Here is a 114,846-nt window from a genome sequence, read left to right as displayed (position 1 = left end):
GAGAACTGAGGATTGTCATTCAAAGCCAGCCCAGGCAAGAAAGTCCATGAGACTCACATCTCCAATTAGTATCAAAAAGCTGGAAATAGTGCAGAGACTCAGTGGTAAAACAATTGCCTTGAACACAAAAGCTCAGAGCTCAGAGACAATGCCCAGGCCTGTGTTCCAGCCCCGGGACCAGTACAGGTATATGTAAGACCCAAAGAGCAAGAACACAAAAGCAAAAACAGACCAATGGGAATCCATAGATACAGAGAAAGTTCTGAACACAAAGGAAAAAGTCACCAGAGGAACCAGAGAGCCTTCACAAGGGGAGAAAATGATTGCAAACTATACTTCTAATATGGGGTTGAAATTAGAATGTTCTATCTGATTTTTAAAAAGAAATAACATTATGAAGTGTTCCAAATCCACATTAAGGGTATCTTGTAATTCTCTTTGTAAATTCAGAAGCCAATCAGAGCCTATTAGTGTTTGTAATGTACTGAAAATAACACAACATTCAAAGCCAGGAGCTTTGTGTACTCCTGTAACTAATTCACTAACACTAAAAGTCATTTATTTCTGAGCCTTACTATTTTATTGATAATTGAAATTATTATGATGTTTGATCTCTGGGATCTTCTTAACATCAATACCCAATGCTTCCATGATTTTACTAGTTTTTTTTTCAACTGTCCTTAGACCTTTTCTGCAAGTAGAAACATTCACCTGAGAAATTAAATATAAAATGCAATAATCAAAAATCCAGGGGAAAATGTAAACTAGAAAAAATACAGTTTTGTGAATTAACATGGACAATCATTTTTGTGTAACAAATTCAACAAGAGACATAAAATTTGGCTCATTAAACCAAAAGGGACAAGGTATAGTCCTTTTGGGAATGACAATCATCGTTAAATAGAATGTATAATTTTCCTTCTTAACTATAGTCATCACAATAATTACCTGGTAACATTGAGCCAATTACTTAATATTTGTAGAGTTTTTGCCCCCTCATTGTACAGTGGAGATAATAGTAATGTCTGTGCAAAATCACCATGCAAAGTATATAATTAATAGTGTTAACACATTATACTATAAAATAATATATGAGACTTACATATATTACATTATATACATGCATATATAAACACACATACACTCTCAACTTTGCCAGAGAATTGGCATTTTTTACCTTCTATCTAATTTTGTTTTATTACCACTGCAGAATTGCTCTAAAATATTTGACTCTACCTGATTCTCATGCATGTCTAAGTTGGCCTTGAAGTTTCCATCCTCTGTTTAAAGAATTTCAAATCACATCATTTCTGGAACCTCTAAATATAAAAAATATTTACATATAATTAATACAACTAGTGGAATGTACCTTCTAAGTATAAACAGTGGAATAAAAATGCTAGAACAAAGAAGAAAAGAAATGAGATGCACTAAATTCGGAAAGATCAAAATGGCTTTGGGACCATAGACTAAAAGCCAAATGATAATAGGGTGTGAAATGCAGTATATTTAGATTTTCTCCTGTTGTGTGAATAGGCCCAGTTGTGCTAATATCATGATAGTGACTGTACTGTCAGTACACAACACATTACCATAGAGTGTTGGTGATGTTTCCCACTGCACTATTGGTTGTATGGAAGTATAGCTCAGGTAATTATGCATGACAATAGTAACACTTGATAATAAACATCTATGTTACAGGATCATGATTTATAATGCAATGAAACCAAGAAAAGATTTCTGGGTTGTATGACCTACACTCTTAAACAATATATTAAAACTAGATGTTGCCAAGTACAGGTAGCTCATGCCTGTAATTTTAGCTATGCTATGCAGGAGGCTGAGATCTAAGGGTCATAGGTCAGAGCCATGGGTCAGAGCAGGGAGGTGTGTGAGACTCTTATCTCTATTTTTTTATTGTAATTAGTAAAAGGGTTACATGATATTTGCCAGATAGAAGGTGCATTAATTCACATACATTGATACCCTTTCACATGTCTTGGTACCCATTACCCTCCCCCCCACACCCTCCACCCGTCTTGGTTTTCCCCCCTTCCCTATCAAATTTCAAATAACCAAATACAAATAAATTCAATATATCAGATAACAAAGTGAGATACTATAACAATATGAGATAACCAAGGGACAGCAAAGGAGATGAGAGACAACATAGTACATTAAGGACAACAATCATTCGTTATATGGCTTTTGTTTCAATATCCTGGAGGTCCTTTCAATTAGCTTCATACTATATGGCCTTATGTATCAAGATTTTGCTCTATTGTAGATCTCTGCTAGTAGAGCCCAAGGTTTCTACTGATTATGACGAATGAGGGAAACCATTGAGCCTAAGTTCCTTTGGAGACTCTTATCTCTAATTAATCACCAGAAAACCGGAAGTGGTGCTGTGGCTCAAAGTGGTAGAGTGCTAGCCTTGAGTGAAAAAGCTCAGGGACAGCACCCAGGCCCTGAGTTCAAGTCCCTGACATGCCAAAACAAACAAGCTGTTTATTGTTAAGCAATGTGACATGTCATGCCTTAATCCATCATGCTTTTGTCTGAGTACAGACTGATGTTCACATAATGACAAAACCAACTTATGATGCATTTCTCAGGGTTTTCCACTGTTGAAAGAGATGCAACCGTTTCCACGTATGCTCCTGTATTATAATTTAGTGTAGAGATTTCTATTGTAGAGATTTCTAAGCAGTGGAGATGCTCAAAATAGTCCCTGGCTTTGTGCTGGCTCAGAAAGTGGTGAATTTACCACTTGTTTCTAAATGTTTTAATTATCTTTAAGTAGTTGTACAAAGAATTTGCTATTCAACGAAATAGTATCTAAACGCAGTGGATCTTGACCATTTTTACCCTTCCATCATTCTCCCTGATCACTTCTCCCCGTCTTCTTAATTTTGTAGAATGTGCATTGAATCTTTTTGACTACTGTCTTTGGTGTACATTTACTTCTCAAGAACCTGATTGTCACTAAAGAGTTCCCGAGACTTTAGAGTCTTTTGCCTTCTTGAAAAGTACACAACATGTAAGGTATCATGTCCAGCTTCTGTTGGCAAAGGATTTTATAATTAAGTAAAAACACCAGACACTTGGCTTTCAAACATTTGATTGCTTAGCTCCTCGTCCCTTCTCTTGGCATTCTCAAGTTATTTCTTCATAGCCATGTCTGCTTTCATCCTCCTACGGTTTTAGTTGAAATAATTCCTTCATGGTTGATTAAGTAGAACAGAGAGAGTATTTGATAGTCTCTGGTGGCTTAATCTTTAATTCTTCATTGGATTTTATCCTTTGCCTTCAGTGAGACCACATGACAGACAAATCACTGTATTGGATAAAGGTCTCTCCACTGCCTACTTTTCCTAAACTCACAAATGTTTTCATATAGGTCTTCATTCTGCTCCTTTTCCTCATAGCTAAAATGTTTGCCCATCTCTCCCTTTCAGTCTGTCTGTTCATGTGTGAGTGAATTGGAGTCAACTTTGGCTTTTCCCTTTGCTTGTTAATGTGAATTAGTGGTGGTAAGAGCTGAGATATTAGTGAGTTTATTTGTTGGTCAAGAAGACTGTAATAGCAGTGTATTTGAACATGCATATTCTCTGTCTCTGACTACAACACAGGAATTATGAGTAAAGCTATGGTTTTCATCTTTGGAAACAGAGACTATGTGTACTGTTCAAATGTCCCTTACAGGTTCCAGCAATATGTGGTCAAACAGACTGATGGGGCTTAATAAACAGGAATTTGAGACTCGGATTAATTTACCAAAACTTTATGGCTACACTGAGTAATAAAATAGCTGGTAATAATGTAGTTACCGCATCTGAAAAAAAAAAGCTCCACTTCAGTCTTTACTTTTCTAGCAAAAAAAAATTGAATTCCTCTGGATTTTCTGTACAACTGCTAGAGTTTCAGATAAATCATGGTCAAGAATTTCTTATGGACCATCAAATACTCAGCGGAAGATCTGCATATGAGTGTGTGAATGGATGCCTGTGTGGTGTATGTGTGGTGTGTGGGGTGTGTGTGTGGATGCCTGTGTGGTGTATGAGTGGTGTATGTGTGGTGTATGTGTGGTGTATGTGGGGTGTATGTGGGGTGTGTGGGGTGTATGTGTGGTGTATGTGGGGTGTGTGGGGGGTGTATGTGGGGTGTGTGTGGTGTATGTGGGGTGTATGTGTGGTGTATGTGGGGTGTGTGTGGGGTGTATGTGTGGTGTGTGTGTGGTGTGTGTGGGGTGTGTGGGGGGTGTATGTGGGGTGTGTGGGGAGTGTATGTGTGGTGTGTGTGAGGTGTGTGGGGGTGTATGTGGGGTGTATGTGGGGTGTGTGTGGGGTATGTGGGGTGTGTGGGGTGTATGTGGGGTGTATGTGGGGTGTATGTGAGGTGTATGTGTGGTGTGTGTGGGGTGTGTGTGGGGTATGCGGGGTGTGTGTGGGGTGTATGTGGGGTGTATGTGGGGTGTATGTGGGGTGTGTGGGGGGTATGTGGGGTGTGTGGGGTATATGTGGGGTGTGTGTGGGGTGTGTGTGGGGTGTGTGTGGGGTGTGTGTGTGGTGTATGTGTGGTGTATGTGGGGTGTGTGGGGGGTGTGTGTGGGGTATGTGGGGTGTGTGGGGTATATGTGGGGTGTATGTGGGGTGTATGTGGGGTGTGTGTGGGGTATGTGGGGTGTGTGGGGTGTATGTGGGGTGTATGTGGGGTGTATGTGTGGTGTATGTGGGGTGTATGTGGGGTGTGTGTGGGGTATGCAGGGTGTGTGGGGGTGTATGTGGGGTGTATGTGGGGTGTATGTGGGGTGTGTGGGGGGTGTGTGTGGGGTATGTGGGGTGTATGTGTGGTGTATGTGTGGTGTATGTGGGGTGTGTGGGGGGTGTGTGTGGGGTATGTGGGGTGTGTGGGGTATATGTGGGGTGTATGTGGGGTGTGTGGGGGTGTGTGTGGTGTATGTGTGGTGTATGTGTGGTGTATGTGGTGTATGTGGGGTGTGTGTGTGGTGTATGTGGTGTGTGTGTGTGGTGTATGTGGGGTGTGTGTAGCAAAAATATCCATCGAGTTGTCCTCAAAATAGAAATGGATTTCCTGCCAGCTCTACAGACTTCCCATTAAAACTCCGTGGACTGCAAATAATGGCGCCTTCTAGAACGACTTGATCTCTGTGCACCTGTCAGGGCAGCCCTCCATTGATCAAGGACCAAGGCCGATGATGGGCTCACACCTGTGCCAGAAACTTCCCACTGCTCAGTCTATTCCCCCGTGCAAGAGAACATTTGCAGAGGTATTTAGCCCTGAGAGACTCTTTAGATCAAAATGGAGACATTTGATTCAGGCTTGAATGAATCCTTTTAGCTAAGCTTGAAATATAACTGCCAGCTCACTCAGCTTTCACACTCTGCATTAGTTATTATTTAACTACTTTGCAAATGAAACCCCTAAGGCATACTATATTTTGTGCCCACAGCTAAGCAGAAGTATTTAGTAACCTCCAGGATTACAGGCTGTGACTCTTTCTCCGTGATCACACTGTCCTCATCTAAGGTCATAGTGGGGAGGCAGAATGATTTTACAAATTAACAAACCAATTTCACTCTCCAAGTCCATACAGATAGCAGAAGACATCTCAAGTCTATTTCCATGTTGTATGGATATGGACACCACACTGTCTCCATGAAAGGCAAATAATGTAGCTGTGTTTTAATCATGAGTACTTTTTGCCTGCCAAGACTTAGGATTCCTTGGGAATGCCCAAGGAAAACAGAAAGGCAGCTGGAAGTTGAAATTTACAGAGAAATACAAACTTCGTCAGTACTAGGAATCACTATGTATCCTAGACAGGCCTTTGCTAAAATTAGTTTCAAATCCATTAAGATTGTCAGATATTGAAGGTCTCTTCTAACTCTAAAATGTCCTGTTCCTAATGATGAAATCTGACTTCCACCATATGTTCTGGGAAAAAGAGCACTTTATCTAAAAGAGTAAAATTACTGAGAGAGCATTATAAGTCCTTCTAATGAGTTTTCCTCCCTGATTTATATCTAGCATTTTGGTCTCCTCCAAGTCTGTACAGCTTATTTTAATTTCCCAAATGGGAGTAAGACAAAAGTGGAAAACAATGTAGCAACATCTTTTCAGAGTACAAATAATTGGATTTCTCTTTTCATTTGTTCTCACTGTAGTGGTGAATAAATTTATAGGTGGCTGTATTTTATTCTGAAAAGAAACTTCATTAATTAGAAAACTCACTGCTGACATTAGCTTACTTCTCTTGCTAATATTTTGATCTTACCCTTATATTTCTGTGGGATGCAGGAAAAATATTTCAATGTTCCTGAAGATTTGGGGGGGTTCTGAATAAAATTTGCATATATTTTATACGCTTGGAGAAGAGCAAGGCTTCAGGTATTAATTTATTACAGCAGTAGAAAAGTAGTGAAAGAAATCTGAATTTCAAATTCTGTTATTAAAAACTGAACTCCACAACACATTCATAAGATCCCATATCGTGATTCAACTGGCTTTACTCCCTATCCCCACCTCTCTGCCCCCCCCAACTTCAGGCTTGTACGCTATCAATTTGAGCCACAGCTCCACTTGTGATTTTCACATGATTTAGTAGAGAAGAGTCTTCTGATCTCAGCCACCTGAGAGGCTTATTATTTAACTAGGGTTACAGGCGTGAGCCACCAGCATCCATTTTAGATAATCTGTACGTGAAGGAAAGCTCACTAATTTATTGTTATTGAGTTCTAGGGATAAATATCTTCAGAATTATACTGATGCAGATACTAATGCTTTAAAAGATTCAGGGTATAAAGCAGACATGCTGAGTGATTCCCAGAGCCTGGATCTTGAAACAAAAATAGACCTAACCCATAGTAAATCGTGAGCAGAGGAGTGCTCGCCTAGAACAGGATTGAAAGAGAGATCAGGAAAGAGAGGATGGAAAGAGAGATCAGGGGACAGATGGTGGAAATGTTCTATACGTTGATCATGAGGGTGGTTACATTTCGTCAGAATCTATTACCTAGGCCCTCCAAATAAATATATCTTATTGTGTGTAAATTATAACTCAATAAAATTCTGTATCAGACATCCCTAGATACGCACATGATATGTATGCATCATAGAGAAGCAGGAAAGAGTGCTATCTGTGAGACCTAAGGTGAGTGTGTGGGCATCTTCAAATATCACTCCCTCTAGGGGCCGGGAGTTTGGCCTAGTGGTTAAAGTGCTTGTCTAGCATGCAGAAGACCTGGGTTCGATTCCTTGGTACCACATACTTAGAAAAAGCCAGAAGTGGTGCTGAGGCTCAAGTGGTAGAGCTCTAGCCTTGAGAAAGTCCAAGGACAGTGCTCAGGCCCTGAGCTCAAGCCCAGGACTGGCAAAAAAAAAAAATATATATATATATATATCACTCCATCTAGTGATCACTTCATGGTTTATCACCTCCTTCTCAGGAAAAACCATCAGGGAGGGTGAGTTAGACAGGTCTTGGCTATCTGCAGAGTTTCCATCCAAGAATGTTTCCTTATTTGAGACTGGACTTTTTAGAGTCAGGATGAATGAACTGTTATCTGTTCATCATCCCCCTAGAGACTTTTACTTTTCAAGCAACCATCTGCATTTGCCGCAGGAAGAGCCTGATTTTACTGGAGGATAAGTTCTTTTTTGTGGACAGCAGGTGTCACAATTGCCTAACAAAAGAGTGGTATGCTGCACCTTGCCAGTACAAAATAGAAAGGTCCTCACCACCTCCAGATGCATCTGTGAGCCCCACGAAAACATCAGAATCACTCTGGTACTAAGAGCATCCCCTCATCAATTTCATAATAGCTCTTGCAGGCCCAGAGTGAAAACTCTATCACTACTATTACCAACAAGCAAACAAACCACCAACACAAAACATGGTAAGTTTCAAACTTAGAACTTACTTGTATTGTTCTTAAGAAATGATATTATGGACTGGAGACGTGGTAAACACAAAGCTGTGAACCCCAGTACAAACAAAAGAGAAGAAGAAGTAGAAAGAAGAGAAGGAGGAGGTGGTGGTGGTGGATGAGGAGGAAGAGGAGGAGGAGGAGGAGGAGGAGGAGGAGGAGGAGGAGGAGGAGCTGGTGGAGAATTATGATACTGTGATTTAGAAGAGATAGGGTATGTTTTGTATCCTTTCCTTTTCCTGGAAAAAAAATCACTTCTAAAACCTTGAAGTCCTCGCACTACTGTTTTATACAGGAGTGCTGCTGTGAATCCTGGCTGGAGACTGCCTGGTAGCCTGGGGGTGGCAGCTGATGGCCCGGGGGGCTGGGGGACAGTCACATGAGTAGACAGAGGAAACTTTCAGCCCCACCCTCTAAGGAAGGTGATCAGAAATGGCCAATGGTATAGCTGACCACAGCTACAAATGGAACCTCTCTGTAAGGGCAGAGTGTGTGCAGAGCCTGGATGACTGACAGGTAAAGGTTCCTGTAGGACAGCCTGGCTGGAGATGCCATAGACCCATGTCCCTTCCTATGCACCATCCAGAGCATCTCCTCCCTGTCGCTGTTCCCCTGTACTGTTGGTAATATCCTCTGGGCCATTAAATGCTTTCCTTAGTCCCCCGAGCCTCTTCCTCAGATTAACTGACCCCAAGGCGGAGTTTGTTGGTTGATTGGAGGAGGGCAGAGTCCAGATTCGTGACGCAGTCTTGTGTCCACAGTGCGCTGCAGGGGCATGCCATGCTTTGGTTTTGCTGTGGTTGGAGCTGGGCTGGTATCTATGAAGAGCAATTGCTAGATATTAAAAAGGCATCCCAGAAAACTGTGGATGTTATGCAGATGAACCTCAAAAGGCAGCCAAGTGGAAAAGCCTTTGTCTACAGAGTGTCAGATCCTGAGTCCCTCCAGTCTTCACGACTGCGACACACACACACACACACACACACACACACACACACACACACACTCCTGCCAGAAAGTGGAAAGGGAAACAAGAAGAAAATACAGCTTTCCCCTAGTATCTACTTGAGATGGGATCCAGACATAGGGATGATAGCAGCATCTGCAGACAGTCATGCTGTAAACGGGTACAATATTTGCTTATAGTCTCTCTTTTTTCATATTTTTATTGTAATTAATAGAAGGGTTACATGATATTTGCCAGATAGATGGTTCATTAATTCCCATACACTGATACCCTTTCACATGTCTTGGTCCCCATTTCCCTTCCCCCACCCCCACCCCTCATCTTGTTTTCCCCCTTCCCTATCCAATTTCAAATAACCAAATACAAATATATTCGATATATCAGATAACAAAGTGAGATACTGTAACAATATGTAAGCAAAAGAGATGAGAGATAACATCGTACATTAAGGACAACAATAACTCATTATATGGCTTTTGTTTCTATATCCTAGAGGTCCTTTCATTTAGTGTCATACTATGTGGCCTTATGTATCAAGGTTTTGCTGCTTATAGCCTCTCTTATATTTTAAATCCTCTGAAGATGACTTACAATACCTAATACAATGTAAATCCTATATAAATAGTTGTACTGTTTGAGAAATAATGGCATGAAAAGGTACACAATTTTACTGCAGATGCAATTCTTATTTTCCAGGTATGTTTGGTCAGCGGTTGAATCCACAAACTCAGAACCCAAAGTTCAAAGGTAGCATGTGTATTGATGTGCAGCGGTAAAAATATACAGACTCCTGATATGATTAGAGCTCTGGATTCTTGTCCTGGCAAAGTAGCTTCTCAGTGAAGGAGATTCTTCGATAATTTTCTATTTAAAAGAAAATGCCATGGCTATTATAAATTGTAAGATGCTTTGTAAAATAAAAGTGGAATTTTACAGTATTTGAGTAACACCAATAAAAGTACCTAGAAAAACCTATCATGTCTCCATTTGGGAAGTGAGGAAACAGTCCCACAGCAAGTTTTTGTTGGGATTATGACTACACTTCAGTGTCTTAAGTCCAAATTTAATTTTCTTTCAATGATAACTCTCTATCTTAACCAATAAAGGGCATGCCTCCTATCATTCAAAGCTCTTAAGAAATGACATGGCCTCTCTCCCTCCCGTCCTCCCTCTCTCCCTTTCTTCTTTCCTTTCTTCCTTCTCTCCTTCCTTCTTCCCTCCCCCTCTCTTCTCTCTTCCTATCTCCTGCAGGCCCTCTCCCACTATCCTCCCCCTCCCATGCTCAGATATGTGGGGGAGGGGAGAAGAGGGGTCTCTCTCACACCATAAAGTGAGGGTGGTCTCCTCACAGCCAGGTCCTGGTTTTCTTCTGCAGGTTACGGGCTCACAGCAGCCATTGGTGCATCCCTTCAAAGCACACACCAGACAGGGAGAGCCGTCAGTACTTTGCTCCCTTTGGAGGCACAGAATTGGGTCACAAAAAAAACATTGTACTTTTTTTGCCAGTCATGAGGCTTGAACTCAGGGCCTGAGCACTGTCCTTGAGCTTCCTCAAGGCTAGAGCTGTACCACTTGAGCCACAGATTTTGTGCATGTGATACTGAGGAATCCATCCCAGGGCTTCGTGCATGCTAGGCAGGCACTCTACCACTAGGCCCTACTACTGGCCTAACATTGCATTTTTTGTTAACTGAATTACTCCACCAATTGTATTGGACATGATCAGAGAAAATGAATAATAGAGGAAATAGAGATTTGCCCCCCAAAACATTTAATCCAGAAGGTACTATATATCAATGAAAGAAAATAAAGACAATGCTTATTCCCCAGTTGCCGGCTAATAAAGCATTAAACCTCAAATAGTCACATACCTTAGGGGAGCCACAGTCACAATCTTCCCCCACTTCTAGAATGCGGTTTCCACACACTGGAGGTGTTATTATACTTTTTGGATTAGGTGCTTGTAGCAGGCACTTTGGTCTCCGAGATAAAAGGTATCTTCGAAAATGTTCCCGGCAGGAAGTACTGAAATCCTTTGGGAATTTTGAGCTGTAAACAGAAGATCTCAGAAATCACATGATGACATGCGTTGTGGTGGCTTGGTGTGATAAATATGTCTGATCTCATTATGTGACAGTACAGTCAGGATGGGTGAGCAGAAAGAAGTCATAATGATTCAGTCCAAGGGAAATCCATGCAGAATTGTAGGAACCATAGCCATAATTCTTCAGTGATGAGCACCGCAAACAAACAAGGGATAGTTTTCTCATTTCTCCACCCCAAGTCCTTGCAAAGAGGTCAACATTAGTGGACTGATTGAGTCTGGTGCTAAGTAAAGGTATGGTTAGCACCTGAATTAGGCTAATATGTCTAGAAACTACTGTTTCCCATTAAGTAAAAATAGTTCTAATTTAATATGGCTACTATACTTATCAACTCGATTGGGAAGCACTTGGAAACATGAAAGAAGGAGTCCTGATATTTAGCAAAAATGGTCTTAAACATCAGTGGAACGGACAGGATATATAGCTTTAAATGCGCAGTGCATTTCAAGTCCCTAAGACGTGAGACACACACGCGCACTGCTTTGGTGTGGCACCCCCTTACCTCAGATACTGGTTCATAGCACAGCTGCCAGAAGAACACTGGGTGAAGTACGGGATGTCTGGCATGCCCAGGGCATGGCCCAGTTCATGGGACATCACCGCGGCCAGTGTCACGTCATTCTTCCTCTTAGCCTGGAAGGAAAAGAGCAGACATATCTGCTAGCTCTTGTTTTATCCCATTATGTCTCCATCATTCTGGTATAGAGAATTTGCAAAGGGCAGCTTGAGAGAGGAGAACAGCGATGGTCAGTACAAAGCTCCAGGCCTGGCAATGTGGGGTTGTTTTTTTTTTTTTTTTTTTTTTTGCCTCCTATTGAAGGCGCATCCACAATAGACGGAGTCTGAGAACCCAGTCATTGAGTCAGCATGAAGTAAATGTTCACTGAAAAATGGTCAGATTCTGCAATGGCATTCTTTTCTTTTTGCCAGTCCTGGGCGTGGGCTCAGGGCATGAACTCTTGTCTTTGGGTTTTCTCAAGGCTGGAGCTCTATCACCACTACTTCTATGTATGAGGAATCGAACCCAGGTCTTCAGGCACACTAGGCAAGCATTCTACCACTAGGCCAAACTCCCAGCCCTGCAACGGCAATCTTCACAGAATGTTTTAGTTCCGCAGTATGGTCTGTAAAAATGTGTCACCACAGGTGCCATAACAGCAATCATGCTTGCCCTGTGGCCCTTTCTTCCCTGTCTAATCTCTTATCCACTGACTACCTTTGGAGTTATCTAGGCCACAGAAGCCATTTGCATCCTCAATATTAAATGAGGTATCTTCTGACAGGGTTGATAGGTTATAACCCAAAGAGCCTTCTCTGTGATTAACTGACACAGCATGTTGGTCATGATAGGGGCAGCGAATCACAGGGACCCTTAAAATAAATGTACCAACCTCAATGACAGCCACTGACGATGGAGAGCACAAGGAATTGGCAGCCACCATCCCAACACGTCCATTCTTGAAACCAATCCCACTGTGCAAGACGTATAGAAACACGGTTACAACGGAGCTTGGGAAGCATCCCATTTTGATCATGAAAATATCCATTTTCTTCCCTGCCCTGCCCTAGATTGGAGTTGGCCATCTCAAAGCACTAATCATGATTACAGGGAATTATTGTGCACCCCATTATTTTACTCTATTGATCATTTTCCTTTCCTGGTAAATTGATTTTACAGGTGTGTTGTAAAGCAGAACATCACGATGGAGAAAGTCCCTTCTTCAGCACGTGGGCTCGCTGCCCACCCACCCCTCCACCTTTCCCCCTTCCACGCAGCACCCACCTGAGAAGCTGAGCGTGAGTGTGGTTCCTCTTTTTCCCCATGTGAGATCCATGCCATTTCAGAAAGTTGCTAAACGTGGTGCCTATCCCGGGATCCAACGTTATCTTGTCATCATCAGACCAGACCTCCATCCCTACCAAGGCTACTTGAACATTGATGGTATTGTAAATCTGTGGGATGAGAATTTTTCTTCATGAAAACATCTTCGGGGTTCTTTGTCCTACTTTAGACTTGTGTAATCATAAGTCATGGATACAAAGATGGACATCCGTAACAAGTTTCCATTGTGAAAACAGGAATCCTCAGAATTCCATGGCTACGGGATGTGTGAGTTTATCTTGATGCTGAACTTTGACATGTAGCTAGGATCTCCCAGAACTCGCTTGAACACGCCTGAGCGCTGTCAGCTCCTCTCTACCACCCCAGAGATGCTCGGGTATCACGTGACATGTGTCTTACCACATTCAGGAGGTTGAGCACGTTGAACACAAAGGCTTTCATCAGTGTCACATTACCCTGATAGGTCTTGTACTGCAGAAAACGAGATTAAAAAGTAGAATTAGAATAGCAAAATGAAAAAGTAATAAAGCTAAAGGGATATAGGATTTCACATTTATAGAAAAATGATGTGTCCTAATATGCTCTGTATCTAGGAATTCCAGGGCTAAGCTTCACAAGACTCCTGTTTTGCTAAGTTCTATTTCAAATGCAAATGATTTTTTTCCTAAGAGAAAAATTAGGTATTTTTAAAAATGTCTGTGCTCTCCATCTTCTACTTGAGTAAATCAAATAATTTGAGTTTTAAATTCAAATTTGAAAATGAAAGTAATATTTTCTAGATAAAAAAGATGCTAGTAATTTTTTCTCTGCATATATAAAATTTGCAAGTTATACAGTTTTTGTATAATATGTAAGTTATAGTTTTTGCTTATATTATAATATTTATATTACATATATTGATTTCTAGGTAGCTAAAATAATTTAATAATTAATAACTTTTTACTTTTAATTAATTGGCTTGGCAGCCAGGACAATCAGGAAACCAAATCTGATTAACTTTAAGGTTTGTTACTCATTCTAGTTTGCTAAGTAAGCCCAAAAGTTGAGGAGACCGTCCAAAAAAACTACATTTCATACTCACAAAGGCATTATCCAGCACCAAGAAGAGTTTAACATATTTCTGCGCCTGAAGAAACTCTTCTTGCTTTCAAGTAATTAAAAAAAATGTTAATAATTATCTTTATCCTGATTAAAAAACTTACGAAAGTTTATTTTCCCCCTTCCTCCCCCTAAAATAATACACTCTGAAGACTCAGTAAATACATGACAGGCTTTGCTGAGTCTACTATTGCATTATGTGTTATTGCTGAGACCATTGAAATAAATCAGAGTGCTGGAAAAAAAAACTCACCTCTGGGTCTCTCAGTGACCTGGGAGGTCGAATATGCCTTTGTATCCTGCCAATGCCATTCATAGCACAGGTAGGATTAACATTAACGGTGTCTAGCTCCTCTTGGTCATATGCAAAGACAACATGCTCTCCTTGGTCTGTACTTTGCAGAGGTTTTATCGCATGCCTTTGATCGTGGTAGGTAAAGTCTCCTCTGTGAGAGATAGATATGGCTTTCAGTATTCCTTGACATGCACTCACATGCATCCATGCTTTGCAATGTATGGGCACACTCTCCCTCCACACCAGTGCCACACACAGACACCATCCACAGACCCTTGGGTTAGCATGTGTTCACACTCATTTGTCACAAATCAGTATTTGGCAATGACAAAAGGAGGCTGTGTAATACACCCAGTGTTTATAATTTCCAGGACCAGCAAAAAGAAAAGTTCAACTGGGAAAATTATAGGGTGTTATCTTCAAGAAAATAAAATGCACTTGCTTCTAAGAATGAAATAGATAAACTTAGCGGTGAATCCAGATACTTAGGAAGCCCAGAGTGCCACTCAAACGGATCCAACCCCATGCTGTGGAGTAGCAGATGCAGCCGATTCTGCCGTGATTGTAAGGGTGAGACCCTGTACTTTCCACTTGAAGTACACTGACTTGGAATCAGTGAGGAAAAATTCCAAAATAGCAAGGCCCAGAAGGCCTCAGTTCTGGGCAGCAAAATGTTTCCTGATACTTAATACCCTGGACTATTTTCCCACTTCAGCCATTTTCTCACCTCAACCCATCACCGGTACTTATGCTGGCCGTGGAGTTCTTTTCATTTAGGATGTGGCCTTCGTAGTAACAGAGCTTCTAGAGCAGAAAACCGAAAATCACCTCAGAATCACACACACGTGGACAGAGCCGGATGCACCCAGCTTCAGTTATACGTAACATAAATGGCAGGAGTGGTTGTGGGTAGGCTATTGTCTTTAGTACAGGGGAAAGCTGGATTCATGACTGGTGTCCTTACTCTTTTCCAGAAAGAAAAGCCAATGAGGTCTCTAGAGGCTTTCTCGACTGCTCCACAGTTGGCTCCAGAATGCTCTGTCTGGTGTCTCAGTCATTTGTCTCCCACTAGTGGTCACTAATATGAGTATCTTTTGGTGAATGAGGAGAAGTAGCCAATTGCTGGAGATTTTCAGTACCCCTGACAAGTTCTGTGGGCGAACCATCCTGACTTGTTCAGACTAACTGGCGGAAGTCACCATTTTAATCTGTCTGGATGCTTTCCTACCAGATTTGAAAACTCAGAATATTGGTCTACAACTAAGATAATGTATAGTGATCCGGCTGTATTAGCAAGGGCCCATGTATGTTGAGAGGTCTAGAAAAACTCACAAACCACTTCTGGTTCAAAAGATCTCTCTGTCTGTCTGTCTCTGTCTCTGTCTCTGTCTCTGTCTCTGTCTCTCTCTCTCTGCCTCTCTCTCTCTCTCTCTCTCTCTCTCTCTCTCTCCTTTACAAGAAACTTTCTCACTGAAGATGTGGATAAGGTACCCATCAATAATACATCACCATCCATAGGAAATGAAGCATGAGGCCTGGGAGAAAAGCTCAGGTGGCAGAGGCCATGCTTGGGAAACACAAAGCCCTAAGTTCAAAGCCTAACATCTCAGCAACAACAATAACAATGAAAAAGGAAAGAACAATTAAGTGATCAGATACTCCTCTCTGAAGACAAATGTTTCCAAATACCCAGATATACATGAAATAGGAGTTCTGATAAGAAAAGGAAACAGCCATGCAGAAGTGAAAGTTCGGTGTGCTTTTTATTTGTTTACAGAGATGTGTGTTTATATTACAGTTCCAGAAAGGAGGTAATGTTTTTCCTGCTCTTTCTTGATTTTCTATGTCATGTTTTTTTTTGAACATTTGGAAGCTAGACTGGAATTTGGGGGTGTAGAATTGTGACTGAGCCAGATAGAAACATTAATTATCACTGCATTGCCAAGTCTAGGATAAATGAAAATATGTTCAGGATGCAGTGGCAACAGCAAATTTCAAGTATTTATAGGAAAGAGCATTTCTTTGCTTTTTCTGAATTAATGTATAGTATTGAATACTAATTGTATATTAATGGAACAAATGATTTTGTTGTGATATTTCCATACAGGCATATTAGGGGACAAGGTTTCTAACCTGAATATAAAATGGTCTAGAGACAAGTGGACTCCATTTGCTTCGAAACAGGTGGCAGAAGCCTCTTGACAATCCCACCTTTTCAAAGCTATGATTTTTCTTCACTTTCTAACCACCTACAGATGAACGCCTGACTTTCAGGTCATGTCACTGTTTTAATAGATATCTCTGGAACTAGGCAATAAGTAAGTGGCAGATGCTAGGGTAATTCCCAGGAAGCCTTCAGACCCTACCCTGTTTCGAGGGTTCCTGGTGACATTCTCTGCACTGGACGAGTACTTCTTTTCACTGCCCTCTGACCCCAGGAGAAACCTGCAGAGAATGAGAACTCATAGGACCCTCAGGATAGGATCAAAGGCTGATTCCACGACACAATCTTGAGCACAAAGGGAATAACAAAGTCTATAATGAGGGGCTGGGAGTTTGGCCTAGTGGTAGCGTGCTTGCCTAGCATGCAGGAAGACCTGGGTTCATTTCCTCAGTACCACATACATAGCAAAAAGCCAGAAGTGGTGCTGTGGCTCAAGTGGTAGAACCCTAGCCTTGAGAAAATCCAGGGACAGTGCTCAGGCCCTGAGCCCAAGCCCAGGACTGGCAAAAAAAACAAAGTCTATAATGAGGAAGAGTTGACAACCTGGACCACTGGAACTCTGCTGCTAAAGCAAATCAAAGAATGAGCTATAACCTACGGGTTAAAAGCTCAATTGTTCTCAATCGCAGATTTATTTTTTGCTTTCAAATTGGCTTCTTGAGGCTGGTTTGAACCAATGGCACAACCTCAAGAAGTCTTGGACAACTCCTATTGGCTTGTACATATGCAGAAAAGGACATTGCCTCCTAGAAGAAGACAGTGGAGGCTCATTTTCAGAGTCTCTCACCAGGAAATCACTCCTAGACATATGACTTACAAAAGTAATAAAAAGACACATCCAAGCTTTGGGTGCTTCTGAATAGAAGATGTTTTCAGGACATAACAAGAAGTTTAAGAAACAAAATCATTTACAGGAACGGCTTTCCTTGTTCCCCACTTTGCACATAATTTCCCAGGAATACATTGCTATTACACTAACTCTGTTTACACTAACTCACGTTTCTTAGTGCTCAATCTGCTTCATGTCTACTATTGCAATCACACTGAGTGGAGCCCCAAGAACACTTTCCCATTTCTCAATTAACCATCAAAATGATTTGGGTTTCAGGAATTAGAACATACTTGGGATGCTGAAGGTGAAGGATAATTTCTTCTCCACTTAAGGTAATTTGATACTGAACGTCCGGCGCACATCTTCCCTGAAAGAATTGAATGATGTAATTATGCCATTCAGTTTGTATGTCTAGGCCTATTAAAAGCAACATTAGTGGGCAATGGGGCGTACATCAGGGCAACAACTGTAAATGCACATAGCCTGAACTCAGTCCTCTTCTGCCTTTGAGAGGAAGCATAACTGGTCCATTGAAATGCACTTATTAAAAATGCCATTGCATGTGATAGGGGCTTGCAGTTTGTTCTAGTGTGCAATACAATGTCCTGTGGACCATAATGCATCTCCAGCAAGATAAAAAGCACGTATGGATTTGTATCAAAATGAACTGAAATGCACTAACAAAAACCAATAAAGATTTACAAGTAATTAAATAAGAGTAAAAAATGTAATGATGAGAAAGGTGTTAATAGCCATGTAGAAATGCTTTTCTGCATGTGGATGGAAAGATGCGCGGAAGGGAGAGCCCAGAGGGGGAGATGAGCATTTGCCACGCTGGGAGGGAGCAGCTCCCAAACTCATGCTTTCCAGACATGGTTGTTCTTGCTGAAATCCCTCCCAATCCTTCCTCCATACCCCTCCCCACACTTAAAGCAATGTCCAGTCTGCTCTATCCTTTCTTCTCAAGGAAGACAGCATCTTCTTGTTAGCCAAGCAGGCAAATCATGGTCTTTATTCTGGGAAAAGAGAAGCTGTCTGTACAGACTTCTCTTCACTGTTGACTGTGACATTTCCTCTATGAGTGAGAAGGACTCTGTCTTCAGATGATTGTAAAATGAACCACGATATCTTGTGTTGCTTACCTCTTCATCATTCCTTTCTTTCTGCTTGGTCTCAATCTCCCTTTCATAGGCAATGTACAGTTTTTTAGGATGAACAATTTCATGGAGCTTAAATTCAGGGCTTTGCTTTACAGTTCGGGCTAGAAAAGGAAGAGAGCATATGGGTATAAAGAATAAAAAAACATTAAAAGCAAATTGATTCCTTCATTTTAGCTTTGAATACAAAGAATATTTTTCCTTTATCCATTTCTTTCTAGAATAACATAAGGGTAATGAAATGATTCTGTGAATGTAAGCCCCAAACCACAAGTTGGAGAAACTGCCTGTGTGAGAATGTTCTAGTATGTCTAGAATGTTCTAGAATGCCTGTCTAGAATGTTCTAGAATGCCTCTCTAGAATGTTCTTTAAAGTTGTGGTTTCTTATCCTATCAGTGCCCTCTGCCAATGTTGTCTTTCCTTTTCTAGGCTGTTTTCTCATGGTGTTACAGATGTGAATACTCACTCCATGAGTCAAAAATTTCATATATAATTTGCATATGATTTTCGAGATAATACATCATAATTGGGGAGCCTAAGGGGGAGACAATAAGCAGTAATTCTACTTATGTGGCGATAAATTGTGATGTTCTTCTTACTGACACAGTCCCTGAAGACTGTGGATGTCACAGGAAATCAAGTTTCTACTGACTTTCTCAGAAGATTTTTTTTTAAAGCTACAGAGAGCAAATAGGGAAACTTTACAGACATGAACTCCTTCTTGTTGGACTTGAAGTTATTTCATTAGCATCTATTGTTTTCCAGTTAGTGTGGAAAAGGCTGATCTTAGACCCAAAAGATGTGGTCTGATGTCTTTGCTAACTGGCCTCGCGGAAGCCACTTACTTTTGTGGTATTTGCTGACTGACACAGAGATTGAAGAAAAAACAGCAGATAAGACTACTTAGCACCCTTCTAGGAAAATGGCACCACCTCTTTTCTGTTCTTTTAAATTAGTCAGTTAAGGTCAGCCTTATTCATGAAAGTTCATGTTTTCGCACACATACACACAACATCTGTGCAGTGAGTTTTCTGCTAAGATAATCAGACCAGCAAGTGAATTGGACACTTTGCTGATATGAAGTGGCTGAGGGGAAAGAATATGGAAAGAATTTTCTCCTAAGTCAACTCCTAGTGTTTTGCACCCGGCTTTCTTCAGGATAAATTATTATCCAATTAAGCATGAAGATGAGAACTTCTTAATACACTTTCTTTGATCAAGCTGGGTGCAAGTCTCACGTCTGTAGCCTTAACCACTCCACATTCCCCATTTCCTTGGGGGTACATTCATCATGTAATCTGACTTTTATACAAAATTCCCACATATTCATTCTTACCTTGAGTTTGAAGGAGGAGCCCAAGAAGAGAGAGCAGGGTCCAAGACATGCTGGCTGCCGGCACTGCTGGCAGCTCACAGTGGTGGGTTGTGTGTCACTGTGGTTTCTTTAGCCGTCGGCTTTGGCTTTTTGTACTTCTCTTTAGCAAGTCGTAAAAGAAATTAAAGCCTCAAGTTTTTCTTGAGGGATTTGGAGATCTTTCCTAACTGTGTTGGGAAATCACCGAGAAGCTTCCGGGTGGGGACCGTGGGAATGCTCACATCTGCAGTTGCTCTGACTGAGGATACACATCTGAACAGCTGTTTGCAATGGTCCTGGACAGCGCGGGCATGTATGAACTGTGACATAGGACCCCGCCTGCATATTTACACGTGTATCCCTTCACAGTGACAGTGTATCAGGATTCTGTCCATATTTTGAGAACTTGGCAAGGAACGTACAAAACAAATATCACGCTGTAAGACCTTCTGATTGTCAGTCTCTTATGGATGAAACAGGTTTCTGTTGACACTAAAAACCCTCCTGAGTTTCCACACATATACACACACCCACACACATGCATGTGGAACTAGAAACAAATGTGCACACATAAATCACTGGCCCCAACAGGCTCAAGTAAGCTAGGCTTGCATATGTTCTAAGGATATGAGTTCCATGAAAGAAAGTACTGTTATTTTTTTAAATTTGTTATTGTAATGTATAGGAGGTTACAGTTATATTTGCCAGATAGTAGGGGCATTACTTCTCACATATTGATACCCCTTCTCATGTTTTTATTCTCATTTCCCTTCCCCCAATCATCTTGTTTTTCCCTTTCCTATTTCAAATAAACAAATAAATGTACATACAATATGCCAGGTAACAAAGTCAGATCTTTAACAATATGAGATTAACCCAAGGGCAACAAAAGAGAAGAGAAATAACATAGTACAAGGATTTTTTTGTAGCTATAAATATAACAAAGCGTGCTGAGGGGAAAATTTGTTCACCCAATGTCCCAACGCCAAGCATTGACTCTGGTTAACATTTACATAGCTCATTCTCCTCTCTCTTGCATGAAGTAATGAAAAGAGGGAAGGAAATAAAAGAACATTAATAGGATAGAAACTTCTGGGAAGCTGATATTATTTTGTTCTCCCTTTCTGGAATGTGTTATCTTTCAGTAGTTGTACAAAGGGGTTTCAATTCAACAAATCATAAGTACAGGGTATATTATTCAACACCACCCAGCCCTGCTATCATTCTCCCCAAGACTGTCACATATAAAACAATGCATCGCATTGTAGAGAGTGTCTTCATTAAACATGAGCTCACTCTTTTCATAACCCTGGAATATTATATGGTATTTCTCTGTTATGTGAACTCCTGTGTGTTTCTCTGATTTCTAAGATAAGTTTCTAGAAGCAATATTACTTAGTTGACAGGGATAAGTCAGTTTGAGGTGGGTGGTTTACACTGACAGTATTTCTCAGCATTCTACCTTCCATTTAAAGTGTCCCCGTCGACTATCCTGCCTGCTCAGCTTACTCTTCACAAATGTATTTGAGAGCACCCCAGAATCCTTTTATAAGTTTTGAAGTCACTTTTCTCTGTCTTTTCTTGGCATGGTCCCCTGTAATTCTGTAGAAGAGTAGGATTGTTGATCCATGAATTAGTCTACTTACTTTACCATTTACCATTACATACTACTTATCATTACATTTTTAAATGAGGATAAAATAGTAATTAAGATCATTAATTGATGGCAAATGGCATTAATATTAATATTAATATTAATCTTTCAAGGGTTTGACTGAGTCTCATCCCTTTCTATCTCACCTGTTGGTGTCAACTATTTTAGTTTTGCCTTTGTCTTGCTGTTTGAGATTATTTACATATTTGCCAAATTCTTTGTTCAAAGATCCCTTTAGCAACTGTTGCTCTCAATTTTTTCTTCTTTATAAAACATGAAAAGATCCCTTTCATTAGAAACTTCAGTGAATTCAAGTTTTCTTGGACTAGGCACCTTCGTTTTTATTTTTCAGAAAGCATATGAGTTCTGATCTATTTTATAGACAGTTTCATGGTCCCACAGTTTTAGGCTAATAATATCTTCCTGATATTTGGAGATCTTATTTAATACCTATTAGCAAATATTGCTCTTGATAATTGGAAATTAATTTTACAAACAAATTATGTAACTGACATAGTTTTGTACATCAAGTTATTTAACTGAGACCATGTTAACTTTTTGCTTAGATTGTTGCTATGATACATCTGTAGAATCCAATATGACTCTGCTCTTATCCACACAGTTAAGATTCTTGTAATGCAGTCTCATCACTGAGATAGACTGGAAGTCTGTACCAATGAGAAGCATCACAGCTGAATCTGTGTGTATGCTTTAGTTATACCTTCAGAAAGACACTCCACTTGGTGGAAAAGGAAATTAGTTTATCTATACCTGTAATCCTAGCTAAGCAGGAGTTTGAGATGTGAGAATCATGGTTTAAAGCCAGCCTGAGAACAAGACTCTGAGAGACTCATCTTCTATTAACCAGCAAAAAGCTGGAAGTGGTTCTCTGGCTCAAGTGATAGAGAGAGCACCCACCCTGTGTGAAAGAGCTGAGAGACAATGCTTAATACTTAGCCCTGAAGTAAAGTCCCAGTACCAGGGGAAAAAACATGGAAAAATTCTGAACAACAAAGAAAGAAAATTAACTAATACTAGCTGAAAAGGGACCAGAAGGAGCATCAAGCACGGAAGCACAAGCGTGGATATGGAGGGAATCATGGTACAATACATTTTTCTGTGACTTGATCCTAACACACACTTTTGATATCTGCAGTTACCAAGTTACAGAGACAAAGGACTACAGATCTTAAGAGAGAAGATCCATCCTTGAGATATACTCATCTCATCGTAGTTTTCAGACTTTCTGATTAACTTAATGTAACAAACAGAGAAACTATGAATTTTATATATGGTATCCCGCAATTTAGTAGCTTGATCGGAGATGCAATTTCCGTAGGAACAAAAGAATAGAATCTTAAAATATCCATTAGTATGGATGCAAAGTAGAAGACAAAGCTCTCTCTTTCTGTTTCTCTCTAGGGAAGATTTATGCTGTTTATTAGATAATTTAATATTCAGTCTTTAAACTGTGGTAGTGCCAGTAAAGCAACTGTTTACACACTACATCTGGAGGGAATGAGAAATGGTGTATATGTCACAAACCCCTATTGACTACAGCATTCAAGGATTGTCTAAACACAGCACTCAACTGGGACCATAAAAGTAAGAAGTTATGGGCAACATGTGGAGTGAAAATAATTCATTCACATAAAGCATACAACATTTTGGAATGTTTCCTTCAAAGGTATTTTTGGTTGTATAGGGGAGATGGCTAGGTAGAAATTAAAACAGAATAGAAAGATAAAGCAATGCCTTGGACATTTGAAGATTTTTCACATGCATCACTATTCTTTGGTTAACATGACAATGACAGTCCATGCAAAGATTACATTTGCAATTTAACAAATGATTCCAAGTTGAGGGACTTCCTTTAAATTACCTAGGAGATTTGCAAAACATATCTTCTCCCAAGTCTTTACAGTGGGAGCAGAGATACTTGATCATCAGAACTAAAGGCATTCAAACATTTCATCGTGAACAATCTCCTTTGTGGCTTAAATTGGATGCTGCAGAATTTACCATCATGACATTTTCTTATTACTCGTTACTGTTTTTTGAGAAGTCATCTCATCAATCCCAGTTACTGGTAATTTCTGCTTTTTCTTTGTATAATGCATTGGGTAAAGGCTGATCTATTTTTTCCTTCCAAATAATTTATGATTCTGTCCATTTTCTTCATTGTTTTACTGTGTAGTGATTGATAGTTTTAATCTTTTTTTTACATTTTCAAAAGTTTGTTTGATTTTATTTTAATGTTTAACTTACATTTTGGCCCTGGCTAACTTTTCAAATTACCCAGTAGCTTTGTTGATTTCCTAACCCTTCTATCCACTCTACTTCTAATTTTGCCGTACAGTAAATGCCTGTACCAGCCAGTATTTCCACGATGATTTTATCACTTTCATCTTTGCAGAAAATTATTTTTGATGTACAACTTATAAACAGGGCATAGTCTAGATTGTGTTTCCATGTCGTTTGCCAATCTTTGCTTTTTTTAAAAAAAATTTAAGGTTAGCTTGCTTGTTTTCTGTTACTATTGATATAATTTGTATTTATTTTTTCAAATCCTTTCATATATCTTAAAAATTAGTATCTAGGGCCGGGAATTTGGCCTAGTGATAGAGTGCTTGCCTAGCATGCACAAAGACCCAGGTTCAATTCCTCGGTACCACATACATAGAAAAAAGCCAGGAGTAGTGCTAAGGCTCAAGTGCTAAAGCTCTAGCCTTGAGAAAGCCCAAGGACAGTGCTCAGACCCTGAGCTCAAGCCCAGGACTGGCAAAAAAATTAGTATCTGTTTATATCTCCCACATAGCATACAAGAATTCACCATGCTTTCACATTCTTTGCTCTTCCTCAAGCCCTCCATTGTATTGACATTACCTGGAACTATGCCAACCAAAAGTATCCAGGGCAGTTATTAAGACTGAAGGCCAGCGTTTCAGTCACAAATTCATATATTTCCAATACCGTGTGGTTAGTAGCTAGCTGTATAGTGAGACTGTCAGAATATATTTTCCTTCATATCCTTAGCAGAGCTTAAAGTTACCAGTCGAAAGGTTGAAAGGATATTCAAATCTGAGTTTTGCTCTTCTCTTTATTAGGAGTGCATGAGACCAAAGTATGGATTGCTACAAATATTGGCTTATCTACATAAATAAACTATCTGGGAAATATTAAACTGAGAGTCCAGGCAAAAATTACAGACGAGGTCTCTATTTTGATCCAACATCAACTCCATCCTGAAAACTTTCAGTTCCAGAGGAGTGAGGAGCTATATTCCCTCACCTGTTGACTTAAATGTTGTGGCCAGCTAATTTTGGTTTTGCTTAGTTTTTGTGATTTTGACATCTTTAGCCATGGCATGTTTATTGCAGTTTATTATAGACACTGTAAATCAATGTAAGTCCCATTTACTTCTTTTGTGTCATTAGTTTTTCTTTGTGAGTAGTTTGGAGTAAAACTTAGCACGCACATTTAAACATGTAGGCATATATGTTCGGTATTTCATTTGTGTCTCATCTAATGTGTGAATTTATATCTCTAAACTTTTTTTCTAAGTTTATAACTATTTCTACTGTGTTATACTTTCCTATGCTTCTTAAATTTATGTATATATATTTATATATATATTTAATTAAGAATATTATACCAAAAGGTATTCAATTGGTTTTTTTTCTTTTTGATAGCTCACTTTTGTTGATGATCTGTCTACTGTACACTGACAATGTAAGACCTTTGCTGGATTCCTACTGTTATATAGCCTGAGTATCTCGGAACTCTCTTTCTTTCTTGATCTTTGGTAGGTCTAATAAACTGCTTACGATTCAAGATTTGCATGACACCCGTTGGTCAAACTTCTCATGCCTTCTCCCAATAAACTTGCTTCCCAGCAGTCACATTTGAACAATTTGTCTCTGTTTCAGCAGTTACTTTAGCTCTGTATTTATTTATGTCAGCCTTGAGAATGAGCTTGCACAGCAGGAAAAGAGGTTAAGCATTCTGTTCCTGGTATCAGCTGCTTAGTACATGGAGACTTTGTAAATGTTTGTATTAAAAATCAAGGAAAACAACCATATCAGCATCAGCTGTGCAATGTAGCAAACTAAGAATATAGCAAACTGAAAGCTGTCTCCTTAATTGATTAAGTATCAACCTCTAGGCTCTGTGATAAATAAAAGTATCAAAGCAGAGACAAATGAAGAAGGGGTTTTCAAGATCTAAAGGTCTAAATGCAGCTCGACTGCAACCTCATGCATTTCATTAATAACTTGCTGGGGAAAGCAATGTTGTGGCATTCTGTAGGCCTTTCTGTAAACACACCTTTGCCACCACAGCTTGGTGTTATGGAAAGAGCTTATCTTGGCTTAAGGGGCTGCAGAATGTGGCTCAGTGGTAGAGATTTTGCCTGGCAAGTGTAATCCTTAGCATATGTATACATGTGTGTAAGACCATGCACATATGCACACATGCACCCCCCGCCCCCCGACAAACACACAAATAGGAACAGCAATGTTAAAAAAAAAACACTTGAATTAAACATGGTTGAATTTGGGTCCATATTTCAATACTTAATAGCTATATGAAATTAAAACCACCGATTTTCCTGTTTCTGTCAATTCCGTTACCTGTATAGTGATGACAGTGGTTTGTATCACAGGATTGTTATAAACATTAAATAAAACCATCCACATAAAATGAATCATAATGTGATTCTCTGTTTTTTCATTCTTACCTTATGTGAATGATTTTTTTTCCAATCATGGGGCTTGAATTCAGGGCCTGGGCACTGTCCTTGGACACTTTTGCTCAAGGCTGGCACTCTGACACTTGACCCACAGCACCACTTCTGGCTTTTCCTGTGTATGCGGTTCTGGGGAACTGAACCTAGGGCGTTGAGCATGCTAGGAGAGCATGTTACCACTAGGCCATGCTCCCAGCCTGTGAATGAAATTTTTGAAGATTCATCATGTTTATAATTGGCTAAGGATTTTTTTCCTAAAACCTTTGTGAACTGGGAACCATTTTTACAATGCAATCTCAAAGCTAGTGTTTTGTTTTGACTCCAGAGGTCCAACTGAGAGATTGAATGCAAAAAGAGAAGAAGAAGAAACTAAAGATATGGAGAAAAATTCTAAAAACTCATCAGAGGGAAGTAAAAGACCAGACCAATAGAGGCTTAGCAATGGAATATGTAAAAATAACACGTTTTACTCCACATCTACCTTTTCTTCAAAAATGTGCTCTGCGAAAGCTTGAACAGAAAAGACTTTGTCACTGAAAACCTCAATAGCACCGAGTCTCCATTAATTGTTAATGAATGAACATGATTCACTAGTGTGTTCTCTCTCCATGTGATACAGTTACACATAGCTTTTATGTGTTTCTCAGAAAACTTCATGGGTTAGTAAGATGCAATAATGACAAAATACCACAGATAATTGACTTATAGTTACATTAAATTTTAATCACAATTTTCAAAGTTTCAGTCCATGTACTGTGGCCACATATACAGTATTTAATCTGTGGGTAGCACTCTATGTTTGGCTAATTTCTTCAACCTACATTTGCTGACTTTTGCTTATGTGTATTTAAAAAAAAACTGATTCATTTGGGAACTTATTCAGCCTCACCTGACTTGTCATTCTGGTAACACTAAGCTAGGCAGACATTTTTAGTGGCAAACTCTTATGTTAATCACCTTCAAAGTGTCCTTTCCTTGTTTCCAAGCAAACTTTGAAGGAAGCAGAGCTTGCCTAGAGGTGTTAGTGTCTGCCATCTTTGTAGTAGAAACGAAGTGTTCCCCAAATTGTTCCTATCTACCAATTTAAACTTTCAAACATGCTCTATGAATTTAACATAAGCATGGGCCAAATTTTGTGTCTGGCATTTACCATTAGGGGTGAGTGGGTATACCCACCCCTAAAGAGCTTTCCCATATGACTATGTACAGACTCCCCACATAAAATCCCCATGCTTCCTTTATGCTTTGTGCCACGATGGCTTTCTTTGGAAATGGCTACCACGTGCCCCTCATCACTGTTCCTCATAACAAATGTGGATCGGAACAGCATGTTCTGAAACTTCACACTACAAACTCAGCTACACTTTGTCTTTAATTGTTTATATGAGGGTTTAAATTCAGGCTATTGGCTATTTGGCTTGCTTTCTTAACTGGCATTCTACCTCTTGACCCAAGCCTCCAGTCTTGCTTTTTTGTTGATCATTTTGAAGATTGAATCTCACAGATGTTTCTGGCCAGGCTGGCTTCAAATCACTATTCTCTTGATCTCAGCTTCTTAGCTAGGATTACAGATGTGAGCTACCTTCAAAGTTTTGTTTTTTTTTCATATATTTTTATTGTAATTAATAGAAGGGTTACATTATATTCATCAGGTAGAAGGTACATTACTTCACAAATATTGATACCCTTTCTCATGTCCTGTTTCCCATTTCCCTCCCCCCTCCCCCTTCACAACTTGATTTCCCCCCTTCCCTCTCCTATTTCAAACAACCAATTAAGCACATATAAAATATATCAGATAACAAGGTGAAATATTGTAACAATATGAAATAACCAAGGGACAGTAAAAGAGATGAGAGATAACATAGTACATTAAGGACAACAATCACTCATTATATGGCTTTTGTTTCTATGTCCTAGAGGTCCTTTCATTTAATGTCATACTATATGGCCTTATGTATCTAGATTTTGTTCTATTGTGAATCTCTGCTAGGAGAGCCCAAGGTTTCTACTGATTATGACAAATGAGGGAGATTATTGGGCCTATGTTTCTTTGAATCTGGCTTACTTCACTTAATATGAATTTTTCTAAGTCTTTCCATTTCCTAACAAATGGGGTGATGTTGTTCTTTCTGACAGCAGCATAGAATTCCATTGTGTATAAATACCACATCTTGTTGATCCACTCATCAACTGAGGGGCATCTGGGTTGGTTCCATATCTTTGCTATGGTGAATAGTGCTGCAATGAACATTGTTGTGCTAGTGGATTTAGTATGCCCTTGTTTCTGGACGGTTGGATAAATGCCAAGTAGTGGAATTGCTGGGTCATAGGGGAGCTCTATGTTTAGCCTTTTGAGGCACTGCCATACTGCTTTCCATAGTGGTTGAACAAGTTTGCACTCCCACCAACAGTGTAGTAGTGATCCCTCCTGGCCACATCCCCTCCAGCATCTGTTGTTATTAGCTTTCTTGATCCTGGCCATTCTAACTGGAGTGAGGTGGAATCTTAGAGTTGTTTTGATTTGCATTTCTTTTATGACAAGAGATGTTGAGCATTTCTTCATGTGTCTATAGGCCATTCTAATTTCTTCTTCAGAGAAGACTCTAAGTTTTTGGCCCAGCTCACTTAATCTTTGATAAGGGAGCCAAAAAAATAGAATGGAAGAAAGACAGCCTCTTCAACAAGTGGTGCTGGCAGAACAGGTTAAGCACCTGCAGAAAACTAAAATTGGATCCTTCTTTGTCACCCTGCACTACGATTAACTCCAAATGGATCAAAGACCTCAAAGTAAAAGCCGATACACTGAAAACAAGAAGGAACTGGAGATACTCTAGGTCTCCTTGGCACAGGTTGAAGCTTTCTTAATAAGGACCAAGAAACACAACGAATCAGAGAAAAGCTGGATAAGTGGGACTGCATTAAACTGCAGAGCTTCTGTATGGCAAAGGACATAGCTAGCAAATTAACTAGAAAGCCTACACTAACCATAGAACAGACAAAGGCCTCATATCTAAAATTTATCAACAGCTCAAAAAATTGAGCCACTCCAAAACTAATCTCTAAAGTTTTGTTTTTCTGGTGTGTAGAAACTCTCACCTGCAATCCAAGGCTTTTCAAGAGGACTGTGGCCTCCGTTCTCTTGATTGCCACATAAACTTCATGGGCAAGATGTTCTTTAAACAAAAGCGGGGAAGTGATGGAAATGGATGAAACAGATCACAAACAAGAACAATGCAGCTGAGATGCAGAGAATCCATGCAGGCTAGTGGTGTAAAGGCTTCTGCAGTAGGATAACTTCCACTAGTTAGGATGGCTTTAAGTCAAAGACAGAGAAAAATCCATGCCAAGATGACTTGAAGGATAAGAAATGTTTATTAGTGGCACAAAAAGTTTGGGATGACGTCAGGAACTATTATTATACCAGTTCGATGACATCATTAATAATTGGTTCATCTTTTCTGCTATGTCTTGTTCGGAATATCAGCACTACCAGATACCAACAGCCAGCAGAAAAATGGAGGGAACATTTTCCAGCCATTTCCAACATTCTTTCTCATCTCATTGACAAAAACAAGGTATTATATATTCATGTTCAAAACAACCACTGGCAAGGAAAATAAGATAATTATGACTCAGTTAAGATAATAAAGCTATATCTGTGAGATAAAGTCAGGATGGTCTGTATTAAAAATGGAAGCTGAACAAAGTTGAGGCTCTGAAGGTAAAATAGAAATGAGCTATTTGGCCTTCAGTGGACAATGTTGACCTCGGTCCAGTAAACTGTGGTTTGCAAGGTTTATGTGATTTTGATGTTGAAACCCATCTGACTGCATTCCCAGAGTGGGAATTTGGATGTTTATGAAAGACCTCCACTTTAAAAATATTAGCAATAAATTTAGAACATTTTTAAATCCGATGTGGTCAACATATTTATGTGTAATGTATTGCATCTGTAGTCAAAAAAAGGCCTGTGGACCACCTGTCTGCAAATTTCTGATTTATGATATTATTTGATTTCATGAAAACTTTCCCTATACAGAAAGTACAGTTCACTTTATGCATGCCAGTAATTGAATTATGCAAGTATCTGTGATAAAAAATGTAATTAGAAATATTTTACTCTTTAGGGTGTGAATTTTATGAAAGTGCATTAGATTTGTGTTTGGAAATAGACCTAAACTTCTTTGTACAATTAATGTAACAGAAAAAAAGAAAAAAAGATTTTATACAATTATAGAAAAATTCAAATGAAACAGCTAATACAACTTATAACAACATAAGGATACAGAAGATGTTTATATAATTTTTATCATAACTGAGAGTTTTAAATTTGATATGTTAATGGTTAAGCCAATCAAGCTGTTGCAACTCATAGAATAATGAAATACATTTTCCCATCCCTCCTGATTTTTCTTTTGTTTTATTTGAATTAGAGAATACAATAATTCCTTTCAAAGCAGAAAATCAAGGTGTTCAAGTTATATAAGCCAACGTTATGGTAAGAAAGAGGGATGATTCTGGAATAAAATCAACTAAGTAGAGATTTAAGTTTCATAGATTTCTTTGTAGGAAATTGTCTTTTCCAGGAGTATAGAGAAAAAATGTAATCAATACAAACTTTCTCAAGATGATGTCTCTCTTGAAAAATTTTACTTAACCTCTTCAAAATATAACACAAATTAAGAATGTTAACCCTTTTGAGGAATCAAGCATATCTCTTCACCTAAATTGTCCAGTCTTCCAGCTTCATCATTTGTTCATCAGTCATTGCTTAGCTATGGCTTCATACTTTTGGATTTGAGCCCTTAAAAAAAGATTGTATTATTAAACGATTAATATTACCTAAAAATTAGATACAGATAAATATAAATTAGATATAGATATAAATATAGTAAATAGGAAAGAAGGAGGAAGAAAAGAAGGAAGGAAGAAGGAAAAGAAAAAAGAAAGTAAGAAAGATAGAATGTTCAAGGAACTGAAATTCATTCTCTGAAATGGTACACCCCATTGAACAGGTTTTTCTGAGCACCAGCTGGGATGAAGTGGAGATACAGGTGGGTCAGTATAGAAAGAAGGAAAAGTGTCCAGAGATCCAAATGTTTCTCTGTAAAAGCAACCTAACATGCAGAGGAAAGGGAACCAGGAGGAAACTTGTGGGTTGGCTGGGACAGCATGGGAGATTGCATCATCCCATTATCCTCAGGGAGCAGTTCTGAGAAAAAGAGGAATTTTCACCTCACCCTTCAGCTCTTTCTTCTTTGTTACTAGTCCTGCAGAAACACAATATTTATGTTAACCCTCAACACCTCCCCTTCCCGCAATCGACTCTTCTAGGTGGACTTACTTGCTCAGGTGAATAGAGCATATCATTTCCGATACTAATTTACCAGAAAGATGCAAAGGCATTTCTCTCTACTGTTATCAAAGGTAAGGCACTGACTCTGCCTAAGTGAAGAGAATTCTATTCAGAACAACATAGTCTTGACGCCCCCCACCATCAATAAGAAATACTCTACTCACCTGAGCAAAACTCATTTCCTTTACGCAATTATTTGTTATCTTCCCTTTTCTTATTTAAATTCTACCCCATACCAGGCGTCCATTCATACTCTACCATCAATGGATTTTTCCCTTGAAAGATTCTGCAATCATTTACATTCTCCCCACTGGAACACATTAGTATTGTTCAGTTTGGCATCAATTCTATTTGGGGAATTAAAAGTTCCATGGATATGTAACTTGTATTCTCCCAGTGAAAATGCCAAATTTTTAGGATTTTTTAATTTGTTTATAAAAATAAAGAACATAAAACCTGGGAAGTAGTCCCAGAAACTATTTAATAAGTGAATTCTACCCTTCATTTCCTGACCACCTAACTTTTATTCCCAGTTTGCCTGCCTAGGATCTATTGTTCATACTCTATCTCCTACAAAAGCCTGTAACAGCCTTGTTTGACCTCCAATACACTGTAGTAAATGCCATTATGATAAGATTTTATATCCTCTGGGATAAGAATCTAAAAGTGATCGTGTAAATGAGATGTTTAACTTTTTACAAGAAAAGTATCATTTCTCAACAATTATGAAATAAAAGAACTGCTGTTTCACAGTAGAATTCAATAGCCCTGGGAACATTTATGTAGCAAGTGGGCTTTGCTATTTCAGGAGCCTGTGCAGGAGATGCCAGACTTGTCTCCAGAGCACATAGATGATAAAGGGACTGAGCATGGATTTGGTGATGACATTCTCAGTGGACTCAGAAACATTCAGAGGGTCAATGTTTACTTACCAGCAAATAGGAAGATGATACAGATGTAGGAATTGGTGGTGGTGGAAAATTTGGCTTTGTGATTAACTAGTAAGAAAACAAAGAAAACTCAGGGCAAAGACTAGTCCTGAAAATTCATGTGCTGAATAAAATGATTTCAATTGTTTTCAGGCATGGGGAATATAAACACCTACCCATGGGAATATTCTAGACCTGTGAGTTTCATTGCTTTTATTTAGGTGAATACGTACAATTTGGACACACGTCCAAGGGCAATCAATTTGCCATGACAGTTGTTGGTGTGGAGTGAATGCTTAATTCTTCCCACATACTTGTATATTGAATCCCTTATTCCACAAAGTGATGATTTGAATTGGGGAGTTTTGGAGATACTTAGGGCTTGAGGTTGAAGCTCTCTCCCTCTCCTTCTACCTTTCCCGCTTCTCCCCTCCCCCATTCCAAATTCCTGTCTGTCTCACTCCCTCTCTCTTCGAGAAAATGGAGAAGTCAGATATCTAAAAGCTAGGAGGCACATTCTCACCAGACACTCGCTCTTCAGCAACTTCAACTTGGAGTCTCCAATTTCCAGAATGGGGAGAAATAAATACTATTTGTGGTTACATTCATTGATTTTGTGCTATTTTGTTACAGTGTCTGCTATGCTGGCTAAGAAGAATACTTTATAAAGCAGACTGGTAACTGTAATGATTTACCAACTGCACAGCCCTGGGGTCTTAATTTGAGGAGTTAAATTTAGGAATATAACTGAGAGACTTAGATGTCTCACATTTACCATTTTCAAAGGCGTTTGAAACGTGTATAATTTATGTTAGTATGCATACAAATGTCAATCTCCTTCTGAATAAACCATTGGTTGTGGTCACTGTGTCTTTGACCAGTTATTCCTGGAGGTTGAACTGAGAGATACAGAAAAAGAAGTTTCTAACTTACAATGGAAGCTGGAGGCTCATTGCTTTCCACGGGCAGATTGGACACAGGAAGCTTCTGCACGTGATTTGTCTAAGGGGAAGGCATCATATGGTTAAGTGAAATCAGGGGTTTCATAAGCACATCTTCCCAACAAGTAGGCCTTTCAAGATATGGGAACTTGTAAGTACCCCGACATCAGGAGACCAGGCTGGAAGTCACCGTGGCCTGGATGGCACACTACAGAGAAGGGCTACACTGGAAACTTCCCACCAGAAACACAATGGCATGTCATTCATAAGCCTCATCTAAAATCACTGAACTTGTAAAACATAACGAAGGCTTATTGCCTTCTGTAAATATTACTATACAAATAGAAAATCAATTTAGCATCGAGAAGAGAGAGACAGAAATAGACTTCTGGTGTCTTCTCTCGCTGTTCTAAATGTCCCTTTTTATTTCATGAGCTCCAGCAGCAATGTGGTCCCTGGATTTCAGGAATTCTGTTATTTAAAAAAATTGTATTGTGACCCTCAATGTGTTGTACAGAAGGCCTACCACTTCATGAGCATTTCTCTCTTTCTGACACTACCACCCCTTCCTTTACCTTTTCCCAGCTTCCCGTGCCCTCCCCGCCCATAAGTTACACAGATCAGTTTCCACTCAATGTCTACTGAGTGGCATGACTGCATCTGTTTCCCCTTCCTGCACTCCCCTTTACCACTACTCCCTCCCCAGAGGAGGAATTCATTTTGTGATCAATAATAAACAAAGGAGAATTCTCTGAGCAGGGTGTTATGGGGCCCATAAAATCCTTGCTATACCCTAAACAGTGTGGGAGAAGAGGGTATCACTAGTAGGAAGAATGCAAACAGGAGACAGAAGGGAGAAATCACAAGCTGTCAGTGTGGCTGAAAGAATCCACTGGAATTCACCTCTTGGGATTGCACAGCTTTCAGCATCTGGGGTTTAGACTTCTGCTTGTGTGGCCTGGTATTTGTGGTGGACAGAGGCCTGTAAATAAAATGCATCATAGAAATGGATAAATTCCTTGAGCACACTGTGAAATCTCAGCAGTGATGATCAACTTTCCTTACCCACGGTGCCAGACTCCGTTATGGACTGACTTTTTATAACAGCTTCCCAGAACACGCTCTAGCCTTCAGTTCTTGGAATGTACCACCATTATCCTGAAATTTATAATCACTTTCCTTATTTTCTACCGTACAGTGATTCCGATTCTGTTTTTGTTTTTGTTTTTCGTCAATCCTGGGGCTTGAACTCAGAACCTGAGCACTGTTCTTGGGCTTTCTTATGGCTAGCATTCTACCACATGAGCCACAGCAACACTTCCAGCTTTTTCTGTGTATGTGGTACCGAGGAATCGAACCCCAGTCTTCATGCATGTTAGGCAAGCATTCTACCACTAGGCCAAACGCCTGATCCTGATTCTGTTTTTAAAATAATGTTGCAACCAATTTTAACCTAAACTATAGCATTTTTGTTCATTTAATATTTATTAAATTCTCATTATGAATGAATAAATCAGTATTTTAAAGTGATAAGAAAAAGGTGGACATGGTAGCTTACATCTATAATCCTATTTGGGAGTCAAAAATCAGGAGGAAGAGGGTTTGAGACTAGCCTAGATAATAAGTTAATGAGCGGCCTTCCCCTGTCATTCCCCTTACCGATTGCAATCGATACAGCTAAGTGTGGTAGCAAAGGCCTGTTATCCAAACTACTTGAGAGATGTAAATATAAGGATTACAGTTCAGGCTGGCCTAAATAAATATTTGACAAAGAACTGTGGGAAAAACAAGGGCTGTGTTAGGATATGTCTCAAGTGTTACAGAGCTATTACTTAGCAAGAACAGAATCCTGAGCAAATCCCAGCACTGAGAAATCAACAAAGCATAATTTTCTGGCACGTCAATGCCAGGAGTGAAAGGTAAACACGTCTGGACTCAGACAAGGGCTAGCCCACTTGCTTGGGAAGACTGCAAGCATGGTTGCTCAGCTCTCCAGGCTCTCCTATGCCAATCCAAAGTAAAGCCCCTAACCTTACAGGACTTTATGGATGAACAGAATTCACGTTTTCATCTTTAAGGTGCAAGTGATAAGAAATTACCTGATGATGTGCCTGTGAGGATTAAGTTAACAGTGGATAGCAAAGGTCTTAAATACAATGTTTATCATATAATGAGCATGACTAATTAATGCTAATCCTGTGGTCTTGCCATAGGTGTGAAAATCTTTGATAATGAGAGTTAATGTCAATCTTACCATTAAGTATAGATAGACTGACTACTAGTAGAAAAAGACACATGGCTGGCTGTGAAATTTTACTGATTTCCCAATAGAAGGGAAGCTCAATATCTAGACCAAGAAGAATGTGTCCATATGTACAGATGCATAAGTTAAATTCATAGGTCACACTGCACTGTAAATGCCAACAGGGGTCTCAGAGGCCCCGCAGGAAGAGCAAGGCTTACCTCTGCACCTTCTTCTGCTTTCTTCGGGCACCTTGGCGCCGGATTATTATCGTGACTATGACCAAAATGACAGCCATTGGGAAGAGAACCCCCACCACAATGGAGAAGTCTGCAACAGAGAAGCCGGGAACCTACTGAGGGCATGAGGAATTTCCATCCATCCATCCATCCACCCACCCATCCATCCATCCATCCATCCATCCATCCATCCATCCAGACCTGGTTTTCCTATTTGCCACAACTTCCATCTATCTTTTCCAAAAAGAGATCTCTTCTAGGAGACCTCTCATAGCCAGGTACATGAAGAGAGGTTTGGCCATGGTTATTGTGTTCATGTTTATGAAGAGGAAATCAAGGGTACATACTTAGGAAATGCTTACGGTGGAAGGAAGCAAGCATCATTCTCCTGAGTATTCTTTGAAGGGATGTTTGTAAATGGTGAGAAGATGAGGGCTGGGAAACTAGAAAATAATATGGAGTAAAGGAGAAGGTGAAGCAAGTAAAAGGGAAAAATAAAGCAAGTAAAAGGGAAAAAATGTATTGTATTCCTCTCAGCAACAAAGAGCTGCGAAGTCAGTGATGATAGTGGTAGAGACACAGCTAAGGGGTCCATTTGTTCCATATTAGGATAATGATGGCCAGAAAAGTAACTCATGGAACCTGAGATCTGGGGTGTGATTTGAGTGACTATTCCCCAGTGTGTGCTTTTACCTTGGCTTCAAGTAATGAGCATAGATTCAATCTTTTGCTTTCTCAAGTATTCATTGCTCTTACAATAACCTAAAACTACAGGAGACCAGGTGGCTCAGGCCTGGAACTCAATGCAGTCACTGATCTCCTTGCAGAGGTTTGCAACACAGTAACTAGGTAAAATGCTCTATACATGCAAGAAGACTTCACCATTGTGATTGCACACACATATTGACATTTCCCTACTCTATACAAATGCATGACAAATCCCCAAATGGTGCATATGTGTGCAATTACATTATAGAACACTACAAAAGCAGAAATATTTTAGAAGCTCCTGAAGAATAGAAAGTTAAGGGATATGGGTAGACAAATAGCAAACCAGAGAAGGATGTGCCAGAGGAAAAATCTGAAGAATCTGAATTCAAAAGGATGGTCCATTCAGTCCCCTCCCAACACCCTATCCCCAGTGCACAGAACAGAACTTCCCCAGCCTTTAGGAGGAAGCTCAAGACTTGCTCTTCATGGGCCAGGGCATATGATCAAGGAGCCTGGAAAGTAGCACAGAGACGGCATCCAGGCACCCAAGCTGGACCAGCTAAGGAGGGAAGGTCAGGAAGGAGAGGAGAGAAAAAGCAGCTCCCTCCTCAAAGTCCTCTTCACCATGGAAACTGACGCTGAGTGTCCCCACCCTACTGCATATGTATTATATGCAATATAGTATGTAACATATAACAATTATATACAATATGTGTAATATATACAACATGAAATATACATACAATTGTATACAATATTATATATAACTGCATATAATATATAAAACTACATATTATATAAATAACATTTGTATATAATATGTATATAATATACTATATGCAATATGTACAATACTACATATACTATATGATATACATTATATTATATATATTATATGTTTCTTATATATGTATATACACACATATAAATAATCTATATAAAATCAATAACTACCAAAGAGTAATATTACAAGGAGAGCAAAGAGGAAGCAAGAATCCTTATGATAAGGAACAAAGCTTGGGAGAAAAGACCCATTCTCTCTAGGTCTCAGGGCCCTGTAGTGTTACCCACGGAAGACAGCGAAGGAATCCTCGCAGTCAGGCGGAGCCCATCCTTCCTTACACTGGCATTGCAGCTTGTGGTCACACACCTGCAGGAGAAGAATGGCCACACCCCTCACCCAGGCATCCATGGTAAGGCCCAACCTGAAGCAGGCCTGGACCCCTGCCCTGGAGGCTTTCAGCTGCCTCCCGGAGCTGTGAAAGAGCTCCTCAGAAATGCCTCATCCCCTATAGAACTGCTGAGGGTCAAGTAAACCTAAGAACTTTAATGATGGAAGAGGAAAGCATCGCTCAGCTTCATTGCAACTGGCCTAAAACAACAGCAGGCCGGGGACCCGCCCTCTACCACGTACCGCGTGGCCCTTGCACTTGGAGGAGCAGTTAGTGGACTTGTAGATCCTCTCCACATCCACACATTCCGCGTTGATGCACACCTGAAAGTGAGGGGGGGAGAAGGAGGAGGTGCTATTTCTCCCCTTGGCAGTGGCATGCATTGCAGGAAACAGAGAAGGAAGATAAATGCTGTAAGAACTTGTTGCTGTAGCCAACTACCATTTTAATTGCAAGCCATCAGTGCTTAAAACTTCTCTAAAACTGTCTTTTGGTTTTCAGATTCCAAAGGTTATGTCCATCTCATCCACCGTTTTATATCTATTCTCTAAAAGTTTTTCGGAGACATATGGAAGCTGAACCACAAACTTCAGAGCCATCTATAAGTTAATTCACATTGAAAAAGATGGAAGAAAGTTAAGTAAATTCAATAACATGCTCAGTCATTGGTGATGACAATGTTATTCGTACTGTTTTTAAAATCCTGCCTGTAAAAGTCATTATTTGTAAATTTCACCATCAGTGTTGAGAATATTAACAACATTATGCTTGTTCTTGCTCTTCGTGACGTTTTCTACCATTAGGTTTTTATTTTATTAATTGTTCAGTGGTCTGGACTTAAGCCCAAGCTAGGAAATAAGACAGCTACTGAGTAACTGGAAAGCAAGAGGACAAAGCACATGACTGACACTGAAAGCTGTAAGTTCACGTTACCTTGTTATTTCCACATTTGGTCCCATTGGCTACCATGTCCAGTCCTTGATCCGGGTCTTCAGGATCAAACAGTTTACACGTCCTGAAAGTCATTGTAAATCCCTTCCAGGGTAGTTTACCTGACCCACCGTGACAAAACAGCTTCCCACACATGATATCTCTAAAGAAAAAAAAGCCATCAAAATGGATTGAACACCCCAATTACAGTTTTACCCAAGTGTAGACCTACTCTGTGGCTATTAATGTTTAATTAACAGAATTGTTCCTTAGCAGAGACTTCTCCTTGTACTTTCTATCCATTTCCCACTATTCCTCAGTAACAGGAACCCTAAATATTCCCAAAACTCACTGTTGCTCTGGTAAACAAATTTCTCATATTCCCATAGCTAGTTTTTGTTAGTTGCCAGAGTTCTAGCCAATAGGAACAAATCAGTCTGAAGTCTAGATTTTAGAAAGTGGTCTTAGATGCAGGGATGTGTCCTCTTTGAGTTTTCTCCTTTTTGCAGATTGAGGTTGAATAGTTACCACAGAAGCCATGTAGACCAAAAGAAACTCTTGATCTGGGCATGGTGGCTCACGTCTGTAATCCTAGCTACTCTGGGGGCTGAGAACTGAGGATCAAGGTTCAAAGTCAGCCCGCTCATGAAAGGACTTGAGACTCTTATCTCCAATTATCCTCTAGCAAAGGGGAAGTGGGACTTGGCTCAAGGGTAGGGCAGTAGCCTTGAGCTGAAGAGCTTAGGGACAGAGTCCAGGCAGAGTTCAAGCCCCATGACTCCCCTCCCCCCAAAAAAGAAAGAAACACTTGAGAATGGTGGTCAAGGCATAATGGAGTGAAATGGTGCATAGAAGTAGGATCAAACATCACCAGGGCATCCAAGAACACAGAGTTACATATTAGAGATTATAGCTTTCAGAAGAATATTTCTAACAGAGAGCCTCACCTCAATTCTAGTCGGTTTTAGCATAGCTGAGCAATCCTCTAAGACACTGAGTGGAATCAATAAAAGAACTTCCTAGGTCTGCAGATTAAACTGTATCTGCTCACCACCTAATAAAGCCATTCATGTACCACCAAAAAAAGTTTTAAGTAAAGACAAAGCCTATCAAATTAGATTCAATTGTTTCATGTAAAAGTCAGAAAATGTACACAATTTTTTTATTATTATCCTCTGACAACGTTAAGTGCTCAGTAGAAAAACTGATTTTGTTCAGCATCCTGTTGCTAAATTACATTGTATATACAAATATGCAGACAGCAGATATAATTTAATCTATAATATGTTGGGTTTTAAAGATAACCTTAAAATTAGAAGGAAGAGGAAGTGGAGCTGGGGGAGGAAAGTGCTAGAGTGCTAGCATTGAGCAAAACTCACTCAGAGACAGCACCCAGGTCCTGAGTTCAAACCCCACAACCACCATCACCACTAACAACAACAAAGGAAAGAAATTATGTAGAAAAATCTCAAGTTCATCTTCTATGAGCTGAATTCTTTCTAGAATATCAATATTTAAAAAATCAAACCGTCTATTTGGGTGGATTGTCAATCTTATTTTTGCCAGTCCTGGGCTTGAGCTCAGGGCCTGAGCCCTGTCCTTGGACTTTCTCAAGGCTAGAGCTCTACCACTTGAGCCTCAGCACCACTTCTGGCTTTTTTCTAGATGTGGTACCAAGGAATCGAACCCAGGTCTTCATGCATGCTAGGCAAGCACTTTAACCACTAGGTCAAACTCCCGGCCCCTCAATCTTATTTTTTAACTATATTTTTCCTCCAAACAAGTCCATAGCATATATAAGCCAACCTGTACCTTCCCTGTTTCTGGTGTTTCTCAGGGTAAATGACAATATCTACCCAAGACTTATAATGAAAAACCAATAGGTTGTACAAAGCATCTAAAGGCTGCTGGGAAATTCATGAGCAAATTTGCAACCCGACTCCTGCAGAGCTGTACATCCCATCTTGAACATTCATCTCTCTTAACTGCACTTGGTACCCACACCTGCGGCATCCACTATGAAGGACTAGAGGAAGTTACTTGGTGAGTTATGTCGAGTGAATGGGGCTGAAATCACTTTTCCTGAGTAGGACTAAGTATTGGGCTGGCCGTGCGTCACCTCCAGGGCAGAAGGGCTCAGACACCAAAGCCACTCACTTTGCTTCACAGGGGACGGGGGTGCCATTCACTAGGTGACAGTATCCATACTGTGACCCATCTTCATTCCTGTGATAACATGACTTCTCTGCCACCTTTGTTTCTTGCACCATGCACAGAGAGAAAGGAGACAGGATTAATAAGATATTGAAAAGAACATTGGAAATATAGTTTGGGTAACCCTTATCCAAACATCTCCAACACAGAACTGTCTTGAATTTTGGGGTGTTTTCCTTCGATTTGGGGATTTTTGCATATACATAATGAAATATCTTAGAGAAAGTACCAAAACTAGGCAATAAACTTATGCTTTCATATATGATTTGCACATATAACTTGAAGATATGTACATCTATTTATATATAATATTCTTGTAAGTCTGATTTTATTAATAAGAAAACACCATATATTTATATATCTTATATATAGCATAATATGTAAAGAAATAAATATAACTATATTTTCAGAGGTGAGGATGCCCCTTCAGGTGCCACCCCCCCTGCCACCTGTTGCTTTCTCTGGATGAGCACAGAGAGAAGGGTGTGTGCCCTACCTGGGCCCCAGAGCCCTCTGCACTGCTGCTCCAGGGTGGGGCATCTCCCCAGCAAGCAGTAGCCCCCACCATTGCTGCAGGGGAAGCCATTGACTCTGAACCTGTCCTCTGCACAGTGACTGGATTTGCCATCACACATTTCAGGCAGGTCACATTCATCCTTTGCTGCTCGACACACCACCCCAGCCTTTTTAAACTGCAGGGAGAGAGGGAGAGAGGGAGAGAGGGGGGGGGGGGAGGGAAGGAGGGAGGAAGGGAGGAGTCTGTTATCCTCCTCCTTTTTCCTACTATCACAGATCTCTTCCACTTTGGTCTGTTTGGGTATGGCATTTGGAGTCACGGATTTATTCTGTACTGTAAACAGTTTCTTGTCATATCATTTCTTGTGTGGGTAGTATAATAATAACTCAAGAAATGTAAACTAGAAAAGTCAGGAAAAAAATAAACCTAGCAGCGATGTGAATCATTTCTTCTTTCATTGAATGTATCTTGATGGAGAGTTTAAGAAAGATTTGCACCCCCAATGTTTGAAGTAAATCTTTTGCATAAAGGAAGCTGTTCTTACAAAGTACCTGAGCAGCACACTTCCAGACTTTCCCAGGCATCAAGTTTCCCATTTTAATTCCTTTTATTATGGGTTCAGACATTTCCTTTCTACTCCCTGCTCCCTAGGCAAAGATTTCCTATGTAGAAACAAATAACCAAATCCTCATTCCATGCACTGACTTAGTTGCATTGCATTGCTGCTCATATTTCCTCAGAGAACTCCTAGTGAAACAAGCTCTGCCTGTCCTGGAATGGGAAGGACCGGTGGTTGGCAGAGTCTCACTGCACACACTCCTTGCCTGGGTCCCACTTGCAGCTCCAACTCCCAAGTTTATGGTGGGAGTTTATGACCTCCTTCAAATTCAGCCCCCTTGTATCATTCAGACTGGCCTTCTTACCAGCGGCCACATGAACCACTCCTGCTCTCTTTGCTTTTCCTCATCTGGAAATTTTTTACTTTTTCAAACTTAAAATCTTTCAGTTTTTAAATGATTTTTAAAAAGATATCTTAAGTAGTTGCTCAAAGAGTTGCCCTTTAATAAAGCATCTTGATCAATGCGGTCCTTTTCAACAGTCTCCCCATCCCTCCCTTTACCCACTCCTTCCCTCACTCTTCTTCTTTGGTAGGATATACACCGACTGCATTCTTGACTGCACTCTCCCATTCCTTTTCTTTCCTAGGTAAGGTGAATGGCATGCTTCCCTGCTCAAGCCTCTTTGGATCTCTTCCATTGCAAATTTCTGCTCTGGTTTTCTACAACTGGTGGGACAGAGGAAGGAATCTGGATGTCCATTTGGCTGTTATGTTTGTGAGTCTGAGCTTGCTTATTTCCAGGCGCTTAACGGCAATTCTTGTTTTCATATTCATCTATTCAACTTTTTAAGATTTTGCATCCACAGGAGACTATACACTATTTATTTCAATTTCTGTGTCCAGCTCCTTTTATTTGTCATAATAATATTCCAGATGAGCCTGCGGTCTAACTCAAAGGGATATTTTCCACATTTTCCATGCTGAGCCTCTGTTTCCCCACAAGCAAGAGAGAGCCTTACTTTACACTGTCCTGAGAAGATGAAACAGGCTTTACATGGAAAGCCCTTTAGGAATGTTTAGCAAATGATGGCAGCACTTTACAGAGAGAAAACTGTTGTTTTGGCTATTTCCCTGAACATAACAACTAAGATGTTAATGTAGAAAAAATGACCACAATTACTAAAACAATACAAACTAACTTTACCTGGCATCTTTCACAGCATTCTCCAAAAACACACCGAAGGCCTGCTTTAATTTTACAGGTTTTAGCATCACAGCAAAGGTTTGTACATTCCTAAGAATCACCAGAAGCAAATGTAAACAATGGATTACTTCTTTTTCTCTTATTTCAGCAATTTATAACATAATTTATATGTCAGGCACATTGATTTGGTAGACTCTAAAAGTGATTTTTAGGAAAATACATAATTTAGAAACAACATCTAAAATGTTTCTGGAGCAACTGGTAGTCTATATTTGCCTGATTTGTACTGACATGTCGGCTTTGTTTCGGATTTTTTGGGTGCAGTCATGGGCCTTGAACTCAGGACCTGGGTGCTGTCCCTGAGCTTTTTCCCTCAAGGCTAGTACTCTCCTGCTTTGAGCTACAGCACCACTTCCAGTTTTCTGGTGGTTAAATGGAGATAAGAATCACAGGTTTTCCTGAACCATGATCCTCAGATCTCAGCTTCCTGTTTAGCTAGGATTACAGGTGTTAGCTACTGGCACCCAGTTCTTACATATGTTTTAAACTTAAATGTCTCTTTTTTCTTTTCAAATTTAACTTAGATGTATTTTCTCTAACCTCATATCAACAGCTGTGTTTGTCTCTCTGTTTATTTTCCTTAAGTAGTTGTGCAAAGGAGTTTATGAGTACAATGCATCTTGATCTTGGCCGTCACTCCCTTCTTCATTCTCCCCCATCTCTCCCAATAATTATTTTTAAAAACAAGAATTCCAAAACCCAAACAAGCTGTTCTTCTTAATAAAATATGAGGGAAACAAAAGAGAAAGTTGTTTTTTTAAAAAAATATATATAACTATGTGATAAAAAGTTATTAAATCCTCATAGGACATAATTAGTTATTAGTTATGTATCTAACTAAATTTACTCTCCATAATAAGTACTAAAAAGCTGAAGACACATTTTTCATCCGATTCTGACATTTAATTCTATTTAAAGCAATGTAATTCATCTTAGTCCCCTGATATGCTTCTGGGAAATTGGAAGTGTGCTTGCACAAGACTTGTGGGAGTTAATACCTTTGTGCTTTATTCAATTGCAAACATCACCTCGGAGTCGTCACACTTCCTGCATGTATGGTAGTATTTTGAAGGATTCATGCATTAGGGTTGGGGATGAGAGGATGAAGGCCTGGTTGAGAATCTTGGCTGCACCAAGAACAGGATGAGAACAGGGCAAGATTCTCACAGTAGCAACCTTGGAATCCCACAGAGGCACAGAACCTGCCAGATGTATGGCCAGGGCTGGAATTCTAGAAACAGATGCATGTAGATCCAGATTGGGGCTCTTCCAGCACCCAGTTCTGTGACTTTGAGCCAAGGAGCTATTTGTCCTCTGTCAGCACTGTCACAGTGCTGCACCTAAAGGAATGTCCATGGAGTCATTGGAGTATTTCCAACACACGTGAGGTTGGGATGATAAGTCTATTTTTAAAAGATAGAAAAATGGGGAGGACCTGGAGATAGACAGTCACAAGCTCTACTGAGAGATGGGCCTGAAAAATGCCTAGCCATGACAGAGCCAAAATGACAGCAAACACAATATGAAGCAATCCACCTTCTCCTCCATAGCTTAGCTTCTAAGCAGTTGCTAAATGAATGGATGGATTGGGAAAGGCTTGGCAGTACCTCTGGGGTCCCACAGTCACAATCCTCTCCCATTTCTACCAGCTGGTTTCCACACACGGGGACAGATAGGATATCTGTGGGTAATGGAGTGTTTAAAAGACAATTTGGTGCTTTATTTTCAAGGAACCTGTCATAGTTGGTGCGGCTGCAGGAACTGAAGTCTGTGGGCATGTGAAACCTGTGAAGACAAAGCAAGAGGAAATGCAATGCGATATGTCTACCATATGGAAGGCAATGTCTGAAATTACGTACAATTAGACCTACAACCTGTCCCAAAAAACTACATCTAGCCAGGCTCTGGTGGCTCGCCCTGCAATCCTGGCTACTCAGGAGGCTGGGAAGTAAGGACCATAGTTCAAAGTCAGTTCAGAGAGGAGAGTCCACGAGACTCTTATTTCCAATTAATCACTAAAATAGCCAAAGTGGAATCTTGGCTCAAGTGGTAGAGTACCAACCTTGAGCACAAAATTCAAGGAGAGCATCCAGGCACTGAGTTTAAGCCTCAGGACCAGCACACACACACAAGAAAAGACCAAATCAAATGCACCAAGCAAATGCTAAATTAGGACATCCTCATTTGCATGTCCCAATAACCTGCTTGGATTGGATACAAAGCACTCTTCTAGTTTAATGAGAAAATGTAGTCATATCTCAAAGTGGACCATCCAGACCATTTTTTAATAAAACAAAAACTGCTTCTGGCTTATTTAGTTAATCTTTTCAGTCTTAGACCACTTGACAAATCCTTAAGATAAAGTCACATGTATCTATATGTCTAAGAAAATTCATATGCCCTTAGGTAAAGAGCCAAATAACAATTTTTTCATCACATCAACAAGATAAAAACTTTTAATGCAATAATATCTGGGAAAAATGAGCCGGTCCACACATTACTAACAAAGCCTTTTCCTATTTTGTAAAAAGCATGGGAGCATAATCCTAGCTTGTGTGAGCTGTGGGGGTAAGACTAGGAAAGAGAAAATAAAAAAATATAAACGTAAAAGCAAGGACAGAACATGTAATGGCTTTCCACAAATTGAGAAATTCCTTCTTTAGTTATGTGATTTCCCCCCAATTTTCTTACTATCCATCATTCGACGTTCATGGGCAGGTAAGGATTTCCTGGCTCTAAAGCTTGGAAGGTGTAATGAAGAGAAAAGTGTCACCTGCCCCATCAGCTAAGGCACAGCCTGTTAAACTGGTTCCTCATGGATAAGAATCTGGTCAGTCGATGTGGGATAATTCCATGATTAGGTTTAGAAGTGTAAAGACCTATAGGGATGACAGACAGGATGAGCACCAGGGACCAGAGTCTCACCTAATCATCTTCTCCATCACACAGACCGCAGACAGACATTCACAGCTGAGGTCATCGTGGAACATGCCCAGGTTGTGGCCCATCTCGTGGGCCATGGTACTAGCAACTCTCAGGTGATTTCTACTGTGGTCCTGGAGAGAGAAAGAGAAGCACCATCGCTTGTTTGCACATGAAACAATAACTGAGAGGCACACACACCCTGTGCCTCTTACACACACACACACACACACACACACACACACACACACACACACACACAGCCCTATGGCTGTGAATGTAAATTACAACATATAACTGGTCAGTCTCTCTTCCCATGTCACAGTATGCTCCTCACAGAGAGCGAGCATGTATTTCCGTTCCATTCATCCCATGACGCCCACCACATAAGCTTCGTAAAGGCTAAGCCTCCTGTCCCAGCCTCACAGTCACTACACATACATTGGGTTCATTTTTACCCAGGGTGCAGAAAGCTAGAAAGAGCATGACTCTTCCCCTCACACAGACAGGCAGGAAAACAACCATAACCTCTCTTGAATCCACTTGAAATTTAGGATTATAGCTATCCAACGAAAGCAAGTTATAAAGTCTTTTGCAGACAAGTGACCTTGAAAGTTCACTTGTTTTAGGAGAAATATTTTTTTTTAAAAAAATCAAAGTTCTGCCAGGTTCAGATGGCTCATGTCTGTAATCCTAGCTACTCAGGAAGATGAGATCTGAAGATCACAGGTTGAAACCAACCCAGGCAGGAAAATCTGTGAGATTCTTATCACCAATTAACCACCAAAAAAACCAAAGGTAGATGCTCAAGTGGTAGAGCATAAATAAACAAATAAGAAAAGAAAAAAATAAAAGTTCCATTGGGCAAAAAACTATGATGCCATATTAGAAACTTGGATCTTTTCAAAGAAGGATGCTAGGGCTACAAGAAAATGATGACAAATGTAAGTCTAAATTTTTCTTACATTTAAGTGAAAGATTACTAAGGCCACACTAGTTTCAATGGATTATGAATTTGTAACAAATATAATAAAGATAAACTTATGATTAGCACAATACATGAGAGAGAAGCACTCAGGAGTTCTCTTGTGAGGCTTTTACCTCACACTGAAGCAGTGTAACATTATTTCAAGGTAAATTTACAAGAAAAGACATATGATAAACACTAAAAATAATAAATAAAAATAGTATGATAATATATATGATAAACAGTAAAAATAAAAGCCTTAAAATGTAAAAAATAAAGATAAAAGCATAAAGGACATTCTTCTATTAGATTACAAAAAGCAAAATCCAATTATGTATTGTCCACCATAAATCTTGTCTAAGTAAAAAGAAATACATAGGCTAATGTCCAATTAGGGAGGAGAAGCTACCAGGCATGCCCAAAGCCACAAAATGATGGAGTAGCTGTATGAACTAATATCACACAGGAACAGGGAGTACTCCAGGGCTGTCATACTTTAGGATAGTGATATAAGGAAAATCCTTGATTCTCTAAAAAAGCATATAAACTGTTCTTATGTCTATAACTAACAACCAAGCTTCAAAATCCATGTAAAAATTCACAAATGAAACAGACCAACCCACTGCAACACTCAACTACTTCAGTGCTCTTTTTTCAGGTCTAAAGGACATCTAAAGGACGTTAACACCACATGTTACCAGGAGAGAAATCTCTATTCAACCGTTATGGGGATGTGTTCTTCCCAGGTTGTATATGGAACATTGGCTGAGAAACAAACATCAAAAATTACCAGTATTGAAATTCAACAAAAATATGAATTACTCTATAAAAATAATAATGGAGGGAAAAACTGGGAGAGAGCAAGTGAAGGAGTGACAGGGTACAGAAAGAAATGTGCTCAGGACTTGGCTTGCATAACTGTAACTCCCCTGTACATCACCTCTACAGGAACAATAAAACATATTAAAAATACAAACAGAAATAAATAATGGAAATTCATGTAGTACTTTTACGAATAATGTAAGTCCAGTGAGAGCCTTAAAAATAAATAAGAAAAGATTCTGAACTGGACAAAATGTAAGCATAGATAGGAAAAAACCTTGGAGATAGAGTATTTGAAAAGAATGAATTACATGCAGTATAAAGAGTAAAGGAAATAATGGAGATAAAAATGGAAATGGATTGAATTAAAAATGAAAAGACCTAGGGTCAGGACAAAACAACTAAGGCTTGCTTATGGCAAGGTAAAGAACGGATGCTGGGTGCGATGGCGTACAACCACTTTGTGGGCAAAGACAGGAGGATTATAGATCAAGGCCAGCCCTAGCAGAGTGAGACCCTATCCTAAAGAGCAAGCGGACAGTGTGGCTCCTGTGAGCTAACCCAGCTCTGCAGGCAGCGGCAGTAGAAGACGCATGGTCTGAGCTCAGCTCTTGGGGAAAGTATACGACTGTATCTGGAAAAGAACTAAAACCAAAAGGGCTGGGGTTTGGCTCCAGGAGTAGTGTGTTTGCCTTGCAAATGCAAGGTTCTGAGTTCAAATTCTACTTCACTACCCATTCCCAATTAAAAAAATATAATCTGAACAGCACTTATTGCCTAGATATAGCTAAGTAATCAAGCTCTCTACCAACAAAAGGTCTCTTCTCACATAGTGTTAAACATTTTCCAAAGAATAATAGTAATTCTACACCAAAGCCCAGCGAGATCTGAGATCGGAGGATTGTGGTTCAAAGCCAGCCTGGGCACTAAAGACCATGAGACTCTTATCTCCAATTAATCTCTAGAAAACAGGAAGTGGGGCTATGGCTCCAGAGGTAGGGCTGTAGCCTTGAGGTGAAAAGCTCAGGGACAACACCCAGGACCAGAGTTATAGCCCCATGACCCACAAAACCAAAAATAGTAATTCTACATCAATATTCAAGAAAATCCAAGCATTGGGATTATTATTATTATTATAATTGTATACAATACCACAAGTAAGAACAGAAAACTATAGTCTAATATCCCTCATGATTACTGATGTATTTCAACGCAATCTATCCTGACTAGGTTGGGTTTCTCCTGGAGTCCAAGAAGAGGTGAGCATTTACAATTCAGTCAAGGTTATTTTGGTGGCCAGTAGAGGACATGACATTAACTCTCATGATCTCCACAGACCAGGGAGGGGAAGCATTTGGCAAAAGTACATTCTAGAACCAGCTATAGATCTTCAAACAGACCTGAATGATGCCAACCGAGTGAGAAGGAGAGCACATGGAAGAGAGGAAAGCGAGGCCCACTGTCGCTCCAGAAAAGTCTGTGGAGCTGGAGGACAGAAGTGAACAGATATCACCATTAGAAGTCGACAAGCAGACACCCTGCAGACAATTCATGCAGCTCTCTCAGTAGTCAGCAGAGGAATTTCCAGTGTGACGCTTCCTTGTTCAGCTTCTCCTTTGGTCCTTGAAACTACAGGAGACATTTTGTGTTCTTTCATACTGCTCGAAATGAAAGCACTTAAATCCATCACACTGACTGACTGGTATGTAATTCACGACCTTAAACTTTTCATAATGCCAGGGAGTGATCAGAAACTTTTAAGCCCTGTACTTAAACTTCTTCTCACCTGTTTTCCGGGATGCCTCTGGCACTGCCAACCCTTTGGGAACCTTCCATGCTACATACCATGTGGCCCACAGGAGAGGAAGAATGACACTTACGAAACCAACTGAGCCACGTCGTGACGCTTCCTGCTGAGGAGGTTTCTCCCCCTCCACCTCGAAAAGTTTTCCAGGGTAGAGCTTGCATTGGGGCTTATCTTGATCTTATCTTCATCCGTCCAGATTTCCATTCCAACTAAGACCACGTGGACATTGAGCTTTTTATACAGCTGTCCAAAGAGAAGGCATGGCAGGCACAGTGACTTAGTAGGGTGACACCCTCCTCTAATAGTTCCAGAGTACTTGATCCTAAAGACGCTTATAACAAACACAGTAAAAGTAACAATGCAGACCTAAAATTCTTTTGAAGTAATAGCTTACATTGATGACACAATAGGCCTACCGTCAAGATGCTAGCTTCACTCTTGGTGTCGCTCCATTTATATGTTGGAGAGGGGATCACATGTTTGTCCCTACAGCTTTAGACCACAAGCCTCCAACCTATATCTCCCGTGTAACAGGAATTAAAGACATGCTGACTTGATTGTGGGGATGGGGTATCACTAACTCTTTATCTAGACTAGCCTCTAACCACGGTCCCCTGGATCTCTGCCTCTCCAGGAGCTAGGGCTATGAACTCTTTTTATGGATTAATCATGCCAGACCTAATGTCACCTCTTAAGGATGTACAACTGCCCACGGAAGTTCAAGCATCTTTCTCCCCCGTGACGAATAAGGTGAAGACTTCCTCTAGACCCCCAGGTGCCCAGGGTCTCATCACCTCTACCTGTCACAGATCATCTCCCCATCCCTTGCCCTGGCTTCAAACATGCAGCTGTGATGGCCTTCGTGCCCCTTCTCAAACCTGCCGGTTTAATTCTGCGCTTAGGGCCTTCCCTGTACAGGGTCAAAGCCTTCTCTTCCCTCCTTTAGCTGTCTTCTCAGATTCATCTTATCAGAGAAAGCTGCTCAGCTGGGCCTGATAATCAATTCCCCCGCCTTAGACCTCTCTGGTCTTCCTTTTATTACAGCATCGATTGCCAGCCACAATACTATTTACCTCTGCATGTACATTTGTCTCCTGCCTAAGAGTGCTAGCTCCTCCAAGGAAGAAATACTTGAAAAACATGTTCCCCTTGTTTTGTTTTGTGTGTTTTCCCCTATAACATAGGACGGTACTTAGCACAGAGGAAGTGCTCGGTGGTGGATGCCTAGTGCCTGGGGTCAGTGTGATTTCCATGGTGGCCCTGGTGGTGATTCCCTGCTGGTTCTTCTACCCTTACAGGATCTGCAGAACTACTAACAAACTCTTTCATTTGAAACGAAGCATACATACATACTGGAACGAGTATATACTCAATAAATCAGGAACTTACAATGTATGATCTTAGTATTTTAGGTGACAGAATCACGTTGAAAGAACACCACCAAGAGCTATAGAGCTGAAACTAGCTTCAGAACCAGACAGATCTAAATTCAAGCCCTGTCTTGTGACTTACTCACTGTGCCCATAGGCAAGTTACTATGCTGATCTGACCTGGGTTATGGTGAGGATTATGTTAACAATTGACGGCATTTTCCCCCTTTGCAAAGTGGTTTTCTGTTGGGATTTTGTTTTCAGTGATTAGCACCCCAGTGCAATCGGCTTTTAAATCTTCATGGGCCTAAGGTCAGTGGGGGAAGTAGGCAAGAATGGTTTCTGTCTCAGGATGTTAAAATGTTAAGTAGGAAACCTCACGGCCGCCCCGCTGGAACCACAAGGAGCATGAGTCTTAGGATCTGACTTTCCTTCTGGGTCCATGGCATCCATACAAAGACCCAATGACATCTCCTAGCAAAATATGTAAGATAATTTTTAATAAAAAAAATATCATACCATGTCAATGTAGTTGGTCATCTCAAATACTCTCTTTCTTATTTCATCTATGTTTTTGTTGTACTTCTGAAACTAAGGAAAAGCAAACAAGAATAGGCATTAGGGGAAAGAACAAATGAATGAGCGAAGGAAGGAAAGGAAGAAAAAAAAGGAAGGCAAGCTAACTGATAGCACTTATAATGTCTGTAATTAAGACACACTTCTCACTGCTAACACCTCAAAGTTAGGATGAAATGGATTCTAATAGAATTAAATTCGATTTCTCTAGTTAAATCAAAATATTTTTTTTTGCCAGTCCTGGGCTTGGACTCAGGGCCTGAGCACTGTCCTTGGGTTCTTCTTCTCAAGTTTAGAGCTCTACCACTTGAGCCTCAGCACCATTTCTGGCTTTTTTCTATGTATGTGGTACCGAGGAATTGAACCTGGGTCTTCGTGCATGCTAGGCAAGCACTCTACCACTAGGCTAAACTCCCAGCCCATAAATCAAAATATTTTAAGAATCAAGACAATGGTTTTGCCCTTGAAGCTGTGGGTCTCTAAAGCTCTTAGGCACACATTTGAACTTCCAGCACTTGGGAGAACCAAGGCAGGGGGACTGAAAATGTTGAGGCTAATCCGGGCTAAAAAGTCCAACCCTATCTCAAACTACCAACAAAAACTCAGCATGGTGGTACATGCCTATAAACTCAACGGCTTGGAAGGCAGAGTGAAAGGATCACAAGGGAAGTCCGGGCAAAAATTAATGAAAATCTGTCTCAAAACCAAGACGTAAAACAAAAAGAATGGAGGGAAGTATGGCTTAGGTGCTTGTGCACTTCCCTAGCTCTGCACAAGACCAGGGGTGGAAAGAAGAGAAGGGAGGGGAGAGGAGAAGGGGTGAGAGAGGAAAGGAAAGATTCCAGTCTATGAAAATGTACTCTTATAAAGATGAACAGTGACTAGCTAAAAATATTTGCCTTCTGCCAAAGAGACATGGATCCTTTCTACTTACTGTTTTCTGAGGTGTATGCATTCTAATTTAAAAATGCAAGTCAGGTGTGGTGGCTCACGCCTGTAATCCTAGCTACTCGGGAGGCTGAGATCTGAGGATCAAGATTCAAAGCCAGCCCTGGCACAAAAGGACCTGAGACTCTTATTTCCAATTAACCTCTAGAAAATGGGAAGTGGGGCTTGGCCTCTAGGGTAGGATGGTAGCCTTGAAATGGAGAACTCAAGGACAGCACCCAGGCTGAGTTCAAGCTCCAGGACCCACAAAAAAAAAAAAAAAGTTTAAGTGCTTGACAGAATTAAATATGACAAAAGAAATTAACCAGAAACTATGTTCAGAGCTTTTAAGACATTTAAAAAAAGTACATTAATCACAAGAAGGGGTATCAATATGTGAGAAGTAATGTACCTACTACCTGGCGAATGTAACTGTAACCCCTCTATACATTAGCCTGACAATAAAAAATACATACAATTTTTAAAAATTAAATTAAATTTTAGGATCAACAATTCAATTTATGTAGACTATATTAGATACTGATTTCTGAAAAGGAGAAATACTATCAACTTACTTACAAATTTCAAAGTTCACAGGTTTAGAATATTTGTCATCACAGCTCATGATATTTTACAAATAGATCTAGACATTACTGTCTCACGTAGGAAATGTGTAAAAAGGAAGGTTTTAAAAGATACATATATCTGATATAATTACCTCACCATTATCCAGGACTACATAATATTCTATATATTTTTTCTGTTCTTGACTCTTTCCATCATTCATTTTCTGAAATACAAGACAACATTTTCCTTCTTTTACTTGATATATACAATTTCATAAGAGGTGTGGAATGATAACTGAGAATGAAGGCAGATGATATTTCTATTTTTACAGCTGGAATGATCACTCGAGAAGGCTCAGAACATTACAATGAGAGAAGACATTAAATAGTAATCTGGTACTAAACCCCTCAGAGAACCAAATAAATTCCTCCACAGTGAATTAGTAGGGGAACTGAAATAGATCTAAAAACAGTGGACTTTTCTTCATCATCTTGGCATGAAACAGAGAGCTCTGATTTCAAGGTCTTTCTAGCAGGGTTCCATTAATTTAGCCATTTTCTAAATTCCTGTTCTGGTTAATATCTATTCCTCTGTCACTGAGGGGGGACGGATTCAAAATAATCTGCATATGAGGAAAGGGAAGCTGCCTCAACTTGGAGGACTACAGGTTTGTGCCAACATTCACAGTACCATGCATCCACGACTGGTTTTTCTGGGTTCTTAGATACTGCTGTTAGAATTTAAACCCACAAAAAAGGAATCAAACCCCAAATGTTAGCAAAAGAAGGCTGCCAATGTGTGTAGATTCTGACAATGTTTGGAAGAGATGATGGGACTTGAAGTAGACATTGGACAAAGATATTTCAAATTCAACTTCTAGTTTTAGACATAAAAGAATATTCTTTTTTGTCTATTATCCACAGAAGAATAAATAAAATAATACTGCAGGATAGTCTATAGCAGATCCTACACTTTTGGCTAATGAAGAAAATAGGATTTTTCAAATAAAAAAATAATAATTTGTTGCATTTTATTATTGCTGGATGGAAGAGTAGACAGGACAGGTATTGTATTTCAGACTTCTTTTAACCCCTTATGCCTTGCTTATTAAATATTCCATCAATGCACAGAAACCTTTATGATCAATATCTCTACAATCTACCACTTGGCAACAGCTACTGTGGAAATGTTTAGTGATTTTCATTGCTGAGACTGGAACACAGGTCAGGATACATGTCAGAGGTGCACACTAAAAGTCAGAGTATACATACGACCAGTCTGGTGGCAGGCAAATCCACGCTGTGCTGTGTTCTGTGGGCCCACAAGGCATCATCCATGCCACAGCTGCCACTGGCCACATCTTCCTCAGGGTCCTCCCTGAAGAGTGCATGCTCTTGGTCATCCTGATTCCTGTGGCTTAGGGGCTCAATGAAGTACCGCTCGCCCCCTTGGCTGAAGTATCCCCTGAAGAACATGAGAGTTCAAGCTGCTTGGGGCTGTACAGACTTACAGGTGACTCAAAGAGACTTTTTGAAATTGCTAGTCAGTACCAAGACAGATTCATCTTATGATGACAAGATTTGATGAAACTTGTAGCTGAAGATGGTCTCAAACACTACTTGTACATATTTTCTGCTAGTGAGAAAAGCTCGTGCAACATCAGGTAGCCTACCATGTCAGTTCTGACACCAGTAGGGTTATTTCTCGACTCAGCACACTGTTCTGATTTCCCAGCTTTGTCTATCATTTGTATTCTACAAATGATAGAAACTTTGGGATCTTACAAGTGAAGTGTTAAAATCATAGGTCCTGTGACACCATGGAAAGAAGGGGGTCTGGCAGATTAATTATATGTTCTTTCTCCAGTGGTTTATATAAAAGATCGTGGTAGTGCTTTATGAGGTAAGGAAAATGGCATGGAAGGCAAGAAGCACTCAAGTTATTTTGATTCTAGATTGGGCAATTTATCAGTTGTTTATGCTATTGTTTGATGTAGCAAACATGGGAAAAATACCAAATGTGTGAGAAAATCCTTAGCTAAGCTCAAGACACACTGAAATTGAGATGCCTTGTGATATTAAACTGGCAATAGAAAAAAAGAAAATTAGATCATCATTTCTGGGCATCCAAAAGTTATATTACTGTGGACACTCACACAGAGATGAAAATAAATAGATGCCATGGTTGTGAATAAGATATGGAGGAGGGGGGAGAGGGAGAAAGGGAGAGAGGGGAGGGAGAAAGAGAGAGAGAGAGAGAGAGAGAGAGAGAGAGAGACAGAGAGAGAGAGAGAGAGAGAGAGAGAGAGAGAGAGAGAGAGAGAGAGAGAGAGAGAGAGGGAGGGAGATTCATAATGGGGAGAAGAGGTGAAGAGGAACTTACCTAAATGCATTTGACTCTAAAATCAAATCTAGATAACAGGGAAACAAGTCTACTCTGAAAGCAATCCCAAGGTATAACTTACATACTTCTATAAAAAGAAAAAAGTTTAAATATCCTTTACGATTCGTAGTATAGTACAAGTAATTACATTTGGGAGTCTTGAGATTCCTTATACCCGCAGGCCTGTCATCACAGATGCATTCAAGACACCCACGAAGTCTTACCTGAGACCCCCGCAGGTACTGATGCTGGCATCGGAAGCTTTCTCATTAATGATATGGCCTTGGTAGTAGCAGTCATCCTAAGAAAAGAACCTTTATAGAGGTTCATGGTTTTTATAACCCCCTGGTGGATTCCAGCTGGAAACCTTCCAACTGAGTTTCTGCTGGATAACAGTCAATGTAGATAAGTGGAAAATAATCAATTCTAAAAGTTATTTTTGTCTGTCAAAATGTTTAATTTCAATTATCCCCCCAAATGAATATAAAGTATTAATAGAACAAGGAGTTGGATATTACTTAGAAAAAAGAGGTCAGTTACATAAACGTAAAACTTGAGTCTTCTAAACACTAACTTTTCCTTTTCCTTTTTATGGTTGATTAATCATTAAAACTTGTTTCCTACCTAAAACCAATGGAATGTTTCCTAACTGCCAGGTGATTCCAATTGCACAGCTATATTTGAATGTAGCTAAATAGTTCTACTGAGTTCAAAAGAATCTGTGCATCTTCTGGTTCCATGGGGTACAGAACAGTGTTCTCAGTGCATTTCCGTGTCGTGCTCCGTGAGGAAACTAGCTACTATGGGACAGAGATGGTGTGAGTGGACATGTTTATCGTTGTCACCGTCGAGGAAGTCTGAAGGCTTCCAACAGAAAACAAAAAGAACCTGAGAAGAAGGCCCTGCTGCACCCTGTCATGTGTTCAGTATGAGGAAAGAGGCGGGCTCTTGACAAGATCGAGAGTGGGATTTTCCTCAAGGAAAACATAGACATCTATGGCTGCTGTTGAGGGTAGAGTCAACCTGGAGAGAGCCTGTAATCCAGACAAGCAGATCTAAATTGTCGGAGGCCGCCAGATGTGTCTCCAGACTATGAAATCACTCTCTAGAAAACTACTGGAACTCAAAAAAACCCACTCCTTTCTTCTGCCATCTTCCTCTCAGGATGGAAAAGCCTACTGGAGTTGTTTTGTTCTAGGGAAAAAATGTAAACTAGTTGGAAGATCAATCAAGCAATTAAGTTTTAAGTAGTTCTACTTAAAAGCAGCACCAAGGCCATAAATGAAGTTTCACCCCTATTTGCCTGGCCGGGATGCTATACTGAGGTCCCTCCATTACCAAGGACTTCTATACCATGATTTGTGGGCTTGTGGTGACCTCCTCTCCAATGGAATTATAGTATGTCTCTGTGTAGCTTGGTGCAAACAGATTCCTGGGGGAAGAAAAGAGGCAGTTTGGTTACTGGTGTGAACTGTGAAGTCCAGTGAATGAGGCACAAATATGTTTCCACTTTTCACCTCCTCCTCCCAACCCCTGAAGACAAGTCTAGGCAAGAAAGGGCTGCTTTGTGTGTACGTGGGGCAGTGTAGAACAACCCCTCCCCCCACACCTCCCCCACACCTCCCCACACACCTCCCCACACACATCTGCTTGTAGGAGGAGAGTTATGAGATACAGAACGAGTGAGATCTGGGTTAGATCCATGACAGTTGAGTTGGAAACACAACACGACAATGCACTCAGACGGACCACATGGAAAGAAGGAAGGAACCAAGTCCATCATAATGCATGAGAAGAGTGGATGGGTTAGTGGACAGTGTCGCAAGGAAGATGACTAATATTGGAGAGGAGAAAGACCAAGTTCTGGAATACAAATGGTTTTCTAATATCATCGTGCCATGTTCGAGTCATCAATTATAATAGCAAAGAGGAACACTGACACATCACAGCACAGTGGATTGCAATTTCTCCATCTTCTCATAGAGGAAGTAAAACCTAAGTCTGCTTCCATGGTACTCATTGTGTTTCATTTCTTAAAGTGTCAAAACACTAGCAAGCTGTTTGACCCAGTGTGTTTTCACTGCTTTAGTAGAAACAAATATCCACGGAACCCCTTAGGTTAATTAGGGGAATAAACTGGCTAGGGCCCAAAGTAGTCTCTGATTCTGTTTCCATAGTTTGCACAGCCTAGCTTGCTGCTGCTGACGATGGAATCGGGGGTGGAAGAACTTACTTGTTTTTCTTCAACTGAAGCATTGTAACTTTTCCATGAACTTTCATCTCATAGGTTACTTCGGTTTCAGGTGAACCCTGCAAACAAAAAAAATGCATTGTGAATTCAAAAGTGTTCATAATGGTTTGTTGGGTGGTTTGTTCCTGTTTATGTCTTTGCAGACAGTCCTGGCTTTTTGGTAGTAGTAGATTATACACTACCGAATTGTCTGCCCCAGCCCCTTCTACCGATCAAACAAGGCTGGCAACTGGTAGACAAACTATCTTCCATCTTCATGTGCATTTCTTAAAAGATAAGCATCAGTCTGGTGTGGGTAGCTCGTGCCTATAATCTGAGCTACTTAAAAGGCTGAGTTCTGAGGACTGATGTGTGAAGCCAATGTGAGGCAGACAAACCCAAGAGACTCATATCCAATTAACCACTCAAAATCCAGAAGTGTAGCTGTAGCTCAAGTGGAAGAATCCTAACCTTGAGTTAAAAAGCTAAAGTTCAGCATCCAGAGCCTTAGTTCAAGCCCAGGATCGGGGGAGAAAAAAGATAAAATTGATGTACTTTGGAAAGATTTAGTCGAATCAATAAGTATTTTTGGAACAAATTTTTATGTCCCAGAACACAGGGATTTGGAGAAGTAGAGAACTATCATAGATGCAGAAATTACCTTTGTAATAGACTGAGATAATTTCAAACCAGAAGAGGAAATCAAATGCCTCATTGGTGTTCAAGTAACATCAAATGTGCCATTAACATTTGCATTCTGACTCACGCAAACAAAACAGAAGGTTCTTAAAGGATGAATGGTGGTTACTACCTGAACTTTCAGTGTCTTCTTGAATTTACACAGAAAGAAAATTACAAAGCTAATGTGTGAACACAAACTAACCATTAAATTCAGATGCTTCCTTCCTTCTGTGTGGATCAGGAAAACATAGGGTCCTTGTCTGTTTAACCAGCCTGTTTAACTGGACATGTGTTACCTTAAAATTAAGCATCCACACATTCTATCAATCATATCCATTGACTCATTAGTTCCAAAACGAATACACATAATCTATAGATCAGTAACTGTTGATGGTGGTTGCTGTTTGCTTTGCTTTGCTTTGCTTGCTTTTGTTTTGTTTTGTAGATAAGGTTCTACTATGTAGTCCGGGGTAGCCTCAAACCCATAATTCTCTTCTGCAGCCCTCCACTGTGCTGGGATTACAGAGGTATACCACCTCCCTAAACATGGATCCCTTTTTGGCTTTCCTCTTACTACTAATGGAAATTTGTTGAGTGAATGTTGACAGAGAACACATTTTTTTCTCAAGGAATAAGTATGAATACATACTTTGCTGCTGCCTGCTTGGAAAAGATAAATTTCAGGATAGAATGCTAGTGCACATTCACTAGTGATGTTTTTTTGTCCATCACAGGTGCTGTCCCTGAGCTCTTCAGCTCAAGGCCTCCTCCCTACCCTTTGAGCCACAGCCACACTTCCTGCTTTCTAATGGTTAATTGGAGATAAGAGTCTCAGGGTCTTTAGTGCCCGGGCTGGCTTTGAACCTCCATCCTCAGATCTCAGCCTCCTGAGTAGGTAGGATTATAGGCGTGAGCCACTGTGCCTGGCTTCACTTGTGATATTTTATTTCCCCCATTGTAATTATAATTATATCTGTGTGGGTAGATGATTGACAGATAGGCAAGTGAATAGATTATAAATTGCAGCTTTTAGTGAGTAAACAGCTTATATTATCATAAAATATTAAAGGTCACACTGTTACCTGAACCTGTTTATTTGACTATTCAGAACCCACTTTTAAAATTAAGCCAAGAGATCTTTCCGTTATAAAGGAAAATGAGAAGTCAAAAATAAACATAAGTATGACTATTAACACTAACTCTAAAGCAAGACGATTGAATATTCCAATTTATAACATCTATCCAATGTATGCATTGAGATGTGCATATGTAAACATGTGTGCATGTATATAGATAGATAGATATACACATATATGAACATTAGATGAAGATTGAGTAATCGGGAGGCATACCTGGTGCTTGGGCTCTGACAGCTCTCTTTTGTGTAGTGGATGAAGTCTCACAGGATAAACCACTTCATACTTCTTTGCCCTGGGGAGTTCTTTCACAGCACTCACTGAAACAGAAGGGTGTGGGAGGAAGACTTAGCTGCAGCACAGAGCCGGGCTGCAGGCCCACTGCTGGTCTCCCTGCCATCCCCTTGAACGATGCTCTCCAGGGACCTTCTGAGACTCACGCCCACCAGGCCTGGCTGGTGGTCTTCAGCTACTTTCTCATTACAAGTTGAAGTGCTTCTGTCTTTAGAGCCAAGATTTCTTTTGAATGTTCCCATTTCTTTTTGCCATCTTGAGTTTCCTGCAATGGCTTTCTAAGCAGCTATATCGCAGCAGTAGACAAAAAAAAGGGCAAAAGCCAAAGTCCTCCTCCACGAAGTAAATCACTTCTCAGATAATTGAGCAGAGAGCCCTGAATACATGAAACAGCCAGTGAGCCCCGTTTCTGATTCAGATAAGTTTGTCTTGGATCTGCCAATAGCCATCTTTGAAACTATGGTACAGAAAGAAAAGAATCCAATACTATGTTTATCGAATGAGCTGGTGTGGACAATACAGATAGACCCTTCATTCCTTAGTGCACAAAAATAGAGGGGAAATTAAAATTAGAGAAGCAGAGAATCTGCCAGAATTAGTGACCCGAGATGATCCTTTTGTCCACACACTCCCCACCCTCCCCCCAGCATGAGCTAGTTGTGTAAGGGGATTAATTTGAACAAATCATGTATGTGCACAGTGCTACCTGGCTCTAATCACTCTTTTGTCATTCTCACCACTCCCTTTCCCAAACCTGTCTAGGCAAGATTCCTTTTTCCCTTTTCAGACATGGTGAATTTTGACTCTCTTCCATCCATCTGCTCCCCTCCTCCAGTATCTATGCCCCAGACAAGGCATGTGAACACCATATTTTATTCAGATTGATCACATGTTTATATGTGCCTATACATACATGCATATACATATGACTTTGTATATGATTATGCATATTTTTATATTTGGAAGGGCAATATGTGTCTTTTTGCCCAGCTTATTTCATTGAATATATTGGGGAGTAAGTTTTTTTTGAGCCTCTAATCACATTGGAAGCAAATTGCAAAGTCACTGCCTCCTCCTATTTGGGTCTTAAGTTCTTATCTCCTGAGACTGGGCCTGGGATTGGAGAAGCTTGCTTTTCTTCCTTGTGTTAAATGTGCACTCTGATTTGGAGGCTGTCATCAAAATTCTCAAACCTTTCTTCTATGTTAGTATAAATCCGTGTCACCCAATTAACCTTGTAACAAGCACGACTGAGGGGTTCACTAAGTCTGGTTTGTCCGCCAATCCGAAGTGAGAAGTTCCCATCTACCCCAAAGATGTCTCAGAGGACAAAATAATTTTTTTTAAATATTCTTCAAGAACCAAAGTAGAAACCTCAAATATCCCAAGCAATGTCAAGTTTTGGTACCTTTAGTAATTTATTTAATCTGGAAGGTTAGTAAACATCAATAAGCTTGGCTTAGAACTTAGAACTCTGAGTAAACAATGAAATATTACCATGGGTGTTGCCATTTCTTTAGGTGGTTTAAGACTTATTCTCCAATACACTTAAAGGCTGGATATTGACAGTGGAATGCCATAATGCAGAGATTGGTTTTGAGGTTTGTTTTTTTAATTATTTAAAAAGAGTGGATAAATTAAATGGGTGCTAAAACTTAAACATTTATAATTTTATGGAAATGAATCCTCCTATAATGTCTTTGTGGAGGGAAATATAAACTGCATAAGCAAGTTCTAACCATTCTGTGACAAAACTCAAGCCTTAAATCACTGTGGCACTTCAAGGAAAATATACAAATGTTTTCAGTTATTCTGTTCTTCTGCTATTGAGACTATCACTGGATGTCTGTTTCTGTTTAATTAATGTATGGTAAAGAAACAGAATAGCATTCATTGTAATTTTTTCAGAAAAAAACATACAGAACTCAAAGAGGAACTCTGTTCTCTTTCTTTCCATTTGTTTCAATTTTTGTGATTCCTTCAGCACAATAAGATGCCAAGAGGTAAGAAAATCATGCTTGCCAGAAATTAGCTGATGGTCTTGGGCACAATTCCCTGCCATCTCCTTTAGCTTAATTCCACAAAATAAGCATGCCATAAGGTTCCAATATGCTCCTTGGTGTATTATGGTGTCTAATCAACCCAACTAGTCCCACTGATGTTGAATTGTGAAGCCATGTTTCACCAAGGGTTGCAACCTCAGCGATTAGCTTTAGAAAGTCATAGTAGCAATTTTCATCCATACTGCATATAATTATAATAGGAAACATTAGAACATAAACTTGTTTTTACTCATATATAACTTCATAAATAAGTAATAACTTCCTACCTGACTCTTTCTCATCTATCTATCTATCTATCTATCTATCTATCTATCTATCTATCTATCTCTCCACCTCACACTTATCACCATCCTTCGGGATCATCCTTGAATCCAATATTTCACTAAATTAGAAATGATCAACTGAATCTTAAATATAGATCTGAAATATTCACTATACAATTTATTTCCAACTCATTGTCCCATGGTGGGTACTTCAACATGGATATTAAAACAAAGCAAAATATAAACAAATCCCAAGATCTCTTTGAAAATCCTCCAACAATCTCTGTCTCACTACGAAATAATGTGGATTTCCAGCTCATTCTAAATCCTTCCAACATAGTAAGTTCTCTACTGCAAACAGATAGAATTTCACTTAAAGGCTTATTTTCCTGAAAGCTAGAAGGCCCCACAGATAAAAAGATTTCAACTGATTTCCACAGCACACATAGGTATACAATAGACGTACATATTACGTGCCTCATTCATCCCCAAGTTTGATGGAGTCAGGGCAGCCCTCTCCCAGATGAATAATATCAAATTAATTATTTTGAAGTTGGTAGAACAAACACAGGTAACTGCCATCCAGGGATTACACAAAACCAAGGTGTAACACAATATGTTTCCACTAATTTATTTTAATACTCCCTTTCTCTCTCACACAGAACTTGTATGTTGGATTAGTTTTCACCAACAAAACAGGATCAAGAAAATAAAGATTATTATTTTGATTTGAGTTAGATATTATTAACAACAATACTACTGTTAGTGTTACAAAACACCAAACTCATTAATATGATGAACAAAATAGATCCAAGTCTGGATTGGGATTTTATTTATGTGTTGGGATCGATTTTGCAGACTGGAACATTTGTTGTAATATTGATGCTTTATTTGTGTTCAAATCGGTTTTAGGTAGTTTGAAGAAGTACATTTTCAAACGCAAACATGTAATACCAAGCCCTAAATTAGGGATTCTGAAATGAGACTGACTTCAATTCTGAGATTCTCTGTATTACCTCAAACTATCTTATACATTTTAACTTGATACAGAAAAAAAATGTATAAGTTTTGAGGGAAATGACATATCCTAAGTAAGTCTATTGTTTTTTGCTATGGTGGTTAAACTGAATAGATAGATTAAGGTCTTTAATTATATTATAAGGAAAAGAAAAATACTGCTAGTTTCAAATAAAATAATTTCAAAAGGAGCAGTACCCTTGGATAGACTTACAAAATTCCATAATAATTATCTTCTTCTTCCATATACAAATTGCTTCCTTGTCATGTATTTTTAAATATTTGCTTTTTTCCCTTTCATTATCTATGATGAAATCCTGTAAGGCATGTTCTGAGGGAACTGTGAAGCTCATAAAGAGTATCTTTCCTGACTTCACATCTTATCCTTTTATTTCAGGTAGCAAGAACTGGGCACATGGCTGAAAAACAAGAGCCATAGGAATAATAATGGAGAATTTCCGGTGCATTGCTGTGAATGCACTCCATCTCATTTAGAATACCAGCGGGGTGGTAAAAGAAGGGGGGGTTACACCTGCCTGCCAAACATGCAAGATAAGAGCATGCAGCTACCCATTCCACTTCCCACTTCCCACAGGTGTCCCACCTCCATTTGTGAAGGGTGATGCCACACTTAGAGGCGTGATTCTGCAGCATCTTTGGGTGCCATGTTGTGAACACATGGCTGGAGGAAGGGGAACAAGCGGGGAGCCCAATTTCACTGAAAAGGTTGTAGTATGTGGGGGGGCCCCATATCCCAAGACTCTGAGATTCAACCTGACATATATATATCTTCCCTGGCAAAACCAGAGCTCAAAATGTTCTTATCTTTCCACTGAGAATTGGTGACAAACCCTTCACCCCAAGATTTGTGAATGATACCTTTTCTGGAGACGTATTTTCCAAACTTGGGCTCAAAAAGTAGGAATTTTAATCTTAAATGTCTAGTTCAGTTCTATGTTTGAGGATATTACAGAAAATGTTTACAAGTCTGAAAAATCAGAAAGCCATTTATAGTGACAAAGCACAAAGTGTATACACTGAAAAGTAGACTTTCTCTCCCGAGTCTATGCTTTTGATGACTAATTCCTCTCATTCCCAGGTGAAAGCCAACATTCTAGGACCCAAGAAAAGTTTTAACAGGTAAGGAATCCAGGAAACACAGCTTTATGCACTAGAGATCAAAATCAATGGTCCAAATGTGTTATTATATCTCCTTTATCCAAAAGCAAGCTGAAAATGAATCAGAAATGATGATACATGTTAAAAAAGAAATGTATTACTAGGATGCCATGCCTCTCTGGAGAGGGATATATCCCCTGATCAGTAGTTTATTTCCAATACATGTATTTATTACCACCCATACATAATGAAAGGATTACGTATGCAAAAACATGTATTCCAGATAAAACAGGTTTCCAAACTGGCCCCCATAATAACAAATATTTCCCAAAGCCTTCATCCTGTCATAGTTACCAAGAACTGGTGCATCGGCAACAACTAAACATGACAAGATAATGTTTGATCATCAAAACTCAGAGGTCCTGGGGCTGGGAGTTTGGCCTAGTGGTAGAGTGCTTGCCTAGCATGCACTGAGACCCCGATTCAATTCCTGCTGGACGTGGTGCTGTGGCTCAAGTGATAGAGCTCTGGCCTTGAGAAAAGTCCAAGGACAATGCTCAGGCCTTGAGTTCAAGCATATCATGCCAAATGTCATCTTCCCCTTTGTAAATATCCTGAGATCAGACATGTCAATGTCAGTTCAAGACCTCTGCTTTACCCTAAGACTTCCCAAGGGTTTCAGCCTCCCCCCCCAAAAAAAAAACCCAACAGGCTATAAAATAAACCAGATAGGTTAGTAAAATTAGAGCGAGGAGAAATAAAAATGAGTCAAAACATCTTACACAACAGAACTCCTAGGAGCAGATAAATGAAAAGCCTGCAAACCTGCAAACTGTCATAGAACCTGAAGAAGAGTTCTGTCCTACCTGGAGAAAGGAGGAAAGACAGTAGCAGAAGACTCCCTGGCCACATGCTGGGCAAGCAGCAGCCCAGCTCTGCTCTCTGCTCACACCTGTGCAGCAGGCTCTGCCCTTGCCTTGTCTGAAGGGAGGCAGAGAGAACTCTAGGCTCATTGCGCTCCTCTGGGCAAGTGCTCAGTGCAGGTGTTGCACAACCCATGCTGAGGTTCTGCACCAATGGCTTGGCTGGGGGAAGTCCTGGCACCTCTTGGCTGCCTCTGCAGGCTCCTGCATTCCATACTATTTCCTTCTCCACATTCGCCACACAATAGGTACATATTTCCATAGCTCACTAAGTCACAAGAAGGACCTACTCTGAGATATCCTGATCAATGTATAAATGTGCCTGCATAATAAATATATAATATTTAGTATTAATAAATATGAAATATTATATTATTTATATTTAAATTTATGTACATAAATGTAAATATGTTTTATATATTATATAAAATAATGCAACTACATTTATATAAACACATATGAATATATTCTATACATTAGTATATGAGTATATATAGATATTATATAATATATAAGAATATGTGTATGTAATATATACAGTATGTATATGTATACATTTAGGTTATTGCTCATGGATTATATATTTAGATATCTATATATTTCATATATAATTGTAGCCTGGTTGACAAACAAAATTCTTGAGAATGTGAGTCTTCTTTCATGCATGTAGCATGTTTTATAGAATGGTTTCTAATTCCAGTGATATCTGTAAAGTTCCAAACTGTGTCCTTTATTTAGCTCCCAAGCGATCTTTTATGAGTTCTCATTGCTTCTTATTTAAAAATATGTTCCTTTTTCATTTTTAAGGACAGAATTCTAAGAATTCAATACCTGCTGAATTATTCTCTGAGTCACATACCCAACCTTCATCTCCGTACCTCAGGAGACTTAGGAATACTGCAGACAGGTGAGCAGGTGTCTGCTCATCATGGCAAAACAAATCGTGAACACAGTCAGTGCAAAGAATCACGGGACTATGACCTTGGTAGCATGTTGTACACATCCCCCCCAAACCTGGCTCCCTGAGCCCAGCCACTGCCCAGGAGCCTCCGGGTCTCCAACACACCCCACAGGCTTGCCCTCATACCCTTTCCTGACATCCATGTGATTATTTGCTTGGTGTGGAGGAGGGAAGTGTGAAGACTATATGCAAGCAAATTTGACCGCATACTATACTTCTTCATCATTCTAGAAGTGGACTGAAGGAAAAAAAATGTTCATTGTTTTCCCTTTTGGTATTTCAGAATATGCAGAATCTACAATGACTAGTTTTTAACCAGAATTGCCACTTTACCCCTTGAAAACTTATGACTGAGCATTGAAAATGAGGGGCTGTAGAAATTAACTGAAGAAGCTAAACTGGTATGATCCAAAATACTGTAAAAGCTAGACATTTTGTGAGTGTTATACATATGAACTTGTTTCTCGTACGAGTGAAGTATAGAGCTGTGGCTCTTCTGCCTGGTACGGAAGTCTGAAAGAGTCAGCTGACCTCAACATAGAACGGGACCCTCCTCAGAACCCAGCCACACTACACCAGTGACCAGAACCAACGGCAACATGGTTTCCTTTGTCGCTAAGCCATCCAGTTTATGAGATTTTGTTGGAGCGGTACCAGCCATTTAAGACACAATCCCATAAAATGTAGCATGGGTAGCATATCGTCTGGAGTTCTTATCATTGCATTGCTCGTAAAGCTGTGTAAGAAAGGATTGCTAGCCACCAGGATTACAGAGATGAGTAAAATATACCTCCCAGGAGAGAACATGAGGATACATTAAAACTCAACCCTGCTGTGAATCTGAACTTATTCCAAAATGCTTTCATATCAACTCAGCTACTCCAACCCTCTGTGTTCTGACTGACCAAAGCAAACATTCGAGATTCTCAATCTTAACTACGCATGGAGGTTTCTCTTTTTAAAATTCTAACTACTGAGAATTGGGATTTAAAATGCATGAAAAATATAACACATGGAAAAACCTGAAAGATCAAAAAAAACAAGAACTATGCGGCCAGAGGCTTGTGATCGCTACAGGAACAGGGGAGCCAAGAATCAGCCTCAGGTGCCTTCTTGAGGACAGGAAGAGATGGGGTGTTGGGCAGCCGCCTGGCCTGGCCACAGAGGGGCCACTCACTCTCACCCATCTCTCCTCACACCCGGTCCTTTCCTACACGTTGCTGCCCTCTAGTGACCACGACTGGTTAAAAACCCTAGACCAGAGAGTTTTCAGAAATGTTCAGTGGTGTGCTTACGTGAACATCCCAGCACTTGTGAGAATTTGCGAAGTGTTAGCGTTTAATGAGCATCTGTATTGTGTGCATCATAGGGCCGGGGTCCTTAGAACATGCACGAGGCTTATTTCTTACAAACGTTAAGACAAAGAAAACAGAAGAAAGATAAAAAGCTTGCAACCTGACACCCATGAAAATTGACAGGCCATTTCACAAGTGCCCCAGCAGATGAATAAAGAAAACATTGCATGTGTACATGGTGGAGTTTTATTCAGACATAGAGAAGAGCGGATTATGTCATTTATAGGAAGATGGCTAGAATGGGAAATTATCACAGGGAGCAAAATAAGGCAGACTCAGAAAGACAAATACCATATGCTTTCTCTCCTATGTAGAATTTAAATATATTAATGTTGCTTTTCAATGTGCTTCAGTAAAAGGAAGGAGAAAGAAAGACAAGCCATGTAAAATGAATGATACTAATAGGAAGAAATAACGCACGTTTAACTTATAAAAAGATAAGATAGTCAAGAAAATTCCATCCTATTTAATTATGGGAATACAGACACACAAAACTTGGGAGCAAAGGAACTTTCTCAACCTGCTCAAAAAATGCACGAAAACTTATAGTTACTTTCCTATTTAATGGTTAACTGTTTTGTTTTTAAGTTAGGAACCAGAGAAGTATAACTTCCTTTGTCACTTGTGTTTTATTTAAAAAAATTTAGCCATGTAATTTAGGGAAGGAAGGAAGCAGAGGAGGGAGGGGAGGAAAGTGTTGGTGGAGAAAAGAGAAGAAAGGGGAGGGTTCAGAAGGGGAGGGAGGAATGGAGTGGTCATTCAGATAGAATGAAAGAATGAGGGTGGGGCGCAATGGCTCAGCTCTATAATCCCACAGCCTTGGGAGGCAGAGATCCAGTGTGTGGTGGCTTGAAGGTAAAAGGTTACTGAGCTCATCTTGACAACAAGCATGGTTTATAACTAATCCCAGAGAGGCGGATGCCACACCTAGGATAGTTCAGCCCAAGGTGATGAGGTTCAGAAGGAGAACACTAGAATCTCTTCTTGTTGTGAATGACATATTCAACAGAGCGCAGTGCCACTGGAGAGCTAGCGTCACAGCAAGGAAGTTAAATATCAACTGCTGCCACCATGCAGAAAAAAAAAATTAACTCAAAATGAACCAGAGACCTAAACATAAGAGCTAAAATGACAGAGAACTCTCTGGAGGGGCTACACTTAGGGATAAACATCCATTTCCTTGGCTTGGTAGTGACTTCCTAGGCAGGACAACCGAAGCACAGAGAGATAAAGCACACAGGCCATCTTGACCCTGAAAATCTGGACCCTTGATCTTGAGGTCCATTCACAAATATCAACTGCAAGAGAACAAAGTAAAGACGTGCTCATTTCCCCAGGCAAAAGAGGACTGCCAAGGGCGGCTATGTTCCCCACCCCACCCCCAATTCTGGGACTCAGGGCCTGGGTGCTGCCCCTGAGCTTCTTTTCTGTTCAAGGCTAGCAATCTACCACCCAAGTCACAGAACCACTTCCTGCTTTTTCTGAGTAGTTTTTTGGAGATAAGAGTCTCACGGACTTTCCTATAGGCTGGCTTTGAACCAAAATCCTGAGTAGCTAGGATTACACTTGTGAGCCAGCAGTGCAGCTAAGAGCTGCTGTCTTTTTTCATTTTTATTTACTTATTTATTTACTTTTGTCAGTCATGAGGCTTGGACTCTGGGCCTGGGTGCTGTCCCTGACCTTTTCAGCTCAGGGCTACCACCCTACCCCTTGAGCCACAGCACCACTTCCGGGTTTTTGGTGGTTAATTAGTGACAAGAGTCTTTGGGTCTTCAGTGCCCAGTTTCGCTTTGAACCTCCATCCCAAGATCTTAGCCTTCTGAGTAGCTAGGATTACAGGCATGAGCCACCTCGCCCTGCAAGAGCTGTTATCTGAAGAACTGCAGCCTCTTCCCCGGCAGAGACGATAGGATTGGAAAGGAACGCCCAGGAGTTTAGGTGGGGCATTGCTGGGGTGGCCTTGGGCGCCAGGGTGGCCTGGAGCTGCTTATTTCCCAGTGTGCTGACCTTTGTTCCTTTGCACAGAATTTTCAAGAACAATGCTAAAATCATATCCTACCCACAGTCCGTCCCAAGACTGGCAGAGCCAAAGGGATGAACTTTCTGCTTCAGAAAGACATGCCCTCATTAAGTCACGACCTGGTATTGTCTCTTCCTCTGGCTGGTTCCAGAATAGTTTTATTTTGCTATTTAAGCTATTATTGCTGATAGAACATAGACTGCTTTTCATCTGTAAGTATATTGGTTGAGCCTTTCGATTCCACATGGTGCTTAAAACAACTGTCCAATGTTTCCAGAAGGTACATCATTTACACTCAATTGGTTCCCTATTAGTAATGGATATATCCCTTTTCCTCTGAGAAGCGCGTTTTCCCTCTTTATCTGAACATAGCATGAATTCCCAGATGTACTAAAAATAGCAAATTGATGAGCTTTCATTTTCAAATAGCATTTTAGCATCTTTGAGGTTTGTTATTTTCTGTGACCTGAAATAGGATGAAACTTGTGACTTTATTGCCAAAATCTTAGCCTGGACCATAATGTTTGATCTAAATATTTAATCTCTTCTCAGTTAGTGGCAGAATTCAGGGACAGACTGGAATGGGCGCCTCCTGGCGCTGAGCAGATAAGGCGAATCCACCATTCCCCACTCTCACTCCACAGCCTTCACAGCCCGAGAGCACAGGGCTGGGTGCGTGAAATGAAATCCAGTCACCACAGTAATGGAAGGGGAGAAGTCCATGGAAAGAAACTGTGTGATGGAGCTGCTTCCTTTGTTTTCCTTCGCAAGAATAAGGTCTATGCTTCATCTAGCTGACCTTTGTGGAGAGCAGATGGCATTTGAATAGCTCTGCCAAGATCTGCCATCTCCCTTCTTCTGCGCACTCCACTACTGGTGCTGAGGGGGACTGAGGATTGGATCTCCATGAGGCAGGCAGGGTTTATGAGCCAGGCTTGTCCGACGAACAGCTTATGTGACTGTTTAACTCTATGCACCTGTTGGACTATATTGTACCATTTGTCTACATATGAAATAAGAGTTATCTACCACGTCAATAGCAGAGAATAATCTGCGAGTGAATGTTTACCTTGTAATATTCAAAATGCACTAAATATCCTGCAATCTTCTAATCTTTCAGATTACATGCAAGTGGGAAGAGTGGGTTGATCTTTTCCCCTCCATTTCATTGTTGAAGAGAGGACGATAAATGAATGGGGTTTGCTGCAGACATCATGCGTGCCCTTTGATGGAAGGAGAACCACAAAGATCAAGCTACAGAGCTCCTGACCCAAACTCTGCTTTGCACAGCCTCACAAAGTTGTGTCCTGGGTTTCTAGTTCTGCCCCAAACTCTCCAAACAACCTCACCCACCTCTCATCCCTTCTGTCTGTCCGAAGTCACTCATGCTTCAAGACTCATCTCACTTTGTCCTTTCTCTGACTTCTATTAAAACTAGTGTTCTCCCTTATCTCCAAAGAGCTAGCAAATTCATATTGTCAGGGACATTTTGACATTCACTTCCGTTCAGAGGTAAGCAGCCCGTGGATCTCCCTGGTGTTTGATTACATTTTAGGATGTACCTAGAACTTTGGAAGGAGAGATAAGCAGATGAAATAGGCACAACTTTGACTCCTGAGCACAGCTCCAGCCACTAGCTTCACCTGTATTTGTCTTAAATGTTAATAATATTTAATATTTAACATTTAATATTTAATATTTTAAATAATATTCTATGGAATATTGCTTTGGCATTATTCGTCCTCAGCTGACTAAATCAATTGATATCTGTTTTTCTTTGAAAAAGACAAGCATTATTTGATTCAATATCTTCCTTTTGATAATTAAGACAGTCTGGATCCATGAGGAGAAACAGATACATAGCAATAGAGGTGAGACAAGAAACAGATTCAGCACTTTGAAAGTACTGGCTGGCTTACTGGTAAGTACTTCAACATAAACTCATACATCTGTAACCCAAATCCAATTCAGGTATGAAAAGATACCCTCACAACAACTTGAATGAGTAAGCTCACTTCATTAAGAAAGTTTCTATACTTCTACCACTCAGAAGACATGCTAATGCTATCATTAAACAATAGTAAACCCTGCCTGGCATTGTTCACATGAAAGTAATTCTGGTTAGTTCTCGAAAAGGACTTTTGTGTTTTGTTTGTTTGTTTGTGGTTGTTGCTTGCACGTCTTTTCTCTTCTTGAGTTGCCTGTTCAGGAGAACAATTTGTTTTAGCCAAGACTCCCTGGCTCAACGTGCAAGCATAGACAGAGCCACTTGGGGGCACTGAAGGCCTTGCTCTGGATCCGTAGGTCTCTCCGGGCCCTGGCATTGTCAGTTTAGAGGAAGTGGGTGGGGAAGACCAAGGTCTGGGAAAATGGCTATAATAACAGTACCTTGTGTTTACATAGCACCTTTCTTCAATTAGCTCAGCATGTTTGGCTGTGATTATTCAGCTGGGAGCTTCCAGTGGTGGGAAATGATGTGTGGCCTTGGTGGGGCAGAGGGTCAGATGGATTCTTATTCATCTCAAATGCCCATTCAGTATTTCTCCTCTGAAGAGCTGCTGTGTGGCCTTTCCTGGCCATTTCCTTAGAAACAGTAAGCTGAGAAGTCAGAGTCCCAACATGAAGTAGATGGAACTGCAAGATGCCCAGGTTCTCTGAGAGAAAGAAATCACACTTCCCAGAGCCAAGAAGGGACCCAGATAGGATTTTTTTTCTGGCTTTTTTTCCATACATTTTTAGTCTAATTAATAGAAGGGTTACATTATATTCACTAGAGAGAAGGTGCATTAATTCACATACATTGATACCCTTTCTCATGTCTTGGTCCCCATTTCCCCACCCCCACCCCTCATCTTGTTTTCCCCCCTTCCCTGTCCAATTTCAAATAACCAAATACAAATATATCCAATATATCAGATAACAAAGTGAGATACTGTAACAATATGAGATAACCAAGGGACAGCAAAGGAGATGATACATTAAGGACAACAATCACTCATTGTATGGCTTTTGTTTCTATATCAAACAATTTAAGTTGGGTTAATTAGGTGTCGAGTCAAACGTGCTGTTTTTCAAGGCTGGTCATAAAAAGCATGGTAGCTTCATTAATCCTGGACTTCATTGGACTTTCATTCCTTAAGCAAATCTACTCAAATCTGTAATGTAAATAAATCATTCACTTGTCAAAAGGTACTCTACCCAGAAAAGGCAAAGAAAACAGAAAACTTGAATCTCTATTTGCAAAGCGAAACTCCTGTTGTACCTCAAGAAATTGTACTCCAGTGTCTAATGTGTTCAATTCGTGTGAAGCGTGGTTTAGTCGAGAAACCTCGTGACAGAGTGGTTGATTAGTAGGCAATTAGATTCCTAGCTTAGTCATCAAGTAAGGACACTGCCAGAGTGAATGCTTCCAGCAGTGTGCAGAGCCCGATGGTGTGGGGTTCATCATGAAGACATCTTTGCTTTTTCTGCAGAGTCATTTAGGGTCTCACCTGCTAAAAATGTCTTGAGCTTTTTCAAAGCCCTGGACATGGGCCTTCGACTTCCAATTAGGCTGTGACAAAGAGAATAACAATGGCTCACAGGGCTACACACCCAAGAGATTCACCCTTTACAGCCATCTGTTCTTTACCAAGCACATACTTTCCTTTAAATTCAGAACGTGTTTAAATATGGCTTCTTGAGCGAGTACAGTGATCTTAGATCTTCTTATAAAAGGTTTTTCTTTTCACCAAAAAAGCGTTTGTATGCATGCCTGTAACAAACTGTTTTCATTTTATGAGGGTATAAGATTTAAAGACAGAATGTCCTGAGGTGGAAAGCATGTCTCTCTCTTGCTCACTTAGAAATTGCCTCTCCCCTACATGATCCTGAATGTCAGGAATGCCAAAGATTTTATGGTTTGATGGGTTTTAAGATACACTTGTTTTTGTTTTATTTATTTATTTAGCTGGAGATTCACATCACATATCTGATATTTTTTAAGAATGGTGAAGACTTATCCCTATAAAATGCCTACAATAATTATCATTTCTTCTCTTGAAATGGGAGTTAGGAGTTTTAAGGAGGTAAGATTTTGTCAATTCTGACAACTCAACCTATAAATCTGGAGCTATAAAAAGCCCAGAGTTACTGCTTTAAACTTTCTTCCTCATTATCCACACAGTTATTGTTTCACATCATTGATTCCTCAAATTTTAATGATTTTAATGCATTTAAAAAAAACAGCCACAGCAAGACACAGTCGCCTGTTTATGCACAGCCAATGGCAAATCCAACTCTCAAGTCTAGCTCACTGAACCTTTTATTTGTTATTTTGGTTATGCTCTTTAAATCCCATATGGATTTTACTTAACTACATTTGTTTGCAACAGAAACATTAAAAGAAATAAAAGATACTTATATTTATGAAGTACAATGGGAATTTTCAGACGTATATGATTAGGGCAATGTTTAAACCTGGTTAACCAGTCTTGTGTTTCCTCAGACATCACTGCTTTATGATGAAGACATTCGGAAGTCTTTCTTCTAGTTTTCTGAAACACACGGTATATTGTTATTGTCAGTTGCCCCTTCTTGCAATGGCTTACCAATACTTCTTGTTTCTTGCTAGGAGTTAGCCTCCCCAACTTGTCTCTCCTCATTCCTCCCTTTCCTGTTCTGTCTAGTCCTTTGCTTTTGCCTTTGTTTGTTTTAACTTCTAGGTCATAAATAGGATAGAGAGGTCCATGATTTTAAGGTGGTAGAGCATATGGAGAGAAACTGAAGAATCAAATTCACTTAGGTCACTGAAGGGGGGGAAACAGGAGAAAAATATGATAAATAATCAGAGAGCTTTTAGACAAGGAAGCCATTAGTATTTTGTGTTGTGGAAAGCAAAAAGGAAATTTTTAGACGTTTGGGTTGGCATTACTGCTAAAGGTTAAAAATGATAGGAAATGTGGTAGTTATTAAGATTGCCCATAAATAATCCAGTCCAGTGTTCTCTCTCTCTCTCTCTCTCTCTCTCTCTCTCTCTCTCTCTCTCTCTCTCTCTCTCTCTCTCTCTCTCTCTCTCTCTCTCTCGCTTTCTCTCTCTCTCTCTCTTTCTCTCCCTCTCTCTCTCTCTCTCTCTCTCTCTCTCTCTCTCATTAACAATTCTATTTCTCTGACCTGTTTAGGCTAATGAAATGTGGCTGAAGTGATGGAATTTGCTATTTTCTGACTGCTTTGAGCAGATGCTTCTTTGCACTGATTTTCCATAATGACAAACATTTAAAGAACTTTCCTTAGTCTGGGACTCAATATGTGTCAGAGAATTCCTGCACCAACACACAAAAACATGAATAAAAGCTAGGCTGGCATTGTTGAAAGTCCTTGGTGGTGGTGGTGGTGTTACATAAACAAGTCAGAGTCGACTGAGCAACAGTACCTGCCAATCTTTGCTACTCAGGAGACTGAGATCTGAGGATCGAAGTTCAAAGCCAGTTGGAGCAGGAAAATCTGTGAAACTCTTATCTCCAATGAACTTTCCAAAAGTCAGAAGTGGAACTGTGGCTCAAGTGGGATAGCACTAGCCTTGAGAAAAAACAAACAATAGCCAGGATCCAGGACTAGAGCCTACCCCCTTTTCCCCTGCCCCCGGCCATGCCAAATAAAAGTCAGAATACTGACTGGCAAAGAGAGTAAGAAGTGATTCATTTCTTATTAGCTGGAAGCAGATCAAAATAACTAAGAATTTGATTTAAAGAATTATATAATGAGCTACTGGTGAGAAATCAGGGTGTCCACTCTCCAGTTAACCTGCTTAATGTGAAAAGACTCATCTCCTACCCATTTCTATCAAAATATATTTAGAAAACTATATCCTAAGGAGTAGAACAGCAGGGACCTGTCAGTTGACACTCTACACAGGGACTATTTCTGCCAACATACTAACAACTCACTCCATGTAGCATTAGAGAAGAGCATGGATAGATAGAAAAGGGAATGGTTGGATACATAGTTGAGTTAGAGATGAAAGAGGCACAAGGGAATCTACTGTTCATCTGATGAAAACGGAAAACTTTACATTGTGACTAATGTTTTCCCATCCCTCCAACCTAACCCTCTCCTCCCTTTGGAATCTGGTTTCTGTGAGACTGAGAAATATCTACTCGGAATCCAGGGTTCCTGACAAGGGCCCATGTGTTCTGTGGGAACCTTTGGAACTTTCCAGCATCAGAGTTTGGTAACATATGTATGCTGCTATTGTATTTGTCTTCACCTTCACCTTGAATTTGTCCTTTTGTCTCAGGACTTTTGCTTCTGTTATTTCCTTCCTGACCCTCTAGACAGCCAGTTCTCCGATGGTAAGTCCCTTCCTTTTGAGCCCTTCCTGACATAAAGGGCAGGTGTCTAGGGGGTATCTCATCCTAGATTGTCAGGATGGAAGAATTCTTTCCTGACACATAACGGAGGCCTTCTTGGTTTGCCAGACCAAATGAGACCACACAGTGGCTCTCGCCTTCTTTAGGAACTCCACTCCAGCTCTGATCTAATACACAGAAAGGAAGCCTTAGAAAGCCATGGTAGGTTGGACTGCCACAGAGAATATTCCTTCCCAATTCGCTGTGGGATGACATGGATTGAGACAAGTTCTGTTGGGAGGATTTTTCTACCTAAGTCTCCAAAATAGCGATCTAATATTTTAGCTTGCCCTTTAAAAAGGTGTCTCCCTCTTCGTTGATTAGCTCTTAATATAAGAACAGATAGATCCGGTAAAGCCTTTGCCTTTTACTAAGGATTTCTGTAGAGAGAACCAACCAACCAAAGAAACAACAGTTTACAAAAGTCTACCTAACAAGCCTCACGCTTTTGCCTTTTGCTTTCACCGGGATTTTATTTAAAGCCCTTATCAAAGGCCTTTCAGGTCAAGTGATGTACCTTTTTTTTTTTTTTTTTTTTTTTTTTTTTTTTTGCCAGTCCTGGGCTTGAGCTCAGGGCCTGAGCATTGTCCTTGGACTTTCTCAAGGCTAGAGCTCTACCACTTGAGCTTCAGCACCACTTCCGGCTTTTTTCTATGTATGTGGTACCAAGGAATCGAACCCGGGTCTTCGTGCCTGCTAGGCAAGCACTTTAACCACTAGGCCAAACTCCCGGTCCAGTGATGTACCTTTAAGATTTACATTTTGTACCTTTCCTCAACTGAGAATTCAAAAAGCAGATTTAAGCTGAAGGATGGCTTAGCATTAATGGAACCAGACCAGCTGTGTAACTTTTATTAAAATCTGAAAACAATAAATCTAAATAAAAGTTCTGAAATCAGTGGTGGTTTGATGCTTCTGTCTACACATGTGGGTATAATATGCTACATCCACATGTTTGTGTGTTGCTTGTGTGATACTAAGATGGCTAAACAACCACGCTTACAAACTACATATGCTGAAGGAGTGCACAGGCCCTTTGTAGCGCCTCCACCCATAACTAAGTGCTCTTTCTTCATTCCCCACTGGAGCGTTAGGATGTAGGCTGAGCACGCCCAGAGGCTTTGCTGTCCAGCAAAGCCTTTCAGACAGGTGCTATGAGACCTTGAGCTAACACCCCCCAAAATGTCTCTTCCATCTTCCTGAACCCTAACATGCAGAGGCACAGGCCCGGAATGTGCCTAACTTCCCATGCTAGCTGATAGAACCATGTGCATACTCGCAAAATAACAAACCACAGGCCCTCCTTTGAGGAAGGCATTGCTGAAAAACACCCAGCTCATTACCCCTGCCAGCAATGCGTCCTTCTCGGTTCCTTACTGCACCCCCTGTGTGCCTTGGCTTTGTATTCGCCAAGATGCGACCCGATGCTCTCAGTGAGAATACTTCTTTAACAGCACATATGCGTTTGGGGCCGGGAGTTTGGCCTAGTGGTTAAAGTGCTTGCCTAGCATGCATGAAGACCTGGGTTCGATTCCTCGGTACCACATACATAGACAAAAGCCAGAAGTGGTGCTGAGGCTCAAGTGGTAGAGCTCTAGCCTTGAGAACGTCCAAGGACAGTGCTCAGGCCCTGAGCTCAAGCCCAGGACTGGCCAAAAAAAAAAAAAGAACACATATGCGTGTTTGTCTCAGAATCTGTTTCTTGAGGGACCAGAACTCAAATCATGCTGGACTATTCCATTCCCTCTTTATATCTGTGGGGGACACCTTCAAGAACTTTCTGTGCATACCTGAAACTGAACACAGGACCAAACCCTGTCTATACTGAATGTTCCTGTGCATACATACTGATGATAAAATGTACTTTGTGAATTAAGCAGGGTTGTGGATTCGTTATTCATAACCAATAACATAACAATGGTAAGACTAGAATGTGGTGGCGATATATATGTATATATAAAACATGAATTATTTCTGGCACTTTCTGAATTATTTTTCTGGAATTTTCTGTCCCTGTCAATTGTAAGTAACTGAAGCTACAAGAAAGGAAAACCAAAGAAGGGGAGCAGCTGTAGTCATTCACTGATACACAGCTGCTTGGTTAACAGGGCTACCTAGGTGACCACGGGAAACTTAAACTCCATTTGTCTAGAACCAGCTTTTCTCTGTTCTTTTAAGGGTTTTTTGGTCCCAATTATTCATCCATAAGAGTTGAATAGTAACAGCCTCCATGTTCCACTGTAGACTTAAGGCTTCAGTGAGATTTCATTATAAAAAAAAAGTTTGGTGAAAATGATGCATGCAAACACAATGAAAATGTCATGGTTTGACGTCTGAGTAAGAAAACAGATGAGTGGCTTGAAGGAGTCTAGAAAGAGTGATGTTTCAATGGATGGTGAGACATAAAGCATGAACATGGACGAGGGGCCAAGAATCCTGCTCGGCTTACAGAAAGTGTGCTACAGACTGAGACAGGATCACACACAGCATACGCTTTCCATTTACCTCTTGTCTGTCTAGAGATAAAGGGATATACCATGTAGGCCATTTTTTAAGTAGCTTCCCTTTATCATTTCTAGAGAGTTTTTTCTGGCCTGTCCCATAGGTCAATTCTCCCATTATCATTCCTTGCAAAAAAACAAATCAAGCAAAATATGGGCTATTTCTGACCATGGATAATTTTCAGAGAATTGGAAGTGTTGTAGTTTTCACTTTTTCTACCCAGGCAATAATGTTTAAGTGTCCTCGATTATTTTAAAGACTCAAATCTCCTTACATCTCACCATCCATTTAAACATCACTTCTTTTAGATTCCTTCATAACCCTCATTTATCTTCCTACTCAGACCATGACATCTTCATTGTGTTTGCATGCATGATTTTCAAAACTTTTTCATAATGAAATCTCCTCCCTGCTCACTTTCTTCATAAAAATGGCTTTGCTATTTTTAAGCATTGTTTTTCCAAATAAATGGTAGGCTCGGCTTATCAATGTCTATTTAAAGTCTCTTTGAAATTGCATTAGAGTCCTATTACATTTAAATAACCCTGGCCTCCTTACCAGATTTAATGTCCCTACTTTCAAAAATAGAATACTGTAACATTAATCCTAGCATTGAGTCTGCTTATTTATTATTGTGTTTTTCTATTAAACTTCCCCATTCATCAGTAGTTTTATAATATGCCCTGTTAAATTTCTTTAGGTATATCTTAGCGTTTTCTTTTAGTTGGCACTGGGGAGGGAATGTTTCTCCTGCCACAGTTTGGACTTCACTTGTACTTTATGAGCTGTAATTAGCAACTAAGTTTATATCCTTTTTGTATCCAGCTAAATTCTTACTAAATGCTATTATTAACCATAATAAATTGCAGTTGATTATCATAAGTGTTTTTAAAGAATGCATATCTCTTTGTTGCTAGTTTTCTAGATCAACCCTTGGCAAATGAATTGTCAGCTTTAATTTTGTCAATGATCTATGCATAGTGGCAATTTGGTATTGACTTAATATAATTATTTATTTCCTTCTAGATCAATTACTTAGCAACATACTTTAAAACTGTATCCAGAATGATGTTTGTGTAGGTTTCTCCTTGCATTTTTTTGTATCATTTGCTTTATGATATTTAAAGTTTATCACTAGTTGCAAATAAACACATATATTCTTGGTAAGTTCTTATTTTCTATAATTATAGGGTGACAATCTGATGTGTATCTGTCTTAAAAATACTTTCCATAGTCATATAATAGGCTCTCTAGATTTATTTGCATATTGTTCTTTCCTATGTTCTTCCTTCTCACAGTGAAGTTTTGTTTCAGGGATTTATTTATTTATTTACTTATTGTGGGTGACGGGGCTTGAACTGGGCCTGGGCGCTGTCCCTGAGCTCTTCAGTTCAAGGCTATCGCCCTACCCTTGAGCCAAGCCCCACTTCCCATTTTCTAGAGGTTAACTGAAGATAAGAGTCTCAGGTCTTTTTGTGCCCAAGCTGGCTTTGAACCTTGATCCTCAGATCTCAGCCTCCTGAATAGCTAGGATTACAGGTATGAGCCACTGTGTCTGGCTTCAGGGATTTATTTCTTTTGTTAGGTGGTTGCCCTCAATTTTTCATTTCACATCTTAATCTGGTCAAATTTTGGCTGATGTATTAACTTATGACTATTTTATATAGTTCATACAGGTTCATATTTTTCTTACAGTTTCCAATTTCTGTCTTGTACATCCTGTCTTTGGGTTCTGTTACATTTTTTCTTCAGAAGTGTATTCTTTTGCAAGTGTGTGCTAAAGTTAAATATCTCTTTGTAGGAAATATGGAATTTTTTCTGGGTATTTAAGTAATCTCTTTTTCTTTGATGCCTTGAAATTATCTGTTATATGATCACCTATGCCTCATTTTATTTATCCCTTTATGTGCATTATAGGCTCCCTGAATCTGAGCTACTTATATCTTAGTTTATTTTGCCTAAAATTTTTTTCCCAGTATAAATTTTAGTGCTGCTTTTCTTCATTCTCTTTATCCTGCTTTTCTGGAACTTTCAATCAGCAATATCACTTGAAGACGTAAGAGGAAACAAGATTATTGCCACCGTCATGGGTCAATGTCAGTCTCATGCAACTTGTAACTAAATATCTAGTCATAATTAATACCATTCAAGCCCCTAAAAATTTATTTGCTGCATCCTTAGGGGGAACTGGAATTTATTTGAAATGCCGTGAATGCCTGTAAGTTGTAAAACAGCCATCATAAAATAAAAAAGTAGATGTTACTTCATAGTGCAAAGAAAATTTGAGCAATAGAGAGTTATGGTAACAGAAGATTTACTTAACTTGTTCAAATGTGTGTGCATGTGTGTGTGTGTGTATGCATGTGTGTGAGAGAGAGACAGGGGGAGAAAGAGAAAGACAGAGAGACAGAGACACAGAGAGACACATAAAGAGAATACAAAGAATTCTTGCATATTCTATTGTATTTCCAATTAATATCTTGAATCCAGACTTTTGCTTATCTTGTTATCCCAGTGCATGGTTTCAGGATATCTAAAAATTAACCTAAGCAGCAATATTTACATAGAGACTGAGAAACACTTAAAACGATGACCAATTCATGTGTAATGTTTGATTTTAGATGTCAACTAGGGTAAGGGATGGTCAGGTAGGTGATGAAGCATTATTTCTGGGTGTATCAGTTAGTTTTTCCAGAACATTTGACATCAGAGCCTGCTTCTCCAAGGTGGGTGGCCTTGTTCTAACCCTCAAATGGTAGAGGCAATACAAACTGACTCTCACTTCCCGAGCTTGGAGCCTCCATCTTCGCCCTCAGACATCAGATCCTGGTGCTTGGAACGTCATACCACTTCCCCCATCCCAGGTCATGATTTCCAGGCTTCTTAGGCCTATGTCCTTGAGGCTATTGTGCCACTGGCTTTTCCTATTCTTCATCTAGCAGGCCAGATGTTATGGGAATCTTTGGCCTCCACAGTCCTGTGAATGGGCACCCATGGTAAACCTCCCCTGAGAGCTACGGCCAGGTCTGTGTCATCTCCTCCATGTTCTGCTTCTCTGGAGATCCCTGATGTTATGTTGAAGTCTATACTACACATGCTTGATGCTATTGTATCGCTCTGGATATCACTCTGAAAGATAACAGGACAAAACTCCCGACGCTAGAATCAAAGGGTGCTACTAAGACTGTCGCAGACTTTTGTCCCGTGGCAATGAAGTCTGCTCCTCAACAGCTCTCCTTGAGTTCTGTGGCTATTTTGAATAATTATTAGATTGAGACATGAGCTAGGAATTTTATATTACATTTATACTTTTGTAAAAAGGGATACACATAAAAAAGTTATTTCTGTGGGAGAAAATGTAAAATATTTAAACCATATGATCGGGCACCTGGCAGGTCGTGCCTATAATCCTGGGTACTCACGAAGCTAGGATCTACGGATCATGAAATCTGCCCTGTCAAAAACATCCATGAGACTCTTATCTCCAATGATCTACCAGAAAAGACAGAAATGGAGCTGTGGCTCAAATGATAGAGCACTAGCCTGGAGCAATAAAGCTCAAGGATAGCACGCAGATCCTGAGTGCAAGTCCCAGAACCAACACACACACACACACACACACACACACACACACACACACACACGCATTTTTGAAGCAATGATAAACATGCTTCTGATCTCTCATGACTCAGCTTTTAATCTCTTTAATTCCAAGGATTGTTTTTTATCTATTTAAACGTTTTATTTCGTTTCTTTTAACTGCTAGTATTTTTATATTATCTTTTGGTTGTGAATCCCTTTTTATAAAAATGTGTTTAGCAGTTTCAAACCTTCTTATTTGATGACTCTTTTATAGAATCGTCCTCAAGACAATTTTATTGTCTCCCTTTCATGGTAACTCGCTCTCTGGCATGCAATGCCATTTTTAGATCATTCTGCTTATTCTCCACAGGGATTTGTTGGTGGGATCTAAGGAGCTTACACTGGGAGGGTAGCTTTCATTTGAGTCTGCCAGGCATGACAGGATATTACCACCCCAAGTCCTCTTTTTATCTCCACTTCTTGGCAATAATATTCTCCTATCAAATAAAAACCAAACCCCAAAGCCAAAGGAAGGCAAGTTCATAGTTCCAGACTCATAGGGAAGATTTTCCTTTTCTATTCCAAATTCAGAATAAGTAAAGGAAAACACCATCTTTTTTTCCCCCTCAACCTACGGCATGTGTGAGGCTAGGTCACACCGTGTCTCAGGGCCGGAGTGGCCTCTCTCTCTTCACATTCCTTCCAGCACTCAGTGTCTCAACTATGAAAGGCAAACTTTCAGCCCCATTAGGGATGGTGAGATATCAGTTTATATTTCAATTCCTCTCATTTCTTTCAATTTTCACCTTTCCTTCATTATTCCATATTTCCTTTCTGTCTTCCTCCTTTCTCTCCCTTTCTGCTTTTCTCCCTTCACCAATAAGGTGATGCAAGAATGTAGAAAAATATTTAAATGCAAAATACTTACCATGAGCAGTGGTGCCACCACTCCTGTGCCCTGAAAGGCTATACCTCTATTCACAATGTCATCTGTTTTTCCAGAAATATTCTATGCACATACATGTGTGGTTTCTTCACGTGCTTATTCACCAGGCAATCCACAGTCTTGTAGAACACTGTTTTTCTATTGGAAGGGTAGGGGTGAGGAATCATTCTCTGTCATCTATAAAGAGCTATTGACTTTTGTTTTTAATGAGATGCTGTATCCCATTATATGCACACACAATCTAACATTCACATCTATTACCTTTTTCCAATGAGAATCTTGCATTTAATCATTTTTACACATAATTCCTGGAATTATGGTTCAAAATATACACATGCTTCATAGCCACTACCAATTTGAAAGTTTAACCCAAATCCCAAGAAAAATACCTATTTTTAATCCTCTCATAATCACAGTGCTGAGAGATTTTGATCTCTGCCAACAAATAGTGACTTGGAATTTTAACTTTTTAATCTTTAATTTTTTAAATTTTCCTCTTTTTTTTTAGTAGTCCTGGAGCTTAAACTCAGGGTCTGAGCACTGTCCTTGGACTTTCTCAAGGCTAGAGCTCTACCACGTAAGCCACGGCATCATTTATGGCTTTTTCTATGTATGTGGTACTGAGGAATCAAACCCGGGTCTTCATGCATGCTCAGATCAAGGATCCGGGTCTAAACAGGAAATCGGTTCCCGTTGCTAATCTGTTGAGGTCCTCTTAGTTACTCCCCATTATCATCCTCATCATCAACCACAAAATGCCCAAGTCCTATGCTATAGGGTATAGGCGCCCATCAACCATTCCCCGCCTTCTCTCCCTCCCTCTTAGTTCTCATCTTTAACACTTCTATACCCTGAGTTGCTTGATGATTACTTGCTGCACCATGTTATTTATTTTTGGCTGTGATTTGTCCCTAAAATATAACCTCTGTCCCCCTGGTAGCTCCCCCCACCCCTCTGCTCTCATCCTTCCGTACTCCGACCATTTTGTCTGTAAATTCCTTTCCAGGAAATCCCCTTATCTAGGAAGCATGCTCCAGTCTCTCGAGGCGGGGCAAGGGACCCTTCGGTACACTCACCCATCTACTGTGACCAAGCAAGCCTCTTCCCTGGGATTTGCTTAAGCCTGGAAACCTGATGTGTAACACATGTTTATTAAATAAATGTGCACACTTACCAAACTAAGAGAAACCATCCCAGAAATAGAGAATTTGGAAGTGTGGAGGGAATGAGTACTTTTCTCTTTAAGTACTAGTCACATTTCCCCCACACAAACACACATACACAAATATATTCAGGTATAACTGGTTAGCCTGGGCTATCTCCCAAAAGAGAAGTGTATGTATGTGTGTGCATGTGTCATACCCACATAGGTGCTTGCTTTCACGAGGATTGTGGGATGGTAGAATACACAACCAAAGGCAAACATACAGAACTTAGAATTTAAACATGAATGTAAGTAAGTTGTTTCAGAGTGTGGCAAAGGCAATCCAAGAACACGGGAGAAAATAGAGAAATGAGAAATGCTTTCATCTAGCATGAACTACCCTAGCAAGTGTTGATTAGAACATTTATTACCGTCCTCACCAAGGAGCAATCGCTATTTTGAGCAATATTTCTAAAATGTTTCCCAGTACTGAGATGACTCAGCGGTTAGGAAACAAGGAAGTGACACGAGTGAAGGAGTGAGGGGCAGACAAGGGAGCCTTGAAACCCTCATGGGTCAGATGGGCACCAGCGACAATTCTCTCCATGCCCTGTCAGACATGCTTTGTAGAAGCAGCCAGAGCAGCATGGAAGGCTGTCTGAGGTCCTTTGCCAGACCCCAGAGAACAAGAAGGTGTCTGAGAATCTGTGCACATCCTTGTCAGGAAACAGTTGTGGTTGTGGTTACAGCAAGCAGGCCACAATCCTAAACCTGAACCTCCTTTCCCTAGGACACCTGTTCTCCTGAACACTTGCTAAGGACAGATAGGATATACAACAACTACTGGGAGATAATGAATACATTTTAATAAATTTAAAAAGTAAAAACAGGCAGGAAGCAAATGAGAGAGAGAGAGAATCCTGGCCACAGACAACTGATTGGCTTTCTTATACTTTCTCGAGACTAGCCTCAAAACTGAGAAAGCATTTGAAGAAGGATGCCTGATCATAAGAGGCAGGCATGCAACTAAAATAGGAAAACACTAAAATAGGGGAAGAGAGAGGAGAGGACAAAAGAGGACAGCAGAGAGGGGAGAGAGGCTGAGGTTTCCATTGGTTTTCTGTGAAGATTACTGAGGACTTCCAGACTCAAAGAGTTAAAACAGTGAGCTGGGAAAAACAGGATTCCAAGCTGTGTGAAGCTCACACAGTGGAAGATGCAGGGAGCCGGCCCCTCCCTCTCCCTCACCTCCTTCCTCTCTTATCTCTGTTTCTCTTGGCCTATTGGGTTTTATTCTTCCTTATGATAAGCCACTGTTCTTCCCACAGTGGGAGACTCCAGCAGAAATGGCTTCACCATCTCACAGCCTCAGAGCACAGGAATGGAGTGTCTTCCCGCAGCTCCGATTCCACACACCTTAGCCTACCTGCCTACCACTTGGGTAAGTCACTGTACCCGAGGGGGGCTACCCTGATCACCCCAACTTGAACTGTGTCCACCCCTTCCTCCAGTTACTGATCCTTGGCAGAGCAGCTGAGGTCAGGGCATGTGGAGCGGCATCTATGGGAACCGTGGGGAGGAGGAGGAGAAGCAGGAGAAGCTGTAGAAAAAGGGAGGGGTGGAGGCAGAAGAAAAAGTCATCAACCTTCATCACCACCAACACAACACTGATTCCATGGGACATTATGTTCCGAGTTCCAGCAGTTCTCTGATAAATGAACTTTATGAACTTACAAATTGGGGACCGCCTCGATCTGAATAATTGCACAAGGGAGACAGAAAGACAATGGCTACGGGAGAAAGTCCATGGTGTCGCTCATCATCTGTTTTTCACTTGCAGAACAGGCGTGGCTTTCCTCTGGGTTTCTGGTTGTCCCAAATGAGGTTGCCTACTTAGCTGATAGAATGCAGCCACTGCCCTTTAGGTCAAAGCCCAAGGTCACTCTGATGGTCAGAAGTAATGGGAACCAACTTGGAAAGCATGAACTTGCCCAGCCTCTGAGGCCAGAATGAGGACAGTTTCTACTTGGAAGAGATCAGAAAACATCCAGGTTCTGATCTTGTTCACAATCCAAAGTTCATTATATATAATGGCTAGGTTTAAATGGCCACTGGACCACAGCAAACCAAAGCCTATATATTTTATTCTATTCTAAAATTCCTGCATCCAAGCTCATATTTGAGCACTCCTGTGGTGAGATTCTTGTGTACACTATCCTTCTACAATAGAGACATATATTCATTAGATAATTCTGTTATGGAAATAATGTAGTACATAATGATAGCTACTATTGCATAGGTGCCAAAATAACAGAATATTATTACAAAATAATGGATGACCTGCATCTCCAATGTTTGTTTGCCTGGACCTCTCACTCTGGTGTAGGGAAACTGGGCAATTTGTCAGCTCTCAAGAAAAATCTGTAGAAAAACATCAGTGGGAAAAGTTGCTCAGAGATTTCTGGCAAAGAACTCTGGGAAGATTTTCTTCAAGCTATTTTACAAACATCAAAAGTAAGGCATCAGAGCCAGTATAGGATTGTAAACACAAACCACCTCATCTAACAGTCATGATGGAAATACAGTTCCTGATAGCTTTAGCTTGCCAGTCACTTCCTGAGGAAATACTTATAAGGAAAAGAAGTATTTTGTTGTTGTTGTTTGTAAAATAAAACTGTTCATCCCCTTTGCTTTATCCCCCCCCCCGCAACTGTGGAAGAATGTAGGATTTCATAACAACAAAGCAATCAGCTTCCTTTGGATTGAGTCATTTATGCAAATATTTCACTACCCAGGAATAAAGTTGAGGAAGATAATTTGTCCTTCCTATCCTTAGCACCTATAAGAGGCTCAGTGGAGTATCTGAAGGTGACAGCATGGTCACCAGAGGCTGGCATGTCCTATGGCTGAGACATAAAAGTGGACTTGTAAGCCACTGAACTTGAGAGGATTTGCTTTGGGAGCAGTTTGCTTCCAGTGTGAATCAGACTTCAAGTAACCTTCAGTTTTTACTGGAACTGATGTCAGCTGAGCAGCTTAGAGGAAGCAGGTTACAAACCTTGCCCTGTCTTCAACCTTTTAACATGCTTCTGTGGGACACAGATGTTTTGTTGTTTTCTTAACTGATGGTGAAAACCCCACTGAGATGTACATCTGCTCCATGGCACAGCTAAATTTAGCCTCATTTTGACAGTTTACTTTGGCCCTAAATCATTTCCATTAGTCAGATACCTTTAACTGTCCAACTCATCTCCTTGGCATGGATGGGGCATTAAATAGAATCACAAAGATTCACAATTTCATGTGACTACCATTTTAGTCCAAAGGGAGATGTGACCTTTGGGAACTGAAAATCGACTTAGTTCATAAACAGAGTTAGTGGTTACTCATATGGTTTGACTTTCAATAATTGTCTAATGCCCAAATATATCTCCTGCAAACTCTAGCCATGCTTCTTGCAAACCACAATTTCAAAAATGAAGTTGAGATGAGCAATATCAAATATCCAAAGGAATGAATGTCTTGGAATTCAGAAATTGTGGTAAATGTAGAGGGGCGGAATTGTTAGACAAGAAACAGCTTGCTGTTCATCTCAAAGGTTTGGATTTTTATCTATTTATAACTAGAGGAGATTACTTCCTTCACTAAAGACATAAGGAGAAAAGGACTCTAATCTAAGGGTCAGAAATTTCTAGTGGCTGGCATACCCAGAATAACTTATTTCAACACTCTGAGAGTCCACTCTCTGCTTGCATAAATGCCATCACAAACAGCTATGATATGTACAAATAAAAGAATGAGATATGTTTCCTGATTACATGAAGCCCACTAAGGGCTTCCTTTATCGGGTGATTTTTGTTGTTGTTGTTGGCCTATTTGGGGGCCAGTCTCCTTCCAGGCTGTGATTACCTTTCTGGACTCCTGTAGATTTGAACTCACACACACAAAGAGAAAGAGCATGGAAGGTCTTACAGGCTAATCGAGGAGATTGATCTGGAAATGACTTTTCAAATCATTTTTTGTTCATGTTCTAGGGCCTTGAGTTCTATTACATCTTCCCTGAGTTGGTAATGTTCCATGTTAGGCTTTTCATTGCTGTGACAAAACACCTAAAGCAAAATCCACTGACAAGAGGGAGGGTTTACTTTGGTTGCAGCCATTTCAGGCCTCCGTTGGCTGCCTCCATCCCTTTGCGTTCCCTCTGCTACCTGGGAGAGCATCATGACGAGGGAGACATAGGGAAGGGAAGGCTCTTGGCTCTATGGTGGCACAAAGAAAAGCAGCAGGGATGGCTCAGAGCAAACTTCTCCCCCACCCAAGGGCACGCCCCTCCCAACCCACTTCTCCAACCAGGCTCCACCTCCCACTCTCACCATCCAATCAACTTGTTCACATTTTGACTCTGCTTAGACTCCTGAGAAGTCAGAGCCTTCTCCAAAAACACCCTCAGAGGCCTGCCCGGCACCATGCTTCACTCCTCTCACAGAAGCCACCTTTCCCTCCCAATGGAAGTTAGCAATCACATCTTCATTCACTCTGAAGAGCAATAAGCAAAGAGCTGCAGTCCTTAGATGGGCCATGGATTTCCCACACTTTTCCATCGACATAGGAACACGTAGGAAACGTTGCTGATACCAGTAGTTGTGGACTTAACAGGAATAAAACTACTGAGGAAATGACCCAGGAAAGTTTTGAGTTTGAAGCAAATGTTTTTGTTTGTTTGTTTGTTGCTTCAGACCCTCCTATCTGGTCTTTGGGAGTCCTGGTATAAATTTAAATATGTCACTCTGGAAGCAAAGGGATGGCTGTGAACCAAGAATCCTCTGACCCTTCTTTACAAGACAGAGCCAGTTGTGGAGTTTTGGGTCATGTTCTCAACTGAGTTGTGTTTTATCACCACAATGAGATGTTTCTTTGGTGTGAAGTTTTGAGAAGCTTTGAGCTTGCACTTCCTTCTTCCTTCCTTCCTTCCTTCCTTCCTTCCTTCCTTCCTTCCTTCCTTCCTTCCTTCCTTCTTTCCTTCCGTCCTTCCTTCCCTCCCTCCCTCCTTCCTTCCTCCCTCCCTCCCTCCCTTCCATTTTTCTTTCTTCCTTTATTTCTTTTTTCTTCCTTTATTTCTTAGTGCGTGTGTGTGTGTGTATGTGTGTGTGTGTATGTGTGTGTGATGGTGTTGATTTTTTCTTTTGTTTTTAAAATGAGAAACAAACACTTGTGGATCAAAGAGTGTTGTTTTCTTGGGGAATTTTCCAGAATCCATAAACTATCCATGAAGATAATTCTTCAAACGCACAATAATTTCAACAAAATAAAACAAAGCTGTTGGACTTCTGCCTTATGCTGTCAGGGACAAACTCATGTCTGCCAGTTAGAAAACCCTTTTCTATATCCTGGCCTCATGACTTGAAATTGTCTAGTGACTTACATCAATTCTTAGGCTAGGTCACCAAACTATCAAAAGGCAATGAAATACCTTTTTAAAACAAAGTAATACTCTCACATCAAAAGAAAAACAGATAAACCCTTGGGAAAGTAAATACTAATCAATATTTATTAAGTACATACTTTGTACAACACATTGATTAGGATGTTTGCATATGCTAATATAAGTAATTCTCCCTTTGAGGAGCTGGTACAGTATTTTATATATAAAGAAATGAAGGAAGAATAATAACTTTAAAAAAGAAATGAAGGAACAGTAAGATGAACTGTCATTTTCAACCTTATCTGAGAAAGTAAGGGCCAGAACTCAAACCTCCAAAATTTGCTTTCAGAATCATGTTATTATCTTGAACATATATTACATATGGTGATAGAAAATACCACCAACTACTACTGACAAAAACCAAAAAAAAAAAAGAAAAAGAGGAGATATAGTAGAATTAATACATCCACTGTAGTAATTAGAGAGAAAAATTAGATCCTGGTAGAGAATGCTTTAAGGCATAAAGTTTGAAAATCATCTCTACAACAAGAAAATTTTGAGCTAAAACTTAGCAAGTTTCTTTGGAACCACCAAAACTCGGAGTGCTACGGTTAGATAAATGCCCTCAGAGCTTCCTATGTGATTCCTGTGTGTTGCCTTAGAATGTGATGGAACCTTCTGAGAAAGTTGGCCTAGTAGAAGTTCTTATGCTACTTGGGGCATTCCCTCAAAAAGAAAGGTGGGCGCCCAATCTTTTCCTCTTCTTTTCGGTCTTTGCTCCTGGCTCTGGAGGTCGGGTATTTTATCCTGTATGCCCCTATACTGTCTTGCTACAATCCAAAAGTCACAGGACACTTGATGATATGGTACTGAAATCTGAGCCACTGTTAACCTTTGTTCTTTATAAGTTAATTGATTCGGGCACTTTATTATCATAATGAGAAACAGGGTAGCACACTGAGGGGATAAATCTACTCCAAGTGATTCCAGAGAGTCACCTCTAAGATCTGCTTCTCTGTAAGAGCAAGTGCTTCTGAAACTATAAACAGTGGTGACACACAGATGGAAATTTTGATAGATTGCTCTAGATAGATTTGTAAAGAGAATGACAGAGAAAAATTTCTTGATGGTAACTATCTTAAAACCCTCCCCTGCCTGTATTTTCCTGAGATTCAGGAAATCTTGGTGTTGCTGAAACACTAAGATTTAAGACCCTCTCCTGGCTCTTATAAAGAAAAGCAAAACTTAGTTGTTATTCTCTCTCTCTCTCTCTCTCTCTCTCTCTCTCTCTCTCTCTCTCTCTCTCTCTCTCTCTCACACACACACACACACACACACACACACACACACACACACACACACACACGCCATTTTCCAGGGGGGAAAAATCTTACAGTGGCTTTTTTTTGACAGTCCTGAGTCTTGAACTCAGGGCCTGGGCACTGTCCTTGGACCACGTTTTGCTAAAGGCAAGCACTTGCCACTTGAGCCACAGCATCATTTCTGGCTTTTTCTGTATATGTGGTTCAGGGGAATTGAACCCAGAGCTTCATGCATGCTAGCAAGCACTCTGCCATTAGGCTACACTTTCAGAGCAGCTTTATCACATAGGAGAGCAGAGCATTTCCATACTCCATCACGCTCTAGCCTTCACCTCCCCTAAGAGGACAGGGATACCTAATAAACACTGGGGAAGGTCCCAGTGTACGAACATAGGTCTACTAACATCTGATTTAACCATGCTGAAACGGAGTGATTTCTCTCCACTCACTCCCCATTCCAGAGTGCTCCAGTATAACAGGAATGGATAAGAGCCGACCTGAGACACAAACTCTTTCTAATGAGTACTAATTGGAAAGGTCAAAGTCAACAGGAGACACTAGGGAAGCTGGAAGACTCTGGTATGTAAAACTACAAGTACCAACCGCAACCCATCTTCTAGTTAGATTAACCCTATTTCGCTCAGTTCCTATTTGCCAATACATCACATGAGACTTTCAATAACAAAATTGAAAGGTATACAGAAAGGCAATATAAAATACAGTCTGGCCTTCCAAAAAAAGAGGAAAGTATATATAGCCTGATAGTGCAAAAATCAGAATCAGATAAGTAGATATGACACTGATTTTGAAATTATCATACTGGGATATATAAATAACTAGGATTAATATAATAAAATCCTTAATGGAGAAAAGGTAGACTATTCAGAACAAATGGCCCGTGTAATCTGAGAGATGCAAGACTAAGATAGAGATGAAGAACTGTAAGATAAGTGAGGAATGCCTTCCATGCGCTTACCAATCGATGAGACATGGCTGGAAAGGTAATCTCTGAGTTTAAGATAAAAAATTTTCTCAAGTGCTATAAGGAGAGAAAAATGGAGGGAAACACAGGATAGCCAAGAAAAGTGGTTCCATTGTAGAAGGTGTGCTGTGAACTCTGAGATAACACAGTCAAGAAGTCAGGGAGGCCACTTTTGTGGAGAAAAAGAAAAGAACGAAGAAATCTGGAGAAACTTACTTTTAAGATAACTACTTAAAAATAGCTCTGGAATTTGAAGGAACTATTGTGGTGCGGATCACATCTGAATGATGAGCAGGCGTCGGCATCATCTGCACCATACCATCTGCATCCTCCCTTCCAGGGCTCAGCTCAGTGGAGTTGTGGTCCAGGTGTTAGGATTCTCTCTATACCCTTTCCTTTCAAGGTGCTCATATTTTATATGGTGAGGGAAATCACTGGCATGTTGTCTCCGCTCCACCTACATATTGGACAGGATAAAGTTTGGCAAATTAAATCAATATAGTCTTAGAGCTTACGTCATCGAATGTTTAGATGAAGATGAGAACCTGATCCCTCTTTCTGCAGCTCACAGACAGGGCAGAGTTTTCTTCAGGGGAAAGGCAAAGCTGGAGTGGCAGAGGTTAACTCACATCTCACCTAGAACACCTGCCTAAAGATGGAACACACAGAGAGATGGCTCATGTTAAGCAGTGTTCTCTGTCCTGAGGAATGAACTTTACCTGAAATGGTGTGAGAAGTTCAGGTCAAAGGAAAGCAATGTCTTCTAAGAACAAGCTAAACAGGGGCGTGCTCATTCACTAGAGCCCGTTAGAGAAAGCCACAGCTTAGAAAGGCTATACTGCAGAGGCAACCACCAAACTTCAAAGGCAACCTCAAAAATCCATCCCTGGCAAAACTCATTTGGACTGCTGAGAGAATCGATGCCAAAGTAATAATTTAAAACAATAAAGAAATCAGCTGGTGTGACTGGAGATGTTAACAGATAATAAAGTAGATTTGAACCAGCAGAGAAATGATCAATAAACTTGAAATTAAATAATATATATACTCCATCTGATCAACAACAAGAAAAATAAAAGAAGAAAAATAAGCAGAGCCTCAGAGATACATTTCAGTGCACCCATACACATATCAAGACTTCAATAAAATGGAAAGAAAAAGTGGAAAACTATTTGAAGAAATAGCCAAAAATGCTGGGCGTGGTGGCACGTCTCTAATCTTAGCTACTCAGGAGGTTATGATCTGAGGATTAAGGTTCAAAGCCAGCCCAGGCACTAAAGTCCCTGAGACTCTTATCTCCAATTAACCACTAAAAAACCAGAAGTGGCACTGTGGTTCAAGGGGTAAGGTGGTGACCTTGAGCTGAAGAGCCTAGGGACAACATCCATGCCCAAAGGTACGGGGGTAGCCTTGAGCTGAAGAGCTTAGGGATAGTACCCAGACCCCAGAGTTCAAGCCCTATGACTGACCAAAAATATTTTTCATGCAATAGGGAGCTCATGAAGCCTCATGGCTGACCTCTCATTAGAATGAATGGAGGCCAGAAGCAGATGGAAATGTATTTAAAGTACTAAAATAAAAAAATTCTAGTCCATTGAAATCTTTTCTTTAGTTAAACTATATGCTATAAAACATATTTTGGATAAACATACGGATCAATGAAATAGAACTAAGGGATCAAAAAAAAAGCTCTCATAGTTTAGGACAATTGATTTTCAAATGAGAAAAGACCAGGGCTCTCATAAACTGACCCTGTTACAGGTATCCACAAGGAATTGAATGACCCCTACTTACATTATATAAAATCTGACTCTAAAAGGACCAAAGTTCCTGATAAGAGCTAAGCCTATACAACTCTTTAGCAGGAAACAGGTACAACCCTGTGACCCAGAATCTAAAGACTGTTTCTTAGCTAACAAGCAAGAAAAGAAAAAGGCAACTGGATAATTTCAAAAGCAAAACTTTTGTGTTCCAATAGCCATCATTAAGAAGAAGAAAGATACCCCGAGGAACGAGAGACAAGTTCTTCAAATCATCTATGTGAAAAAGATCTTAAGGAGTCTAATTCCCAGTCAAAAACCTCTAAGTGAAAACATCACCAACAGACAAATCAAAGAGCAGATTTGAGGTGTGATCACAGGTGCTTATAAGTTTTTGCTAGATGGTCTCAACTGGAGAAAGCTGTCATCTAGATTTCAGATGGCAGAAATGCATTGTTTGAGAAGTACAGGAGAAGGGGAGCCCCTCTGGTCATGATCAGCCTGTGTATATTCACAGCTTAGACCCTCATGTCTAAGCCATTTATCCAAAGCCAAGGTCAGAGGTCTTCCCAGACACCTTGACTCAGAGCTCCTGACAGGGTGGGGTACGGGTGGGGATGGAGACGACACAAGCTCTCTTCCCACTGACTCAGTACCAAGTATTTTTATACTCCTAATGTCTCCTCCTCACCCTCTCTGTCCCCACTTGTGGATCAATAAAACTGCCAGAGACCATTGTTTATAGCTTGCTCAACAGTGAGACAGGCACACATCTGTGCTGATTCTTCTTACTATTGACTCTACATCATGCCACAAAGGAAGAAAAAGAAATATGGGTATTGATGCTTTCTCGAGTTTTAGCATCTTTATCGTGTCCTATCAGTTAGTAATTGAAGGCTATCTCTCAGATCTTCTTGTTTTAATTGGCTACTGCAACCCGTATGATCTCAGTTCTATTGTCCAGTTTGCTGAGCAGTCTACATCTGGAATAATCTATTTTCATTTACAACCTTAGAACAACAACAACAAAAATTCCGAATCCAATTAAAAGGTGGACAAGGAACTGGCAGATGTTTTTCTTCAGAGAAGATGCACAAATAACCAAAAAGCAGATGGAAAATAAACATGAATACCATGCATGAGAATACCACCTCCATGGCTGTTATCAAGTTGGATTTCAGAGGCTGGAAAAGATAAGGAGATACTTGAACACTCTGCATCCTACCCTAATGATCTTTGTAAGAAAGATGGGATAGAATGAAATAGATGGGCTGGGCTGGGCTGGGAAAGAGAATGCAAATGGAATGGAGACAGAGACAGAACAGAAATGGACGTGGAATAGGATGGGACGAAAATGGAATGGAATAAAATGAGAATTGAATGGAAATGAAAATTCACAACACAGGATTTATCTCTGACTTTTTTCATTGAGAAGGCATTGACCTCTGAGCCCTTGTATCCATAAAATCCTACAATGGTCATCTGTGTCCTTGTGTCCTTTGAAGATTGTCTATTTACCAAGACTTTTGGATCACCATGAAATTTCCCCCTTCCTTTAATTTGGTTACTGAATTCTACGCACGTCTTGCTTCCGCCTGTGGAGTATGATTACTGAAGTCCAGCAGAGGACTGACCTCAGAAGTGGGCACTGAAAGAGTCTTACCAAAACCTTTGCCCATTTCTGTCGAATGTAGTAGGTAGATTTGGATAAGCACAATCTTCTAAAAGTGTTTTCCATGGGGTAGGAAAATAAAAACCAATCTCGCTTAGGCAAGTAAAGAGAAACAACTACTCACCATTCTTTAGGAAAATTATATATTTTTAGTGGTCAGAGTGGCCTGGGTAGCCATGATTCTTCGTCTAGAACTCTTAAACTTGCAACCCAAGTCCTGGCACTATGTGATTGAGCACGAAAAATAATTCCAGGAGACCAAAAAGGTTATGAAATTTCTACATCCTCCATTTCCCTCTTTTCTCCATCCATCTATTCAAAGGCAAACATTTTTACTTCAACCTGCATTAAATTTTATCACACTTTTGTTCAGTCATAGGGAACATCTTTCAGTTTGTTCTTCCCTCTCCTTCCCAATTTAATGAGCAATGGATTCAGTTATCCCTTTCATTTTTCAGCTAGTCTATTACTTTGTAGATAATAAACTTTCTAAAATAGGACACTTTTAAACCTGTGTTGAAGTGCATCCCCAATAAGATGGATTCTTTAAATTAAATAATACATCAATGCTTAAGAAGTTAGTCCAAATCAAACAGTTTTTGTTCTAGGCCTCTAGACCAATAGTTTTTTTGTTCGCTTCAGCAATCAGTTAGGCAAATCCAAATCCAAAATGAATAAATATCTAGATCCATCATCCAGTTGCAAAGTCGCCTGCCAGCCATCACTGTTCTCCTTCACATCACAGGGCCATGATAAGGACAAACAGAACAGCGTTGGACAGAGAGGCTGCATTCATCCACACCTTTCCAGATATAGGTGCACCCAGCTCAATGCCCTCATGGCTGATCAGGGTTCAGCTTGTTTTCTCTGAGGTCAAAAGTGAAAAGGATGAAATGGGGTTGTGGTTCAAGTGGAAGAGCACCCGTTTTGGACAGACAAGCCAAGGGGCAGCACTCCTCCTGGCCCAGTGTTCAAGCCTGAGGATTGGACAAGCACATTTACTTGTGAATCCAAGCCCTTTCACAATCCTGCTGGCCAAATTTTAATAGGCACCAACATTTCTAACTTTAATTCTTCCCTTCAAGTTTATAAGACATTTTTTTTTTCTGGACATGATGAATATACAGGACTCTAGCTAGGCATTCACACACAGTGAGACTACCCAACCCAGTGTTCGTTCCATGGTCTAGCACCACGCCTATTTTCCAATCACATTGCCAGTCCCTAGCTGTGACCACTAGGTGGCAGTGGCAGACTTTTATCAGAAGCTCCTGCCAGGGTAATTGCAAATAGCAAAAATTTCTCAAATCGCCCAACTCAGTTCTTAGCACCCACAGATACCCTGCAAACCTGTTTATAGGACTATGACAGAAGGGCATTCATATTTTTGCACATCAAAATTAAGGTAACATTTCTGCATGCTTTCCAGGGTCACTTGCATTGTTTTAATTACGTTAGTGAGAAAGACTAAATATTTCTTATCCAGAATGCCTAATTAAAACCGGAGGGGGAGGCTCTACAAGAATCCCTTTCTTGATGATTTTGGTAAGAAGGAGTCCCTAATTCAAGCCTCACAAGCATGTCAGTGATATACTCTGGTGGGCCACATCTGCCAGCCATGTTTGCCTGGCAGCTATAAATCCCCACTTGAAGTACACTTTCACTTGTAATTCATATCAGTAAGCTCTGCTAATTTCATTCCATTGCCCATTAACACTTCATTTGGGTAAGAGTGCCCAGCCATTCTAGTACAGTTTCTTTACCATGTTCAGGCCACTTGACTCCTGTCTATGTAAGTGGCTTTGGATTCCTGATTGGGGAATGAAGACGGGCAGTTTCTTAGAGGGTAGAGCTCTGTCACCCCTCTGAGCCACATCCCTGACACTGAACTTTTTACTTTGACATAGGCGTGGAGGAAATTTTAGATACCTCTTCTACAATACTCAAAAATTTAATACTTTAAATCTAGGATACACTGATCATATATTCTACAACAGATGAATGGGTCCAAAAATGTGGTACCTAGACACAATGGAATTTTACACAGCCACTAGAAAATATCATATTATATCGTTTGCAGAGAAATTGATAGACCTAGAACAAATCATGTTTAGTAAGGTAAGCCAAGCTCAGAGACAAATGGCACATGTTTTCTCTCAGGCAGAAGCTAGATCTAAAAATCTGGACATAATAAATATACAGGACTCTAGCTAGGCATTCACACACAGTAAGGCTACGGGAGGGTACTCTTAGGGGTGGATCACAAAGGCCCAATGCATATGTGTCTCTGACCACACAAAATAATTTTTATCAATTGAACTCCAGGAAATGGAAACAAGAAGTTCTTCTTCTTCTTTGCTGTTTTTGTTTTCTTTTCTTTTTGTTCCTTTGGGAGTGTAAGCGGTGGCACAGAAATGGAGAGACAAAGAGTGAACAAACACGGCAAGGTATTCCCTATGCTGAAAATGAACTTGTGGGTGGAGAGAAGATGGAGAGAGCAAGGGAAGGGCTGACACTGCAAAGAGAGACTTACTCTTCACCTGACTTATGTAACTGTCACCCATCTGTACATCACCTCTATAACAACAATAAAGTATGCTTTTTTAAAAAAACATGAAAATATTATTACCGTATCACCTTTTCTAAGGAATCATGAGCATTTTAGTATCCATTTTACCTACCTCCCCACTTTCCCTTGTCCTAAGTTTATTTCACCTATTGTATTCTTTCCAGTGAATTTCTTCTGAAAACTCTCGCCTATGCTTTGTCATTATGTACCTCAGGGAGACATGTGGCAGTGGCCTTCACACATATTGTACACACAACATAGGTGTCCCAAGTCTCCACAGGGCTGAGCCCTAAAGGACCACTTCAGACATCACCCAGAGACCCAGCAGCAGATCACACGGCATCCTGTAACCAATGTGAAGTTACCAGCAGACTCAGCATCTCAGAAGTTCCAGAATATTTGATAATATCTAATAAGAGAGCTGAATAAGTCCCGTTTAGGAAGCAAGAATTCAGTCATCTTGCTTCCCCTTCAGGAGCAGGGCTTTGCCTCTCAAGCCACAGTCTGAACGCTGTGAACCAATGTAAAATTCTGGGCAAGATAAGAGGTCACCCCTGACTATGGTCCAACTCGATTTCCATTGCAGATATGTCTACAAAACGGATCTGAAAAGTAGCTTCACGCCTGATAAGATTGCAATCCAAGTTTTGTGAGCTCCTTTCCTCCTTCCAGGAGAGATGAAGACCCTGACACCATGACTTCAGAAACTTTGCTCTAGCTTCCCGTGGTCTTCATCTTACCTGGAGCAAATAAGAGCAGCAAAGGTGCCCAGTCTTTGCTGACCTTCCCTAAGTTTAAAAACATTTTCTTAGCCATTTAGATACCACCCCTGGGCTGCTCTACAAATGTCAGGGGGCAGAACAATTTCGTGATTGGATCCTAACAAAGGATAGCCAGAAGCCAGAAATACACAACGTTCTCCTTGCTACCTCATACCTCATCTTTCTCCAAACAATGTCTTAACTGTAATTAACTAGATGGCAGCAGGAGGAAGGGTCCTTCCAAATCTCCTCTCTGGGTCACTAATAGTAAGTGTTCTGTGATTTGGGTACTTAGAAAGTATTAATTGCACAGATTATTGTCCTGGGAGGTTCTACATAAAAGCATAGCATGGAGAATATGATGGAGACAGGCTCAACTGGCACTGGAGGAAGGCACCCCGTTAGGAAAAACTCAGGCCTTATCTCTGAACCAGGATCTGACTGCGTCTCTTGTTTGATCCCAAAGATCTGTGCAAGGAATCTAGGGAAGAAATTCTCCCAAGGCTCTTGGTGGCATGAAATAGTCACAGCCCACCAGACGGGTTGAGGCCAGTGGCAAACCATAGTGCAGACACTGACCTGGAAGATCTCCAGGGACTTTGGGAGCTTAAAAAACACATCTCAAATATCTTGGCCATTATCTAAAATAAGAGTAGACATCTTGGGGTGCTCAGAGATAAAGATAAAGCTTTTCCAGCTCAGCTACAAATGAGCTTTTCACATATCATATGATGAGAAAATTCCAAGGGTGTATTGCTAATAATATTGCTTAATTACTTCAGCAGTGTTCAAAGCAGCACATAAAATTGAAGCTATATGTTTTATCTCTCTAGTTCTACCATAATTTTTTAATCACTTAAATATGGTTCCAAGAACCCCAAATTGGTAGTTAATTGAATAATGTAGGTCTCAGGTAGCTCAATAGATAAGACACAATGAGCCAGGCACAGTTGGTTCATGCCTGTAATCCTAGCTACTCAGGAGGCTGAGAGCTGAGGAGAGTTGTTCGAAGCCAGCCCATGCACGAAAGTCTGTGAAACTCTTCTCTCCAGTAAACTACTCAGAAAAAGCTGGAAGTGGCACTGTGGCTCAAGTGGTAGACCAGTGGCCTTGAGTAAAGAAAAAGTTCAGCAGCAGCACCCAGTTCAAGCCCTAGGACCAGCAGAAAAGAATAAAGAAACAATGGCAATGATGTGAAAGGAAGAAATGCATCTTTATGGGGAAGCGCTATCTATATAAAAGGGATTTGTCTATGAGGCTATTCTAAGATATAGCATTTTTTTCTTTCTCTAAAAAAATTCGGAAATACCACATGTTCTCATTCATTTGTAAAGACCTAAAATGCTGGGTGGTGATGATGAGGGTAACAGTAATGATTAATTATAATGGCAACAGAAGAGGACTGTACAAAGAGGACTGTCCCTAGGGGATCAGCATGAGAGGGAGAGAAACAGAGTTCACAGAGAAGGGTAATGGGGATTGAAGAATATTACATACACAGACAGACTGACAGACAGACAGACAGACACACACACACACACACACACACACACACACACACACACATGTACAGCACCATGAGACCCATGAAATGCTAGAGAGGGAAGCAAAAGCAACTGGGTAGGAAGGTAAATGTGGCAAAAGTGTTCTGTGTACAAGCATGGAGATATCATAATGAAACCTCCTCATATTACAGATGGATGCTATCCCACAATAAAATTAATAATTAAAAATGAATTAAAATTACTGGTGGGTATGTAGCTAATTTTGGTTATTTGCTCTACTGGGAATTTATTCTTTGTTTACTTATTGAATGTGTGGTGTGTTCTCTAAGTTGGGAACATATTTTTAAATGTATGAGAGTTAACAAATAGTTGGAAACAAAATAGTTGAAAAAAATCAGTGAATCCTATAGAGAATAATAAATCAGAAATTAAAGTTGTTGGGGTTTTTTTTGAAAAATAAAATGAAGCTGGACACGGGTGGCTCCTAGCTACTAAGGCAGCTGACATCTGAGGAAAATGGTTTGAAGACAGCCTGGGCAGAAATGTCTCTGAAACTCTTATCTCCAACAAACCAGCAAAAAATCAAGAGTAGATGTATAGCTCAAGCAATAAAGTACTAGGCTTGAAAGAAAAAAACAACTGAAAGTTTAAGCCCCAGTACTGGTACATGTGAGCACGTGCGCGCGCGCGCACACACACACACACACACACACACACACACACACACACACACACACGAATGGAAACTTTGTTTTCCAGAGGTTGAAGGAGAGATTTTAGAAAGGTGTCAAACTGGTGACTCCATAGTAGGATAGTAAGTTGGAGACCTGTTTATTTTAGAGCTTTATCAGAAGCCAGCCAGGTTATTAATTTGACAGTAGGAGGTCAAACATAGCACATTTGAACTATAAGGATGAGAGATTATGAGAAAGTACAGGGATTTTTTTCCATTATAACTTCCCATTTTTCCCCTACTATAGTTGGTCTTCCTCTCTAAAATATTGCAATGACTCTAGGAAAACCACTTTTTCTCCACACTATCTGTGGCTATTGTACAAATGCCTTTACCTTTGTCATTCATACCATTTTCCTCTACAGAGATATGATTAATATTTGTGTGAATTTGCTTCTTCCTAGATTTCTGGGCCTGAGGGGAAGGCAGAAATTCATGATGGAAGTGCAATTCCCCTCGTGGCACCAAAGAATCCAGAGAAAAAGGAGTCAGGAACAAAATACAACCCTCATGGCACAGCCTCCGTGACCTGCCACCTCCAACCCAGTGCCACTTCCCAGCGTGCCTCCCACCAACCAATAGTGCCACCAGCTGGCAGCCCAGCCTGCAACGCACAACCCATGGGAAGACATTCAAGACGGAAGCTAAAACAGAAAGGTAAAATGGAGGCCAAGAAGCACCAGCTGAAGGCTGGCCTAAACCCACTCCAATGTTTTCTGCCTCTGAACTCAGTGATGAGGATCTTCTGCAGAAGCTAGACCCTTCCTCCCAGAACTGAACACACACACACACACACACACACACACACACACACACACACACACACACACACACACCTGGCCCAGAGCTTCAAGAAGCAAGAAGAGGATCTGTAGCAAGATGGAGCCGAGGCAGACGAACTTGTGGTCCAGCAAGGTGAGTCAGCCGGTCAGTGATGAAGGCCCTGGCCTCCAAGAGCTCTGCCCTCTTAATCTCCCACAAGGATCTCTCTGCTAGCCAGCACTAACAGGAACCATACAGGAAAGGAAAGTCTGGGAAATGCAATGCAAGCGGACACATCACAAAGCCACCATAATTCCATTGTTTTACAGATTTAAAAAAAATGATATCTTGCATGCAATGCCTGAGATAGCTCAAAGAGTTGGGTGTAAAGCAATACCATTTGCATCCGTTGTGATGCTCTTTATAAAGAAGATGGCATAGAAGTTTCGTTTTACTTGTGAAGTGAATGTGGATAATGGCTGCTTCAAATACTTGGATCATGAAGGATTCTGAGCTGGGAGCTCTTTTATTGATTAGTGATGCCTGCTGTGGCCAAGGAAAGAAAGCTAGGGTCTATGAGCCCCAAACGTGTGGTCCTATACTGAACTACACTACTTACTTCTCTTCAGAAAAAGAGAATTTAAAGGGTATGATAAGTAAATCAGTTATAGATGTGTATTTACTTCAACTTGAGAGCCAGAAGCTCATTTATATAATATATATCAAGATAATCATGTTCTATGGACTTGTTCCTCCTCCAGAAAGAGCAACACTGGACATTCTCACATCCACTGCAAACCCAGGGTCCTGAGTCCCACACGCATTAAAGACGGATGTGCCTTCTTAGAGAACTGGCCACTTTGTCATGTTGTGGAGCAGCTTTTCATGCTTTTCCTTTTTTTTTCTTCGATAACTTTCCTTGCTCAGAGATCTGTTTTATTCCAATGTAACACACAGTGACTCCCATTTTCTTTTTATTAGCATGTTATTACTTACTTTCTCTGTCATTTACTTAACCTATAGGTATTTCATTTAACATAGATTTCTTTTTTGTTGTTTTTTTTTTTTGCCAGTCCTGGGCTTGAGCTCAGGGCCTGAGCACTGTCCTTGGACTTTCTCAAGGCTAGAGCTCTACCACTTGAGCCTCAGCACCACTTCCGGGTTTTTTCTATATATGTGGTACCGAGGAATCGAACCCGGGTCTTCATGCATGCTAGGCAAGCACTTTAACCACTAGGCCAAACTCCCGGCCCTGTTGTTGTTTTTTTGAGCCACAGTACCACTTTCAGCTTTCTGGTAGTTAATTAGAGATAAAAGAGTTCCTCCTCTGGATGGCTTTGAACCATAATCCTCAGCTTTCAGCCTCCTGAGTAGCTAGGATTACAGGTATGAGACACAGGCATCCAGCTTAACGTAGATTTCTCCTAGACCGTATATCACTAGCTCTTAGTAGTCTTTTTACTCTGGTAATCATTTAGTTGGTACATTTGGGTCATTAATATCCCAAAACACAACAAATTAAAGAAAGTTTGGACAAATAGGACTGCACTAAACTGCAGAGCTTCTGTATGGAAAAGACCATAGATAGCAAGTTAAATAGAAAGCCCACAGAGTGGGAAATGATCTCCACTAGCCATAAAACAGAAAAAGGCCTCATATCTAAAATACGTACAGCTAAAACAAATTGAATCTCTCCAAAACAAACCATCAAAGAAACAACCATCCCATTAAAAGATGAGCCAAAGACTTAAAGAGAGATTTCTCTGAAGAGGAAATAAGAGTGGCCTATACACACATGAAGAAAGGCTCAACATTTCTGGCCATAAAAGAAATACAAATCAAAACAACTTTGAGATTCTACTTCACTCCAGTTAGAATGACCATTATCAAGAAATCCAACAACTATGGTTTCTGGTGGAGATGTGGCCAAAGGGGATCACTACTACACTGTTGGTGGGAGTGTAAACACGTTCAACCACTATGGAAAGCAGTGTGGCAGTTCCTCAAAATACTAAATATAGAGCTCCCCTATGACCCAGCAGTTCTACTCTTTCTCATTTACCCAAATGTCCAGAAACAAGCACATACTAAAGCTACTAGCACAACAGCGTTCATTGCAGCACTATTTACCATAGCAAAGATATGGAACCAACCCAGATGCCCCTCAGTAGATGAGTGGATCAAGAAGATATGGTACTTACACACAATGGAATTCTATGCTACCATCAGAAAGAAGGGCATCGCCCTATTTGTAAGGAAATGGAAAGACTTGGAAAAAATCTTATTAAGTGAAGAAAGCCAGACCCAAAGGAACATAGGCTGTGATTTCCCTCATTTGTCATAATTAGTACACAACTAGGACTCTTCTAGCAGAGGATTATAATAGCTCAAAATCTAGATATATAAGGTCATATAGGATGAGGCTAAATGAAAGGAACTCTAGGGTATGAAAACAAGAGCTTTATCTTGTGTGATTGTTGTTCTTAATGTACTGTGTTATTTCTCTTTTTTTTTGCTCTTATGGTTAATCTCATATTATTACTGTATCTGACCTTGTTACCTGGTATATTGTATATACGTATACTTGTTTATTTGAAATAGGAAAGGGAAGAGGGGAAAACAAGATGATTGGGAGGGGTGGGGGAGGGAAATGGAGACAAAAACATGAGAAGGGGTATCAATGTGTGAAAAGTAATGCACCTACTATCTTGGGAATGTAACTCTAATCCCTCTATATATTATCCCAACAATAAAAAGTAAAAAATAGAAAAAAAATTAAAAAGGACAAAGTCTTGAGTTCAATAACCCAAGTACCCCCTGATAAAAAAGGAAAATGACATTTCTGCTTTCTGGTATAGTTATAGTTATAGCTTACATATGTTGCTTTGCTGGTCCAGTTGTTAATATACAAGTTTCTAGGACCTGGTTCATTGTACAAAGCCTTATCATTGAACACTAAAATGCTGCCACCATTCTGAATTATTCATGTACGCCAAGGCCTCTGTGCATACCACTTGCTCTACTTAGAAAATTCTCCCTTCATATTCCCCAAATTCATATCCTCACTTTATTCAGGCCTATGATAACTGTCAGAAAATCCCCAGAGATCTTCTCTGACTAGACCATCTAGGACAGAAGCTGCCATCTCTTTCTATTTCCTGAAATGGTGCTGTTTGTTGTCATAGAAACCCATTGTGCTATGGGAAACATCTGCTGTTTGTGGGTCTCCCCATGAGAATGGCAGCCTGGCCAAGCCGCAACCTGCAGTCTGCGTGGAGAAGGTGCCCCGTGGACCATAGCCAAAGGGGAAGCTAGTCCCTACATCTCCAGCTCCGATGTGTGCCCTGGGAAAACACTACAGCCCATCAAGCTCATTAGTTGTATTTTTTAAAAGCACTTAAAACATGCTCACCCAGAGACATTCTTGTGAGCCAGCAGGGCTATAGTGGGAACATTTGCATTTTAATCCAAAGTTACAGGACTTGTGAGCAGTTTAGGCGCTGCCTTAAATATTAATGTAAGATATTCAACAACATGAAATTACATCCGCCGGTTAAGAATGTATCGTGAGTAAAATGACAAGTTGACAGTCTGTATGGATAGCTGCACATACCCAGCAGGAACTTTGACATCAATAAGAGCTTTCTTACAGAAACTGCTGTGGGTTTTATATATATATATATATATATCCTTAAAGAAATCTCTTCAAACTGCATGAACTTCTTACATTCTGTCAGCTGCAGAAACCTTCCTATTACCTTCCCCAAGTCAGATGTTAAAAATTAATATTCATTAAATGAAAGCTGAGGGAGCAGATAATAAATCAAAGATGGCTTTGTTGTCTTGCGAACCAACCACGTAAGTTGTATTTCTGGATCTACAGCTTAAGGACATTCCCTTCCTGGTGAGTTTGCAAAGAGAGTGGATGCAAAGTGGATTTAGAATAAATGATGCGAGTGAGGACAATGATTTTAACCCTGAAATTTGAAAGCATTTGGAAAATGCCTTCCTCAAGGACTTTGTAACACTTAGATTATAAGATCACTTCAAAGGAATTACAGTACACAATGCAAACCAAGTTCAGGGATTAAATCAGGAGATAGAAAGTGAATACAAGTTATTTATTTGGAGACTACATTGCCACCAGTTGGCCAATGTGTCACCAAAAAGAATAAAAAGAGTATCTTGGATTGGAAGTAGAAGGGGAAGGGAAAAGGGGAGGAGTAGCAGAGGAGATGAATGCAGTCCACACATAGATAGATACCTGCGTCCACATTCCAAGACAAAATACCTTACTGTGCGCAACGCAATATGGGTCAATAATACATTAATGCACAAATTAATTAATAATCAATAATCTCGGTCACCCATCAATTTCAGGTGAAACTAAGCATCTATTGACTTGCCTACCTTTTCAGTACAGTGACAGCAATCTTGTACAAGCTAAATGCCAAACTTATGTCCAACTAACTGCAAAATTTGACTGTTTGATTTGTTCTTCTTTTTTTAAGTGGGACGATGAAGTTAGGGCCTACTGCCTGCCCCATCGTCACTCTGCCACTTTGGCCCTCTGTTGCTTTCATTGTTTTTCAAATTGAGTCTTACGTTTTTTGCCTAGGGCAAGCCTTGGTCTCCAAACTTCCCACCCATGCCCTCGTGTGGCTGAAATGACAGACACATGCCACCACACCCGGGTTATTGGTTGGGATGACGGTCTCACTAACTTTTGTTTGCCTGGGCTTGCCTTAAACCACTCTCTCTTCTTGATCTCGATGTTGGAGGAGCTGACTATTCTGTTTTAATAATGAATGTGTATTAATGATAGGTTTGTTGATAAGACGCCATATTTGTATGTTACGTTCCTTCTCTGAAAGTAGTCGTTGTCTCTAAGGAGACAGTGATGGTTCCCATCACTGAGGTGACAGAGCTCCTGTCACCTCAGACTTTATGGACACCATGGAGAAAACCAAGACCTCCCCATGTCACACTGTGATGGAAGACAGGAAAGAAGCAAACCCAGACCGTCTTTCGAGGGCCACAAGGTCAAATGAACAGGCTGGGGAGCAGGGGAAGAGGATGACCACAGAAAAAATTAGCAATGGCTGAGGAGCGATGCGAATGCTAAAGGGAAGAACATGCTGAGGTCTTTTCAAAAACAAGGAGTAATACAACAGCCCAAGGTGGGAAAGAGTGACATTAGGGAAATATAAGTGAGAAAAACAACTTTGAACCTTCAATAAACATGGCGAGAATCCTTTGGGGGCAGTGAAGAGAAGCCATTTGAGGGGCTTATCTTCTTCGATGCCAGGCTGACACATGGGAGACAGAGTGATGTGTGACGGGATTGCAACCGAGACTATCGGAGACGACTGCAGTGTTGGAACCTCATCTAGAGAGGTAACAGAGGAAGTGGCAGAGCCAGAGTTTAAACAGAATCAACCCACTGGACTGAAGCCCAACTCATGATCGTTAATAAAAAGCAACTGCATTGAACATGGCATTCCTAGGTTGTCCTGTAGTCTAACACACCACTGAACCCAGTGAGTTCCACCCCTTTTGGGTCTCAGCATATAGGCATGCAGGAAGAATAGGAATGGCTGGGAGAGAGGGAGGATAGTATGGAAAGCCTTGTCGGCTTTCTAGACTTTGCTTTGCCATTTATTTACTCATTCATTTATTTATTTGCAATGCGTTCAGAGAATCGGAGGCTACTCAAGGTGCAAGATAGCACCACAATATGTTTGGAAGCTTGAAGCTCGGGCAGTTTTTTTGGCAAGTTTGCTTGGGGTGAGGACACAAGGAGAGAAAGGGGAATTGGTGAGTTGGCTACCAAAAGGAGCGTCTGCGATGCACAGCGCCTGCTCTTAAACCAGGCTGAGCATGAGAGTCAGTGAACTTCCAGTCCTGCGGCCATCTGTGTAATCACATTAGTGGATGATTCCTGCGACATGTTTGAGCTTCTTTTAAGCCTGTGGCATTCGTGGCCCCTCGTCTGGGAGTCAACTGACAGTAAAGAGAACTCGTAGGACGTTAGGAACCTGTCTCCATCCCCACCTAAGAAACAACTGGATGGAGTTGGGCCCTTGCTCCAGCCTCTTCCCCACATGCCAAGTCATCACACTTCACACCATCTGTTGCCTGATAAGCCCTCTCCAACATCCCCAACTGGTGGAGGAGATTTTCTTGGCCTCCACGAACATTTTCCGTTGACAGTCTGCCCAGGCTGTTATGAAGCCTAATGCAGAATGAACATATTTCCAAGTCATAAAAATTCACATCAGTAAGGTATTCGCAGACGGCGGTCCATAGCTTTCTCTGCTTTGAAGTTGTGAGATGCTTTAGAGAGAATCCTGGTTTAGGAGTGTGTTGTATTTTTTTTTAATTTGGTAGCCAATTATTAAAATTTAGGCCCTGTGAGATATAGCTCAGTCCATACTAGATACATTCTACCTAGCCAGGCCACTCCATGCTCCTCCAGTTCCTGAACGAGTTCCTTCAAAGACGCCAGGTCTCGGGGTGGAGAGGAGTGGTGGTCTTTTCCTCTCCTCTTGTGTCTTCTCTGTCTTTATCACTTTGTGGTGGTGACTGGCAGACACAGCATGAATTCCTCCATTCTCTCCTGGTGACATGGTGCTGTGTTTTCACCTAGAGGATGCCAGTCCTGCCCCCTCCAGTTTCTTCCTCCCTGTGTCAGGTCCCTCAGAATTCTTCTGCAGAAGTCTTTCCAAGGGGAAGCCGCCATGCGTGATGCCTGCATGTGACCTGTGCTTTTGAGAGTCTGCTCTACAGACTCTGCCCTGGGAGCCCTAAAGTCCTCTATGTTTGCCTTAATGGTTCCTATACTTAGCATAGCAGTTCCAAGGAACAAGGGCTGATCTCAGAGCACCACTCCTCAGTAGCCTGGTCGTGGGGAGCCCCAGACACTGTGGCCTGTGATGGGATCCTCAGTAGGCCCCCTTTGGTCCAGTGGTGTGTGCTCCTTCCTTTTTCCTGTTCAAGACCATAGAGCTCACAAAGCCCAGCACCCTTACAAGTGGAAGATCCAGGCTGGTGCACTGACCATTTTTCAATGATCCCAAACTCAGTTCTAAAGAGAGAATTCATTTAAATATGGTACAGTACAATTGCTTGGCCAGGTGAGTGTGCCACAGAGGGGATCGTGAGTATTCAGAGTGTGATGTGACAGGGTACCTAAACTATGATGCAGGCATTCCAAATTCCAGCCCCAACCACTGATCCAGGATTAGTTTGGCAAATGGTACCCTAAGTGGCCACCTGGAATTCCTGTGAATTACTCCACATCACATCCTCCTTGTTGCTATTTGTAATGACCCCATGAATTTCAGAGCTGATTAAGGAAGAACTATCTGCTCACAAAGCATGGGTTTTCCTGTGTCCATCACATTGACAAGTCTGCATGTGTGTTTTGGTGGAGGAGGTGAGGGAGGTCCCTCAAGCAGGAGAATTCCCAAAAGCAATAACACAGAGCCCTCACTCAGACAGAGAAGAGTTCAAGATGAAGACAGGGTAAGTGGGAGGGGCCCCACTCACCTGGTGTCCCACAGCAGCATGTGGCAGGGTCTTTGGGAAAAAGATTTCCAAAGGAAGGGCTGGATGGAGCCCTGGATGGAGAATTATCCTAACTGAAACCATTAAATGTTGTGTGTAATGTCATAAAGTAGGTAAAACAAGTTCTAAATTGATTTTTAAAACAACTGCATATTGAACCACATTTTTGATCAGTTTGGAACCTAGACATTTGACTTTAGCTCTGACATAATTGGTTTCAGTAACGGTGCCATAAGGAAATAAACAACAACAAGCCAATATACAGACACACAGATGAATTATTTATATAACACACTTGCTGGAAGCCAATTCACAGGCCGCTGAAAGGGGTCAGTAAAAGTTTTGACTCCAAGGATTGGCAAAGAACAATTGATTATAAAGGATGGACAGGAAAAAACCCTCTCTCTCCATCTTGGAATAAATTAGGCTACATTGTATCCATAGGGATAGGTGCTTAGGGAAAACATTGCGGTCTGGGAAGGGGGATAGGAAAAATCTTTCTCCTCTAGAGGAAGGCAGACTCATTTCTGGCTATGATCCTACACGAGTGCTAAACAGAGAGATGTTACCATTAAGAAGACAACAGTGAGCCCTGTGTTTCCCATTTCGGGACAGTAGACACCAACAGAAACTTTCTGTCATAGAGAAGAAGGCATTGGCAAGGAGAAAACCCTGAGACCTGCACGGCCTTAATTGTACATGAGGCTGAACTTAAACTAGACAAGGACATACTGTCCGACCACAAACCTACTACGGAGAAATAAGCAAAGGAAGACTGTGGAGGAGTTATCTGTGTAATTCCGGCATACCAGAACCTTCAAAACCCAAAGGAGGCTAGAAGGAAAAAAGATGGATTCTTTGATATCCAAGCTGATGCTTTAACTCCAAGACAAAAACAGAGGATGCAGAGACCAGTGATTTAGTAGAGATAAGGGTAGCAGCAGCAAAATGCAAAGATAGATGAACTCTTGATTAAGATAAGTCAACCTTTCATATGAAAAGGCCTGATTTCTGACTATACTTTACCTCAATCTCCACTACATCATGGGCAGTCCCCGTGATGTATGAAATAGTTGTTGTTACAAAATAGTTGTTGTTACAAAATAGTTGATATAACTGTTCTCAGAAATGAAACAAATGCTGGATTCTCAGTAAGGAAGTCTAAAACAATGATGATTAATATGTCAAAGGCTTTAATAGCAAAGGTTCCACATATGTTTAAGTATACAGAGAATTACTCAGGAGAAAGAATGAAATAGAAATGTTTTAGAGTATACAGACATAAATATCAGCAATAAAGTACTTTTTTATGGGCTCAACAATTGACTCACCAAAAGATAATAAAATTATCAGTGACCTAGAAAATAAATCAGTGTAAGTTACTTTTCACATATTTAAACTGAAATACATGGGGAAAATACTCATAAAACGAAAGAATCATTCAGGGGTTCCTAGGTTATAGTTGATCTATTACACATGTAATTGAAATTCTAGGAGAAATATTCGCAGAGACCAATAATGACCAAGAATTTTCCAACACGACCAGAGATTTCAAAACATAGACCCAAGAAGGTCAGAGAAATCTAAGCAAGATAAATATCAAATAAGTACATGGTAAAGCTACTGAAAACAATATGAAATCTGAAACGGTCAGAATGGAAAGAAAAACGTGACACAGAGAAGCAAAGATAACTATGACAGTGGAAAATGACACAATTCAGAAAACAATAGACTGACATTTTCATAGTGATAAAGAGCAATTTAAAACTATAAAGCCATGAAAAATAAAATTCAAAAATGAAGATAAATTACAAAGCCTTCTCAGAGAAGCAAAAGATAAGAGAATCATTTTCCGGAGTATCTAAGTTATACAAAAATGCTGAATAAAATCCTTCAGGGAGGGAGTATGCTATCAGATATAAAATAGGGCCAAAGCACTGAGAAAGGAAAGGGAAAGGGAATGAAGTTAGAAGGTAGACCATGCAGGGAGGAAGAAAAGTTGAACCTTATTAGTTTTAGAAGCCGATAGTGACAGTTCACCATTATTTAAACGCACAAAATGCTTAGTATTCTAAGGTCTGCCTTTTTAGAGATATAAAACACAATTTTAACTTTATATAAATAATTTTCCCACATAGGAAATGTCCTAAAATATCAATACCTATCAAATTTTATACAGGGAAATTTTAATCAGAAAAAGAACACCTTGAAATCATTTAACTTTTATTGCTTTTGTTCTCTTTAAAAAAATCAAAAATTTCTTTGAGAACAGAGGTCCCCCCTCATCTCCCTATTTGATATTGCTAAGCATCCTTTCAATTTAAAAATAGCATGGAATTCTAAATTCAAGAATTTTTCACTTGAATATGTCAAGCTTATATTAAATTCCTATAATACCTACAAGTTCTAAGTAATTTAGGAAACAAGAGGGTGGATAAGAGAATATATTATTACAAAAGATTATTAAAGTACATTTTCTTTCCCTCCAAATATTCATGTTGTACTCAGCTATCTAAAAATTAGGTGACAACACATACACAAATTAAAGAACATAACATTTGCTGCATATAAGGTAGGAGAGCTAATGTCAGTGCATTGAAAAAAACTTTTACATAAATAGGAGACAAATAGTCCAAGAGAAACTTTGGAAAATGACTAAGCAAGCAATTCAAAAATGAATAAATATGTATAGCAGAAATTTTAACGTATGAATTTAAAATTTACATTCTTATAGAAAGAAAATAATCTGAGACTATCAAATTGATTAAAAACTAAAAATGATAACTTTTTAAAAATAAAATTAGTTTGAGTTCAATATTTGGAAGGACAGTTTGGCAATACATAACAATACCATAATACAGAATAAAAACCATAATATTGGTTTCTTGCTTTTAAAAGTGTTTGTGAATGGTACACACCTTTAAACTACAGTGTGAAGTTCCTTTTAATATGCATTCAGTTCTGAGATGGGCACTATTATAGGTGAGAAGATGCCATGCTGAGACTATATGACATACTCAAGGAACACAGCTAATAAAGGGCAGAGCCAGGATTCTATCTAAGAGAACCACATTCCACTGCATAAGTTCAGAATTACAATACTACTGTGCAGCCAGGGCTCTAAGCTAGACCTGGCCCTGGTATAAACTTACATTAGAAATATTCACTAGAGACCTAGTCATAAACAGCCATGAGATTTCACTTCCAAGATCTTCCCACAACATTTTTTGCAATCACGGAAAATGTCCAACAGAGAGAGAATAGCTGAACAGACTAAATCAAGGATAAATCATAAAGTAATTAAGTGAACATAAAACTTTATGATACATTAATTGTTTGAAGACAAGTTAAAAATAGTGTATGGTATAAGAAACATTGTTTAAAAAATACAGGATCAGGCCCGGGAGCATAGCCTAGTGGTGGAGTGCTTGCCTAGTGTGTACGAAGCCCTGGGTTCAATTCCTCAGTACCACACACTCAGCAAATGCCAGAAATAGTGTTGTGGCTCAAGTGGCAGAAGGCTAGTCTTGGGCAAAAAGTGTTCAAGGGCAGTGCCCAGTCCCTGAGTTCAAGCCCTAGGACCAGCAAAAAAAAATGCTGAATCATAAATACCAAAGTAATGACAAGTTGATTAATGGTAGTTTTGTTAACTTTTTATCTGTGCTATAACATTTCTATAATATCTTACTAAAAAGCCCAATAAACTTTCCCCCCAAAAGAAAATATATATGATTAAGTCTCTTCTATGTATACATGGTTAATATTTCTATGAAAAAGTAAAAAATTCAAAATCCTACAATACATGAAAAATTTGAAGTATCTAAATGCTAACTCATTACTAAAACATGGGACAAATGAAAAGTTCAAAATAAGTTATCCTCATCATTTATTACCCCAAATGCCCAATATCCTTAATGCTACATCTTTTCTCATGTATTATTCAAAATTCTTACAACCATTTCTATTAATACTTTTGTGTCTACAGAAGAAAAGAGAAAATGATAACTAAAACAATAAACAATTTGACAAGAGGCTAAACATAACAGAAGAGCCATGAAAATATCCAAAGACGTAACAAGCAGATTCAGACTCTGGTTTAATCATAGCCGTTCAGACTCATCGCAATGGACTGTGTTGCTTGTATTAGGACGCACTACTGACAAATTTTTAGAGTACATGTGAAAGTCTATATGCCTGTGTAATGGTGGAGAGAGGGCAATGGAGGTAAGTTCTCTTTGCCTTTTCTCCACCATGTATCCTGAATATCTATTCTTCTTTCCAGTTCCAGTGAAAAAGCTAAGGGAGAGTATCAGACCATGAGTTCAAGGCCCAGTACTGACAAAATAAAAAAATAAATAAGTAAATTCAACCATTAAGTCAACTTTACAGAGCTTGCAAAAGTGAACCTTTGTGGATCAATTTTGTATATTGTTGGGGACAATCTTGATGAGTTCTGACAAAACTGAGATCCTCTATGTGCACTTGTTTTATTTGAGCTTTTCTTCAAATGGGTAGAAAGTTATAGAAGTATTAAACATATGAAGTGTGCTAAGTTATGTCTTTTGAGATTTTTAAAAGAATTTTAACTAGATTTTGCTAGTTTTAGTTTGGTGAAACTCGAGTTGTAGGTCAAATTGAACATTTCGTACTTTAACTTAAACTGTAGACAATTTTAGCTTCCAATTATCAAACTTCAATATTTGGGAACAGTATCATATAGGTAGAATTTAGAGGAGTCAAGATTCAAACATATTTCCAGTCTATGGGAAGGATTTTTATGCTCCAGGAAAATCATGACTCACACTACTCACTCAGACTCATTTTATCAAAATGGCAAAAGGACCGTGTACTCTTCCTCAAGTTGTTTTTAAGTCATTTTTAACTGACAATTGAAATGAAATGAGGATTTGATTGTTTGAAGTGCCAATGTAATCTGGAATATTTCATACTCAGGGCCATATTTGGAAAGAGAACATTCACACACACACACACACACACACACACACACACACACACACACACACAGAGATCCTCCTCATAATTCACACAATTTCACATTATTCTCTAGGATATCAGTTTAATCAACAAGCTATCTAATATATGTATATGCACAAATAGAATAGATACATAAATATTTAACACTAATAGCTTTCAGGACCACCCCACCCTATACATACCAAAATCTACTAATACTCAAATCCCTATTAGGAAATAGCATGTGTACCTACATACATCTTCCTGTGTACTTCAATTCATGTTTGGACTCCTTAGAACACCTAGTGAATCAATACTGCTAGGTAGTGATCATATGTACTGTTTAGAAAAATAATGACAAGAAAACATTTGTATATGTTCTGTAATTTCTCCTCGAATGTGTTTTATCCACAGGTGCTCAAATCCACGAAGGCTGAAACTGTGGATTATGGAGGCTGACTCTATTACTATATTAGCACAAGGTTTTACTCTAAGAATAATTTTTTGTAAAAAAAAAAACCCGAAACTCTTTCTCCTCTCTTTCTGTAAA

The 114,846-nt window shown here is 40.1% G+C and overlaps 2 protein-coding genes across 4 annotated transcripts; both read right to left on the bottom strand.

Moving 5' to 3' along the window:
• Positions 1-8,726: 8,726 nt before the first annotated feature.
• Positions 8,727-19,939, bottom strand: Adamdec1 (ADAM like decysin 1). 3 transcript variants are annotated; one of them, XM_090353804.1, is made up of 14 exons: positions 19,808-19,939; positions 18,456-18,574; positions 17,604-17,680; positions 16,624-16,702; positions 14,985-15,061; positions 14,216-14,408; positions 13,946-14,008; positions 13,264-13,335; positions 12,805-12,974; positions 12,413-12,494; positions 11,524-11,654; positions 10,788-10,965; positions 10,241-10,323; positions 9,327-9,780 (listed from the first exon to the last, which is right to left on the bottom strand). In XM_090353804.1, coding segments are annotated over exons 1-14 (1,374 nt in total). In that variant the 5' UTR covers positions 19,857-19,939; the 3' UTR covers positions 9,327-9,779. The 3 variants fall into 3 exon arrangements, with proteins under 3 accessions (XP_090209929.1, XP_090209930.1, XP_090209928.1); XM_090353803.1 differs by lacking the exons at positions 9,327-9,780; positions 16,624-16,702; positions 18,456-18,574; positions 19,808-19,939 and adding an exon at positions 8,727-8,767 and having other exon boundaries at positions 17,604-17,676; XM_090353802.1 differs by lacking the exons at positions 16,624-16,702; positions 18,456-18,574; positions 19,808-19,939 and having other exon boundaries at positions 17,604-17,676.
• Positions 19,940-30,933: 10,994 nt separating this feature from the next.
• On the bottom strand, positions 30,934-65,631 carry Adam28 (ADAM metallopeptidase domain 28). The gene is made up of 23 exons (XM_090353729.1): positions 65,313-65,631; positions 59,907-60,010; positions 57,877-57,953; positions 56,997-57,075; positions 55,868-55,944; positions 54,533-54,725; positions 53,413-53,484; positions 51,711-51,782; positions 49,895-50,064; positions 49,415-49,499; positions 46,229-46,359; positions 44,911-45,088; positions 43,244-43,333; positions 41,460-41,655; positions 40,907-41,009; positions 38,753-38,912; positions 38,062-38,142; positions 37,719-37,797; positions 35,919-36,027; positions 34,359-34,437; positions 33,448-33,516; positions 32,518-32,583; positions 30,934-31,033 (listed from the first exon to the last, which is right to left on the bottom strand). The coding sequence occupies exons 1-23, from the start codon at positions 65,629-65,631 to the stop codon at positions 31,013-31,015; spliced, it is 2,610 nt and encodes an 869-aa protein (XP_090209855.1). The 3' UTR covers positions 30,934-31,012.
• Positions 65,632-114,846: the final 49,215 nt, after the last annotated feature.

The sequence above is a fragment of the Megascapheus bottae genome, chromosome 20 (assembly GCF_031878675.1).
Source record: "Megascapheus bottae isolate mThoBot1 chromosome 20, mThoBot2.hap1, whole genome shotgun sequence".
NCBI classification, from domain to species: domain Eukaryota; kingdom Metazoa; phylum Chordata; class Mammalia; order Rodentia; family Geomyidae; genus Megascapheus; species Megascapheus bottae.
The sequence above is the reverse complement of the archived record's forward strand: the minus strand, read 5'-3'. Positions and strand labels throughout refer to the sequence as shown.

Bases quoted from the DNA above. Each gene is read 5' to 3' on its own strand.
- Adamdec1 (XM_090353804.1), bottom strand. From the start codon at position 19,856: ATGTCTTGGACCCTGCTCTCTCTTCTTGGGCTCCTCCTTCAAACTCAA. The intron at 12,975-13,263 runs GTAAGACACATG...CTCATCCCACAG, and splicing joins TGCTCAACCTCCTGAATGTG to ATTTACAATACCATCAATGT. The intron at 11,655-12,412 runs GTTGGTACATTT...TTTTCCTTCCAG, and splicing joins CGTCAGTGGCTGTCATTGAG to GCTAAGAGGAAGAATGACGT.
- Adam28 (XM_090353729.1), bottom strand. From the start codon at position 65,631: ATGGAAATATGTACCTATTGTGTGGCGAATGTGGAGAAGGAAATAGTA. The intron at 51,783-53,412 runs GTAATTATATCA...GCTTTTCCTTAG, and splicing joins TAGTCCTGGATAATGGTGAG to TTTCAGAAGTACAACAAAAA. The intron at 41,656-43,243 runs GTAAAGTTAGTT...CTCTCCCTGCAG, and splicing joins AATGCTGTGAAAGATGCCAG to TTTAAAAAGGCTGGGGTGGT.